Source organism: Sciurus vulgaris, assembly GCF_902686455.1.
Source record: "Sciurus vulgaris genome assembly, chromosome: 7".
In the NCBI taxonomy this organism is placed as follows: Eukaryota; Metazoa; Chordata; class Mammalia; order Rodentia; family Sciuridae; genus Sciurus; species Sciurus vulgaris.
Window position 1 is genome coordinate 126401760 of NC_136467.1, and position 137474 is coordinate 126539233.

Consider the following 137474-nt stretch of genomic DNA (forward strand, 5'->3'; position numbering starts at 1 on the left):
ATTGTCGCACCCTCCTCTGCTACATACATCTAGTCCTTTGGTGACCCTAGGCAGGAACTTCAGCAAAATGTCGTTCCCCCAGACACCTCAGGAAAAAGGAAGGGGTTGTCCTATTTCTTTGGGAAGAATGGTTCAAAAAAAAAAAAAAAAAAGAAGAAGAAGAAGAAGAAGAAAAAGAAAATTGCAGCAAGTGTTTTTCAGAATAAAGAGGTTACCTGGAGGGAATGCTGAAGGAATAAATTGAATAGTTTAGCGAAACTGAGATCTAGAATTTATGGAACTAGAAGTCTCCGTTCACGATGGGGATCGGGGCGTTAGGAAGAATTTGAAGATACTTTGGTCATCTTGTCAAAAAGGAACTATGGGGCGAGATGCCTGATAGAATTTCAGTGTCTTTCCAACCTGCCTTTATTAAACAGTTAAATGAAGTCAGTGGTTTGTCGGTTTTCTAATTTCAGTGACCAGGTGTGGCTATTGCATAGCCCCAAGATTTAAAAGGTGGGGACGAGGAAAATGGGATGGGCTCAAGTCTGAACCCTTCTGCTTCTTCCCAGTGAAACACTCATGTGATACGAGGATACAAAAAAGGTTAAGAATTAGAGGGAGTGGGGTTGTGGCTCAATGGTAGAGCGCTTGCCTAGCACGGGTGAGGCACGGGTGTGGTTCCATTCCCAGAACCATATAACTAAATAAACAACAACAACGAAAAGAATTCTGTGACCTCCAGAATCTTGAGAAGGGTATTAACAAGGGGGTGGTGAGCACTAAAACAGTAATGTGCTATCAAGATCATTAATTCACATTTGATCAATACACAGATAAACACCCATTTCTAAAATCACTTAAATAAAGGAACATCAAATTGTGTAAGACCCCTCTACTCATTTAAAATAGAATTTTTAAAAATGTTTTAGAGTGTGCTCGCAATAAAAAGGAATTACGGTGTTAAGAGATTCAGAATTTAAAATTACAGAGAATTTGATTCGTTCTCAGGAACCTAAGCACGTTAACTCCACAGAGCTTCAAATGCTTCATTTATGAAGTCCATTTGTTGTGAACACAGTTTAAAAAATGTTACAGAGCTTGCTAAATTGTACACGTGTTAAATTCTCACTATTCTCACTATTCTCTTCATGTCTTATGAAATAATGAAATGATTTTATCATTCTTTCCTCGTCCCTTGAAAGGGGAACACAGACTTTTAAGATGTTAACAAAACAGCATTCTCTGTTCGCCTACGAACGTTTGCTTTTAGGTTCTTCCATTTAGGAAAATGTCCTCAAAATGTCCCTCAGGGATATATTCCCATGAACAAATGACATGACTTCTACTACACAAATCAAAAGGAAATGAAATTCCACTGCAAAGAGGAGTCCTCAAGCGCCACGCCTACGGGCTGTTCTCCAAACTGCAACCTCGAGCCACGACTGCAACCGCAACGCGTTTTCATTTCTCATGAGTCAGCGGACTCCATGTCTGGGAGGACCAAGGAAGGGCGGCTCTGGACGCACGAGTCGGTAGACGTCTATGGTACAGCCCTTCTATCTCCTTGCCAGCAGCTGGCGCCAGACTCGCTGGTTGCGGTTTGGAAATCTGCGCGGGAAGTGGGCGGTAGGCGGTAGTGGGTTGTCCCTTGGAGCTGCCCAATCGTGGTGCTCTATTCTGTAGGCTCAAGGCGGCCTCGGATTATCTTTTACCTTAACTGGTACCAGTCCCCTGCGAGTAGCCTCCTGTTTGAGCTCTGAGGGGCGGGGTGGGGCGACCTTTCGAATGTGCCTGTGCTCTGGGAGCTTCATCTATCAGCGCTCAGCAGGCTGTGAAAGACATCTACAAGAACCAATCAGCGATTCGACTCACTTCCGGACACGCACTCGCGCCACCTAGGTCGCGGCCGTTACTGGTGGCGCGCGCGGCGACTTAAAGTAGGTAAGTTCTGGGGGCCTCGCCCACGGCTCCCCTGGTACCATCTTGGTTCCTCCGGAGGGCGGGAGGGGCGTGCCTTGGGTGCGACTGGGCGGAGGTAACTTCGAAATTGCTGCGTTGATTGTAATACTCATCCTTGCCTAGCGCTCCGAGCCCAGTCTAGGTATGAGGACGCAGAAAGACGTTGGGCTCCGAGGGAACCCATTGCGGGGTGGGGATCAAAGATCTTGGCCTTTCAAATTGGAGCCAGGGGTCGTGGGCACCGCTGAATAGGCGCGTCAAAAGGACGGAATTAACACGTTCTCCACGGGGGCGTCCTTTGTCCTATCAATAGTTTCCCTCTAGGGTAGCACCTTTCTAGGTGAATTCCACCCATGCTATTTTGAGTTTCTGCCTTCTTTCATTTGTTCTTTCATCAGTAGGCTCGTTGATGTAGTTTCTCTAAAGGTAGGATTCATTTTTATGTTCAGAGGATCCCGAATATCGCCAATGGTACCAGGTGCACCATAATCACCATAGAAATGAATGATGGACCCTAGGGAAAAGACACAATTCAGTGATCCAGTCCTGGAGGCAGAGTGTGAAGGATATAAGGTTTACATTATAGAGGACTTGCTGAAGAGTTTAGGTTTTATTTTATGCTGTGGGCATTGAACACCATCAAGAGACTATATTATCTGGGTGATCTTGGGCAAGTCCCATAACCCATCTAGGTCGAAGTTTCTTTATCTGGAAAAATGGAGAATAATAATACCTACTTTACAGGGTTCTGATGAATCAGTCAATATAAACTATTTAGAACAGTGCTTGACACATAGGAGCCTCTTATGTATACCAGGTGTTATGTTCTTTACACTTCAATCTGATTACACTGAGGGTCTGATACAGTGTAAAAAATGGGACTTTGCAACCAGACACATATTTATTTCTGTCTGCCGATCTATCTGCTGTGTTATCATGAGCAAGTTATTTAATGTTTTTAGCACTAGCTGACTACTGTGCCTAACAATATAATACCCAACACATACTTGGCACATATTAGCAAAATTGTTTTTCAAACTATGAGTTGCAGTCTAGTAGTGGATAGTGAAATCAATTTAGTGGGTTGAAATCAGCATTTAAAAATTGTAGTGAACTGGGCGTGGCGATACAGACCTACAATCTCAGTGACTCAGAAGACTGAAGCAGGAGGATCACAAGCCTTGGCGCTTAGCAAGACCCTGTCTAAAAATTAAAATAAGAAAGGTCAGTGGTAGAGTGCCCCTGGGTTCAATCCTCAACCTCCCAAGTCACTGGGAATACAGGTATTCACCACTACACTCATTCTCAAAACTTTTTTTGAGATGTACCCTTCCTGGGGTATCTAGGCTAGCCTGGAACTCCTGGGCTTAAGTGATTATCCTGTTCCACCGTGCCCAGTTTTCAGACTTTATTTTAGATTTGAAAAACACATGGTTGTATATAATCATGTACTTGGAACCTTGTGATATTTCTTACTTTGTGTCATGGTCCAAAAAAATTATTTTAGTACTGGGGCAGTGGCATATACCTGTAATCCCAACAATTCAGAAGGCTGAGACAGGAGTATTGAAAGTTCAGGGCCAGCCTCAGCAACTTAATGAGGCCCTGAGCAACTTACTGAGACCCTAAGGGCTGAGACAAAAAGGGCTGGGGATATTGCTCAGTGGTAAAGCACTCCTGGGTTCGATCTCCAGTACCCAAAAAATAATAATAAATTATTTTAGCTAAACATGGTGGTGAACACCTATAAACCCAGCAACTCAGGAAGCTGAGGCATGAGGACTATAAGTTTGAGACCAACCTCAGTAACTGTTGAGACCCTCGGCAACTTAACGAGACCATATCTGAAAATAAAATATAAAAAGGGCTGGGGATGTGACTCAGTGGTTAAATGTCCTTGGGTTCAATTTCTGATACCAAAAAATAAAAATAAAAAGGCCTGGGGATATAGCTCAGTGATCAAGTGCCCCTGGGTTCAAACCCCAGTACTGGAAATTGAACCCACAGTCTCATGCATACTAAACAAGCACTCTACCACTGACCTATATCCCCAGCCCTTTTTATTTTTTTTTTTAAGACAGGGTCTTGCTTAGTTGTCCAGGCTGGTAGGGAACTTGAAATCCTCCTGCCTCAGCCTCCTGAGTAGCTGGGATTACAGGCATGTGCCACTGTACCCAACTTAAAAAAAAAAGAAAAAACTTTTTAAATTTGATAGTGCTGGACCTGAAATCAGGACCTTGCACTTGCTAGGCAAATGCTGTACCACTGAGTTACACCTCTAGCCCCACAGAATATTTTTTTAAATGCTTCAGAAGGATAGCAATAGAATGATTGGTAGAAAGAGAGGCGTCAACTACCTTTACTATCCAGGATTACCCCTACTTATTCTCTCTGATGCTGTGTGTGAACAGGTAATGGGTATGATGATGATATGTTTCCTTCCCAGACCATGGAAGACACCCAGGCCATCGACTGGGATGTTGAAGAAGAGGAGGAGACAGAGCAATCTAGTGAATCCTCGGGATGTATCTTGGAGCCTGTAGGACGACTGCATGTCTTCAGTGGTGCCCACGGACCAGAAAAAGGTCAGAGGGTATTGAGTGCTAAAGTATGGAATAGGTCTTTTATTTTTTTGGGAAATAGGGGAGAGTTACAAATTTACATATGTTTCAAGGAAATACAAAAAATTGTTTTACTAGGTTGGAGAAAAGGGGACTGACAGATGATTGTTTTAGGCTATAGCCCTGGATTCACAAGGAGTAATTTTACATTCATAGAAGATGAAGCGGATCAAATAAAAATCTGTGACTAGGCACAGTGACACCAGCCTGTAATCCCTTCGGAGGCTTAGGAGACTGAGGCAGGAGGATCATGAGTTCAAAGCCAGCCTCAGCAAAAGTGCTGGGGATATGGCTCAGTGGTTAACTGCCCCTAGGTTCAACCCCCAGTACAAAAAAAAATAACAAAAAACTGAAAACCTACTGTGATGTGGAGATGGGTGAGAGTGATGATTGCACAACAGTGTGTTCTTAATGCCACTGAACTGCACACTTCAAATGACTAAAAGCATAAATTTTATATTAGGTATATTTTATTAAAACAAAAAAATCTCGTGTAGATGGGTTGCATATGAATATTACTTTGCGTATATTCTTCAATTCCTAGGACCCCAGGTGATTTTATATTTTATTTTGAAATAGGGTCTCACCAAGTTGCTTAGGGACTTACTAAGTTGCCAAGCTTGGCTTTGAACTTTCAATCCTCTTGCCTCAGCCTCCCAAGCTACTGAGATTTATAGGCATGCACCACTGCACCTGGCTGTTCTAGGACTTTTTATTTTTCTAATGCTTTTGGAGGCTTTGAGAAGGTAGTAGAGTACTTAACTAGAAGATTTTTCCCAATGATGGGCCAGGACTCGGCCTTGGAACCTGTCTACCTCTCTCATTTTTAGATTTTCCACTATTCCTTGGGAAGAATGTAATAGGCCGACTGCCTGACTGCTCTGTGGCCTTGCCCTTTGCATCCATCTCCAAACAACATGCAGTGATTGAAATCTCAGCTTGGAACAAGGCGCCTGTCCTCCAGGATTGTGGGAGCCTCAATGGTACTCAAATCTTGAGGCCTCCTAAGGTCCTGAGCCCTGGTGTGAGTCACCGGCTCAGGGATCAGGAATTGATCCTCTTTGCTGATTTACCCTGCCAGTACCATTGCCTGGATGTCCGCCCACCCGGTGTTTCTCGGGGTCATTTAACTGTAGAGGAGACCCCCAGGGTACAGGAAGGAACTCAGCCCTCCAGACTTCCCTTGGCTGAAGACTCAGAGGAGGAAGTAGGTAAGTTTGTGTATTGGCAGAGTGCGTGAAGAGACAGGGATAATGAGTGTGGTATTGTCAAGTTACTCCTTTTTGTTCTTGCCAGATTTCTCAAAAGGGTGTGTGGTGAAAGAATCAAGGACTACATCCTCCCCTTTGGCAATGGTAGTTCCAGAAAGGTAAGTACCATGGGGCTAGACATGTGAGTCTTCAAAATAGGAAGAAGCAGGGGCTGAAGGATCAGTCTCTAAAAGGGATGATCACATTGAAAGTTGAGACTGGGGGTTTATACATATTCATTCACTCAACTGAATTTTTATGGAGCATCTCAGAAGTACAAAGCTGGAGGTGGAAAAACAAATACTACCTGTACCTACCCTCAAGGAACTCACAGTTAAGTGGGGTATCCCTTTCCAGGAAATTCTATAGACTCTTTCTTTTCCCTTTCACAGTGATGAAGAGGGGCCTTCTCTGGCCCCAGGTGACTCTCTTGCCTTCAACTTGGACAGTGACACAGATGAGGAAGATGGTCAGCAACCAGCAGCCAGGGAGGCCTCTTCAGCTGCCAGAAAAGGTGCTGCAGTAGAGGCAGAGCATCCTGAAGCCAATGAAATGAGAACTGATATCTGGCTAGGAAAAGCTCAGCCTTCATTGGAGAGCTGCAAGGACACAAAAGTCAAGAGGGATAAAGGGAATAGGATAGTATCAGTTGAGGTGATTCTGGAGAGAAGTCAATCTCCTGGGGACAACAGTGACACAGATGTGGATGAAGAGAACAGGCTTCCTGGTGAGCCAGCTGAGGCCCATTTGGAAAGGGTCCAACCTTCTGGCTTCTTAGACAGTGATACTGATGTGGAAGAAGAGGGAATCCCTGCAACCCCAGCTGTAGTGCCTATGAAGAAGAGGCAAGTCTTCCATGGATTTGGTACAAGAAGTCCTGGAACACTTGGATTGGCACAACTTCAGGAGAGCCCAGCTGGAAGTGATACAAATATGGAGGAGGATGAGGCCCCACTGACTGGCCCTCTGGAGAGAAGCCAAACTTCTATGGTTATTGACAGTGATACAGATGATGAAGAAGAAGTCTCAGCAGCACTCACTTTAGCATGTCTGAAAGAGAGTGGAGCTGTTTTATGGAACAGAAATGCAGATATTGAAAAGAACAGGGCCCAATCTGTGCTCCTTCAGGAGAAAAGCCTAACCACCTCTGGGAGAGATAGTGACACTGACATGGAGGAGGAGCTCCCAGTGGAAAAGAGAGAAACTGTCCTTAATGGTCATAGAGACAAAGAAGAAACCCTTATTACAGCACATTCAGAAAAGGGACAGCCTCCCCTTGGAGATAGTGATGTAGGTAATGAAGCAGATATGAGCTCATCAGGGATCTTTCTGGAGAGAAGCCAAGTCTCCTCTACCATGCGGGACGTCAACATAGAAGTGAAGCAGGAAGTCCCATCAGGGCCAACTGTTACATGTTGTGGAAAGCATCAGGTGCCTGTGGAGGGGACAAATCAAAGAGATAGGGAAGCCAACGGGGGCCCAGCAAAGCTGCCTGTAATGCCTCTAGAGGCAGTCCAGCCTTCTGATGAGGAAGGTGAAACAGATATGGAGGTGGGCATGTCTTCAGCAGTGGCAGATATAAGAAAGAGCCAGCTTCTGGCAGAAGGGGACGCTGGAACACAGAGGGCTACAGCTGTACTTGAGTCAGAGGGCACTCTCAAAGTGAGGGCCTATGGTGGATCACTTATGGCACAGATACAGCAGATGGTGGTGCACACAGGTGCTCCAGGGGAACCCCTCCAGCCACAGAGAGAGGGATCCCAGACCCTTACAGGAAGGGAAAAAAAACTACATGTTGGCGAGACCAGGGACTCCAAAGATAGTCATGATGGTAAGTACTGCCCTTTCTTCCTCCTTAGCTCTTGAAATAAACAGTGGTTAAAAGAAGTGGGGAGGGCTGGGGAGATAGCTCAGCTGGTAGAGTACTTGCCTTGCAAGCACAAGGCCCTGAGTTTGATCCCCAGTACCGGAAAAAAAAAAAAAAAAAAAAAAAAAGAAGTGGGGAGAGAATAATAGAGCTAAAGTAAGGAGTTATGGGTCAGATAGGATATTTTTATTATCTGTCCTATACTTTCCACCAGATTCTGAAGATCTGGACCTTCAAGCTACCCAGTGCTTTGTGGAGAGGGAAAGTCAGAACCTGGATGGTGAGAACATTTGTGTTGTTTGGATTCAAGTGCCAGTGGGAACTGAGAAATTAGACTGGTAGTCTTTGAGGGGTGCGAAGGTTGATGTGTGTAGGGCAGAAGACCAGGAATGGGACCCTGGAGTTCTACGAAAGAGCTGTGTTTAGGCCATCTTTTCTTATGCAGCAGTTCAAAACTTGGAAGATTTACCCACCCAAACCTTCCTGTTTACTCTACCCCAAGAACTTTTGGACTCCAGATACAAGAAGTTTTCTTCTCTGTGTCCCTAACTTTTCATCCTTTCTTGTTTTCTTTCACTACATGTTTCTTTCATATTCTTTGAGTATTTTGCTAGTATTTCTCCATCTCAAAAGAAAAACACACCTTGATTAGTTTAGATCATTTTTTTAGAAACCACCGTTGGTGCACACCTGTAATCCCAGCAATGCGGGAGGCTGAGGCAGGAAGATCACAAGTTCAAAGACAGTCTCAACAACTTAGCAAGGTTCTAAGCAACTTAGTGAGACCCTGTCCCAAAATAAAATATAAGGACTAGAGATGTGGCTCAGTGGTTAAGTGCCCTTGGGTTTAGTCCCCAGTACCAAAAAGAGAGAGAGAGATACCTACCACTGAGGAAGCTTTCCTATGAGGATATCTGTATGGTTTGTTTTGTTTTTGTTTTGGTGTCGGGAAGGAACTCAGGGCTTTGCTCACATGAGGCAAATGCCTTACCACTGATCTACATCCCACCCCAGGTGTGTTTTTTTTTAAATAACATTATATTTACTATGAGCCTAATCCCAGCTTTTCTATAATATTGGACTTATTATCCATGAGTTCATATTAATTGTTTCTTAACCTTAAATTTTTTAATCTGCCTCTCTTTTCTTTCTGTCTCTCTCTGTCTCCTTACCTTTAGGTGCCCTGGATGAGCCATGGGAAGTCTTAGCTACACAGCCATTCTGTCCAAGAGAGTCTGAGGCTGCTGAACCCCAGCTCATCGCCACCCACCTTGAGGCCAATGGATCTTGCCTGTCTCCACCTAGGGCAACACCACAAGACCAACATCCAGAGAGCCCAGTTCACACAGAGCCATTGGGGACTCAAGGCATAGAGATACAGACTGTGGAGAAAGACATGGGTACACTAAAAGAAACAGAGAGGGTGACCCCTGAGAGAGGGCCACTGGAAAGGGAAATCAGGGAAGGGCCCCCAGAAGGAGAGAGAAAAGATGTGATGGGGGAGGAAGAAAAAACTAAAGGGATACAGGACAGACAGCAAAAACAGGCTTTAGCTAGAGACGCTCAGAGACCAGAGTCTGATAAAAAGGTGAAAAGCATGAGTCCTGAAAGGCATAAGGAGAACTTGAAGGTAGAAATGGAGATATCTGAGGAAACAGAAGAAACAGAAATAGAGAAGCAGACCCTCACAAGAGAAATATTTGAGAAAGTAGTAGAAAAACCAGTACCCAAGAGAGTATGTGAAGCAACTGAGTTAGAAGTGAACTTGGAAAGAGGGGAGATAGAGGGAGGGATCCAGAACCAGAAAGGGCAGGCTGCCAGTCCAACACTAGAGCCTGGAGTTGGGGCAGGGGAACTTCAGGGACTTGCTTCAGCCCCTGTAGTTTCTGGGAACCAGTCAGGTGGAGGAAGGGGAACCCCGGTGAGCCCCAGGAGGCAGCAGAGAGGTAAGTGAAGGCAGAAGGGAACCCAAGGTGGTATGTAACCCTCATTGTAATCATTCCCTGAGCAACCAGCTACTTAGAACTCAGCTGCCCTTGTGTTTTCTGTCTAGGCCACTTGAATTGCAAGATGCTACCTGCTGAGACAACTTCTAGGGTGAGAGCTGCTTTTTTGATCTTTTCCTATTCTATAAGTCAACCCTATATCCCCACCAGTACCCTTCTCCTGGTCTTCCTTTAAGCTATTCCTCTCCCCATATTCTCACTTTTCTTTCATTTTTATCCCTTCTTAGTTGACATCTATCCCTTTACCCTTGGCACCCATTGTTTTCCATACCTGTTTCCCAAGTAGTATCTCCCTCTACCTGAATCAGAAAGGTAGTCCCTTTCTTCATGTTTCTTCCTTCTTTGCTCCAACCATCTTCTTCATTTACCACCACCCATGTGTGGAAAACAGTATGGGGAGAGCTTCGTGGGAAAGAGGACTGCTTCCTCCCAGGGAGTTCCCCAGGATAATGGAAGAGAGGTCACATACAGGAAGAGAAATGCCAGTGAACACACTTCGACCATAAACAAGGATCAGGAACAGTGTCCAATTTCTGTCTTTCTCGCTACCCTTCCTGCATTGTTTCTGTTTCTCCCCAGGGTGATCCGGAATCCCCAGATGTTTGCCTGCCTGCTACAATTCCTGAAGCCTCAGCCCTACCCCCCAACTCCTTTATCTCTCAGAGCCAAAAACATCCTGCACTTCAGTCCCTTCTTTCTCCCCATTCATCATCTTCTGAGCCACCCATTCCTAGGACCAGGCACAAAGGGAGTCAGGAAACACCAGAGCCTCCTCTGCCCACAGAGCTGGAACCTTTCCACTCAAAGCCCAGTGTCAGGCCCCGGCGCTCCTCCAGGATGACACCCTCTCCGCTTTCCTCTGCTGCCCTTGAGCTCCACTCTGTTGCTCCCACAGCCCAGCCTGCCATCCCTAAGTCCACATCTTGGGCCACTAAGAGGACACACAGGTCCTCTGTCAAGACCCCAGAACTTCAGCTTTCTACTCCTACAGGCCAGCCCATTACCCCCACACCTATATCTCGAGTCACTCGGGTCAAGACAAATAGGTCCTCTGTCAAGACCCCTGAATCGGTTGTCCACACAGCCTCTGAGCCCCAGCCTTCCATCTCCACAGACCAGCCAGACACTTCTAAGCTCACATCCCGAGTCACTCGGGGCAGGACACTTAGGTCCTCTGTCAACACACCTGAACCATTGTTCCCCGTAGCTCCTGAATTTCAGTCTTCTGTTTCCACAGACCAGCCTGTCGTTCTCAAGCCCACATCCCGAATTACTCGGGGAAGGACACATAGGTCCTCTGTCAAGACCCCTGAACCAGTTTTCCCTGTAACCCCTGAACTACGGGCTTCCACTCCCACAGAACAACTGTTCACCCCCAAGTCCACATTTGTAGACTCTCAGGGCAGGACACATAGGTCCTCTGTCAACACATCTGAAGCAATTTTACCCACAGACTCTGAGCTCCAGCCTTCCACTTCCACAGACCAGCCTGTCATTCCCCAGCCCACATCCCGAGTCACTCGGGGCAGGACACGCAGGACCTCTGTCAAGACCCCTGAACCAATTTTATTCACAGGCCCCAAACTCCAGCCTTCCACCTCCACAGTGCAGCCTGTCACCCCTAAGCCCACATCCCGAGTCACTCGGGGCAGGACACATAGGTCCTCTGTCAAGACCCCTGAACCAATTGTACCTACAGCCCCTGAGCTCCAGCCTTCCACCTCCACAGAGCAGCCTGTCACCCCCAAACGCACGTCTTGGGCCACTCAGGGCAGGACACATAGGTCCTCTGTCAAGTCCCCTGAAGTAGTTGTCACCATGGCCTCTGAACTCCAGGCTTCCTCTCCCATAGACCGGTCTATCCTCCGCAAGCCCACACCTAGAATCAGTCGGGGCAGAACACGTAAGTCTGTTGTTGAGACGCCTAAACCAGTTGAACCATCAGCCCCTGATCTTGAGCCTCCCAACTCCACACACCAGCCTGTGACTTCTAAGGTTATACATCAGAGTGCAGCACTAGAGTCTTCAACACTAAGTGATGCCACACTCCCTGTCACTCCTGAATTCCATCCTCCTGTTACTATAGACCAGCCTGTTCCCTTTGAGCCCACTCCTCAAACCAGTTGCACCAGGAGACAGAGAGCTGCTGGGAAGCATGGCTCCCTCACACCTCTCATTGTCCACAAACCTAGCTCTGCACCCCCTGAACCTAAATCCCGATCCTCAAGGAACCAAAGAGCAGGGGCACAGAGAGAAGCTGAGGTCCTTGGGACCATTCCTGAGCCTGCCTTTCCCCAGCTTCCTGAGGCACCCACTCATGCTTCCCAGATCCAAAAGGTGGAAACAGCAGGTAGATCTGGGTTCACCCCAGAGCCCCCACCTAAGACCTCTCAAAGCCGCAAGAGACCTTCCACTACCATGGATTCACCCCCACTTCAAAAACGTCCCCAAAGAGGGGAAGTCTCCCAGGAGACAGCATTCCCCAAGGAGGAGGAAGATGCCCAGGAGAGGCCAGTAAAGGAAGAGGTGAGTAGAGGGCTGGAGTCTCAAAGCTAGGAGGAAGAGCTTCAGGACTCAGAATCGCCCACCAATCTCAATCTCAATCTCAGGACATAGAGATTCCAGAACCAGACAAGAGAAAGAGAGACCAGGCAGAGGAGGAGCCCAAGGGAGTACCAAGCCGAAGCCTCCGACGGACCAAACCTAACCAAGAATCAGCCACACCTAAAGTAGGAGAGAAGGGACCTGGGGTTACAAGGAAGGGTGGTAGCTGGTGTGAGAGATGGGCACTTCTGACATGGGTTGCTGTAACAAGCTCAGTCTAATCCCCAACAGGTACTCTTCACAGGAGTTGTGGATGCTCGTGGGGAGCGGGCAGTGCTAGCATTGGGGGGGAGTCTGGCCAGCTCAGTGGCAGAGGCCTCCCACCTGGTTACTGATCGAATCCGCCGGACAGTCAAGTTCTTATGTGCCCTAGGAAAGGGGATCCCCATCCTGTCCCTGGACTGGCTACATCAGGTGAGAGGCCAGGAGATGATGACAGACCAATAGCAAGAGACAGGAGACCACTTACATAGCTCTGTAAGAAACTGAGAGAAAAGAGGAGACTAAGAAATTGGACTTTAGTGATTCATACAAAAAAATATTTCATGAGCTGTCACCAGCTGCTAGGCAGGAATACTAGGTGGGGTGTGGCTGAGATCTGATGCTGATTGCTACCTCCCTTAGTCCCGCAAGGCTGGTTGCTTCTTGCCTCCAGATCAATATGTGGTGACTGATCCTGAACAAGAGAAGAATTTTGGCTTTAATCTTCGGGATGCCCTGCACCGGGCTCGGGAGCGAAGGCTGCTGGAGGTGAGAGGCTATCTTCTGTCCTGTGCTTCAGCCTTGCACAGGTTTCACAGTGGCTCAATTGCAGATATCTATTCTCCCCACCGTTTTTCTCTCTTAGGGCTATGAGATTCATGTGACACCTGGAGTCCAGCCACCACCATCTCAGATGGGAGAGATCATCAGCTGCTGTGGAGGCACTGTCCTCTCCAGCATGCCCCGGTCCTATAAGGTATGTTTGGTATGTTTGGGGTTGGCTGAAAGGGCAGCTAAAGAGGTAGCAGGAATGGGAGACATTTGGAGGAAATATAAAGGTATAGATGGGAAAGGGATAGGAATGAGGGAAGAGATCTGACACCAAATGAACTTAGTTTTATTTTGTATTTTAAACATTTTCAATTGTACACATGCTACATTTATTATCCTTTTTTCCCTTTGTTTCATTTATTCTGCTGAAATACTTTCTTCTTTACCCTTTCCCCACTTTTCTTTTTTCTTTTTTTTTTTTTTTTTTTTTTTTTTTGAGATGGGTGGGTCTCACTATTATTCCCCTGGCTGAATTTGAACTCCTGCACTCAAGCATCCCCCTACTTCAGCCTTCTAAGTAGCTGGGACTATAGTCATGTGCTACTGTGCCCACCTTTGCTGAAGCGTTTTTTTCTTGGGGAGGGGAGTTGGTACTAGGGATGGAACCTAGGGGTACTTTATCACTGGGCTACATCCCCATCCCTTTATTATTATTATTATTAGTTGTTGATGGACCTTTATTATTTATTTATTTATATGTGGTGTTGAAAATCAAACCCAGTGCCTTGCACATGCCAGGCAAGGGCTGTACCACTGAGTCACAACCCTAGCCCCCCAACCCCTTTTAATTTTTATTTTGAGACAGGGTCTCTCTAAGTTTCTCAGGGCCTAAGTTGCTCAGGTTGGCCTTGAACTTGCAATCCTCCTGCGTCTGCCTCTTGAGTCACTAGGATTACAGATGTGCACCACCATGCCTAGCTTTGTTGAAGTGTTTTAAAGCAAACTGCAAATATATTACTATATTACTTCCTCCTTTATATTTAAATATACATCTTTAAGAAATATGTACTTTTTCTTCTCTCTTTTTTTTTTAACCCAGTGTTCTACCACTGAGCTACATCCCCAGCACTTTGAACTTTTTATTTTGAGATAGGGTTTCACTGGGTTGCCCAGGCATGCCTCAAACTTGGGATCCTCCTGCCTCAGCCTCCCAAGTAACTGGGGACTACAGACATGTGCCACTAAACCTAGCTGATTCCCTCTCTTAAAACAACAACAAAGAAGGGCTGGGGATGTAGCTCAGTGATAGAGTGCTTACCTATCATGTATAAGGCCCTGGGTTTGGTCCCCAGGACTGCAAAAAAAAAAAAAAAAAAACAGAGAAAATACATTCAGTTACCCCGTATATTGCTGCATTTGTGTTTTGGATGTTTTTTTTTTTTTTTGGTTTTGTACCTGGAATTGAACCCAGAGGCACTTTACCACTGAACTACATCCTCAGCCCTTTTTACTTTTTATTTTGAGATAGGGTCTCATTAAGTTGCTGAGGTTGGCTTTGAACTCAGGATCCTCCTTCCTCAGCCTCCAGAGCCACTGGTATTACAGGTGTGCTCCACTGCGCCCAGCTCGCATTTGTTGAATCTCCTAATTCTCTTACTGTGGAGCATCCCCCAGCTCACTCTGCCTTTTTTATGCCATTCACTTCCTGCAAAAACTAGATCAGTCATCCTTTAGAATTTTTCCCAGTTTGTTCCCTTGTTATGTGCTATATTATTTATTCCTCTATTTTATTTATTTCCTATAAATTGTAATTAATTTTATTTATTTGCAGTACTAGGGATGGAATCCAGGGACCCTTTACCACTGAGCTACAACCCAAACCACATTATTCTTTCTCCTCCTCCTTCTCTTTCTTCCTCTGCCTTCCTCCTCCTTCTTCATTTCAATTTTGAGATAGGGTCTAAGCTTCCCAGACTGGCCTTGAACTTGTGATCCTCTTACATCAGCCTGTCAAGGTGCTGGGATTACAAATGTGTACCACCCTGCCTGACTAATTTTAAGAGGTAGGATGAATTCAAGAGCAGCCTTTCTGGCAAGAATATGTCACAGATAGCTAGCTACTTAGGAGGTTGAGACCAGAAGATCACAAGCCTGCCTGGGACAATTTAGCAAGACCTTGTTTCAAAATAAAAAGGACTGGGGATGCAGCTCAGTGGCAAGTGCAAGGCCCTGGGTTCAGTCTTTTTAGCACTACTAAAAAGAAGAGAGAATATTTCATAGGCAGTAAGTACAATGAGTTTCATATCAGGAGATACTACTTCAGTGATGCTAGCCCTGATTAGTGGTTCCTAAGTCTATTTGTGGGACCGTTTTTCATCCCTGACTTTTTGCTTTGCTCTCTTCCCCAGCCTCAAAGAGTTGTGATCACATGCCCCCAGGACTACCCACGATGCTCCATTCCATCTCGGGTTGGGCTGCCCCTCCTCTCTCCTGAGTTTCTACTGACAGGAGTGCTGAAGCAGGAAGCCAAGCCAGAGGCCTTTGTCCTCTCCACTTTGGAAATGCGTTCCACCTGAAAACTCCAGTACTCTTTTCCCTACCAGATCAGTAAAGTTTTCTAGAAAAAATTTGGAAAAAAGAACTCAGGGCTTTAGAAAGCACTGGGGTGTATTGATATGACATGATGGAAATGGGTGGAACCAGAAGGGTTTATGGGAAAACAGAAAGATAGGGAGATTTGGACCCACAGATTTTCTGAAATGGCCATTTTAAAATTGGCCAATCCTGGGATAGGAGCGTAGCTCAGTGGTAAAGCACTTGCCTAGCATGCATGAGACCCTGGGTTTGAGCTCCAGCTTACCCCAAAACAACAAAAAATGGACTAATTCCATGTTCAGATACCTTAATCGATGCTTGTCTTTAGCCACACTGATGTAATTATTAGTCCATGGCATACCCTCCTCTCCTACTTAGAAGCCATGTCTCTTCTTTTCTTTCTGGAATTCTTACTTGTCCTCAAAAAATAGTGAAAACAACTTTGGCATTAGGAACTTGAAGGGATACTTGGAGTGAGTGGATGTGAGGGTGAAATTATGGAATGGTACTAAAATATTTTTCTCTCTCTCACCTCACCTGTTTAAGAGCATCCTTAGCTTTGACTTTGAGCAACTCTCTGCACTTTTCTGGCCTGCTTTTACAGTATTTATAAAATTAGACCTTTGGCCTGATCTCTGTGATCAATAAATATTCACTCTGTGCCTTATGGTGTGGTGCATTTTTTTGTTTTTGTTTTTGTATTTTAGTGTCTGGCCTTGAAACAAACCTTTTTTAAAAATTAGTTATGAACCTTTATTTAACTTAGTTATTTTCTATTTAGGGCAAATTATGTAATATTAAAAGTTGGTCAGTTATAAGGATGTAGAGAAATTAGAACACTTATATATTGCTGGTAGGAATGTAAAATGGTTTGGCCTCTGAGGAAAACAGTAACAGTTTGATAGTTCCTTAAACAGTTAAACATTAGGGACTGGGGTTGTGGCTCAGTGGTAGAGCACTTGCCTAGCATGGGTGAGGCACTGGGTTCGATTCTCAGCACCACATATAAATAAGTAAATAAAGGTCCAACAACTAATAAAAATAATTTGTTTAAAAAATTAAACATTAGAAATTACCATATGACTTAGCAATTCTGCTCCTAAGTATATACCCAAAAGAAATGAAAACATGCTTTAAAAAATATTTATACATGAGTGTTAATATCAGCACTTTCCATAATATCCAAAAGATGGAAATAATACAAATGTTCATCAAGGATGAATGGATAAAAAAATATGATATATGCATACATGGAATATTATTCAACCATTAAAAGGGATGCAGTACTAAAAAGTGCTGCAATATTTTAAGGATTAACCTCAAGAACATTTTACTAAGTGGAAGAAGCCAGACACAAAAGGACACATATTATATGATTACACTTCCATGAAATATCTAGAATGGGTAAAACCATAGAGACCAAGAGCAATATTGGTGGTTGCTAGAGGCTAGAGGGAGGAGAAAAAGGATAGTCACTGCTTAATGAGTCCAGAGTTTTATTATGGGATGATGAAAATGTTTTGGAATTAAATAGCGGTGGTGCTTGTATACATTTTCAAATGTTACTAAATGCCACTATATTCTCTTTAAAGTGGTTAGTTTTATGTCCTGTGAATTTCACTTCAATAAAAAAAATCAATTTATTTTGCATACTCTGTATGTAAGGTATGCTTAAGCTTGGAAAACTTTGGTGTAATAGAAATAATTAATATAAGCTTTGCCAAAACACTTAACTTTTTTTTTTTTTTTTTTTTAAGATTTGGAAATCAAATTCAGGGCCTTGTGCATACTAGGCAATCACTTTTTATCACTGAGTATACTCTAGTCCTGTACTGCCTTTTCAAATTTTTAAAATTTTTTTGGTACTAGGGATTGAACCCAGAGGTGCTTTTTTATTTTTGTTTTCTATTTTGAGACAGGGTCACATTGAATTGCTTAGGGCCTTTTTAATTTGCCTCAGCCTCCCAAGTTGCTGAGACCACAGGTGTGTACCACCATGCCCAAGTCTAGCTTTTAAATATATTCATCTATATAGTAAGTGTAGCCATTGTGGGTGTGGCGTACACTAAGACCTAAATACTGGTCCCCTTGGGCAACTGAAATTGTCCATAGCTCTGAGGCTTATGGGATTCGTTATAATACCTGCTGTCTTTAGTGTCATTTAATATTCAGGTAGCCAGGCACCATTGGCACATGCCTATTATCCTAGCAACTTGGGAGGCTGAGGCAGGAGGATTGCAAGTTCAAAGCCAGCCTTAGCAACTTAGCAAGGACCTGAGCAACTCACTGAGACCCTGTCTTTCTATAAAATATAAAAAAGGCTTTCTATAAAAAATAAAGAAGGCTAGGGATGTGGCTCAGTGGTTAAGTGCCCCTGGGTCCAGTCCCTAATACCAAAAAAAAAAAAAAAGGGTGCACTTCCTTCTCATGATTGGTCAATTTAAACTTCTAGAGAATACGGAGGGGAATCTTCTTACACTTTCAGTGAATCCCATATTTTAGCATATTGCTTTGTATAATAGTATATCTATTAGTAGGAAATTAATGGTACAATCATATTAGATAATTTGGGGAAGAGTTTAATAAAGTGATAATTCAAAGAAGTAGGCAGGTGTAGGGAAATCATAAACAATAGTGCAGTGCTTCTGTACCCACAGCTCTGCTATAACCTCAACTCAAAAAGATGAGAGCAGTTTATTTACAGAGGACTTCCTGAATAAATACTGTAACCTTCATTGGTGTAGTCCATTCAGGACCACTTTACTATGCAGAAAGCAGGGTGGGGAGTGAATCTAGAGGGAAAACACAGTATGTTTGGTGCAATATATGATGGCATTGATGCAGAGGAGCGTGGGAATACTGAGTCTCTGAGAGGGAAGTGGAATGCAGAGCTGTGGGAGGTTCTTTAATGCTCTTTGGCAGTTTTCATATCCCTTTACCCACAGGACTATCAGTTTCCTTTAATTCTCATCTTGTGCGATTCTTTTTCTCTCTAGGTGTATCTTTCTTTTATCTAAAAGTTGAAGGAGTAAGTTTGTTGGTTTGTTAATTTTTTTTTTTTGAGACAGGGTCTCTTACTAAGTTGCTTAGGACCTTGCTAAATTGCTGAGACTTGCTAAGTTGTTTAGGGCCTGGCTAAATTGCTGAGACTGGCCTCCAACTTGGGAGCTGCCACAGCCTCCCAAATCACTGCACCCTGCACAGGGAGTAAGCTTAATGATATCTAAGATCTGCATATGTACATGGGACTAAATACTATATGATCTTAAGTTCTGATATTTACTTTTAATTTGCTTTTTAGATATTAATATTAATCTGTAGGTAATTATAAGCAGTCTATAGGAAATGTTGAAAGATCTTAGTGGTTTCTGACTAGTAGGTGGAGTCAAACTAATGAAGTTGCAGAGTAAAGTCAGATAGTGTCAGTTATCACAAGCTTGTATAAAATTACTGCTTAGTTTACAATTGTAATAAAGTAATAGTTTTGCACCACACATTTTAACACAGTTTTACTAACATGGTTACAAATCAATCATCTTTGCCACTTATTAGAGGCTGAGAATGTAGCTTAAAGGTTGAGGCTTTGCCCAGCTTGTGGGAGGACCTGAGTTTCATCCCCAGCATCACGAAATAAATATTTAAAAAACAAACAGCTAGCTGTTGTGGTGCAGGCCTGTAATCCCAGCAGTTTGGGAGGCTGAGGCAGGAGGATCGCAAATTCAAAGCGAGCCTCAGCAATTTAGCAAGGTCCTAAGCAACTTAGCGAGGCACTGTCTCAAAAAATAAAACGGGTCAGGAATGTGGCTCAGTTTGATGCGTCCCTGGGTTCAATCCCTAGTACCATAAACAAACAAATATAACAAGATGTATTAGGCGATTCAGAGCTTAGGTTCTCATCCTGTGTCAAAATCCGTTCTCACCGTTCATTATTTGTTAACTGAAGATTCGTAACCTCAGACCCTCATTGTTTTCCAGTCATGGCTAAATTAAAGCAAAGTTTTTTTTGTTTTTGATGAACTGGGAATAGAACCCAGGGCGCTGTGCCACTGAGCTATATCCTCAGTCTCACTAAAGTGCCTTGGTTGACCTCGAATTTGCAATCCTCTTGGCCAAATCTAGCAAGTCGCGGGAATTACAGGAGCCAGCCACCGCGCCCAGCTGAAAAGGGCCTCCTAATGTTCTATTTCCACAACTGCAAGAGAGAACTGTCATTTTTTTCGATGGGAAAACTAGCCGCACTGGGAGTCAATCCATGTGGGTGGCTGCAGAGCTGCTGTCCTTAACACTTCTCTGAGGATTCTAACATTCCCTTCTGTGACGCTGACATCGCCAGCTCGGAAAGGAACCTCTGCATCTACCCTGCCTCCGAGGGGGCAAAGCCGCGCGCGCGCGGGCGGGCGGGAAACCAAGCGTTGGCGTGCAGGAACCCCGCCCTCCTAGGCAGGACCTCGGCGGGGGGCGGGGTCTGCTGCCGCGGGAATCCCAAACCCGCCCCTTTCCCCACCCCTCCATTTCTCGCCATGGCCCCTGCACTGCTGCTGGTGCCAGCTGCTCTTGCTTCTTTCATCCTGGCCTTTGGCACTGGAGTGGAGTTCGTGCGTTTTACCTCCCTTCGGCCACTTCTCGGAGGGATACCGGAGTCTGGTAGTCCGGGTGAGCGGGAGGAATCGAGGACTAGGTTTGGAGCAGGGAGGTGGAGCCGGAGAAGAGGGTGCGAGGGCGGGGCTTGGAGACAAATGACAGTGAAGTCTGAGCTAGGGACCTCAGATCGCGAAAGCTGCCCAAAAGCTGCAGGGGAAAGGGACCATAGAACTAAATTAGGAATGGTTTGGCGAACCGGGAGAGTAAAGACTTGAGGGGGAGGGAAAGGGCTATACACAATATTCGAAGAAAAGTATTTTGTATAGAAAACTAGGGAGAGGGGAGTGTTACAAGGGGGCGATCCAGAGATGGCCTCTCCAGCCATGCTTTTGGTGGCTATCCAACATGCATTTTTCTATGAATCCTTTTTCCCAGGTCTGACAGAGGCCTAGGGAAGAGGGAAAATACAAGGGATGGAAAAGTGAGAGGGGCCAGCCTAGATGGAAAACATTAACGTGTTTGAAATCATTAAGGGACATGACATGGGGCTCCAATGGGAAATAAGGGTAAGGGGAGATTTTCTATTTATCTTCTTGATCTTTTGTTCCTTTCTCCTGCAACTCCCCCAGATGCCCGCCAGGGATGGCTGGCTGCCCTGAAGGACCGCAGTGTACTTGCCTCCCTGGCTTGGGATCTGGGGCTCCTGCTACTCTTTGTTGGGCAGCACAGCCTCATGGCGACTGAGACAGTGAAGGCATGGACATCCCAGTACTTTGGGGTCCTTCAGAGGTCACTGTATGTGGCATGCACTGCCCTCGCCTTGCAGGTATGAGGACTTGGCAGCGGATTCCCCAAGGGAGAGAGTCTGTGGCAGGTACCCCCTGGATTGGAGGGGCAAACTATGGTTTTGAGAAGAGAACTGAGGATGCTTATCTTAGTTTCTTTTCCTCCATGGCACATATCCTACTTTTTATCAAGAAGGGTGTACTTGTCATTCCCTAGGCACAAGATGTGCATTCTCACCTTTGCAACTTTGTTCACATTATCCTGCTTGAGATCCCCTCTTTAACTCCTTTTCAGTCCTACCATTTCTTTCAAACCACCTCCCTAGGTTTCAAGAGAAAGCTTGCTTTCCATTTAGCAGTTAACCTGTCTTCTTATTGGGTGCCTAGTACTACTTTATGTACCTATCAGGTCATCCCCAACCATTTTTTAAATCCTCAGTGTAGACACAGGTCATTCTCACTTTCATGGGATCTTACTCAGCACCCTCATAAATGGGAAAGGGTATCCGAGGGTGAGGGCAGTCTCTGGGTCTGGATTTCTTAAGAGTAGGCAGGTGGGCTGCTGGGATACCCAGTCCCTCATCCTTCTTCAGCTGGTGATGCGGTACTGGGAACCTGTACCCAGAGGCCCCGTGTTGTGGGAGGCTCGGGCAGAGCCATGGGCCACCTGGGTGCCCCTTCTCTGCTTTGTGCTCCACGTCATTTCCTGGCTCCTCATCTTCAGCATTCTTCTCGTCTTTGACTACGCTGAACTCATGGGCCTCAAACAGGTGAGGCTTCCAGATTCCTGCCTAACATCAGACCCTGTCTAGAATTCTTTCCAAAGATTTTCCTATTCTGCCCACTGCCCCCCTGTAATTCTACCCTCCCCTTGCTTTTTATTCTTTCCTTTTCTTATAGAGTGTCTTCTTTTAGACTTTTCTAAAAGGCCAGCATCCATGGGTCTCCTGGGTCTGGGGAAGTCACATGGACCAGACAGGGGCTAGAATCTCAGAAGTGGATTCTTGGGCCTGATTTCCAGGAGGGTGGTGCCCTGAAAGAAAAGGAAGGAAACAGCTAAATTGGAAAGAGGGCTTGACTCCATTTCTAAGCTATTCTCCCTCTCTTAGGTCTACTACCACGTGCTGGGACTGGGTGAGCCTCTGGCCCTGAAGTCACCCCGAGCTCTGAGGCTCTTTTCCCACCTGCGCCACCCAGTGTGTGTGGAGCTGCTGACTGTGCTGTGGGTGGTACCCACCCTGGGCACTGACCGCCTCCTCCTTGCTCTCCTTCTTACCCTCTATCTGGGCCTGGCTCATGGGCTTGACCAGCAAGACCTGCGCTACCTCCGGGCTCAACTACAAAGAAAACTTCACCTGCTCTCCCGGCCCCAGGATGGGGAGACAGAATGAGGATCTAACTCTGGTTCCTAGCCCTGTACTTCCTCTACCCCTCAAATTCAAAGTCCTTTAACATCCAGGCCCTGATTGCCTCAGACCTGAGAGGCTCAAGGCCATGGACTGAAGGAGCTGTCCCTTCCACTGCTTGAGACTTCATTCCCCAAGTCCAGCTCCATACTGTAAATTCTGAGTTTTGACCAGTAGATTCCAAGGACCACTTCTCACCAGCCAGGAAGAGAGGATGTAGACTTCATCCCCCTCCTCATAGTTTAGGGCATGACCCCCTTCCCTGCCAATAGCCTCCTCAAAAGGAAATGGGTCTGCCCTGACTACTTCCTTGGCACTCTTACTCATCCCTGTGCCTAGGGGACCCCCTTCTCCACCTCCAGCTTCCACTCCTGGGCCAGGATCTGTCTGCGAGTGTGCCAGTAGTGTAGCCGCCCGCACTAGACTCCAGTTATGCTCTCCATTCCTACCCTAGTCTCTCCACCTCCCAAGGCCCCACCCCCGGGCTCAATCCAACCCTCTCCACCCCCACCCCTCACCTCCTGCAACCTAGTGGAGCGGATTCTCCCGCTTTTAACTTGGGTACTTGGGGCTCCTTATTTTCCTGAGAAACACTTGCTACAGGAAAATAAAAGCCTCGTTTTTCCACATATGGTATTCCGTACTCTGTCGACGTCTCAAGCGGCAGGGTTGAGTTTGGGAAGGCGAGCCAGAGCCTGGGAGCACCAAGCTCTGGAGTTTGGGTTGTCACCGCACCCTCTGGCTACCCGCTGGGCTGCAGCCACGCCCCATGGGCCCGCCCTCACCTCGGAGCTGCAGGGTCCTGCTTCCTCCAAATCCCCCAAATTTTCCCGCTGCAGAACCCGGGACGCAGAGGAAACAGGGTGAAACTAAAAACGGAGGGGACCGCAGCTCTGGTAGGGAACCGAGCTTCCACAGTCATTTGTTTCTGAGCACTGCTCCTGCTGCCTCCTTCCCTATAGTCCTCCCCCTGTCTGGCGGCGGCCCTCGACCCCACAGCAACAAAGGCTGGCCGGGGAAGGCAAAAGCGTGGGGAGGAGCGGCCAGAGATGGGAAGGGCGGGCCCGGTTCGCAGCAGCTGGCGTTTCCTCCCCGAGTCCCTCGAGGGGCCTGAGTCACGGGCCGCCGCCCTGGGTCGGCGAGCTGAGAGCGGGGGTCTGAACACCAAGGTTCTCCAGGACTACCGGGCGGGAAGCTGTTGAGGGTCCCTGGGGCCTGAGAGCCGAGAACCCTCGATTCCCACAGGAAGAGGGGAGACCCAGAGCTTAGTCCCACGCGCGGTGGATGGAAGCGAGGCCCCGCCCCTCATCGGGCTCCGCCCGGCGCCCCCTTTTCTCTCGGCATTGTCCTTAGACAAAGCTGTCGCCGCCCCCCGCCCGGCCCCCTGGTCTCTGTCTCTGTCCCTCCTCCTCTGCTCCCTCTTTGCCTCCTCCTCTCCCTCCCTCCACCCCTCCCTCTAGTCTCCGGATCTCCCTTGCTACCTCTCTCCTCCTCTTCCTCTCTTCTCTCTCCGGACGCCTGGCTCCTCGCATCCCTTCCCCCGGGGACCCCAAGGCGTGTGAGTTGACTGAGGGGCTCAGACTCGAGGAGGGGGTGTCTTCTTGCTCCGGTCCCCGCTCCCGTCCCGGTCCCGGACTTTGGGCTGTCTCCTCTTTGTGCCGAGATTGTCTCTGCGAACCGAGCCAGGTGGGAATGGCTCGCTATGTCAGGGTTCCGTGAGATCAGGGACCGGGCTGTGGACTTGCAGGCTCAGGACAGAAGAGGCGTGGATCCGGTCCTCAGCATGCCTGGGTCCCGGAGCTCAGCCCCTGGGGGAGGCCGACGGTAGCGACCGGACTGGATGGGGTGGACGCCAGGGTTCTGGGAACTCGACGGCCACTCAGACGCCTGTGTTCCAAAAGTCCCCCAGGGAGGGTATTTCCCCTGACCCGCCTTGGGGGCGGAGTGCGCCGTGGAGGGGTGGGGGCTGGGGGCCGGAGAGGCGGGGCCCGAGCCTAGCTGGAAAAGGAGCCGGGATCTTTGGGGCCCGCGCTGAGACGCGCCCGGCTGCTGCCGCGGCGCTCCCTTCACCATTGCCCCCTGAATTCCCCTTCTCCCCTAAACCTTTTCACTCTCCACCCTTCCTTACCTCCTCGACATCCCCTTAGATCCTATCTGTCCCTCTCTGTCGGGATTCCCTGTCTTTCCTTCTCACTCTCATCTCTCGCGGGTATCGGTGAGGTAGGCTCTCCTGAAGCTGGTCCCCTTTGAACCCCAGCCACTCTTTCTCTCATCTCTTTCACCCACGCTTCTCCTTTAGCCCTTTTCTCTTCTTCTGACACTCCTAAAACTGTCTTTAATACTCATTAACCCTTTACTATCCAATCTGACTCCTGCCTTTAAATCTTGACCCTTCCTTTCATGTCAACTCCCCTCAACTTGGCCGAACAGCTTCTCTTCACATTTTCTGTTCCCCACTTCTCTGCCTTCCTTCTTATCCCTTTCCCTCTTTCCTCATCCTCAGCTCCTCTGCCATTCTCTGTGTCCCACCTCATCACTTCTTCCCCCGACCCTTAGGCCTCTCTGAAGCCTCTTTTCCGGTTCTCTGTCCCCAGTGTTCCCTACCCTCACCTCCAGGAGACCATGGCCACCATCCCAGACTGGAAGCTACAGCTACTAGCCCGGCGACGGCAGGAGGAGGCAGCAGTTCGCGGCCGGGAGAAGGCAGAGCGGGATCGCCTATCCCAGATGCCAGCATGGAAGCGGGGACTTCTGGAGCGACGCCGGGCCAAGCTTGGCCTGTCTCCTGGGGAGCCTAGCCCTATGTCTGGGACTGCAGAGGCTGGACCTCCAGACCCAGATGAGTCTTCTGTCCTTCTGGAGGCCATTGGGCCAGTGCACCAGAACCGATTCATTCGACAGGAGCGGCAGCAGCAGCAGCAGCAGCAGCAGCAGCAGCAGCAACAGCAGCAACAGCAGCGGAATGAAGAGCTGCTTGCTGAGAGAAAGGCTGGGCCTCTGGAGGCCCGAGATCGGAGACCCAGCCCTGGGAATTCAAGAGATCAGAGCCCCAAGGGAAGAGAGTTAAAAGAAGAGAGGCTAAGTCCCAGGGAAGTCAGAGAGAGAAGGCTGGGGATAGGAGGAGCCCAGGAGTCAAGCCCCAGGCCTTTGGATACTAGAGACTGGAGGCAAAGCCCAGGAGAGGTGGGAGATAGGAGCTCAAGGCTGTCAGAAGCACGAAAATGGAAGGTAAGCCCTGGAGAAACTCCAGAATGGAGTATGAAACTAGCAGAGCCTGGAGAACAAAGTCCCAGGAGAAAAGAGGTGTTGGAAAGTAGACTGAGCCCAGGGGAGTCTGGCAACCAGAAGTTGGGCCTGACAGAGGCCCATAAATGGAGGCCAGACTGCAGAGAGTCTCAGGAACAGAGTTTAGTACAACTGGAGGCTTTAGAGTGGAGACTGAGCTCAGAAGAAAGAAAAGACTATTTGGAGCAATGTAGGAGAAAAGAAGAAGAGAGGACAATTCCAGGGATAGCCCCAGAAGAGATTACAGAGTTCTCAGAAACCCTGACAAAGGATGCTCAAGACAACATCTCCAGAGGAGTGGAGACAGCAGAACTGAGGCCTAGCCCTGTGGAGGATGGTGAGAGGGGCTTGAGGACAACTGAAGGGTGGAAATGGACCCTGAACTCTGGGAAGGCTCGAGAGTGGATACTCACGGATATAGAGACTCAAACTGAGAAACCAGAATCTCCAGAGTCTGCTGAGAGGCATCTAGGACCTCCTAGTGTAGAGGCTGGAGAAGGGGAGGCTGAGAAGGAGGAGGCAGGGGCTCAGAGCAGGCCTTTGAGAGCCCTGCAGAACCACTGTTCTGTGCCCTCCCCCCTCCCACCAGAGGAAGCTGGGACTAGAGGAGGCTCGAGACAGCAGGAAGAGGAAGCAGTAGAACTCAGGCCCCCACCATCAGCCCCTCTGTCTCCCCCACCCCCAGCCCCAAGTGCTCCCCAGCCCCCTGGGGATCCCCTCATGAGCCGCCTGTTCTATGGGGTGAAGGCAGGGCCAGGGGTGGGGGCCCCCCGCCGCAGTGGACATACCTTCACAGTCAACCCCAGGCGCTCTTTGCCCCCTGCAAGCCCGGCCACTCCAGCTACCCCAGCCACAGGTGATGCTGCTGTTACTGGAGCTGGGAAGAAGCGGTACCCGACTGCTGAGGAGATCTTGGTTCTGGGGGGCTACCTTCGTCTCAGCCGCAGCTGCCTTGCCAAGGGGTCCCCTGAAAGACATCACAAACAGGTAGGGGAGCAGCCAAACCAGACTTCTTAGAAGTCCACTTGCCAATTCTCTCTGGATTCTGGTCTTTCTTGCTTTTTTATACCCTGTATTCTTGTCTTCCTCTATTCCTGTTCATTCCTGCCACCTCCCTTCCTCCCTGTGCACACACACCCTTCCTCTGTTAGCCTTCCTTTGCCATTCACTTTGGAGCCCCAAGGATCCTGCCCAGCAATCAACCACTGTGTCCGGGTGTGTCATTTTCAGGGTGTGCCCAGGCTGCTCACTCCCTCAGGTTCTGGATCCTTTTCCCCCACACCCCCCAACACTGCCCCACCTTTCTTTCCTTTCCTTTGAGTCTGTGACCCACCCAGGCCCATCTAGTGGGGAAAGAAGGCATATTGCCAGGGAAGCCCAGCTTTGGAGAGGAGAAAATGTGGAGGCAGCAGGATTGGGAGGTGGAAGATAGAGGTCTGGGCTCTACAAAGAAAAGGCAGGAAGCATTGAGTGGGGGAAGGTCTCACAGCCCTAGGAATAAGGAGGCAGAACTGAGTGGGGACATCCTAGGTAGAGGAAGGAGGGGTGATGGGAAGGTCTGGCTAAAAAGCAGAGAGAAGGCTTTTGAACCCCAAGTCTGCCCCATGGGAGAGGCATACACAGAGGCCATTTGAACAGGGTGACCTCCGGGTTGCACACCCCCAGCTGGGCCACTGCTTCAGACAGTGCTCCCTTCTCTCTTGGGACAAGAAAAGCCTTTTCCTCTTCCAAAATGCCCCCACCCCCCACTCCTCTGTCCTTCCTCCCTGGGCTTTCCCTCCCTCCCAGAACTGGCTCAGCCATGGTTTTCCCTTTTCTTCCTGACACCCTGGCCTCTCCCTCCCCTTGGGGTAGAAAAAGAGAGAAGTGCTTTGGGAGGCACCAAGCTGAGACTGGCCAGGGTACAGTGGGAGTTGGGGACAGGGCGGGGATTGAAGCTAATAGATCAGAGGTTAGACTTGAACAAGGACATGCAGGGAAATATGAGCAGCCAAGCTGAATTCTGTTTCTGGCTCAACTCCTTCCCTATACACATCAATTAGTTTATAGCTTGAAATTCTCTAGAGAGAGCCATCCCACAAAGTCTGTCCTCCTAACACAAATCTCACCAGTTTGGGAAAACCTGTCTCATCCTTATCCCATGTGTTAATATCCTCATATTTGTTTTTGTGCCCTCAGTGTCAGTGGGAAACCACAGGGACTAAAGATCTAGGTGAAGCTGTGGATGGGGAGGAGGGGTCATTGAATCCTCAAGTTCATCTTCACAGAAGCAAGCTCCCATCCCTGATCCCCAGTACCTGGGAATCCACCCTGAGCCCTCTGACACTCTCAGCCCTCAGGACTGGGCAGATACAAAGGAGGGAGGTCAGAAAATTCTCCAAGGCTGAGGTGTTCAGAAAAGTCACTTCCTACCAAGGTTGGTTTGTGCTTCCAGGAGGAGGCTTGTGCCTTTGGGGAATGAGCAAAGGGAGGCATGAAGCTTTGGGTCCTGAAGCCCAGGGACTCTCTGAGGGGAACGGGAACCCAGTGCAGAGCAGGACCTGTGATGGTGACCATACCTAGGTCAGGGAGTAGCGGGCCGGAAGCAAATCGCCCAAACAGGAAGCCTGGGGTGGGGGCCGGAAGGCTGATGGGGCTGAGTGGGGAGCTCTAGGCCATGGGCCTGCCAGAACTGTGCTCAGGATGTGGTGAGAGAATAAGGAAGCAGTCCCGCGGAGTTGGGGTGGGGGTGGGGGAAAAGCAGCAGAGTTCCCTAAACCCAGTCACCTCACTCTCTGTCCTCTTTCAGGCCTTCTTCCCTCTCTCAGGGCCCTGCTTCTCAAGGACTGGTGTGCCCTGTCCCTGCTCACTGGCTCAGGAATAGGAGAACCTGCTACCCCCACCCCCACCTTCCCTAAATAACTCATGTTTGCTGGCAACTTCCATTAAACATCCCTGCCATCAGGAGAGAAATCCCAGCCCTGCTGCTGAGCCCAAGGGATGGCCTGTGACTGGTCCCCTTCCCCAGAGGCCCCTTTGGCTGAGAGACCTGCCCCTCCTTCTCTGCCCCCTTGTGACCTTATATAGCTGATGGGAGAAGGGTGAATGAGTCACCTCCCTCCCTGTCATCCCCCCACCCACCCATGCAGGCTGTGCATTCCTGAGAAGCCCAGTCAGAAGATTGTTCGGGGGGGTTGGGTTAGAAGCAAGGCAGGAGGGGACAAACATAAGCTGAGCAAATCAAATGAATCCTTTTGCAGAGTGGATAATAAACTACAGAGGTTGTTATCCCAAAACAGATTATGAAAACAGAAATGGGTTCCCAGAAATTTTGTAACAGTAACAAAACCAGAAAGGATCCCTTTGAGTAGTTTAGATGTAAGCAGTCTGGCTGCTGTCACCTGATTCTACCAGCATTTCCATAGATGTGGACTGGGGGTCAAGTGTGTATAGACCTAACTACCCCTAATGTTGTCTACCCCATAGTCTTGGTCCTCTGTTGGAGCCTCATCTGAGGTCTGAACAGACCCTTTTGCATTGTAACAACTTCCAAACTGCTTTCAACAGCAAACACAAGTATAATAAATAAGTAAGTGCAGCCGATTCTCTGTCTCTAAGGGTTCTATGTCCCTGGGTTCAACCAAGTGTGGATCAAAAATATTCAGAAAAAAATTACATCTGTACTGAGAATGTAGGGACTTTATTTATTTTTTTTTTCTTTTCTTGTCATTATTCCCTAAACAATGTAACAACAATTTACAGAGCACTTACATTGTATCAGGCATTAAAAGCTATCTAGAAGTCAGATGTGGTGGCACCCGCCTGTAGTCCCAGGGGCTCAGGAGGCTTCCAAGTTCAAAGCCTGTCTCTAAATAAAATATAGAATGGGCTTGGGGTGTGGCTCTGTGGTTTAGCGCCCCTGGTTCAATCCCTGCCCCCCACCCCAAGAAAAAAAGTTATCTAGAGATGATTTAAAATATGCAGAACATATGTAGGTTATGTGAAATATTACACCATTTATATGAGGGACTTGAGTGAGCATTTTGGCATCCAAAAGGGCCCTCCACAGATACGTATCTAGTAAGTTAGAAGGGGGGAGGTGATTATGGAAAAAATTAGAATAGGAGTAAGTGTAACTTGGAGTGTCAGGAGGTCAGGGGAGTGAATGTGACAGCTTCAGAATAGGATGAGCGGAGGGAGACAGTCTTGAGGGGAAGAGTGTTCCCTCAATGAAAAGGCCCTGAGGTCGGAATGTACCTGGTGAACTTATGAACTTGAAAGAAACCAGGCCCCTGTGACTGCAGCTGGGGAGAATGCCAGAGAGGGGCACTGGCACAGTGACATTGATTAGGCTCCAGCTCTTTTTTTTTTTTTTTTTTTTTTCCCCTCAGTACTGGGGATTGAACTCAGGAGCACTCAACTACTGAGCAATAGCCCCATCCCTTTGTATTTTTTGTTTTGAGACAGGATCTCACTAAGTTGCCCAGGTTGACCTCAAACTTGTGGTCCTCCTGACTCAGTCTCCCAAGTAGCTGGGATGGCTCTAGTTTTGCTTCAGGTGAGAAGGGGAGCCATTGCAGGGTTTGAAGCCAAGGAATGACAAATATAGCCCCTAAGTTTCAACTTCCCATGGGGACCCCCGTGTCATATCCCATATAGCCCTTAGCAACCTCTTCTCCAGCCACTTTCTCACATCCCAGCTCACATGGAGACTCCGGGATGCAGGGCTCCAGCCCTAAGTCTTCCCAAACAGATGCCAGAGAAGGCCTGAGGAGATCATCTAGACCTGTCCAAGTAGTTCACATGGAATCCTCCTGTTTGTCACCCTAATCCCTTTGGCTCCCAGAGTTAATCCCACCATCCCCTTTTCCCTGAGCTTCTTAAGAGGGCAAAGGGGATGGGTAGAAAAGCAGTGAGAACAGCTGGGGCTCACTTGCACTTGGGATGGCCTGTTTATGAAGGACTTTCTGCCCCGTTTATAGTCTTTTGCCTCTGTCTCTGCCCATCCCTCTGGTGCACTCTGCACCCCCACCCTATGTTTGTATGGACTTTCCTCTCTGCCTTTATCACGTCTTCCAGCTGCACCTTTCAGGGACTCAGGGGCTCATCTTCCCTGTGTTTTGGGGAAACTCTTGGCCACTGGTCTCCTATCCCTTCCCAGTCCTAGGCCCCCTACAGTGGGTGTAATCCAGCTGTAGGAGAGGAGCGAGGGCAGTGGGAAGGGGCAGGTGTTCAAGCCTGGTTTCCCCAGAGGACAGCAAGCATTCAGGGTATGGAACTCAAGGTGCCTGTCCTTGCCGCTACCTGAGACTCCATTCCCAGTCAGCTCTTTCCTGCCAGCTCAAATGTCACCTCTCTGGGAAGCCTACCTGATTGCCCCAGCCAGCCCACAGGCTCAGTTATGATCACAAGGATTTATCTCCACGTATTTCAGTTTCTTTTTATACCTCTGCCTCCCATGCACCAAAAAGCAGGAACCTTAGTCCTGTATTATTCACTTCTGCCTTTCAGGCACTTGCCAAAGCACAGGTCAAAAGTTTAACGTTTTTGAATGTTAAAGAGGGGATGTCTAGGATTGGGGAACTGTATGGAAAGGAAGGCTGAATCCCAGAATGGACGGAGGGGAGGTCAATGGAGTACCTAATTCTAGCCCTCACTTTCCCACCTCCTCCCTGTGGGCTTTCCTGGGTTACAGATGCTAAGCTGCCTCCTATCCCTTTCTGTCCCACCCGCAGCTCAAGATCTCCTTCAGTGAGACAGCCCTGGAGACCACATATCAATACCCCTCCGAGAGTTCAGTACTGGAGGAGCTAGGCCCAGAGCCTGAGGTCCCCAATGCCTCCAGTCTTCCAGTGGCCCAGCCAGACGACGAGGAGGACGAGGAAGAGCTGCTGCTGCAGCCTGAGCTCCAGGGTGGGCTGCGCACCAAGGCCCTGATTGTGGGTAAGCGGAGGAGGCACAGCCGACCCTGGGACGCCCCCTGGTGTTGGAGCAGACACCGCGGTCCAGAAGGGAAGAGGAGGGTTTCATGGTGGCCCTTGGAAGGGGCTTGGTTGGGCCTGTAGCCCAGGGTGTTTGCTTACTTACTTATCACAGTACTGGGGATCAAACTCAAGGTCTAGGCAAGTGCTCTACCACTAAGCAACATGCCCAACCTCCTAACACAGTCCTTTAACAGATGGGAAAACTGAAGTCCTGGAAAGTGAAGTGCACACTAGGTGTCAAAACTAGGACTCCTTCTGAGCTCTTCAGTCTGGGTAAAAACCAGATTGGGTCAGAGAAGCTGAGTATGAATTTCATCCTGTTCTCTTTCTTGTGGTGTGACCTCAGATAAACTATCTGACCTCTGGCCTCAGTTTATCATTTATGAAATGAAGTTAATAATAACTACCTCCTGGGGCTGAGGGAGTAGCTCAGTGGTAGAGTACTTGCCTAGCAGTTGGAGGCCCTTAGATTAATCCCCAGCACTGCAAAAATAACAATAAGTACCTTCTGCAATTCTTGAAAGAATTGAGTAATTTTTTGTGAAGCACCTAGACCTATAGTTATATATTAAATTATTTACCCTCCTCTGGACTTATTGTGAGTTTAGACAAGATGTAAGAATGCCTAGCTAACTGGGTGTGGTGTTGCAGGTCTGTAACCCCAGAGGTTCAGGAGGCTGAGGCAGGAGGATCACGAGTTCAAAGCCAATTTCAGCAAATTAGCGAGGCCCTAAGCAACTCAGCAACACCCTATCTCTAAATAAAATATAAAAAAAGGACTGGGAATGTGGCTCAGTGCTTAAGCACCCCGGGGCTCAATCCTCAGTACACACACACACAAAGAATGTTAGCATAGCCAGGTGTGGTGGTGGCATGCTTGTAATCCCATCTACTCTGGAAACTGAGGCAGGGTTCAATGTCCAGTACTGAAAGGAGACAAAAAAAAAAAAAAAAAAAAAAGAATGCCTAGTACAGAATCCACGCTGAGGGATGGTTTGTTACTGGTGGCAACAAATACCCAATACATGGAAGATATAGGACTTCCCATATGCCAGCTGCCCTTCAGCTGGGCGAGTGGTGAGGAGAACAGAGGCAGAGCCCTCATTCTCTATCCTTATTACCTCCTCTCTTGCAGATGAGTCCTGCCGGCGGTGACCATCTTTCAATGAGGAGACATACCTCCCTCCTTCCTAGAACTGAAGATTCCAGAGCCCGATGATTCAAAGCAGATGGACCCTGAAAATGAGCCTGGCAGGGACAGGCAACCAACATTTTCTGACCTGCTTTCCCCATCCTGTTTCTGGGGGCAGAGCCAATTGCCCAATTTCCACCCTAACCCAGAATTCCTGGTGTGCCCTGGTATGGTGAGGTCAAATGGGCTGGAGCAGCCTAGGTGACCCAAGAGTAACCACCAGGTCCTGGGAGGAGCATAGAATTCACTGGGGTGTGGAAATGGAGCAACCCCCATCTCCATGACAGGTTACAGTCTCCCCACAGGTTTCCTTGACTCTTCACAAATGTCTGAGAATCCTCAGGATTTAAGAACTCATGTCCCTGGGAGACTAAACCCAACTCCATTCACAGGCACTTGTTCCCCTTCCCCTTCTTTGTTTACAGCTACCTGCCTTTTCTTGTGACCATAGCCTAGTTTACAAATTCCACCTGCTCCAGGACCCACCTGCAAAGTCCCAGGTTTACAAGCCACACCTACTTGCCATGTCCTGGTGGAGTCCTCTCCCCTGTCCCCTTCATTCCTTTCATTGGGAATGACCTGGGGCTGTGGCTTCCTCCACTTTTGCTCAGTATTACTGTGTCTCAGTTTCCCCCAAAAGGGAAGACTGGGAATCTTAACTCTGTATCCCATGAAACATATTTAATTCTGTCCCTCCTAATGGTTCAAATTGATTTGAATTCAAGTGGTGCGGAGTGACTAAGGAGGCACCTCACTTCCCCTACCCCATTGCTCCTTCTTTATCAATTTTGTTGTGTTCATTTTTTAACTTTCTGTAATAAAATGGAACTTTCTCTGACTCTCCTGCTGCTTCTTTGGGGAAAAAAAAAAGGTTCATGTTGGGGAAGACTCGGTGATTGTGGGAAGGGAAAATGAAGGGGGATGAACCAAGAACCTGGCACTGACTTACAGAAAGTGGTTTGGAAGTCAGACAGCATGGTACACACCCATAATCTCAATGACTCTGGGGGCTAAGGCAGGAGATTGCAAGTTCTAGGCCAGCCTTAGCTACTTAATGAAACCCTGTCTCAAAATACAAAAAGGACTGAGAATGTAGCCAGTGGTAGAGTGCCCCTGAGTTCAATCCCTAGTACTGCAAAAAGAAAAAAAAGGGATGGGGGGTCAGGAGCTAGGTGTGTGTTTCACCAAACTGAAAGTGTGGTGAAGACAGATTATGTCATTTGAGTTCACTGCCGTATTTCCATACCTGGAACCTAATAAATATAAAGTTGTTTTTAGAATAAATGACCAAATGAATAAATAGATGAAAAAAGTGAAACAACTGGAAGCAGAGGTCACTCTGAGTTGAAGGGTTCCAGTATTCCAAAGCTAGCTTCAATGCAAGTAGTTAAATAGTGTATGACACACAAACTCTGTGGCTAATCTAGGGACAGTTACTCAAAGAATTGGAACCATGAATAGTAAATCTCCTGAAACTTGCAAAATTTAGTGAATACAAAAGTGCAGGGTCCTGGAAAAAGTTCTCTTTTGATAGACAATGTTTATTTTATTTTATTTTATTCCTAAAGGTCTAAAAACCATCAATAATTTATAGCTTTGCTGCCTGAATATAGTTGATTCTCCCATTTCAAAGAATTTCAATTTTCTACCAATGTGAAACATTTTATTTTACTCATCAGGGTTTGTTTCATTTTTTGAGATGGTCTCACTAGATTGTCCAGGCTGGTCTCAAACAATTCCCCTGCCTCAGCCTCAGGAGTAGCTTTTTCTCTCAGACTAGTCAGAGACTCTTCAATAAAATCCAAGATGTACTAGAATATGTCAAAGGTCTTTAATCTACCAGCAAGGGAACAAGCAAGGTGTTAAGAGTGAGCAGAGAAGGTGTGGGTATGGAAAAAAACAAAACACTTACATTAGTATCTAATTAGGTAAAGATCCTAATTAGTTGTGACCTGGGAAAAGAGAGACAGGAAGCTCTGAGACCCCACAGATGCCACAGCACAACTTAGAAACAGTAAGTGATGTGTCCAAAAGTCAAATATATGAATCCACTTGTGACTGCTAACTGGAATACCAATTTTTATTTCCTAACTATAGTGTCTGGCATATCCAACTAATCATAAAAGTGTATCCAGGTGCCCACAAAAGTGTATCCAGGTGTATGCCTGTAATTTCAGCTATTTGTGAGGCTGAGGTACGAGGATCACAAGTTTGAGGCCAACCTCAGCAACGAAGGGAGAACCTGTCTCAAAAAACAGAAAGGGCCCTATGTGTGCCTGTAATCCCAGCAGCTCAGAAGGCTGAAGCAGGAGGACTTTGCAAAGCCAGCCTCAGCAATTTAGTGAGGCCCTAAGCAACTCAGTGAGACCCTGTCTGTAAATAAAATATTTTAAAAGGGTTGGGGATGTGACTCAGTGGTTAAGTGCCCCTGGGTTCAATCCCTGATATCAAAAAAAGAAATTTAAAGAAGGGCCACAGAGAACAGACTGCTGCAAAATAAATAACAGATTTTGCTTATTCTTGATTGATTGATTGATTGATTGAGATTGGGGTCTTCCTACATTACCCTGACTAGCTCCAACTCCTAGGCTCAAGCCTCCTGTCTCAGCCTCCCAATAACTACAGCCTGCTTTACCGTGCCCTCTAGGTACTGCTTATTTTTAAATAAGCAGCTGCCAGACAATTTCTTAAGCCATCAGCAAAACAATTCGTCCATTCTTTAGTGTGCAGATTTTTCTCCCCCTTGAACAATTTTCGCCAAGTTGCAAGTTTCCTCTTCCTTAGAAGTCCTCCCTTATGCCTAATTTGTATTCACTCCTGCTTCAGTTACCAGTCCCAGCAAAGGTCACTTCTAATCAGCGCGGACTAATCTTTTATGTAAGTATGTACTTGCTGATCTTCCCATTTGAAATAGAACCCAAACTTTTCTTATCTTGCATTGTTTTTGGCTCCACAGAACTTACATATTTTACTTATTTATTATGAATCTTGGCTCCTTGAACCCTGAATGCATCTTCCGTAAGGGATTTTGTCCGATTTGTTCTATGCTTTAGTTACAGCTACTTAAAAGGCCTAACTTTTAATGAATGAGAAGAGCACTTGCGTACTGACCTTTAGGGGGCGACAGAGAGATTGAGTAGGGATGGAAATGAAAACATTACTTCCAGTTCAGGGAACGGTTCTGCGAGATTTGAACTTGCTCGGCCACCATAGTACTTAGGCCGGAAAAGCTCGGTCCCCTCCGGACGCCGCAATACGGAAAGACGGCTTTGAGCTGCTGAAAATTGAACCCACAGCTCCCTTGTGGGGCTGAGGCTCTGGCCTACGGCTCCAGGACTTCGACGGGCTGGGCTATCAATACCGCTGCTCTGTACGCGTGGGGGCTCTAGCAGGGAGCGTGGGTCGCCATGGCGACACCGGCGGCGCTGGAGCGCTGGGTTCAGGAGGAGCTGCACTCGGTGCTGGGGCTCAGCGAGCGGCACGTAGCGCAATTCCTGATCGGTACAGCGCAGCGCTGTGCCTCCGCCGAGGATTTCGTGCAGCGCCTACGAGACACCGATACACTGGACCTCAGCGGGCCCGCCCGGGATTTCGCCCTGAAACTCTGGAACAAGGTGTCAGGCGGGCGGGGCGGGGCCTGGCGTGGAGCGGCGGGAGGGCCCTGTTATGTGGAGCAGGGCTGAGGGCCTTGTTATGTGTCCTAGTGAAGCTGGCCCAGAAGTTAAGTAAGTTCAATTCACAAACATTTATCTCTTGTCCGTTGTCGCTTAGGCACTGAGCTAGGTGCTGAATATCCAGCTCAGTGGAGAAGATGGAAGGTTTAAGTGTAGGGTTAACCTACATATGATTCGTCCAGGGCCCTTGTCAAAATGCAGATTAGGTAGGAATCTTTGTATTTCTAACACGTTTCCAGATGATGTTGATGGTCAGGAGCCACACTCTGAATAACGAGGCTATAACAGATGTGTAGAAAGTGGAGCGGGAGGGTTAAAGAGGTGGGACAATTGATCAGGAAAAGCAGGCCCAAAGATTCCCTGGAATTTGTCAGGTCGAAATGGGGAAAGAATAAAGATATATAAAAGGTGAACTGGTGGACAGGACTGTGCCTTTCTTGTCTTGGTATTTCTCCTACCTAACAGTTACCTGCCTCACAGAACAGCTGCTGAGTAAGTGTATGTTCAGAGAATGACAGATAGCCTGTTATGGCTGTCTCATATGGTGTTTGATGAGAGATGAAATTAGAACGTAAGTACTGGATTTGGGGATGTAGCTCAGTGGTAGAGCACTTGTCTGGAATGCAGGAGGTGCTGCATTGTATTGCCAAAAAGCACCGGGAGGGATAAAGAAAAGAAAAAGTAGGTACCATGATGCCTTTGTCTGGTACTCAGTCAGGCATGTGACAGGCACTGTCAGATTGCAAAATACTCCTTGTAGTATGTCAGTCCTTGTGTAGGAATGCCTTAATCATTGGGAATAATAGAGCTATGAGAAAGGTTGGGCAATAGAGAATTGGGTTTGAGAATGTAAGCTCCATGAGGGCAGACATTTTTGTCTCTTGTTTATTCCTGTATCCCTAGTATTTAGCATGTACCTGGTGCATGGCACAGGCTTCAATAAATATTTGTTAAATGGATGAATGAAAGAAAATTCATAAGCTGAGGGGCCCTTTTCAGGCTGATGAATATAGGGTAAAGCTATATGGAAGAGGGAGATTGAAGGTTGAATTAAGATCAAGTAATGTTTAACCAGGTGTGGTAGGTGGCACACGCCTGTAATCCTAGCAATTTGGGAGGCTGAGGCAGGAGGATCTCAAGTTCAAAGCCAGCCTTAGCAGATTAGCGAGGCACTTAGCAACTTAGCGAGACCTGTCTCTAAATAAAATATAAAAAAGAACTGGGTATGTGGCTCAGTGGTTAAGCGCCCCTGGGTTCAATCCCCAGTACCAAAACAAAGAGTTACTCACACCTCTTTGTTTTCTTCTCTGCTGACAGGTACCACGGAAGGTGGTGGTAGAAAAGCCAGCTCGGGCCGCAGAGCGAGAGGCCCGAGCCCTACTGGAAAAGAATCGATCTTACAAGTTGCTGGAAGACAGTGAGGAGAGTAGTGAAGAGACTGTGGGTAGGGCTGGGAGCAGCCTCCAGAAGAAGCGTAAAAAACGGAAACACCTCAGGAAGAAACACCAGGAGGAGGAGGAAGAAGAAGAAGAAGAGATTCCTGAGACAGGGAAGAAGACAGGGTGAGTCAGAAGCAAGGGCAGAGAGGGTGGGGCAGGTGGACAGTGGGATGATACCTTCTGAATGTCCTTATTTGATGCCCTGGGTTGAACTACAGGGCAAGTAAACAACAGACTGAGAAGCCAGAGTCAGAGGATGAGTGGGAACGGACAGAACGGGAGCGCCTTCAGGATCTGGAGGAACGTGATGCCTTTGCTGAGCGGGTCCGCCAGCGAGACAAGGATCGAACTCGCAATGTCCTGGAGCGGTCAGACAAGAAGGTCTGGAGAAATAGCATATTCTGTAAATCCCCTAGGACCCTAGGTGAAATCTGAGTTATCTGTGATCACAGAGATTATGATCTTTGGGAAGATGAAGGGCTCTCTCCAGGGATGTGTTCCTCTCTGTGGTCACAGGACCACTGTGGGTTTTCTGGCTAAAGCAACTCTGCTGGGTACAGAGAACCACAGAAATTTCTCACTGAAAGGGAACATTTCCTTGTACCCATTCAGAGGGTACATCTGAACAATCCTCATTATTTTAAAGGGAAATGGTCATGGGTGTGGGAGCTTTTTGGCCTCCTCTCTGACACTATTGGTTTCTTCTAGGCTTATGAAGAGGCTCAGAAGCGCCTCAAGATGGCTGAGGAAGATCGGAAAGCCATGGTGAGTCCCAAGCTAAGACCAGAGGACAAAAGGACTTTGTGATGGGGTAGTTAGCCACAGGCAAAAGTGAAACAGGAAATACAGTGAGGATGTTGATTGGGGTTGTAAGTCTTTAGATGAGGAGGTTTGGTTGCTAGGAACTCATAAGGACTGCCTTAAGTTGTAGAGAGAAGGAATCCACCACAAATCCTCCTTGACTTTTTTTTTAGTTTGGGGGTAGCGGTCGGGGGATTGAACTCATGAGCACTTGATCACTGAGCCACAAGCCCTATTTTGTATTTTATTTAGAGACAGGTTCTCACTGAGTTGCTTTGTGCCTTGCTTTTGCTGAGGCTGGATTTGAACTCATGATCCTCCTGCCTCAGTCTCCTAAGCCACTGGAATTACAGGTGTGTGCCATCATGCCCAGCTCAAATTCTCCTTGACTCTAAGATCAAATCACATTGGGTATTAAGTGAAATATTAACTCTTCCTTTTCCTGAGATTTAGTAAGACATAAGGCAGCTGGAATGTTGTTGTGATGCAGGGGTGGCTGGCCAGGGTAGCCATCTCATCATCCAGGATGTATTGACCATTCAGGTACAGCATCTCCAAATCTCTTTTTTTTTTTTTTGTACTAAGAATTGAACCCTGGGGCACTATATCACAGAGCTACATCCCCAGTTCTTTTTTCATTTTGAGACAGTGTCTCCCTGTGTTGCTTAGGGCCTTGCTAAGTTGCTGAGGCTGGCTTTGAATTTGTGATCCTCTGCCTCAGCCTCTTGAGCCCCTGGGATTACAGGTGTATGCCACTGTGCCTGGCTCCAATGTCTTTAATAACTGCTTTTCCAAACCAGAATACACTCAGGGCTCATGTGTTGCATTTGTTTGTTAGGCTCCCTAAGTTTGTTTTGTGTTTTCTCCTTCTCATCTTGTACATTTTCCTACTTTCTATATATATTTTGTGGTGTTAAGTTCTTCTAAACCCTGTGCTTTCTTTAAAGTGGAAATTGGGCCTAAAACTTACCTGGACTCAAACAATTGTGGCTGGAGCACTTTTTGGTCAGTGATGTGCACCTTACATTGCATAACATCAAGGAGACATACTATTAGTTATGTTCCTATACATCCTCTATACCAGCAGCCTTTCATGTTAATGGTTTTAACAACCATTGTTAATCCTTTCCTAATTCATTTATTGTGTTGGGGTTTTCAAAATGGTGGTTTGGGATTCTGTCTTTCCATCTTCATTGATTGGCTTACCTTATTTTTTTATATAAAGAGCTTTTTCTCAACACTTAGGAACAAGCCAAATTTCTTTCTTTTTTGGGAGGTACCAGGAATTGAATTCAGGGGCACTTGCTCGACCTCTGAGCCACATCCCCAGCCTTATTTTGTATTTTTTTCAGAGACAGGGTCTCACTGAGTTGCTTAGAGCCTCACCATTGCTGAGGCTGACTTTGTACTACCAATCCTCCTGCCTCAGCTTCCCGAGCTGCCAGGATTACAGGTGTGTTCCACTGCACCTGGCTATAGTTCTTTCTTAAAAGGTGGAATAAGGGCTGGGTTGTAGCTCAGTGGAAGAGTGTTTGCCTAGCATGTGTGAGGCACTGGGTTTGATCCTCAGCACCACATGTAAATAAATTGAAAAAATAAAGATCTATTGACAACTAAAGAATATTTTTTTTTAAAAGGGATAAATGTTTGTTTCCTTTTAATTACCAATTTTTACATAAGAAGTTTTGTGTAATAGTTATTTCATTGATGATTAAAAATTTTTTCCCATTTTTTTTTTGTTTTCCAGACTCATGAATTTTTATTTTTCAATACTTTACAATCTCATATCATTATTCTTTTTGATGTTCAGTTGATGCTGCAATGGGACACACCATGGTTAGAGCTGGGAAGGGCCTTAAGGATATTGTCAGTTCTCTTATCATTGATCCTGAAAAGCCTGTGTCATAGGTAACCATTAGAAGCCACTTTGTAGGGAGAGAGGTTAGTCCTAGAGAGCTTAGTGACCCTGATTACATTTTGACTTCTAGAAATACTCTCTTATGCTATAGTCCCAACCTCTGTACATGATTTTTTAAAAAATATTTTTAGTTGTAGATGGACATGATACCTTTATTATTTTATTTATTTATTGTGTGGTGTTGAGGATCAAACTTGGTGCCTCACATGTGTGAGGCAGCCACTCTTCCACTGAGCCACAGCTCAGGCCACATGATTAGTGTTTTTATTCCTTCTCCAAACTGTAGTCATTCAGTTTTAAGATCAGGGCATATTAATTAGGGCTGAAGATTGCCTACAGTTGGCGCCCTCAGTAGTTTCCATCTTTGTTTCTCATTTTCAGCTTGAGACATATGCTTCTAAACACTGGATCATTCTTTTTGTTTTCACCCTTTCCACTTACTTCAGTAAAATAGAAGAAAGTATTCATATAATTGCTGTGATGTATCTATTTTGACAAAGAGGGTGATACTGCCCAGAAAATGCTTCCAACTAGATTCTGCTGCTAGAAGACAATTTGTGGGGTCAGCATATGGCATTCCAAAGAGGCCCCCTTTAGCCAGGTGTGGTGACCACATCTGTAATCGCAGCTTCTCACGAAGCTGAGTCAAGATCACAAGTTAGAGAATAGTTGGGGAAACTTAGTGAGACCTTGTCTCAAAATAAAAAATAGAAAGGCTGGGGATATACCTCAATGGTAGAGTGACCCTGAGTTCAATACCTAGTACTGTGCAAAAAAAAAAAAAAAAAAAAGTACAGTTTTGGGTAAATCATTTCGATAATGTGTTTGCAGAGGGAACGTGAAGGGTCTATCTTTAGGTTCTCACACCTGCTTATCAGGGAATTATTCATACTGAGAGTTAGTGAGATAAGAATTTGACTGTTTCTTCCTGATCAGGTACCTGAACTACGAAAGAAATCCCGCCGAGAGTACCTGGCAAAGCGAGAGCGAGAAAAGTTGGAGGACCTGGAGGCAGAGCTGGCTGATGAGGAGTTCCTATTTGGGGATGTGGAACTCAGCCGACATGAGCGCAGGGAGCTTAAATACAAACGGCGAGTGCGGGATCTAGCCCGGGAGTACAGGGCAGCTGGTGAGCAGGAGAAGCTGGAGGCCACCAACCGCTACCATATGCCCAAGGAGACTCGAGGACAGGTTTGGTGGGGAGATGAATCTTTGGCGGGGGCAACACCTTGGCTGGCTCCTTCTCTTGCTTTTTGCTGTGGGTGAAGGTCATGAAGAAGGAGGCAGGGACTGGGCAGAGAGGGCATCCCCTGTTTTCACGTCTTTGTGTATCTCCTCTCTGTAGCCAGCTCGTGCTGTGGACCTAGTGGAGGAAGAATCAGGTGCTCCTGGGGAGGAGCAGCGGCGCTGGGAAGAGGCCCGCCTAGGGGCAGCATCTTTGAAGTTTGGAGCCCGAGATGCTGCCTCCCAGGAGCCCAAATATCAACTGGTGCTGGAGGAGGAGGAGACCATTGAGTTTGTTCGTGCCACTCAGCTTCAGGGTGATGAGGTGAGAGGGAGAGTTCTGGGACACTCTGAGGAGTCCCTGAACTGGCTGAGGGGCTCACAGCCTTCCTTTTCCTTCCTTAGGAGCCATCAGCCCCACCCCCTTCAGCCCAGGCTCAGCAGAAAGAGTCCATCCAGGCTGTCCGTCGCAGCCTCCCTGTGTTCCCATTTCGAGAGGAGCTCCTGGCTGCCATTGCAAATCATCAAGTCCTCATTATTGAAGGCGAGACAGGCTCTGGGAAGACCACCCAAATCCCACAGTACCTCTTTGAAGAGGTATGATCATCAGACCCTCCAATTCCAGGCCCAGGGCATTGATGAGCCTATTACTGTCAGAGCTCATTTACATGATATTTAGGTCTTATATACCTGGCTTTTCCCATTAAATCATGAGGGTCTTGAGAATAAACAGCAAACCCTTTTTGCATTTTTATTCTTCTTTGGTGCTATGTTATTCATGCTTGGGAGATGTTCAGGTTGTAAGGATGTGTAGATAGATAGATGAGTGTGGTATGGTGCCCTGTCCTTGGTAACCTAAAGGGTAGGACTCAAGGACTGACTGTCCCCTTTGAGGGCCCTCTGTCATCCTGTTTGCCCTTCTTTTCTGACTTTTATCTTCTGTCCATTGTCTCCTTTCCCCCTGCCCTACCTGGCTTTTATAACTTCTTTCTCCGAATTGTTTTTGGGCCTCAGGGGCCATATTTAGCAAAGGAAAACCTTCTACCACTGAGCTACTGGAATCCTCTTTATTTTTTGACATTCAGGGTTATACAACGAAGGGTATGAAGATTGCCTGCACCCAGCCCCGGAGAGTGGCAGCCATGAGTGTAGCTGCCCGAGTGGCCCGGGAGATGGGTGTGAAGCTTGGGAATGAGGTGAGACTCTGGGGACTCAGGGGTGAAGGGAACCCCTGAGATCTGGGATTCAGTCCATCCTGTCCTCATATCACAGGGCTGGGTATTGGCCCTTCTTCTTTTATCCCTGAGTTTCCTTCAGGAAACTCTATCCCACTCTTGGTCACCAATGTCCCCTTAACCAGGTTGGCTACAGCATCCGCTTTGAGGATTGCACATCAGAGCGAACAGTTCTCCGCTACATGACAGACGGGATGCTTCTCCGGGAGTTCCTTTCTGAGCCTGACCTGGCAAGTTATAGGTACATACAGGGCCCTTCCTTCCACAGGAGAGCCACCTGTCTTCTCATCCCTCTGCCCTGCTGTCCCCTTCCCCTCAGTGCCTTCCCGTATCATTTAATCTCTTTCTTTCTGTCTGGCTAATTTGGCCCTTGTCTTCTGATTAACCTACCATGTCTTGAATCTGTATGGTTCCAGTAGTCCTAGAGCCAATCTGCAGGTCCATGGAATTGGGGCTGGAGAACAGAATAGATTGCAAGAAAACCTGCCCCATTGCCCATTTATTTCCAGGGTTCACAAAATCAGGATGGTGAAGTAGTACTATGGGATCTGAAATGCATGAGTAGACCATTTGAAGACACCCAGGGTGTTCAGATTAGAGGATACAAGCTTGTGACACATGCCGATATCTTCAAAATATGTGAAGGGCTGTTACATGGTTAAGAAGAATTACACTTGTTTTACATTACACCAGAGGTCACCGCTAGGAACCATAGGGGAGGATACAGGGAGATGGGTCAGCTCAGTGCTACAAGCCATGTAACCCTCATAGGGGCAGAGATTGTAGATCTGATCAGAGTGCCTGGACCCTGGCTCTTGGTCCTCAGCCCACATCTCAAGGTGGCTTGGTCTGTCGCCACTGAGCTCTCAGTGCTGGAGATGACCAAGCAAGAGTTGGATCAGCATGTATTGAGGGGGAGAAGGGATTCCTGGATGAGAGGGTGTTGGGTGGGCTGGTCAAGCAGTGTGCATTTTCAGCTTTTCAGAGGGTGGACTTTCTAATCCTGGAGGATCACAGTGGACACTTGGACAGATATGATTTGATCCTTCACAGCTTTTGCAGAAATCTCTGGGAACCCATTGGGGACCGGCTTGTGTAAGAGTGTCTAGTGTATGGGGTTCTCCCATTTAACCAGCCTACTTTATGAAATGGCTGAGACTTTACCTTCAGTCAGGGCTAGGTACAAAATGGTGGGGTTGGGGAGAGGTAAGCTCCTGTGGGCTTGGCTCCCACCCAGAAAACCAAAGAAGGTATAATACAGATAACCCAATTAGGTGAGAACCAAGGCATCTGAAGTCTCGGGTAGAAAGAGCAGCAGTCACCCCACAGGCCCCTGAGAGCTGCTGGGCTGTTTATATCCTGGCAGCTAAAGTCTGTCTGTTCACCTCCAATCACCTTCATTGGAAAGAGTCCTGGCTCTCACTTTTTTATTCATCTTTAAAGTATATCCTTACTTCTGCTTCCTCTAGTGAGAGCAGCTGCTGACCCTAAGCAGACTTTTTGTTGTTGTTTTTATGGTACTAAGGATTGACCCCAAGGGTGCTCTCCTATTGAGGTATACCTCCTGGGCCTTTTTGTTTTTTATTTTGAGACAGGGACTCACTAAATTGCCAGACTAGTGTTGAACTTGTGATCCTTCTGCCTCAGCCTCTTGAGAAGCTGAGATAATGGTTGTTGTTCCACTGTGCTAGACATCTAAACAGATTCTTGACTCTGATCCAGAAATGTCTGACTTGTCACAACCCTAGCTTCCAGCCTTTACATCTTGGCCACTTTTATCTGCCAAGGCTGGGACAGTTTGTAGACCACTGGTACCAGGACTTTCCTAACCTACATAACTGGGATGCTTGGCTACTCCTTGGAGACCCTGCCCCCACATTCTTTCTTGGGTCCTTTGCTTCCATGGCTTCCCTCTCATCCAGGAGACCTGGTGTCAAATGCTGCATTGCCTAACTTTCCTCCCTTACTTTCCCCCTATTCCCCTAGTGTGGTCATGGTTGATGAAGCTCATGAGCGGACCCTACACACAGACATTCTCTTCGGGTTAATCAAGGATGTTGCACGTTTCCGACCTGAGCTCAAGGTCTTGGTAGCCTCTGCCACACTGGATACTGCCCGTTTTTCCACCTTCTTTGATGATGCCCCTGTCTTCCGAATTCCTGGACGGAGATTTCCAGTTGACATCTTCTACACCAAGGTGCCCCCTCAGGGAGCATGGGCTTGAGTCTGAGGCGAGAAACTGGGGCCTTTGGAGGAGTTTATCCCAAGGAAGGAAGGGTAGAATGGAAAACCCAAAGGGATCTGGGATAAAGTTATGATGAACTGGGAGGAGTTTGAGCAGGTGGCCATCCTGTGACACCATGTCTTTCCCCCTTTCCAGGCTCCTGAGGCTGACTACCTGGAAGCCTGTGTTGTGTCTGTGCTGCAGATCCATGTGACCCAGCCACCTGGGGATATCCTGGTGTTCCTGACAGGACAGGTGTGTGACATGGTGGGAAAGGGGATGATGTATAACAGGGAAAGACTGGGCTGACCTGTTGGCCATCTGTAACTCTGTGACCCCTGTTGCTTTCCCATCCCAAATCCAGGAGGAGATTGAGGCTGCCTGTGAGATGCTCCAGGATCGTTGTCGCCGCCTGGGCTCCAAAATTCGGGAGCTCCTGGTGCTGCCCATTTATGCCAACCTTCCCTCTGACATGCAGGCTCGCATCTTCCAACCCACGCCCTCTGGGGCACGAAAGGTCAGTTGAAGAAACCTCCATTCTTCCCTGTTAGATTTCGTACAGCAGGTAGTGAAATAGAAGGTGTATGTATTCCCCATATAAGGCATGTGCTGGGTACTGCTACAGACACTAAGGAGCAGCCAGAACCTTACCTGTGGGACTGGAGAGAGAATGAATACGATGTGAACTGAAAATAATAACTAAGTGCATGATCCAGGGAATAAGTACTATGTAGAGATTCAGAAGAAAAGAGAAGGGAAGCTTTCAGTGAGCCAAGAGGTAGAATTTGATATGGGCCTTTAAGAAAAACAGGGACTGGGTGCAGTGGTGCAAGTGTAATTCCAGTTACTTGGGAGACTGAGGAAATAGTTTGAGGTCAGACTCAACAACTTAGCAAGATGTTGTCTCAAAATAAAAAGTAAAAAAGGGCTAAGGATATCACTCACTGGTTGAGTACCCCTGGTTCCATCTCCAGTGTCCACCCTTCAAAAAAAAAAAAAAAAAACAAATGATGACTGGGGAAATAGAAGAAGACCCAAGGTGTGTTTGAAGTCAGAGTGGAACTAGTGTTCTTAGTGGGATATTCATGTGGTGTAGCAGTGAGCCAAGACCAGATCGGCTTGGGCTGAGCAAAAGAGTTGGTCAGGCAAAAGAGTTGGACTTTAGACAGTTGAGTGACAATCAAAGGATTTTGAGCAGAGATTTCATTCAACAAATGTTTAGTGAGGGGCTGAATGTGTGGCTTAGTGGTAGAGCACTTGCCTAGTATGCTCAAGATGCTGGATTCCATCCCCAATGACCCACTCCACCAAAAAAAGGAATACATTCTTCCTGTGTGCCAGGTATTGTTTTAGGAGATGAGGATACAGTGATGAGCAAAACAAAAGTCTCTAGCCTCACAGAACTTCCACCTAATGGGAGGAGATAGTGGGCCCTTAAATACATAATGTCAGTTTGTAGCAAGTGGTAAAATATGTCAATTTGTGGCTATGAATCCCTATAAAGAGATACAAAGCAGCATAGGAGGATGGAAACTGACTCTGGCTGGTGAGGGTGAGGAATGGCAAGGGGCTATTTTCCTTGGAGTGTAGAGAAACCCTCTCCAGTGAGGTGAAGGTAGAGCAGATGCTGAATGAGGGGAGGGAAGGGAGCCAGGCTGCCTTGTGGGAGAAGAGTGCTGCATAGAGGCAACAGCTGATGCAAAACCTGTAGATGAGGTGAAAGGCTCTGTGACTCAGACTTTAAGGGGCTTGGATTTAATTCTAGAATGGGTTGGGAAGCCATTGAAGGATTAGAGAGTAATATGACAGGTTTATATTTTAGAAGGACCATCCTGGATGCCACATGATAGAGACTAGGAGACTGGTTAGGAGGCTGTTACAGAAAGTGGTGGTGGGGAAGATGGGGAAAGAACCTGGACATCCCCATCTCCCACCTCTGCAGGGAGGGGGATGGGACCCTAAATCCTTTTTCCATTTCCACTGTGCATTATGTCCTGACCGACTGACTCTCCCTGCTTGCTTCTCTTTCCCTTTTCCTGTCCTTGTCTCCCTCTCCTGAACTTGACCACTAATTCTATTAGCTTCTGCTCCTCACTGTACCCACTTCTCTATTCCCAATTTTCCAGGATAATTTTTTCATGAGTGAAATATCCACATGTCTTCTCACTCAGGTGGTTGTGGCAACAAACATTGCTGAGACTTCACTCACTATTGAGGGCATCATTTATGTGCTGGATCCTGGGTTCTGTAAACAGAAGAGCTATAATCCCCGTACAGGCATGGAGTCGCTCACTGTCACACCCTGCAGCAAGGTGAGCCTAGATCTCCATGGGGTAGAGAAAGGTGGAATTATTCCACTGGGGAGGTCCATCTCAGGAGCTGCTTAAAGAATGGGGGATAAGCATTTTTATTTTCCCCGATGGCTTGTGTAAATACTGCACTTCTCTCTTTTCCCTGACCAAATCATCAGCTAACCTCTTCTTTCCAGGCCTCAGCCAATCAACGGGCTGGCCGGGCAGGTCGGGTGGCTGCAGGGAAGTGTTTCCGTCTGTATACAGCCTGGGCCTATCAGCATGAGCTGGAGGAGACCACAGTGCCTGAGATCCAGAGGACTAGCCTGGGCAATGTTGTGCTGCTGCTCAAGAGCTTAGGTGATTGGGATACCCCAATCCTCCTGAAAGAGGAGGGAGGAGGGAGCAGGGCTGGAGTCATTGGCTCTTGTGTGGGGATTTTGTTGTATCCCCCACATGTTTCTCTAGGGATCCATGATCTAATGCACTTTGATTTCCTGGACCCTCCACCATATGAGACTTTACTGCTAGCTTTGGAGCAGCTATATGCTCTGGGAGCCCTCAACCACCTAGGGGAGCTCACCACGGTAAGGGGCTGGGGCAGGTTGAAGGAAGGGGCTGGGGTGCCCTAGGGACCCGGGTCATGATTGAAGGAAATCTGAAGGAAGACTGGCCTAAACTCTCTTTCCTCTCCTTAGTCTGGTCGAAAGATGGCAGAGCTGCCGGTGGACCCCATGTTATCAAAAATGATCTTGGCTTCTGAGAAGTAAGCACTCACACCTCACCTGGCCCCCAAACACAAACTGATCATGTCTCCCCCGTCTTGGGGGACACCTTTGTCTCTCTTTTTTCTCTCAGTCATTATATATTATATAACAGATAACATTATATATATATATATATATATATATAATATTATATATTATATAACAGATCAGTTATTAGAGAACTATTATTGTCCCCTCCCCGCCACCCACTTTCTTTTTGTGGTACTGAGGATGAAACCCAGGACTTTGACATACAAGGCAAGCACTCTATCACTGAGCTACACCCGCAGCCCTTTATTTATTTATCTTGGTACTGGGGTTGAACTCAGGAACTCTTTACCACTAAGCTACATTATTTTTTGAGACAGTCTCACTCAGGATGAGACTGGCCTTGAACTTAAAATCCTCCTGCCTCAGCCTCCTGAGTTGCTGGGATTACAGGGGTGTGCCATGATGCCTGGCTCCTTAGTGCCCTTTTTGAGGCCCACAAGGGTCTATAAATCACTGTCCTGTCCTTGTTCATATTAAATTAACAAAAAATCAGGAGTATGAACAGAAGTAGATTTTCATCTGAGATGTGCTAAGTGAGATTACTTTTGGAACTTGCTCATTCCTAAGATTCAGACTGAGATCTGGATATAGCTGTGGGAGACCACCTTTAAATGCCATTCCTCTGTTGTAGTTGGGGTCAGAGAAATTTCCCCAAGTCACACAATGCACACCTTCCTCTTGTAGCACCCTCAGAAATCCCAGTGCTTCCTACTTCTGCCTCCATGCAGTTCCTTTTATGTAATTGTTTCACCTATGGCTCCCCCTCCTGGACTTCTAGGCTGCTACTGCTGCTACCAGAATCTATCTGCTGTCTGATGTGTAGCCACTGTCCTAACTGGCTTCCACAATGTGAGAAGTAGCAATCACAGCTATCACTTTTCCTCTCGCCATGTGTCTATTCTTAGGTGTTTGGCTTTGACCTCTCATACTTCTTATTTCCTGCTCAGGTATAGCTGTTCAGAGGAAATTCTGACAGTGGCCGCCATGCTCTCTGTCAACAACTCCATCTTCTACCGACCCAAAGATAAGGTCGTCCATGCAGACAATGCCCGAGTCAACTTCTTCCTCCCTGGTGGGGACCACCTGGTTCTGCTAAACGTATACACACAGGTCACTGTTCTTGGGTGAATGGGAGTGAGGGAGAAGTGGGGGGTGGGGGCTCTAGTCTACTCTACACTTAAGGCCTCCCACCTTTTTTCTTTTGAACCCTCTTCACAGTGGGCTGAGAGTGGCTATTCTTCCCAGTGGTGCTATGAGAATTTTGTACAGTTCAGATCCATGCGCCGAGCCCGGGATGTGCGGGAACAGCTAGAGGGGCTCTTGGAGCGTGTAGAAGTTGGTCTGAGTTCCTGCCAGGGGGACTATATCCGCGTACGCAAGGTCAGCATCTCCTGTCTCCTGCTGTCCACTCAGGACCGCCTAGGGGTGTGCAGCAGTTCCCCAGCCTGAGCCCTTCACCTTGTGCAAAACATTCTCCAAAGCCTTTTTCTGCAGACTAGTTTATTCTCAATGGGTTCTTCACACATTCCTTACATTTCTAGTTCTCCCAAAGCCTGAACTAGGAAGGTGATGAGGACCAAGGGTCCCGTGCCCACCTTTCCCATTGACTTTCTTTCTGAACTACTCCTTAGGCCATCACTGCTGGCTACTTTTACCACACAGCACGGTTGACACGTAGTGGCTATCGCACTGTGAAACAGCAGCAGACAGTGTTCATTCATCCCAACTCTTCCCTTTTCGAGCAACAGCCACGCTGGCTGCTCTACCATGAACTTGTCTTGACCACCAAGGAGTTCATGAGACAGGTAAGGGACCATCCACTGCCCAGGTGGGTGAAGATTGTATGGGGAGACTGTGTTGGCAAGCTAAGAACCCAGGTTCAAGTTGCTAGGACTGGCACAATCACAGGAAAATATATTGTTTAAGGTAGGATTGAATAGACATTCTTTCTAATAGCTTCTCAGTGTCTTGTGAGATCTGAGAACTACACTTCATTCAATATTTGCAAGCTGGGCACACTGTATGCCTGTAACCCCAATGACTCATGAGGGTCACAAGTTCAAGGCCAATCTTAGCAACTTAGTAAGACCCTGGCTCAAAAAATAAAAAGGGCTAGGTATGTATTTCAGTGGCTAAGCACCCCTGGGTTCAATCCTCAGTATGTATGAATGCACGTGTATGTATAAATAAGTATTTGCCCACTGTCTCAGCGTTTAAGGTGCTGAGGCTATAATGATAAACAAAGCAGATGTAGTTTGTCCTCACAGAATGTATTTTATTTATCTTTTTCTTTTAAGCTTTTCTCAGGGATAGCTTACTTGGTATCTTAGGTACATGTTGAGGTGTTTGCCCTTTGGGTATATAATAGAGCCAGGTACCTTTTCCTCTAGTTCTTTAGTCAAAAGGGTAAGAGGTGGGGATCATGAAACTGAAATTGAATTCAGTGCACATATGAGTTAGGATGAAACCAACTACTATGTGTAACTATAAAAGCTCTTAAAGAAAAAAAAAAAAAAAGACCTCCCCACTGCAAAAAAAGGAAAAAGAACATTTTTTGACCACATACACTTAAGATTCCTGATTGGATAGAAGGGAAACCTACTGATATTTTCTCTTTATTCTAGGTATTGGAGATTGAGAGCAGCTGGCTTCTGGAAGTGGCGCCCCATTATTATAAGGCCAAAGAGCTAGAAGATCCCCATGCTAAGAAAATGCCCAAAAAAATAGGCAAGACACGAGAAGAGCTAGGGTAGAGAAAAGGACACAAATGGAACCTGACACCAGCTCCTCCTTTTCCTTCCATATATTATTTAATATCTGTCAAATAAAATTATTTTTGCAATAAGTCTTGTGGAAACTTTTGGAGTCCAGAGAAAGTAACTTGAAATTCCATCCCATATTGTTACTTTATTATTTACAAGTTAAATTACACAGCAGCTTTACATAGCATGAGATGGAAAGGAAGGAGAAAAAAGGGGAAGCAGTTGGCTCAAAATTCTTGGCCACTTCCACCTCCTTCTCTTGTGCGTAGCAAAGTCTTCAGTGCTGCTTCCATCCCAGTTCCTGGCTCAGACCTTAGAACACACGTGTATACTGGGTTCTGGTTCTGACAGCCCCAGGGCCACCAGGGCTCCCACCAGCAGCTTCTTCACAGGTGTTGAAGGTGAGTGTGAAGGCATCAGCTGCAGAGAGAAAGGTTAATGCCAGTTGGAGAGGGGGCACACAAATGTTCCTTTTACCTCAGTCAGCCCCAAGACTCACCTTGTCTAGGTGATGTCGACAAATGAGGCCACTGGAATTCAGGTAAAATGTGGAATAGGCATCGTAGGTCCTGGGGATGGGGGAGAGAGGCTTACTGAGGGAGAAGGTGACTGGTCCCAAAGCTTAACTCAAGCATTTGTTTAAATGAGGAGTTACTAAATTTTACTCTGTATTAGAGATCACCTGAGGGAACTTTTAGAAATTGCAAAGCTAAGGTTGCACCCTGAGCAATTAAATTGAACTGTCTGGCACCAAGATCAAAAGATCCTTAGGTAATTCCAATGTGTAGCCAAGTTTGGAAACTGTTAGATTATATTAAAGGCTAAGCCTAATAATTTCTTACGAGTCTACCAGTCAGAAATTTACCAGGTACTTAACCAGGTGGTGAAGGTCACTTTGGAAGACAGGAATTTTCATTTGTTCAATAAGTGAGTACCTATACTATATACCAGATAATGGTACCTGAAGAAATTGAAGTTCAGTGGTTTGTTTCTTTCCTTTTTTTTTTTTTAAAGTATCAGAAATTGATACTAAATTGTGCTGAGGGACACAACCACTGAGCCACATTCCGAGCTCTCTTGTATTTTATTAAGACACAGGGTCTCACTGAGTTGCTTAGGGCCTTGCTAAGTTGCTGAGGCTGGCTTTGAACTCACAATGCTCCTACCTCAGCCTCCTGAGTTTCTGGGATTTACAGGTGTGTGCCACTGTGCCTGGCCCAGAGGTTTCTTAATATATTCAAAGTCCCAATTGTTTTTGTTACAGAATAAAACAGATCCCTCAAGCAGTCCATGGTCAAGTGAGGGCAGGCCAAGGATTGGAAGACCAGATAAAGAGTCTTAAAAGGTAAGATAAAGAACTGATTATAGTGGATCCTTTCCATTTCTCTTACTTACCGGTAAAGCTCCTCTTTGTCACGCTTATAGAAACGCAAAAAGAGCATATGAATGGGAAGTCCTATGAGTCTCCAGCGGGCTTGTAGAGTCCAATTCTCAGGGTGGCGGGTCAGCTGTAGAACCTCCAACCGAAGTTGTGCAAAATAGTTCCAAGCCAGGAAGCGGCAGAGGGTCAGTGACAAAATGTACCATGTCCGGCCCCTGTGAAAAAAATGATGGGCGAGAAATCTCATAATGACAGTCAGAAAACCAAACTGGCTTCTGTCACAGGAAGGGCAAACACTTGTGAGAAGCAATCTAGGATCTTTTTTTTTTTTTTAATTTTATTTTTATTTGTGCTAGGGATCGAACCCAGGGCCTTGTGCTTACAAGGCAAGCATTCTACTCAATCTATGATCTTTAAGAAGTAAAAAGAGTCAAGTGTATTGCATTAGATCCTCTTCCCTCCCCAGCCTTTACCCATGCCCCAATTCTCACTTGGTTCGTATGCTCAGAATCTCATTGATGAATTCCACATCAGATGAATAGAGAGTATAGTCATGGGAGTGAAGGAAGAGGTTGGGAAGCTAGGTGGAAGAAGAGATATGAACTCAGTAGAAAATAAAGATGAACCAGTCTCTCAGTTTTCTATTTTTAGGGCCTTCTCACCCCCTCTGAGTGAAAGATCATCTCTTCCCACATATGACCTCCTTAATCCCAATGAAGGAGCATCTTTTTCCTTGGGAAGATGTTCACTGCACAGGTCTAGGCCTGCCTGATGGTTCTAAGAATCCAATTGACTACCCTATTTCTAAGGATTACCTATATTCTTTCCCACTACAGATGACGACCACTCTTGGACTGCCTTACCTCTTGTTTCAGTCTCTCATACATGACAGCAAGGTGTTCCTCCATACTAGGATCTCCTGATGGGGTGGCAGGGGAAGGATGGGCAGTTCCAGGGGCTTGGAAAGGTGTCAAAGCCCCAGGATATGGGCAGGGAGGTCCCTCAAAAAGGCTCCTAAGCCCATCTAGGCAGCGGCTGTGCAACTCTGGTCCTGGTCCCTCCTCCCCATTTCCTGGAGGGAGAACTACCCATGGTGATTTTAGGGCCTGGATCTGCGGAAGAGGTAGTGGGGAAGGCCTGGGAACAGGCCGGGAGGGAGGATGTGGGGGTGGGGGGGACCATAGAAGAGGAGATGATGGGGAAGTAGTGGTTGTGGAGTGGGGCCAGAGGGGTGGGAATGGCAGAGTCCGAGGAGAAATCTGGTCCTAAGGAGACAGAACAAAAGGGAAAATGTAAGAATCCAGTTGCCTCATAAACAGGCTCCAGCCCCACCTACTACTCCTGACAGAAGAGATGGGAATTGCTAAAAGAAAAAAGGAACTGATTCACTTCTATCTATACTGAAAATGGGAGGAAACAGTTTCATGTGCCACAGGTACAAGTACCTCCCTCAAATATTAGCAAATGCCTTTACATTAATATTCCAACACTGGCTGGGCGCCCTGGTGCATGCCTATAATCCCAGCAGTTTGGGAGACTGAGGCAGGAGGATCATGAGTTCAGAGCCAGCCTCAGCAATTTAGCCAGGCCCTAAGCAACTCAGCAAGACCCTGCATCTAAATAAAATAAAAATGAGAGCTGGTTTCTAAATAAAATACAAAAAAGGGATAGGGATGTGGCTCAGTGGTTAAGCAACCCTGGGTTCAATCCCCAGTACTCCCCTGCCCCCCCCCCCAAAAAAAAAAGATTCCAACACTGGGGGGCCAGTTCTACTTATAGTAAGAATCATGAGAATACATATTTGGTAAATGAATGAATAATAGGTTTTACTGTACTGTGGATGAAATGAGGTAATCTACAAGATATCTTCATGATTTAATGTGCCAAGTAAATGTAGTAAAGGGAAAAGGACATCCAACTGAATCTAGGAATCCCCATTCTACTGTGTAGACACTCTCATCCCTATACCTCGGTTTCCTATAAAGAAGGACGATGCCTTACTGGGTTTTATGAGATAATGAATGTAAATAAAACTTTGTGACATGTGCAGTAGGACGTAAGTGGAAGCTATTATCATTTCTGGTCCCACTAAGTGGCATAAACATCTCCAGCAGACTACTAAAGGCTGAACTTCATTCTCCCGGTTTACGTCGTCGAAACTGCGAGGGTGGGAGTTCACCCACTCAGGCCTGACCCGAATTTTTCCGACTTCCAAGGAATTCCCTGGGGGTTTACTCCTCCGCGGACGGGTGGGCCACGCGGGCCTCTCAGTCCGGGAGTGTCCCAGAGGCGCGTCTCTGCTGGGGGCGTGGCCATATTGCCTGCCAGTGCACAGAGGCCTGAATCGGGCCCACCGGGTCGGCCTTCCTGCCGGGACCACTGTCTAGATGCAGGATGTGTGAGCTGCACAGAACGGCCTACGGTTCTGGTCCGGGGTGGGGAACTCCCGGGCGGCGCCGCGGGATTCGAGCGTCTCTGCCCCGTCCTTCAAATCACCTCCAGGCACAGGTAATCAAGGAGTCTTGGGCGCAACGCTGTCGCTCCAGGCTGCCTGGACCTCGACCACGCCTGTCCGCACTCAAGACAGGACAGAACCAACATGCTCCGACATCAGCCGTTCACAGGTGCTTACTCATCCCCGCAACCCCAGACCCCTTCACAGGCCACCAGGTACAGGTGAAAGGGGGCGCCTGCCGCGCCTGCGCGGAACCCGGCGCTCCTCCCCACGCACCGGTTCTGAGAAGGGTCTCTCCCCTCCCCCCTCTCCTCCCCTCCCGTCTCTCTTCTGCTCTCACCTGGGGTCGAGCCTGGTAGGCGCGGAGGCAGGGGCCGAGACGCCGGGCCGCCCCCCGACTGGGGTGGTACATGATCTTCCGGGAGCGGAAAGGGCACCTCCCAAGTCCAGCCTCCAGTCTCCGGCCTCCTCACAGGGGTGAGCGTGCCCCAGAGCCGGCTTCGTGAAGGGAAAAGGGGCGGGGGGGGGGGGGCAAGGGCTGAGGGGAGGGAAACGGAGATGTTGCGCGCTTGCGCACTGCAGGCTCCAGGGAAGCAGCTGCGCTCGGTCCGCCGTTAAGTGCGCCTGCGCTCGCCAGACCGAAGCTACCCTAGAGCGCTTGCGCAGCAAGTCAGCGGCTCAGGACTGATTGTACAATGCCTGTGGCACTTGGGCAAAAAGCTGCGCGAGGATGCGGCTGAACCGGGTGAAATGGAAAAAGTGGGGACAGGGAACGAGGGGAGCAGATAGAAATAATGATGATCAAGTTTTTTAATAGCTCGTGATAAAATAAATGCTTTTATTACTTTGGTTAAAAATAAGATACAAATGATCTGGAGCTGATAGGAAAGCCTGTTGAATGAATGAGTGAATGAATGAAAACATCCATTACGAGGGCTGGGCTTTGGCTGACTCCTGCAGTGAGGAAGAAATAATACTGACTTTGAAAGTATGAAAAAGGGCCGTGGTCACCAAGGCCTGGTGCTGCGACGTTCTTGCAGGTTTCGAATGAACCTGGCGTTGAACATGTCCCCACCCACTGTCCAGGACTGGGCTGGTGGAGCTTGGGCCTGTGGAGGAACTGTGTGTGTGGGTTCCTCCCCAGCCCCATCCTGTGACAAGACCTGTTCCTCACTGGCAGACCTGGTGAGTGAGGAGATGGAGAGTGCGTTATAGAGGCACCAAAGTGGGAATTACAAGTACAGATTCCTCAAAGTCTCAAAGGTGGCAGATTTTAATGTAGAGGAGGACAGATGGTGGGTATGAGGCTGGAACCATTAGTACTATATCCAACTTAAAATTCCTTAGAGACTAAAGGGAAGCACCAGAGTTGAACCTATGAGGAGAGAGGCTTGTAGGATGTTAGTAAGAAGGATCTGTGGGAGGCGCTGACGTCCAGTTCATAGGAGTAAAATTTAGGAACAGGAAATAGCTGAATAAAAATCTTCAGAAGAGAATCAGAAGAAGGTGGTGGGAACTGTTAGGGGAGGGGTTTACACCTCACCTAATCTTTGTTTCCTGTTCTGCCTGGTTCGATTCTTGGTTGCCTGTGAAAATACCAGGCATGTGCATGCGACAGCTGGAGTAGATAGTGGATGTGACCTACTTGATTTGAGGATAGAAAGAATGGATACTTACCTGTATTGGGGTATGAGGAATTCAGCCCCCCATGGCGGCTGTAGCAGCAGCTTTGGGCTACCAGCCCTGGGGGAGTTTCCCTGTAGAAGAAATGGGAAATGATGGGGAAAAGGCTACAGGATGAAAGATGAGTGGATATGGAGGGATCAGAGGAAAGGAGTAAGAGGAATAACACAAGAACAAAGAGGAGGGGTTATCATTTCTAAGGGGTTTTAATCTAAGATGTGCTCCAGAAAGGGGGAGGGAGCTCAATTTACAACCCATGGTTTTCTGGATCAATCCTGATTTGTTGCTGTTTTTTTTTTTTTTTTTTTTTCTAGTTGGGGTTATGCATGAAATGTATGGCTAAAGCTACCCAAATCATATCATAAGAGCAGATTCACATATAAGCAAAAAAGAATTTGCTGGACCACATACCCTGATGTTTGGTTTGAAAAAATATGGCTACCTTAAGTATAAGACACCTCAGATGAAAGGGAAATAGGGAGTGACAAGGCCAAATTTAGAAGGAAAAGGAAGGAAGCCTTTGGAACAGGATAACAGTCTGTATTGAACTCTAAATGGAGGTAACAGCTTGACTTGAAAGAGATTCAAGGTATTAGTGGGTAAAGGGTTTACAGGAAATCACAGCATGGTAAAAGGAACCCAGGGAACAGTTGGGAGGTAATTAGTGGATCCCAAGATATTGATAAATCTTGACATCTCAACAAGGGCTGGCCAAAATGAAGGGCAGAAGTCACTGGGGAGAGCTAGAGGGAATAGGGAGTGGATATAGAAGCTCACACAGAGGGATCCAATGACTCCATGAGAGGAAAAACAGCTTGGAAGGAGAGAATCAGCAAAGAAGATGCAGAGGGACACATGCCAAAATCCTAGAAGGGGAGCTCTGATACTTCCTGGAGGAAGATCTACCAATCTCAGAGGTGAAGAGGATGAAAGGGACAGAGGTCCTGGGACCCCAGGAAAATAAGGGGTGACACAAAAACGAGGCTGACACCTTAAGTTGTTTCTTTCTTGTGTAGGTTTTTTTTGTTTTGTTTTGTTTTCATTGAAAAGGTCAATTTAGAAAACACAAAGGAATTCACACTTTATTCAGACAACACAGAGGGAGAAGAAAGGGGAGAGTGAGTGGGGACAAAGGGAGATCCTGCTCCCAAGGCTTTGAGGGAACACAGTACCTGATCAGTACCTGATCTACCACACTTTCAGAAGGTGGAGAGGGGAAGGGTCTATCTGTACCCCATGCATGGAGCAGGGAAGGAGGGTCTTGCTAAAGAGGGAAGAAGAGAGGAAGGACAATGGAAGAGTGGCCCTCCACCTCATCTCAAGACAATCTCACAAGACAGAGGTGTATCAGCATCGCTACCAGGGAGGGACAGATGGGAGAGGGGATTCCAGGATCAAATCCTTGAGACCCAGACTTATCTTCAGAACATAACTAAAAGTGACCTCAAGTTGCTTGCTGGGATCTACTGCCCAGAAACAAACTCCCTCAGAGAATCTGGATCTGAAGGAAGCAGTGGCATCCGTGAAACTTCTTTAGAAACCCCAAAGCAACAACAGTTTGGGGGTTCCCTGCTACATACACAAAATGTGGAAATTAAGTTTAGCAACATTGAGTTGAACCCCACTGGGGAGCCGGTGAGTCCCTGTCCTACTAATTGGACTGCTCTGAAGCTGAGCTCGCACCCTGGCTAGCATGAACAGGCTGAAAGGACAAGTGTCACATTTTGTGTGGTAGGCGGCACAAAGCAGTATTAGAACCACCACTGGACACTGGGGAGGGAATATGGGATTATTCCATGGACAGGACTCCTTAAACAGTATTCCCTGGCAGAGGAGGCTCCTGGACCTTCCATGGTGGTCTAGAGTCTAATGGCAAGCAAGAGTGTGCTTCTCTAAGTAATCAGTATGAACTAGGGATATAGCTCAGTTGGTAGAGTGCTTGCCTAGCATGTGTGAGGTCCTGGGTTCAATCCCCAGCACCATACACACACACAAAGTTCAATTACTTAGTATGAGCCACCCACTCAGGGGTCTGGCTATCTGGAAGTGTTCAGGCCAAGTTGGGAGAGCAATTGTGGTAAGAAAAGCTACAAAGGAGTAAGCCATTTGGGACTCTGACAACCCAGTTGTCTAAGAAAGGGGAAGAGGGAATCCCATGTTTCCACTGGGTCCTGGAGGATGCAATGGAAGAGTCTGAGGTTCTCAGGAAAAGGGGTCTCTGCCTACCCCAGATCTCCCAGGGAGGGAAAGGGGTGACTGTCAGTATCGACTCTCATCAGAGCGGGGAAGGGAACTATGGAGGAATGTTATGAACAGGAAGAAGGGAAAGGAAAAATGGGGGAGAGAGAAAAATAGGAGTCAGAAGTGAAAAGAGAGCCAACGAGAGAAATAAAGGAAATGCCCACTACTTGCATGCTGGGAAGGGTTCACAAAATGTGGTAAGTGATACTGCCCATCTCCAGCAAGTGTTAAACTAAGATTTCCCCAGTCTTTTAAGGCATGGTCCTCCCAACCCAATGGATCTCTGGATTCTTCCCACCCTTCCACAAAACTTTCACATTAAAACTAGGGTCCCTGGCGTTGGGGTTGTGACTCAATAGTAGAGCACTTGCCTAGCATGTGTGAGGCACTGGGTTCAATTCTCAGCACCACATATAACTAAATGAACAAAAATAAAGGTCTATCAATATCTAAAAAAAAAAAAAAAAAAAAAAAACAAACTGGGGTCCCTAGGCTCCAAATAAAGACTTATTCTGTTCTTTCACTCAAACTTTTTTCTAGATCACTTCCACAAATATTTTTAAATATGTTTCTTCAAAGGTTTTGGGATTCCTCTATCTACCCATAGGTTTCAGGACACCCTAATCCACATCTCTGATAGATTCAAATTACCCTTTGCCACTTCTAAGTTCCTCTTTGACATTCTTGAGGCTCTCTAATCCTCCAAGTCCTATTACCTGGTGCGGCGACGCTGTGCTGGGCTGCCCCCTGGGTCAGTGGCCAGCAGAAGACGGGCAGTAGGGTGGGGTGGGCAGAGGCGCAGGGACCGTAGCAGTTCCTGCTCTGGCACAAAGGGGCGGAGAGGGCCCCGTTCTGGCGAGTTTCCTAAGCTGCTGGAGCGGGGTGGTGGGTGGGCTGGAGGTGTGGCGCGGCGAGGGGCCCTGTTTAGAGGCCAAGGAGGCTCCACAGCTACCTTCAGAACTGGGGGGAGGTAAGGGAAAAGTGAACAAAGAAAAAGAGAAGAGTCACAATAGCAAAGATTAGGTAGAAAAAGAAATCAGAGTCTTAGAATCACCCTTCCCCTGGGTCCCCGGGCACCCTTTTCCAACACGTTAAGGTCCCCAGGCCAAGCCACCCTACCCAAACCCTCTTACATTCTCGGTCACTAGAGGAATATGGCTTAATATCTCCCTCTGCTCTCTTGGGTGGCAGCTTCCTTGCTGGAGCTAGTGGTAGAGGGGACAAAGGTAAGGGAAGCATTAGGAGATATACTTTGTACTCTTCTCCCCACCACTGCCCCCACAACCCCAAACCTCTACTCCCTAATATCACAGTTCCTCCTGGGATGCCATCACAGAAGCCGTGCTATTGGCAAAGCCAGCACACCAAAGGGAATTTGGGGAGAATGCTGGAGCACTTTTGGGGAGAGCCAGAAGGAACAGGCCAAACACAGAGTTAAGGGAGAAGACCCAAGGGGAGACTGGGGGCCTGGGAGATGCGGGAAAAGGGTGGTCACGAGGAGGTGAGCTCTTACTGTCCATGGGTGCTGTCAGGCCCCCCCGGGTTTCTGGGGCAGTGGAATGGTCCCAGCTGGGCCAGTGAGGACCCTGGGTTCCTCTAGATGAGATGGACAAAGCCCTTGGTTAATTGGGAATTGCTCTGGAGAGGTTGGGGGGAGAGTGGGGTGGGATAGGACCTCCCCTTCCTATGCAAAAAGATGTAGAGAGATTGAAGTTTTATTAGGTTAAAAAAAAAAAAAAAAAAAAGATGAAGAGGAAACGTAGGTATCCAAAAAGGAGTTATCAGAGTAAGTGGGAGCTAACACAGTGGCCAAAGCTCTTCCTTCCCTGCTCTTAAGAGGTTCTCCATGACTGGCAGATGAGAGACCACTACTTCACTCAAGCTTTATCCACAGTGCTCTCTTCTGGGGACTTTCATCCTCATCCTCCCTATTGGTTCTCATGCCCTTAGTGCCTGTGGATCAATGGGAACTGCATGGGGGAAGCAAACCTTGTAAACCAAAGTGAGTCACAGATGTCAGGGCCTGATGCTGGTAGACACTAATAAGGGGCAACAGACTATTCTTTGGGTGGTCATTCTTTCCTTTCCTGGTTACAGAGGAAGGCAGGAGCTAGCCACAAGATCACCCAGGAAGGAGGCCCATCTTGTGCTACCAAGCACTGCACAGCTAGTGAGAACTACACTGTTCTTGAGGATGTGCTGAGGGAGAGGGAGAATGGGGCTCAGGCTGGTAGGCTGTGTGTATGTATATGAGGATGGGATAGAAAAACTGGACAGCACTGTAGGTGTGGTCTCTCCAGGTCTATTTCATTATTTGGCTGTAATGTCATAAATTCTTGACATTGTCTTCTGAAACTAATCTTTAAATTCTGGACCAGTCATATCACTCTTCTACAACTGGAAATAGCTGCACTTGCCTGTCCCTCCCTGGCTGATAGAAGCCTGAGGGGTTAACAAAGGAATATGACTCTGGTCTATTTTGATGAATTATATGAGTGGAGCCACTCATATAACTGTCAAACAGGCTCTGAATGGGCTTGCTTAGTTACGAATCTTGTCAGGTATGGGGCCAGGTGTGTAGTCTGTGAGAGCTCGTGCTTAGCATTCACAAGGCCCTGGTTTTAATCCCTAGAATTAAAAAAAAAAATTCTGCCAAATATAAAATGCACTGAGCTCTGATGAGGACAAAGGAAAACAAGGATGAGTGCTGGAGACACGGGTTGCTTTAGAATTTTCAAAAATTGCCCACAGAAAGCACTGTCCTCCTAGGGCTTCTAGAGTGACTAGCCATCACTGTGCTACAGTTCCACACATTTGATGCAGGCTTTACCAGCAGGCGTGGGGTCAGCTGCAGCAGCACGAGAGTGTCGAGTTGCCCTTGGAGAGGGAGCAGGGGGCCCTGTGAGGAAGGAAGTGGTGGTGCCCCTAAGTGGGGGCCAGTGGGACCAAGATCCCACCTCTTTCCTTCCCCTTGTCCCAACTACATGACAACACAAGATGAGAAAACTTACGATGCTGATGGGCAAAGAAGCCTTCAAAGATCACAAAGTTGTTCACCTAGAAGATGAAGCAAAGTATATTTGTCCATTTAGCCACTAAGCACATTACAGAGCCTGTGTCAGAAAAATCACAGTGGAAGTACAAAAGCCAGATTTCTTATCCTTGGTGACAGATCAAAAACCTGGACCCCAAGAAAATATTTAACACATACCCCCCACACACACATACCAAAATCTCCAGACACCAACAAGCTGATCCTAAAGCTCATGTGGAACTGCAAATAACCTCAAATAGTCAAACAATGTTGAAAAAGGATAGAACTGGAAGACTTAACTTCAAAACTATAGGAATCAAAATAATATGGTGCCAGAGGCAGTAGTGCATGCCTGTAATCCCAGTGGTGTGGGAGGCTGAGGCAGGAGGATGACAAGTTCAAAGACAGCCTCAGCAACTTATAGAGGCCCTAAGCAATTTAGTGAGACCCTGTCTCAGAATAAAAAAGAAAAAGGGCGGGGATATAGCTGAGTGGTTAAGTACTCCTGGATTAAATTCCCAGTACAAATAAACAACAACAAAAAAGCACCCAGTGTGGTAGAAGAGTACTAAAAACACACAAACAGTGTTGTGTGGCACAAGGACAGATCAATCAATCAACAGAATGGAACTGAGAGTTCAGAAATAAACTCATGTGTCTAGGGGCAACTAATTTTCAACAAAAGTGCCAAGATCATTCTACAGGGAATGAACAGTCTTTTCAACAATTAGTGCTTGGACAACTGAACATCCCACATTCAATATTATAAATTTGGACCTCTGTCTCATACCATTTTGACCTCAAATGGGTCAAAGACCTAAATGTAAAAGATGTAACTATTGCCAGACATGGTGGTGACCCATGCCTGTAATATCAGCTTTTCAGGAGACTGAAGTGGTAGAATCCTGAATTCAAGGTTGACCCAGCAATAAGACACCATCTCAAGAGGAAAAAGAAAGCTAAAACCATCAAACTTTTTTTTTTTTGTTTTGTTTTGTTTTAGTTGTAGATGGACACAATATCTTTATTTATTTATTTTTTAAGTGGTGTTGAGGATCAGACCCAGTGCCTCACACATTCGAGGCAAGTACTCTACCATTGAGCTACAACCTCAGCCCAAAACTATGAAACTGTTAGAGGAAAGCAAGAAGCAGGAGAAAAATCTTTGGTATCTTGGATTGAACAAGTTTTTTTTTTTTTTTTTTTTTTTTTTTTTTTTTTTTTTTTTTGATGCTAGGGATTCAACCCAAGTCCTTGCACTTACTAAGCACACACTGCCACTGAGTTATACCCTCAATTCCAGGCAAGAGTTTCTTCTAACAGCCCCCCCATTGCATCATCAGTACAGGGGATTAAACTGGGGGATATTCTTCCACTGAGCTATATCCCCAGTCCTTTTTATTTTTATTTTATTTTTTTAAGAGAGGGTCTTCCTAAATTTATGATCCTCTTGCCTCAATCTCCTTAGTCACTGGGATTACAGGCATGTGCTACTGTGCCCACCTCAGGTAACAGTTTCTTAAAGATGACACCAAAATCAGAAGTAATAACAGAAAAAAGCAGATAAATTTGACTTCACAAAATTTAAAATGTTATACTTCACTGTCAAAAAAGGGAATAGACAAGGCTTGGGTTGCAGCTCAGTGGTAGAGGGCTTGCCCAGCATGTGTGAGGCACTAAGTTAGATTTTCAGCACTATAAATAAATAAATAAATGTCCTTCGATAACAACAAAAAAACTTTTAAAAAAAGGAATAGAAATCTTCAGAATGGGAAAAAATTTTGTAAATCATACACTGATACAGTTGTTATATCTAGAATATATTTTAAAAACTCTTACAACTTAACCAACAAACAACATAATTTAAAAACAGATAAAACATCTTCATAAACATTTCTCCAAAGATATACAAATGGGTAGTAAAGCTGGACATGGTGGTGCACACCTGTAATCCCAGTTACTCAGGAGGCTATGGCAGGAGGGTTGCAATTTCAAGGCCAGCCTCAGCAAATTAGCAAGGCCCTAAGTAACTTAGTGAGACCCTGTCTTAACAAAATAAATAAGTGAGTAAGAAGGCTGGGGTTAAGCACCCCTGGATTCAATCCCCAGTACAAAAAAAGTTGCTCAAAAATAAAAAAAATAAATGCTCAACATCAGTAATCATTAGAGAAATACAAATCAAAACCACAGAGAGGCCAGGCTTGGTGGCATATGCCTATAATTCCAGCTTCTCAGGCTGAAGTAGGAGGATCACAAATTCAAGGCCAGCCTTGACTTAGTGAGATCCTGTCTCAAAAAATAAAAAGGGTTGGGGATGTGGCTCAGTGGTAGAACACTTGTCTAGCATGCAAGAGGCCAAGAGTTCAACCTCTACTACCACCAAAAATAAAACACAGAAAAACAACAACCCCACAAAGAGATACCACTTCATATCCACCAGAATGGCTGCTACTTACAGAAAACAACAACAACAACAACAAAAAGAAAATAACAAAAGTTGACAAGAATGTGACTCCTACATTGCTTAGGGATATAATTAAGATGGTGCTGCCATTGTGGAAAAAAAGCTTGTCAGTTCTCAAAAGTTAATTACCATATTGCCTAGAAATTCAAGAAGATTTAAAAAAATGTATAAACAAAATCTTTTTTTTTGGTGCTGGGGATCGAACCCAGGGCCTTGTGCTTATAGGGCAAGCACTCTACTGACTGAGCTATCTCCCCAGCCCCCAAAGAAAATCTTGTACATGAATGTTAACATCAGTTTTATTTATAGACAAAAAATAGAAGCAGTCATACATCTAACCCTTGGATAAATACAATAAACCAAATGTGGGACACTGCCAGGTATGGTAGCACATTATTGTAGTCCCAGCTACTCAAAAGGCTAAGCCAAAAGGATGGCAAGTTTGAGGCCAGCCTGGGCAAGTTAGTGAGACCCTTTCTCAAAATGAAAAATAAAAAGGTCTGGGGAAGAGGCTGGGGTTGTAGTTCAGTGATACAGCACTTGCCTAGCATGTGTGAGGCACTGGGTTCAATTCTCAGCACCACATAAAAATAAAATTAATAAAATTAAGGTCCATCAACAACTTAAAAAAAATATATATATTATATATATATATATATAAAAATATTTTTAAAATGGGCTGGGGAGGTATATCTGTGGCAAAATGTTTGTCTCGCATGTGTGAGGCCTTAGGTTCAATCCCAAGTACTACAAAATAAAATAAAATAAAACAAAACAAAATGTGCCATATCCATACAATGGAATGTTATTCAGCCTTAAGAAGGAATGAAGTACTGCTACATGCTATAACATGGGTGAACCCTGAAAACATGCTAAGTGAAAGAAGCCAGATACAACCAAAGGCCACATATTTTAAGATTATGTGATTCTCTGTATATGAAATACCCAAAACAAGCAAATCCAAACAGCAATAGATTATTGCCCAGGACAGAAGGAAGGGGAATAAGGGTAACTACTTAATAAGTATGGGGTTTCTTTCTTTTTAAATAAAAAGAATGTGTTTATTTTTTGTGTTGTTAGGAATTGAACTCATGGGTTTGCTTGTGCTTGGCAGCAAACAATCTCTGAGCTAATGTCCCCAGTCCTTTTTATTGATTTATTTAGAAAATTTTGAGACAGAGTCTAAGTTGCCAGGCTGGCCTTGAACTTGCAATTCTCTTGCCTCAGTTGCTGAAGTTTCCAGGTGTGTGCCACTGCCCCTGGCTTGGTGTTTCTTTTTAAGTGATGGAAATGCTCTGGAATTAGATGGTAGATATAATTCTCCAATATTTTGATTATGTCAAAAATCTATACTTTAAAATGGTAAAATTTATCTCAAAAATAAAACAAAGGCCAGGCATGTTGGTACATGCCTGTAGTCCCAGGAATTAGGGAAGCTGAAGCAGGAGGATCAAGAGTTCAAAGCCAGCTTCAGCAACTTAGTGAGGCCTTAAAGCAACTTAGAGAAACCCTGTGTCTAAATAAAGTATAAAATAAAAGGGCTGGGGATGTGGCTCAGTGGTTAAGCACCACTGGGTTCAATCCCGGGTACCAAATCAAACCAAACAAAAAACCCAGAATCAGCTTTTAAGTTCTACCAGGAACCAGGTTAATGGAATTAAAGTGCACAGAATTAAGTACACAAATACTAAGAAAAATCAAGAATTCAGCAGAGTTCAAATGGGTAAAGTTAGTTAAAGCAAGACATGTGCCCATCTGACAAACTAGTAGCTGTTCATTTCAGAGTTATTTCATTATCACATTCAATGTGGTCTTCACAACAGTACTTGGAGTCACTATTTTTTTCTTTTTTGACAATACTGGGATTGAACCCAGAGCCTTGTACATGCTAGGCAAATATCTACCACTGAGTGAGTTACACCCCTAATATTAATATTTTTAGTTTTAAGTTTTTAGGGGGATTACTGGGGATTGAATTTACAGGCACTTTACCATTGAGCTACATTCACAGTCCTTTTCATTTTTATTTTGAGATCTGGCCTTGCTAAGTTGTTGAAGGTTTCACTGAGTTACTGAGTTACAGAGCGTCTTGCTAAGTTACTCAGGCTGCCCTTGAATTTGTGATCTTCCTGCCTCAGCCTCTAAGTATTGGGATTACAGGCATAGGCCACTACACTTGGCCTGGAGTCACTATTGAATAATGTGATGTGTAGAAAAAAAGGAAAAAAAAAATTGGAGACATGGCTTCCTCAATATCACACAGCTACTACTGGCAGGGCTAACCCTGAGACTTCTGATTTTAGCTATGGTGTTTTAGCCAAGAATACAGTATAGTCATTAAGAGTGGGTTATAAATTAGGTGTGGCAGCACACACCTGTAATCCCAGATGCTTGAGAGGCTGAGGCAGGACAATCACAAGTTCAAGGCCAGCTGGGCAACTAAGTGAGACCCTGTCTCAAAATTAAAAAAAAAAAAAAAAAAAAAAAAGAAGGGCTGAGGATGTGCTCAGTGGTACAGCACTTGCCTAATATGTGCAAGACCCTGGGTTCAATCACTAGTACCACATAAAGAAACAACAACAAAGAGTGGACTATGGAGGAACAAGACTCCTCCCAGCAACTCAGGAGGCTGAAGGTGGAAGATCACTTGAGCCTTAGAGTTTGGAACCACCCTAGGCAACATAGCAAGACCCTGTCTCAAAAAAACCAAAAAGAGTACTCTATGGATTCAAATTTGGACCTCTCCTACTTATTAACTGTGTGAATTTGGTCAAGTCACTGATTTATATAAACAGAAAATGGAGTCAGTAATAGCACCTACCTGACAGAGATGTAGAAGGTTCCACTGGGATGATGCAGGAAGATTTCACATAGAGCTCAGGAAATGTTAATATTATTTATACTCTACAACTGCTCTGGTATTATATGTTGAATGACTAAGGTGTTTGATGTTAAATACTGTGTTCCTTCTACTGCTTTTAATGGAGAAACGCACTGTAGGAGGACTTTCTAAGTATACCCTATGTGTTGCCTTTACCTTGCTCTCTTGTTTACCAACCCATCCTTATCCTCTCCCAGCAAGCACACACCTAGCACTCCAGTCATACCACACTGCTTGCACTCTTACAAGGTGGTTTAATACCTCTGCCTCTGCTCTTGCTGGTTATTCTATATGGAATGCACTTTAACCTGCCTCCTTTTCTAACCTGATAAACAATTGCCTTTTAAGATTCAGAACCCAGAGACTTGGAGGCTAAGGCAGGAGGATAACAAGTTCAAAGCCAGCCTCAGCAAGTTACCGATGCCCTAAACAACTTAGAAAACTTTGAAACCTTGTCTTAAAATTAAAAAATAAAAAGAACTGGGGGATATAGCTCAGTGGTTAAGCACCCCTGGATTCAATCCCAGTACTGGGGGGTGGGGGAATTAAGCTTAAATTAAGCCTTTCTTTACTCAACTACTACTCTAAGATAGCACTCACTACCAGTGTTCCTCATGCTTTGCCTCTACTCATGTGTATCAATTTATGTTACCTTGGATGAACTATCCACACTCCTATCCAAGGGTTACTTGTCAAACAAATCCCAACCCCTCTTGCCCACTCACAAAAATTGCTTCAGCAATTCTTCACACTTTCTCTCACATCATCAAATTGTCTTTATACTGATTCTTATACTCAATTCTTCCATCATAAAAGAACCAATCCTCTTTTGATTCACTTTCTTCTCTAGCTATTGCTCTACCTTTCTCCTTAAAGTAGAACTTAAGCACTCACACTGACCTAAACTCCCAGGCCTTAAAGTAGCATTTAAGAGTGGCCATTTTTGCTGTCTCCAGTTCCTAGCTTCTCTATTTCCAAACCCTGTCCATCTGGATCTTCACCTACTACTGTGATAAACAGCTCATGAGAATCACTAGTGATCAAAGGCAGCTAAATCTAGCAGTCACTTCTGAGACCTCTTCTCAGCGCAATGATCAGCAGCATTTTACTCAGAAAACCTTTTCTTCTTCCCAGAAACACTCTTCACTGACCTTCCAAGTTATCTCACTTTTAAGCTTTCATCTTCTTCATTACTCTCTTGGTTATATCTGCTGGTCCTTTCTTCTGATCCTTACTCTCCCATGTTGTTGTTGTTGTTTTCTTTTGGTGTGTGTGTGTGAGTGTGTGTGTTACTGGAGATTAGTTGGGACCTTGTCCATGTAGGTAAGCATTCTACCACTGAGCTATATCCCAAGTCCTTTTTATTTACTTACTTACTTATTTATTTATTTATTTAATTTTTGTGGTGCTGGGGATTAAATCCAGGACCTTGTGCATGTGAGGCAAGCACTCTACCAACTGAGCTAAATTCCCAACACGCCTTTTTAGTTTTTGAGACAGGGTCTCTCTAAATTGCCCAGACTGGCCACGAACTTGTGATCCTCCTGCTTCAGCCTCCTGAGTTGCTGGGATTATAAGCATGCCCCATCACACTTGATTTCTAAGTTCTGGTTTCTCCCTAACTTCTTTTTTTTTGGTTGTTGATGGATCTTTATTCATTTATTTAAATACAGTGCTGAGGATCAAACCCAATGCCTCACACATGCGAGGCAAGCCCCTCCCCCTAACTTCTTAAAGAGCACCCAAGAGCACTCATATCCTTGTTTTACTTACTCTCCCTTTGGTGGTTTCATCCCGTCTCATTGCTTTAAATACCACATATATGCTGATAACGATCTACCCCAAACCTCTTCCATAGGGTATCTCCAAGGAAGTATCCAATTGACATTTCCAACTAACATACTAAAATAGACTCCTAGTATTTATTTCTCCCAAAGATGATCCACCTATCATCTCATTAAAGCAACTTCATTCTTCCAACTGCTCAGGCTTTGGAGTCTACCTCAATGCCCCACTATCTCTGCATTCAGTCTATCAGGAAATCTTACTTGCTTTAACCTTCAAAATATATAAACTTTGACAACTCCTTACCATCTCTAATGCTGCCACTTTGATCTAAGCCACCACCACTTTTCATCAAGATTCTCACTTTCCTAACAATCCTAGTCTACTTGCTTCTACCCTTGCTCCTCTACTGCCTGCTTGTAGCAACCAGTGTGACATTATCCCTTCCCTCCTGTCCCTGCCAAAAAAATTATAGGCAAAATGCTCTTGTTTTTCACTTTGAGTAAATATCAAAGTATCTGCAGTGACTCGTAAGGCCCTAAATATCCTTCCTTTTCCATTACCTCTCAGATCTCATCTTATACTGTATTCCCCCTCACTGATGCTGTTCTTTCAGGCATATTCCCACCTCATGGCCTTTGTGCTGGCCATTCTGTCTATATTGGATATTGACCCTCCAGATACCCACTGTCTTTTAAGTTTTTGCTCAAACAATAACTTCTCATTGAGGTCTTTTCTGATTATTTGTTTGAACCTGCAATCCCAAATCCCCTCCCAACAGTGGCACTCCCAAGTCTATTTGCTCTAATTCTTCCAGAGCATTTATTATTAACTGCAGTATAGATTTTTCTTGTTTATGTTTGTCCATCTCCCTGACTAGAATATAAGCTCCACAAGGGCTCGACAGGAACTTTGGTCTGTTTCACTGAGTAGAATATTCCTAATGCCCACAGCAGCGTCAAGCACTCGATAAATATTTGCTGAATGAATGAATAACATTATTCACTTATTTCTACACTTATTTATAGACAAGATCACCTTCCCCTTGTCTGACCAAAGCTCCCTGAGGACAGAGAATATATATCATTCTGGACCTTTGCTAAACTTTAATTAAAATCTGAGTTGGCCAGTGTGAAACCAAGGAGGTGGAAATGAGCTGAGCTGAGGGTGAAATGAGGTTTAGGTAAAGAATCTAAATACAGGAGGATGAAATGACTGCAAATGGTCAAAAGAAAGAGTTTAGCATTATAAAATACTCCTATATGGTGGGGAACAAGGAGCTCTTAGAAGGTGCCACTTCTTTGTCCCAAATAAATAAATTCAATGGAATTGTTCAGTGGGGATCTACCTTCTAAACCTCTAACCTGTGGTACGGTGGTCTCCAGGTTGTAGTGCTTGTTCAGGAACTTCAGCAGCTTCTGTGAGGGTCGGTCAATGGCCAGTTGGTGTGGTTCAACTCTCTCCTTCTGCAGGGAATAGGAAACTTGGGGTAGGAGGAGGTAAGGGCAAAACATGCCAACAGGAACTTAGGAGCCTTGGAAAGGAGTAGGCAGATATGGGAACATTGCAGTGAAGGGGAGAAGCAAGGCAGGTGGAAGGGCTCAGGGCAAAGAAACCATTGATCTCTACTTTGGATGAACTGGTAAAGAAAGTGAGGCTGGGTGCTGTGGCACAGCCTGTAATCCCAGTGACTTAGAAAGCTGAAGCAGGAGGATCACAAGTTCAAAGCCGGCCTTAGCAATTTAGCAAAGCCCTAAGGAAAATAGCCAGACCCTGTCTCCAAATAAAAAATAAAAAGGGCTGGGAATGTGACTCAGTGGTAAAGCACCTCTGGGTTCAGTACCAAACATGAACACACACACACAGAATGATACCTGCAACATATGCTGGAAGAGTTCTCGCCCATGGCCATGACGTTGCAGTGACTCGTGAATGTAGAAGTCCAGGATGCAGAGTGGTTCTACCTCATTGTGAGCCTCACGATCATCCTGAGAAATAAAGAACAATAAATATCTTTGAAGATCCAGGCATCTTTGCTGCCCAAACAACCACCAGCACTTTTGTTCTCTGGAACCAAGGCATACAAATATTGTTTTCAATAACACTCACCAGTACAAAGAGCTTCTTGTATCCAACTTTAAGGAAACCAATAATGGCTCCTTTCCCAGCCCTGTAGGATGAGGAAAATAATTAACAAGCCAGCAGCAGCTGCCTGGAAGTAGTAGAGTCAAAGAATGGGGAAGGGCTGAGTCAGGAAGGAATTAAGTATAGAATGTAAGAATCTGACACTCACGGTCGGGCTGATGTGTCTTTGAGCACATAAATAACATGGCGGTTACTCTGCATCCTTGATGCACTGGTAATAGGAGCAGGAAGATTTTGGGCCTGCCAAAAAGATGAAAACAGACTTACTGCAAGTTCCTTTTAAGGGACTCAGGCCTCCCTTATCAACCATGCCTACAGAGGTCCACTGTACTCCATTGAAAGACTCCCCGGTACCTTGGCAGATGCCTTCCCCAATTCATCTACAATGGTCATAATTTGCTGCTGCAGATCAACACTAGAGAGAGAGGAGACAAAGAGTCAGATGCTCACTGAATTAGAGGGTTCTGGGCAGTCTCTATAGGGAATCTGGGCCACAATTCCAACCCAGACTCAACACTTGGGGATCTCTGCCTTTGTCTGGATGTCTTACAATCTGGTTTCCAACCTAACCCCTCTGGAAATCAAACTTCGGTAACACCTTTCAAGGTGTTACTCCCTCCTCCCTTCAGGTTACTATGGGAGAGCAGGAAGGGCAGGGACTACTTTGGGCCGAGGGGTGAAAGTTCACAGATCCGAGCGCTAATCAACCGTATTAGGTTGCAAGTCAAAGGTCACCCAAAGGCTGGTCCCAGACATCAAAAGGAGTGGCCGCTAGTCAGTGAGAAGGGGGCGTGGTGCCTGAAGCAGGTTTGGAGAGGAACCGGGAAAGGGCCATAGGGCGGGTTTCATATGTCACCGGGCCGGCGTTGTGGTTCCGGGTCGGCGGGCCGGGGGCCGCAGGTGTTGGTCCAGCACCGTGATCCGCTCCGGGAGCAGCGCGTCCACATCGAACGGGAACTCCATGGCCCATTGTGCGCGACCGGACCCGCCCCTTACGACGTCACTTCCGACCCTTTGCTGCACCGCCCTCAGGGTCTTCCATTTCCAGGAGCAGCTGGGTGGGGCCTGAACCGGTCCTCTGGCGGGGGTCGTCCCACCCACTCCCCACGTCCTGGCAGCCTGCCTGGAGACTCGCGTTTTTCACTTACACCAGCTGTCCCCTTAGCAACGCCACTCCCCCACCGCCACGGTGCCACGGTAATGCGTTAGTCCTTGGCCTAGTTTGTCACTCTCAACCCCCCTTTCGCCCTTTAGTGAACAGCTGGGAATGATGTTAACACCATCTGTGAGGAGGGGTGGGGACACAAAGCCCATTATAGCAGCATGGTTGGAATGCCTATCCCTTCCATTTCTGGTCCCAGCAGAGCCAAGCTAAACTTGACCACTTCCCTCCCAACAGCAGCATCCGATTTCTTATAGGAAATAAGTAAAAGCCACGGGATTACCCTGCCCTCAATGGCATTCATCCCAAACCCAGCACAAAGCAAGCTGGAGACAGAAATACAGCTTTATTGTGGAAAAGCTGACTTTGCAGAAGTTTGAAACCATTGAGCCCTTCTACAATGTATAGGAGCTGGGGGGTTTCCCATTCAGTCTGTACTGCCCTTCCTCACTCTCAGACAGGTTTATCCCTTTCAACAACTCCTGGGTCTGCCAATGATCACAAAACAGGGTCACATACCATCATATAATCCTAGGCACTACCTCCTAATCCCTCAGGTTCCCTCCTCAGTTTGTTAATCTTATGGAGAATTCTGGGGGCTGGCCTGCTCAGTGGAGGAGGCTTCAGTTGGTGGTGCCAGAGGCACCTCTGGCATTGACTCAGGTGGGGGGCCACTTTCTTCTAGGAGATTGCCCTGATAGAGCCGGCGAAGGCGCGACAGTTCTCTTTCTGGTGGCTGCTTCCAGCTGTACCATGGGTACCAAGGGTCACCTGAAACTAGGGTAGGGGCTGGTGGTGTAGAAGTCACAGCTCCATGAGAGGTACTGAAGTCAAGGTCCCGGGGTTCAACTTGAGGAATGTGGTAATTGAGGAGACCTAAAGGATTTAAAAAAAAAAGGAAAGAAAGAAAGAAAAAGAAAATTAGGGAGGAACTTGTCAGTCACTGGGTACATTTATGTATGTTGTATACTGTACAAAATCAAATGGCCAAGATGGCAAATGAGGGATGACATACTATCTGGGCACTTGACTGCAAAGGTGTGCAGACTTCCCAACACCAGGTTTATGTAGCTGAATCTACGCTAGGGGAGTAGTACCTTGGGCAAAAGTGCTATGTAGTCCATGGTCAGGAATTTACACTAAGGTCCTTTTATCAGGGTTGAGGCTGTAGCTCAGGGGTAAAGTCCTTGCCTATCAGGTGCAAAGCCCTGGGTTCAATCCTCAGCATTGCAAAAACAAAGGTATTAGGATCAGCAGTTGTACAATAAGAGAGAAGGGAAAAGAAAGATGGAGGACAAGGGGACAGGGAAATGACAAAGTTGAGATTCAGTAGAGAGGACAAGGGATAAGAGTGAGAAAAGAGATTCTCTCTTGAGAAGAACATGTTGAATACTACCTTCTTGGAGAGGTGAGAACACTTACGTGCACTTAGTCACCTTCCCTCTGCCTAATAAAATTGCCTTGTTCCCCTTTTAACACTCACCGTGATCTCTGGCTTTCTGGATGGCCTGGGTCAACTTCTTATGCTGCTTCATACACACTCCTGTGAAAAGAAAAATAACCTGGTATTCATTTATAAGATATAGTAAATAAAAGAACACATTGCTTTTATATGGTGATGGAGAGCTCTGGATTTGGAGGATATAGTTTTGTCTGATGATCCTACTCCCTTAATCCTTCTATGGGCCCTCAGTTTTCCCATCTGCTTAATAGGAAGAATCCTCCCCCTGAGAGCTGGGATAAAAACTTAAGATATCTAGACACCATAAGGAAACCATTTGATGATAAAGGCTACAAGACACTGAACACATGATTCAATGCACAAGAAAAGGTTGAGTTGGATAATCCTCAGAGAGTCAATAGGGAAGAAGTGGCGAAGATCTGGGGAAGATCATTTGAAAAGTAGCAATAATTGTCTCTCTAGCTTTCTACAGCAATAAAAACCTCTCTGGAAAACTAAACACTGATCATGGTGCCACCCCCAATAATGGTGGTTTCACATTATTCTTTGCAAATTTATCTTGCTTGAAAGCAGGAGTTGGTAAAAAAAAAAAAATTTCCCCCCTTTTTTTTGGTACAGGGGATTGAACTCAGAGGTATTTAACCACTGAACCACATCCCCAGCCCTTTTTAAAGTATTTTATTTAGAGAGGGTCTTGCTGAGTTGCTTAGGGCCTTGCTAAGTTGCTGAGGCTGGCTTTGAACTTGCAATCTTCCTGCTCATCCTCCCAAGCCACTGGGCACAATTTTTTGTATAGGGCCACATAGTAAATATATTAAGCTCTACAGAGCCTATGGTCATCATCTCAGCTACTCAATTCTGCCACTATTGCCAGGGAGCATACAGTATTTCAAACTGTAGACAATATGAAAACAAATGGACATGGGTCGTGGACCAGATCTGATCTGTGACTATAGTTAGAGAACAGATCTAATCCTGAATTGTTAATCCTATAATTTTAAATTTGGAAAATCTAATTTAATTGTCAATGGTATAAAAGAACTTCTCTGAGAGTTGATTTGTGATAAAAGTCTTTTGGGAAGAGATTTAATAGAAAGAAAATAATCACTGTTTATTTATTTATTTATTCATTTATTGTGGCAGTGGGGATTGAACCCATTGAACCCACGAGTGTTTACCACTGAGCTACCTCTTATTCTTTTTTCTTTTTCTTTTTTTTTTTTTTTTCTTTTTTTTGGGTGCTGGGGATCGAACCCAGGGCCTTGTGCTTGCAAGGCAAGCGCTCTACCGACTGAGCTATCTCCCCAGCCCCTTTATTTTTCATTTTGAGACAGGGTCTCACTACATTGCTGAGGGTATTGCTAAGTTGCTCAATCTGACCTTGAACTTCAGTGTTTAAGATCATAGGCATGGGGTGTGCTGCTTACCAAAGGTGGTCTTGTAAAGATGGCTAAAAGCTTATGGAGTAAATGGAAAAGGAAGATGTGTACTGAAAAGAGGAAAAAGAGTGCTCCAAAAGAGCTCAACAGACTTAAAGTATTCTCAAAGTAGGCAGTGATGTTTTAATGAAAGATGTTGAAGAAATAGCAACTGTGGTGGTACCCAAACATTCCCAAGAGAAAAACGCAGTGTGAAGTGAAAGATGAAAACGACGACATGAAAATGGAGACTGAGATTAAGAGAAATAAAAAGACTCTTCTAGACCAGCATGGACAGTACCCCATGTGGATGAACCAGAGGCAAAGAAAAAGACTGAAGGCAAAGCGAGAGAAAGGAAAGGGGAAGAGCAGAGCAAAAGCAGGAAAGGCAGCAAAGGGTTTGGCCTGGTAGACCCTTAAAAACTTGAAAAAATTCCACACGGGACAGATGGTTGATTGGAGAATATACACCTTGATTTTGACTCTCACTAAATGAAAACTATTTGTTTTCATATTTTAAATTAACCTTTTTTCTTCAAACCCAGAATAACCTCTCAAGATTGTTTTGGGAACTCGAATAAAGTATTTTCTTTGGTTAAAAAGAGAAAAAAAAGATCATAGGCATGTGCCACCACATACTCCACCAACATTTACTTTTTGTTTGGTACTGGGGATTGAAACCAGGGACATTTTAACCATTGAGCCACACCCCCAGCTCTTTTTATTCTTATTTGAGACAGGATCTTGCTAAATTGTTGAGAGCCTTCCTAAGTTGCTGAGACTGGCTTTGAACTTGAGGATCCTCCTCTCAGTCTCCTGAGTTTGCTAGGATAATAGGTATGGGCCATCACACACAGCTTCACCATTTAAGTTTTTTTTTTTTTCTTCTAATTGCAGATGGACACAATACCTTTATTTTATTTATTTATTTTTATGTGGTGCTGAGGATTGAACCCAGTGCCTCACATGTGCTAGGCAAGAGCTCTACCACTGAGCTATATCCCCGGCCCACCATTTAGTTTTTAAGAACTACATTTATAAAGTCTGCTCACAGAGGTACTTGTAACTTTTCCCCCCACACATAATTAATTGTTTTAGAAACTGATATTCACATAAGCCAAGATTTCCAAAGATCCAACTCACATTTTGTATGCCAGAAGTAATAGCCATCAAACAAATACCTCATTTAACTATATAACAAGAAGTATTCCAAGGAAAAACTTCTGGTAGTTTAGGGATGACAGGCTAACCTGTATATGGAGCATGGAAGATGATACCCGTGTGGGCACAGACAAACTGTTCCAAGAGCTTCACATTCTGTGGGGGAGAATATTAAAGAAACATGAGAAGAGAGAGAGGGGAGACTAAAGAATATAATCCTTAAACACCACACCAATGCCATCACCCCTCTCTCTCTCTCTCAATGCTATCCTCTTCTGTATCCCAGTTTTAACCTCTTCAATTCACTGGTCTTTCAAACATTTCACATGCATATTCTATATTGTCACTGGATTCATATAAAAGTCTCTTCTGCAGAAGCTAACTTTTGTTATTATCATTACTATTGTATACATGTATGTGTGTACGTGTACATAATATACATGTGTACACATATACGTGTACACACACACACGTGTGTGTGTGTGTGTGTGTGTGTGTGTGTGTGTGTGTGTGTATTTTTTATAGTACTCAGGATTGAACCCAGGGGTGCTTTACCACTGAGTTACATCCCCAAACCCTTTTAATTTTTATTTTACTTTAAGATAGGATCTTACTAAATTGCTAAAGGTCTCAGTTGCTGAGGCTGGCCTGGATCTTGCACTCCTTTTGAGTCGCTGGGATTACAGGCCACCATACTCAGCTGCAGGAGTTATTTGCTAAAGGTAGCCTTCGGGCAAAAACATGGGGAGACTCGTTGGAAGTCACAGAACCACCCAGAAAATGATGTTGTAATAAGGTATGTACAAATGACTGAGGGATGTAATAGCAAACTAACAGAATATAATAACATACTAAGAACAATTTATGTTTTTTGTTTTGTTTTGTTTTATGGTGCTGGGGATTGAACCCAGGGCCTACCAAATGAGCTATCTTCCCAGCCCACAATTTATGTTTTAATTACATAGAATGACTCACAACTAGCAATCAATTACAGGAAGTTAGACTCTTAAGGAAAACTCAGGTACATCTCTGGAATGGCAGGTAGGCAGAACCATCTATAATCTGTGTCTTGGCTATATAATTGGTTTTTTTAATAAACTGTAGTATGACTGAAACTCAGAAGTTATTATGGGACTATCCTATAACCTGTGTCAAAAGGGTCATTAGAGTAGCTGGACTCCCCCAGTTGTTGACTGATACATAAATGCCCTCCAACTCCCCTGATAACCAGTCATATATTTTTGGCTCTAAGATCTTCATGACAAACTCAGAAAAGCATTTTCCTATTATCATTTAAGAAATATATTCAAATTCTTGAAGGAGCAAGTCCTGTCCTGCTTAGTGTTGAAGGCTTTCTGAATAAAAATAGTCTCCTAGACTCTTTACATTTCTTCATATCTCTGTCTTCCAGCCCCAGGACCCAGAATGCCACTAAACATTGACATGGACCACAAAATAAAGAAAACCACAGGAAAAAAGTAGGTGAATATAGTCACTAATAATTGTAGTAGATATGAAGGAACTTTTGGGCATGGCTCCCCCATTAGAAACAAGCATTTCTGTCAGGCTGGTGGCACACATCTATAATCCCAGCAAATCAGGAGGCTGAGACAGAATAATTGCATGTTTGAGGCCAGCCTCAGCAATTTAACAAGGCCCTAAGCAATGTAGCAAGACCCTGTCACAAAATAAAAAATAAAAAGGGTTGGGGACGTGTCTCAGTGTTTAAATGCTCCTGGTTCAATTCCTGGTACAAAAATAAATTTAAGAAAAAAAAAAAAAGCATTTTATTTACCTGGACAATTTAGACTATAAATTTCATGGGCACGGGATTAAAACTTCTTAGTCCAATCCATAATAGAGGGTAAAAGACTGGAGGAGGGATGTTTCTACTTTGCCAAAAAGTCACTGCAACCATAGACTGCAGGGGTGCCAGGATGTGAAGAAGTGTGGTGTACCTATAGTAATCTCTTACATTACAAAGAGTGTCCCAAATCCCTATTCTGTATAAAAGATTCACCTTACCCTAAAGTCGACATGCAAATTGTGATCCCGGCAGATGGGACAAGGATTCCCAGCAACTTATTCTTACGCTGTAGTGGAGAAATTGATAGTTGAAGATGATCAAGGCCTTGTCAAAAAAAGGTGCTAATCAGTGTCCCTATGGCCTCCCACCCCACACACATCCCACCCAGGTACCACCCCCCAGAAACTCACAATACAGGTCTTTCGAGTCCGTTGTGGGGGGATACCACCTTTATGGTTGCGGCGGTAGTCAGCCCAGACTGCGCGAGTACCATAACGGTTCTGGTATTCTGAAATGAAAGAGAAGTTATTCCAAGGTAGGGTGTAGAGTATGTCTTTTCTCTATTTACTTCAGGCCCACCTGACCCACCCTTTTCCCACTTAAGACCCACCTTTTCCCACTTAAGGATACCTTCTGAGTCCAGATATTTCCAGGGTTCATTCTCATAAGGGGAAATGGGAATTGGGGCAATGAATCTTTTTTCAGGGGGTACGCTGGTGCAAGGGTCTGGGAGGGGAACCTATAAAGGAGAAGAAAAATGAAAGAATGAATTCAAGGAAAGGACTCAACTGTTTTATCATATGTTGAGAAGACGAATGCATGCCATGTATTAATGTAATTTAACAGGGAATCTATATGAAAGGAAATATTTTGTTGAGGTTTAAAATGACATTAAATGAACAGTTACTCTCCCTATCTCCAACTGGATCTGAGAAGCTAATACAGGAGGAAAACAATCTTATTCAAGAAGACAATTTTAGAATCTGGCACCTAAAGGTCTCGTGCTTCTGGGGAATGAGTTGGGTCTGGTGGAAGAAAAAAGGAGTATGTCTACTCTTTTGGAATTAGATGTGTGGTGGCAAGGGGATGCATAGGACAGGTTGAGTCTTCAACTTAATCTAATCCCAAGACACAGAACTTCCCAGTTTCATAAAAAGTTGAAGTTCAACATTCCACAGAGCAAAAACAAACCTGGAGTCCTAACGCCAGTTTTAAAGCTACCAGGCCTGCTATTAACTCTGGTGTGCTGTCAACACTTCTCAGTACCTCTAGGGAGTGGCAGCGGGGTAAGCCTTTCTTCTCACCTGTCCAAGAAACTGCCCTGTCCTATCAAGAACCTCCAGGGTGTGAAGTACGTGAGGCTGGAGGGAAACCTCAATCCCAAGGATAGAATTAAGGTCGAATGCATGCTCTAGTAAGAAGCTGATATTAAGATATTAAGAACTGAGAACCTGATCCCTATGTCGTGAGCATGTATGGTGGCTTTACTGAGAGATAGCAGGGCTGGTGGAAATAGGATCCCTCAATCCAAGGACACTCGACAGCATCGCAGATTTAGACATTATTTACGTAGTTAATATCTAGTTGTGCATGACCAAAGGTTAAATCCCACCACCTGGTTATTTTACCGAAATAGTATTTGGGGTAATAGTATTTAGCTAACCCTGGCTTTTAGCCCTCGACTCAGTCAATACGGGGTTAGGGGTGGAGGCGCCAGAATTGAAGTATTGCCTACACGCAGAGACATAAGCACGTAGGCCTCCGCCCGCGGGATCCTTAGCAGTGCAACTTCCATCTAGAGAAAGCATAACTAAGTTGGGATCGTACAAAATGTCCTCCGAGGAGTTTACCTGAACCTCCATTGGCATTTCTGAAGATGGAAAGACTAGGAAACCGCCTCACTACCGTGTTTAGTATGGCGACCGCCATCTTGACGTACCGCCCAACGTAGAATGCCTGGAAAGGAAACTGCGCATGCTCAAGGAAACTGCGCATGCTCCGGAAAACTGACCACGGAAGGGCAAAGGACGATCCCGCAGTGCGGAAGGCCACCGCGCGTTTGCGTCAGGACGGCAGCGTAAGGGGGGGGTGGTTTAGAGACGCTAATTTCAACTGCGTCACAATCGAATTAGGCTTCAAAATTGTTTTTTTTCTGGACCAATCATTAAAACTATTAGATTCCATACTTAGAGTTTGCCTTTTAAATAATTTTGAAGTCGATTTTGACCAGGATTCTTCACCTGCGCATGCGCACCGTCATTTCTACCAACCCGGGGTGAGAAATGTTCTCTGGGGCGGAAGTGGTAGAAGCAGAGGAAAGGGTGGTGCTAGGATCCCTGGTCACGCGTACACGACTGGGGGACAGGAAGGAGGCGGAAGAGAGAAGGGCTGCCCGAAGGCGAAGGAAGGATAGCCAATCAGCTGGCGAGTTGTCTTTCGGGTGACCAATACGTTCACGCCTCGCGCACAATGTCTCGCGACAAGGGCGTTTCACTAGCACGTTTAGGCGCGTTGGGCGGCGTCGGGTATAAAAGGACTCCGCCCGAGCGGGCAGCCGCCATTCTGGGGTTCGTTTAGAGGTAAGTTTGGGTTCTTGTCGTTTAGTGGGCAGAAATTTTGCGGAGTACGCTGGACTAGTTTACGGAGTAGGAATGGGTTCGGTTGGGAACTACGGCCTATGTGAAGCGGCTGTGTTAGGGATGGGGTGTGGAACAATGTTTTGGGACGTCAAAGATGGTAATTTGGAATGTTTTAAAAGCGACCCGTACTGATTACATCTTTCTCCCTTGTGTTCCTTTTATCCCAGGTTTGAATTTTCTCGGAGAAAGACAGGCCGGCCACGAGGAAAACAGAAACAAGCCGCAGCAAACATCTAAGCCCTTTGAAAGGATCCTGAGAGGGGGGAAAGGGAAAACAGCAGCCACCAGCCCAACACTTGTGTCTTCTGCCCCTACCCACCTATCTTGCCCCACCCCACCAGCCCACGCTGCTTGGGACTTGAAATCTGTGGCCGAAGGACCGTCACCACATAACTTGAAAATAATCAACCACCCTCCCTCCCAAACCCACCCAATTTCACTCATCCAGCGTTTCCTTTTTTGATTCCACTCAGAATTTTTTTTCTACGACCCCCCTCCCTAAATGGAGTTGGGTGGGGGGGGAGTGAATACTGAGTTGGCCTTTATTTTTTAAGAGACTTTTTGATCCAATGAGGCCCCCCAAATAATTTGAGTTTTGGGTCCTGGTTGGTTGTTTATTTTTTTTCTCCAAAATTTTACCCCCTCCCCCCTGAGCCCGAGGTGCTGACGTCGCAAAAAAATTGGATAGTAAGTGGTCGAATTTTCAAAACCAGCCTTGCAACAAGAAATCAACGTTTCCCGTTGTGAAACCAAAAATAATGAGAGGAAGAAATGAGACCATAGAACAAATAGAGCTGGAGATGGACCAATCCGGTCACTTAATCTCCATTAAAAAGGGCCTTTGGGTCTGAAACAGTCTTGTTCTCTCTCCCCTACCACCTACCTCTTCCTGCCCTGCTGCAGGCAAGGAAGAGGGTGGATGGGAGGGCCAGCAAGTGAGGATTTTGATGGTTAACCCTTGATAATCCAGTCAATTTCCAGACTGCCAAAGCATGTGTTTGCTTTTTATAAGGAGGAATGTTTACCTTCCTCTGGTTAGCAGTCTTCAAAAGGGTTAATGAGCTCACATACAAAAGATGGTGGATCTTGTGGCCCAAAAGTCCCACTTCTTTGTGTGTGAGACAAGCAGGGCGCCTTTCAATTTGCCAGATTAATAAGCAATCTGTACATAAAGATTGCAGGGTAAGGAGATGGGCAGAGAGAAATAATAGCTGGCTATGACTTTAAATGATTGTTAAATCCTCTCGATTTTAATGTAATTTGCTTGGGGTATATTGTTATGGTTAAGATAGGTGGCAATCTATGAATAAAGATTGCAAGACACTTAATTCAGGGCAAATATAATCTTAGTACCAGTACATACAAGATAATAGTTGGGAAGTAAAAAAGTCTTGTAATTGTTGCAGATTGCATAGGTTATTTAAAGGAAAAAAAATGATTAACATTTTAACTTGATACTTTTTGGTGGGGGGATACAGTTTAAAATAGAGGGTGGAAAAGGTTGGGAATGTGGAATTCAGGAGTATAATTTAAGAGCCATTTAGTGCAATTGAATGCTAGCTTTCTAAAAGATTTGTGTCGTTAAAAGGAATTTTTTTCTTCCCTGCTTCAATATGGCGACTTTCCTTGTCCTTTTGTCTTCCAAGCGGCGTTGCAGGTTGTGTCTTGACCCATTTTCTCCTGTCCTCCCACCTCAACCCTATTTGTTGAGAGGGGTCCAAGTCCTCCCCCTTTTCCTTTATAGGGAGGATGGGGTGGCCGGTGGTAGCAAAATCATTTCTTCCCTGCAGAAAATGTTCTTTTAATATTTTAATTGCTGCTATTTTCACTACTCTCTTACTGATTGAAAATAGGTCAGATTATTCAGGATTGGGGGTTGACTTTTGTTATTTTTTACTTAAAGGTGTATTATAATGTAATAGCTACCGCCAGAACTGGAGTGGCTTTTAAATTTTGAATCCTCTTCTCCATTACAAAATGGCGTCTCTCCTCCTTGTTGTTTTTCTCCTTTTGCCATCCAGAGCTTAGGGCCGCCCTAGAAACTTGGTCTAGGGGGAGGAGCAGCCTTGAAAGGTGATGTAATCAGCTTGCTTCCTCTCTCCACCCTCAAAACTCCACCCCTGAGCAGATTCCTTCTGGACTCCTGTGCACATTGCTGCTAGGGAGATACAGTTCCTTGTTTAGATTAAAATCTTTTGATAAAAGCTTAAAAGCTTATAGGAATTAGGTATCAAGGCTGTCCATCTCCTTGGGCAGCTCTAGTTGATATTTTAACAACCAGCCCATTGCTTTTATTTTCACTTTTTCCTCCATTCATCTCGACTACTTGGAAGCTTAACCCTACTTCAGTTTCCAGAGGTGGAAATCAGTCAAACCTCAGTTGTGCTTTAAGACTAGGAGGCTTTTGGGGTTGTGTGTGTGAGCTTGTGTGTATATATGTGTGGGTTTGGGGATATTGGAAAAACAAAAGGGCTTGTAACTGGAATAGACAATTGGGGCCTAATGACATTTTTGCTCAGGAACCAGTCCTTGGGCCTCCTGCTTTGGTTGCTCGAATGAGAATCTGGGGGAGGGTGGGTACTTTCAGGACTTTCGTTCTAAATCACCCTTATTCCCACCTCTCAGTTCGGGGATAAACTCTTTGTATTCAGTTCCTGTGTCACGTTCTCCAGTTGCTTAGTTCCTGTACATTGGTGCTAGGATGAGAAGTGAATCTTTAGGAAAGGAAGGCGGCAGTTGTAAACTCAAGGCAGGGGGAATCAAGCTACGGTTTCTGGTCAGCAATACATTTCTGGTATTACATTTCACAACCTTCATTTCTTTTTTTCCAAAGAGCCACCTTTTTTGAATTTCTTTTTCTTTCCCTTCTAAAGAAATTCCTTTAGCATTAACGGAAAAAAATGTCCTCTTCATTTTTCTACTTGTGAAGTGCTGTTGCAAGTGGTGCATGTTGAAAGCCATGCCCTACCTGAGGGTGGTATTGGGTGTCTGGTTCTTTTCTTATCTCTTCCCAACTTTTTCAGTCAAATCTTCAACAGACTGTCCATATACCTTTTGTTTTTTTAAAGTCCTGAAATGGAGTGTGGACATTATAGATGGAATTGAAAAACCCTTTTCTATAACTGTCCTGTGAGACTTAAGGCTAATTTTTTACTGGGTTCACCTTCTCAACTTACAACTTCTGGTTTGGAGGGAGGGCCTCTTCCATGTGTATATTGACCACAGTCTTTTTTTTTTTTTTTTTTTTTTTTTTTTTCTTTTTATCTTTTAAGCAGTTTGCCATGTACTTCTGCAGCATACCTACTTGGGAGCTGAACATTCCACCCATTGGGGTTCCTGATCTCTAGTGAGCAGGGATTAATAAAGAAGATCTTCCTTACATGGGAGATGGGAAGCAAGGTCTACTAGGGAAACCAGATCCATCCAGAGAACCTTGGAGAACCTGATCCTTATAGTTTGTGGCTAGAGTTCTGTTCTGGAATCCTTTCCTATGTGTGGGAAGGTGTATGTGATTTTGCACATCTTATGAAAGCAAATAAGCTCATATGCCAGGTTTTCAAATTGACTGAGGGATAGGGGCCTACACTTACAGGAAGGATAGGAACTTGTGATCACCTGAGGGACATAATTCAGGTCAACTGTTGAGTCCATTAGGAAATACCTAACAACAAAGAAAAGAAACAGCTTTCATTTCTCGAAGTGCTAAGGCCTTAACATAAACGTGGGATTCTTCTTACTAAAAGATGATAGTGCTCTGGCTTGCATAGAATTTTTTCCTGAACCACTTCAGTCCTGTTTAATTGGTGATGGGTGTGAATAACTTTGCCAAGGTTGATATTTTTTTCACTTAATCATAATAGCCTCAAGATTCATTTTGAGGCAGGTGTATGAGTTTTATCTCATAGTAGAAAAATTCCCCAGTGCCTTGCATCAGTAGTACTTGGCTCTGCCTTCAACATCTTCCATAAAGAAAGCCTAACTTAGGCAAATGTAAAGAAAGACAGGGGTTGCATCCTGCACCTAACCCCTCTATGTATCTGCTACCTTCAAGGAACTTAGCTCATTAAAAGCATTTCTGGATATTCCTGGTTCCAGAACTAGACCCAGGCCCAGATGACACTTTCAAACTTCATTCCAGCCAGATCTGGAAATGACCTGGTCATTGCTCCTACCTTCCTTAACCTCAGTCACCTTCTGTACTAGAGGACTATGCCAGGAATATTGAACTTTTCATATTTTCCAGAATATGTGATTTTCAAAGTAAGGGGAAGTAGGGGGTACGACACTTCGAATCCTTAACTTTGAGTAAAAACTGCCTGAGGGAAAACCACACCATGAGAAAATCCACTTAACATTTTATCACATGATTGGTGCTCCTGAGACAGCGATTCAAATTGTAGTTATTTTCCAAAACGTAATAGTGGGAAATGAATATCTAACATTCTTTTATTTTGTCTCCTTGCTTCCTTGACTGTTTATGTCTTTTATTTCTTGTTTATACAAATGGAAATTCAAAGGATCTGGGTCCCATTTCTAGCAGAGGTCATGAACACAGTTTAGCTTTGTACTCATTGGTCCATTTCCTTTCTATGAAGTGAATATTCTCTCTTTTTAATGAAGAACATTTGATTCAGGTGACATTTTTTAAGTTCCTGAACCAGTAAGGGGTAGCAAGCCTATTGGCTTGGCTTTGTAGTTATATATGCAAAAAGGGGTTCTCCAAGGTTTAAGTATACTCATCTCTGGCTTTGAATCATGGAGTCAGCTGAGTTCAGGGGGCACCAGTTTGAAGTGATGTTTAATTCAAGACTTTTATCAGATTGCACATAATTTGGTTTGGGATTTAATGGTAGGTGTGCATGTATGTATTTGTAGATAACATTTAAAGAATTTCTAGTCTCTTGCATATGATATAGTATACCTGGGCCCTTTCATTGCTTTTCCAGTCCCCACCAGATGGGAAATTCATTTTTACATATCCTTTATCATACTACTCATCTTTAATTTATTATCATGTAATCTATACATGGAAAATTCCTTTCTCTTTGTGTAAAAATTCATGGATTTGGCCCACAAACTTCTAATCTTTTCCAAAATTCTACTTGAATGTTTTTTTCCTCGGACCCAGGTTCTACTGTCCTTATGGAAGTTCCAGGGCAGCAGCAGCAGCAGCAGCAGCAGCAACAGCAACAGCAACAACACAGTTAACCTAGTTTTTGCTCACTTAGCATTTCTTAACAACATGTCCTTTCCCTGCAGTCCACAGATCATGATCTCCAGAACAAGATTGTACCACTACCCTTTCGTTCTGGGCTGCTGCCTTCCTGCTGCTGTGGCTGCTGCTTTCCTAGGTTGTTAGACCTACATTTAGAAATTGACCATTTTGGGGAAAGGGGGGGAACTAAAAGGTTGAGATTATTGTGCTACTTTTTCATTGTTGGTTTGAGAACAAATATAGCTAATTTGCATTATCTTACAAGAAGCCAGTCCCTTTACTGCCCAAAGTATAGTCATCTTTGTAAAATAATAGATTTTTTTCTTCTATCCACAGTGTTGCCTCTGTTATCTGTACTAGATGCAGAGTCATCTTTTCTCCTTCCTACCAGAATTGAATGTTTATAAAGGTAGTATGGATAAAAACTCCCAGTTAGAACCATATGGATCTTAAATAACGTCTGTGGAAGTTTGGTTCTCCTTAGAAATTGCTTCACACTTCTGTCCCTTCCATGATAAGAGTTTAGCTTTTAACTAACTACTCTTTCAACCTGGTCTAAGTAGCTGCTTAAAATTAATGGCATTTTCAGTTTTAGCTTCGTTGCAGTCTTAATGGCTCCACGATTTTTAGTTTTAGGCCTTTCTTGAAGATCCTGGACAATGGTTGTAGTTTTGAAAGTAGAGGATCAGATTTGCATCTTTGCTTTTAGAAATTGCAAGCCATGTTTTTCTTGGAAACAATAAAAACTTGTGCGGGTGTTTGATCAGCGTGTGACATTCAAGGTTTAGGAAGACCTGCTCTACTTCTCTGCATCCTTTTGACAACATTTCTGGGAGCTACCCTCACATCTTGGGGTGAATTCTCGTTCTATGTTTTGTTTCCTTCTCTACCACCTGCACTTCAGCTGGCACATATCCTGCTACTTGTGGTGATTGTGACTCTTAAAGCATTGAGATAGAAAGGAACTGACTCTTATAGATATTTACCCCCAAACACCCAAGATTAATCCAGTTCCAAGTTTTGGGATTTTTTTTTAGGCCAATTTTGTCAGTAAGGGAGGTAGCCTAACAATGAGCAAAAATAAAATCCTTGTGAAGTTAAACATCTTGTTACAGGAATTGAAGTCGGTCTTCTAATCAAGTGAAGTCCAGCTATCTTAGGAAGGATGTAACTGGGAATGAAAGACACATGAGCTACCCAGCCCTCAATTTAATTGTCTTCTCATTCAATCATGTATTAACCCCATGCTTAACTTGCCACGACTTTTCTCAGTGATGATGGTCTATTTTACTTACCTAGAAAATACTGTATCAATATTAATTGGGTATGTTTTGTCAAAATACAGTGATGGCATATTGGAACTGTCCTTGCCATCCATTTATTCTGTGGGTTTGTTTTTCCTCTAGAAACCACAATCATGGGTTCAGGTCCCATAGACCCCAAAGAGCTTCTTAAGGGCCTGGATAGCTTCCTGAACCGAGACGGGGAAGTCAAGAGTGTGGATGGGATTCCAAGATCTTCAGGTGAGTCTGTATCCTCCTTTGAATTAATTATGAGTAGAAGATTCTATGCATTGTATTATGACTACCATTGAGACTGCAGAACTGTATGTCCTAGAGAAGACAGGAGACTAAGTGGAAAAATATTCAAATCCAGTGATTATAGGATAAATAGAGAAGATGATTTCTTGATGTCTGATCATAATGGCCCCCCCAGATTTGGGATAGCCATAATCCCAGAGGAGGTCATGCTTTTAGAAGGAGAGCAGGGGAGCCTGGTGACAGAATTCTTGGTTGTTTGGTCCTTTTTCACTACCCTAAAAGTCATTTTCCTGGGAAAATCAAATAACAAACTGTTCTTGAACAGAATACAGAGGGTTGGTTTGTAAGAGCTGGATGCTTCACCTAGAAGCAGAATCAGATATATCCTACATGTTAGGGAAGGAATGGTGTCCATGTCCCGAAATCAGAGAATTTATGCTCCTCAAATTGTCTTCCATCCTTGTATGGTTTCCCGTGTCACCTTGGATCACTCAGTCTTCCTCGAGGCCTGTGTGACTTTCCACCTCTGAAGCAAGACTCAGTTATCATGATTCTTTAGGAACTCAACTGGCTAGACTCTTCTGCTAGACCCTGCTCCCTTTCTAACTCTTAATTCATTTCTTCAGCCTGATGAAAGAAGCACGGAGAGGTGAGTCGATGCACTTATTTGAACATTCTCCTGCAGACCCGTTCATCCGAAATACTGGTCAAGTAAGTGGGAATCTGGGTGGCTGAACTGGGAAGAAGTAGTTAGAAGATAGGGGAGGTGAGGCATGTGGTTCTTAGGTCATTGATGATGGACTAGGACTGTGGGATAATGTAGCTTCAAAACCCAGGAAGGACTTATAGACTCTACTCCTACCTGCCTGCAGGTTTATTGATGTTGGTGGCTACAAGCTTCTTAACAATTGGCTGACATATTCAAAGACAACCAACAACATTCCCCTCCTCCAGCAAATTCTGCTGACCCTCCAGCACCTACCGCTCACTGTGGATCATCTCAAGCAGGTAACTTTGGTCTTAGCAACCCTGTTTCTTCCTTTTTGGGATACCCTAATAGATGAAAAACTCACACCAATTCTAGTATGGCTGTTGTCTGGGGCCTGTGAGATAGAAAAAAAAATAGGAGTTTGGAATTGGAAGATTTGGTTTGAATTGATCTACTTTGATAGGTGTGTGGCTTGGGACACTTTATGTCTAAATCTCAGTTTATCTATAAAGTGGGAATAATTATACCTGATTGTCCTAAGAATTAAGAAAGAATATGTCCATAAAGCTTTTGTAAAAGGTACAATATCAATGTTAGTCACAGTTAAGGGACTATGGAGGAATTTTAAGTTTGTAGGAGTGTTAGCTCTGTGTGAACTTATTTTCCTCCTTGTGTTTACCTTTCTGCTATTCCCATATCTCGTAGAACAACACTGCTAAACTGGTGAAGCAACTGAGCAAGTCAAGTGAGGATGAAGGTAGAGTGTCTGTCATGGACTTTGTTCCATTATTTCCATATAATTACTTTCATTTCTCTCCCTATCTTTAGATTGTCTTTCATTCCTGCCTACTTTCTACTTCACCTGGCTGTTCTCTTGGATTACAAGTTTGAGGCCAACCTTAGCAACTTAGTGAGATCCTGTCTCAAAATAAAAATTTTAAAAAAGGATTGAGAATGCAGCTCAGTGATAAAACGCCCCTGGGTTCAATTCCCAGTCCAAAAAAAAAAAAATTTAATATTCTAACTTGTCCCCTATTTCTTATTCTCAGTTCCAAATAAAATATCCATTTCCCCACTATTGGATATGAGATAAGGTGCCGCACTTCAATTGGAAGCTGATTCTTCACTTGGTAGAAAAGGCATACACTTAAAATTCTTGGGAAGCCAAATGTGATGGTGCACTCCTATAATTCCAACTACTCCAGAGGCTGAGAAAGGAAGATTATAGATTTGAGGCCAGCCTGGAAAACCTAGTGAGACCCTCTCTCAAGATAAAATAAGGGCTGAAAGTATGCCTAGCAGTAGAGCACTTGGGTTCAATCCCTATTATAGGGAAAAAGAAAAATTCTTGGAGGACATATTGTCAGAGTGAGTGGTAGCCATTTACTTATATTTTCCTAAATAAATATAGCATATTTTGGAACATTCAATATCTGTTTTCCTAAGAGTAATTATGCTAGTTCTGCCAATACATATATTCCTGGAGAGCATGGGCAAAATCTTGACTCTTAGAGTATATCACAGTTCTCTGCTAGTGACGGATTCTTTCCTTTTCTAAGACAAAGGGTTCAGAGCTCATGGCAAGGACTATGTAGTTTAGGCTTGAAGACAAAGCTTGACTCCAGAAAGTCACTACTTTTCAAGGTTTATAGTTTCTGTTATGTCTACCCAGGCCTAAATCAGGAGAACAAAACTCTAGTTTCCCACCAACTGAGCAATATTTTATCAGAGCAGTAATTCTTATACCTATTCTGATAAAAATTCGGGATTGCTCTTTGTAGGAAATTATTTGCTAGGTTCTCTGGTAAGAGGCTTTGGCCTATTGAATGTCACGGGAGCATGTAAGCCTGTCTCAAGTTCTTAGCTATAGAAAAAAGCACTGGGAACACCTCTCCAAGGTAAAAGGTCCCAGTTTGCTTTTAACTCTATTATTGTGTAAATGAAGAAATATTCCCTGGTTTTCCATCCCCCCACTCCCCATGTTGAAGAGCAAACCTAGGTCCTTGTACCTGATAGGCAAGTGCTATACCACCCTAGCCCTAGTTAATTGATTTAAAAGCCATTATCAATATCATTCTAGGAAAAAAGCTTGCCTAGAAAATCTTTTAGAAGTTTGTTTTTTGGGCATCTCATGTTCTTAAAAGTCTGGGTTACTTGTTCTGTGGCACAGTTTTTCCCAATAGTTTTTCATACAGCCCATTTTCTGTTACTAGGAAAATAGTAATAATTGCTGAATTATCACTAAATTATTTATATCATTCACTTGCAGAGCTCCAAAAATTGGCCTCAGTCCTTGTCAGTGACTGGATGGCTGTCATTCGTTCCCAGAGCAGTACCCAACCTGCTGGTAAGCTCCTTAATCTTTTATCCCTTTTATTTATTTCATTCCCACTAGGACTTGGCCTTTGGGTGCCCCTTATCTGCTCCACCTCTGACAGTCTTTCCTCTAAATGAAATCCTTTTTTACTTTGTTTTTCCATGATAGAGAAAGATAAGAAAAAACGTAAAGAAGAGGGAAAGAGTCGAGCCACTCCTCCTGAACGACCTTTGACTGAGGTGAAGGCTGAGACCCGGGCTGAAGAGGTCCCAGAGAAGAAGAAGGAGAAACCCAAGTCTCTTCGAACCACAGCACCAAGTCATGCTAAGTTCCGTTCCACTGGTAAGACTGTTGACTAGCCTCACAGGGAGGGCCTCTGGGTGCATACACAGCTGTAACAGCATGGAATAGTTCCATTTGTGATGTGAAAGAAGGAAGTCACTGGAGAAGCTGGGGTTAGGGGCCTGCTTCTATAGGGTGGGACAATCAGGGTTAGGGTTAGGGTTAGGGGATGGGTTGAACTGACAACAATACATCTCTCCCCAAGGACTAGAGCTGGAGACACCATTTTGGTACCTGTGAAGAAGAACGCCAGTACAGTGGTAGTTTCTGACAAGTATAACCTCAAACCCATCCCCCTCAAGCGCCAGAGGTATGGACCTGTTGTAGGTTTCTGAATGGGTGGGACACACAGGAGAAAAAGAAGGGGTAAATCAGATGTATTGACTGCTCCTCTTCTCACAGCGCCACAACTGCTCCAGGAGATGCTGCCCCTCCTGCAGAGAAGAAGTATAAGCCCCTCAACACAACACCCAATGCCACCAAAGAGATCAAAGTGAAGATCATCCCTCCACAGCGTAAGTTCAAAGCAGGGAATTGGGAGCAAGCTCTTCTCCTGGGAATGAATGTCCTGAGAGGGAAAAGATTTTCATTTTTCCCCCTTTTATTGTTTTGTTTTACTCACCTCTGATTTCTTGGTGTGCTTTAATGTTTGCACCTCTGGAACTCCATGTTCTTAGAGTTACTTAGGAGTAATGTTAGAAATGAGGTACGGATGCTTCTGTTCAGTGACTGGTCATGGGTACAACTTCCTTGTAGGATGATCTTACATGTTCACAGGGTTTCCTGTGCTCTAATTCCTGCACAAAGCCCTGCCTTGCATTCCAAAAGAAAGATGGAATAACCTCAGAAATTTTCTATGTGAACCGTTTTGCATGTGCTCCTAAGTAACCTTGAACTTTTTGTGACCTAAGTGGATGCAAAGTCTCCATCAGCTCATCTTTGTCCCAATCTTTGTATGAACAGGACTGTAAAGGAGGTCTGATGATTCCATTTTATACTCTTTCTCTTGTAGCTATGGAGGGCCTGGGCTTTCTGGATGCTCTCAATTCGGCCCCTGTTCCAGGCATCAAAATTAAAAAAGAAGAAGAAGGTGCTGTCACCTACTGCTGCCAAGGTATGGGCCCTAAGAAGTGAGTTTCAGTGACAGAGTACAAAAGATCCAGAAGAAAGGACACAGCATCAAGGAGCTGTTGGATCATATAGCAGAAAGAGTTTGGTCTCAGATGTAGAGTAGGGAATAGGACTGTAAAAGCCAGAGGCCTCCTTTCTAGTACCTATTGGGCATCTTGCCTTAGGTCCTGAACTAGTTGCTTTGCCTTGAACTTGGCTTCCTGTCAGCTCATTAACTTTTTTTCTTTCTTAATAGCCCAGCCCCTTTGAAGGGAAAACAAGCACAGAACCAAGTGCAGCCAAACCTTCTTCCCCAGAACCAGCGCCCCCTGCTGAGACAATGGACATAGACCGCCCAGGCACCCCAGTGCCACCTGTTGAAGTCCCTGAGCTCATGGATACAGGTAATCTGGGACTGATTTGGGCTTGATGGTTTTCTGAAAGGAAGGATTTGGATCTGAAACCTCTCCTGCTTCTAGCGTCTTTGGAACCAGGAGCTCTGGATGCAAAGCCAGTGGAAAGCCCTGGAGATCCTAGCCAGCTGACCGGGGGAAGGAAAGGAAAAACTGTGACATGGCCTGAGGAGGGCAAACTAAGAGAATATTTCTATTTTGAACTGGATGAAACTGAACGAGGTAAGACACTAAGTTTCCTGTGTAATAGATGTGTATAGGGACTTTTTTAAGAACTCAGTTGTGTTTACTTTTCTCCTTCTCTTTTTTTCTCTTGTCAATAGTAAATGTAATAAGATCAAGGACTTTGGTGAGGCAGCTAAAAGAGAGATATTGTCAGACCGACATGCATTTGAGACGGCCCGGCGTCTAAGTCATGATAACATGGAGGAGAAGGTGCCCTGGGTGTGCCCTAGGCCCCTGGTTCTGCCCTCACCTCTTGTCACCCCTGGAAGCAACAGCCAAGAGCGATACATCCAGGCTGAGCGGGAGAAAGGGATACTTCAGGAGCTCTTCCTGAACAAGGAGAGGTGAGCAGAAATGTTTATGTCCTGAAATGTGGAGTTCTTGTACTCCTAAGAGGATTGTGACCTGGGAATTAAGAAGTGGGTAAGCTGGGTGCAGTGGTGCATACCTGTAATCCCAGTGGCTCAGGAGGCTTAGGCAGGAGGATCATCAGTTCAAAGACAGCCTCAACAACTTAGCAAGACCCTGTCTCTAAACAAAAAATATAAAAAGGACTAGGGATGTGGCTCAGTGGTTAAGGGTCCCTGGGTTCAATCCCTGATACCAAAAAAAAAAGAAAAAAAGAAAAAGAAAAAGGGATTAGAAGCTAGAAAGAACTTCAAAGACCTAAATAATATTATTCTTTTTCTTCTCTTCCATTGCCTACGGTATTCCTGATAGTCCTCATGAGCCTGATCCTGAGCCCTATGAACCCATACCTCCTAAACTCATTCCGCTAGATGAGGTGAGTTTCAGTGGCACATGATGACAGTGGGTGGCAATGGTGGGTGACAAAAGAAGTTGTGATGATCATTGATTTCTATACATTTTTCATGTAAGGATGTCTCTGCATTCTTTTATTTATTTATTTTTTTCATCAATGTTGATTTCTCTTCTTCTCCTCTTAGGAATGTTCCATGGATGAGACCCCATATGTTGAAACCCTGGAGCCTGGGGGGTCAGGTGGCTCACCTGATGGGGCTGGAGGCTCCAAGCTGCCTCCAGTTCTAGCCAATCTTATGGGAAGCATGGGTGCTGGGAAAAGCCCCCAAGGGCCTGGAGGAGGAGGCATCAATGTCCAGGAGATTCTTACCTCTATCATGGTATGAGCCCTCCTCCTCTTTAAATTTCTGTGAAACCTCCCTAAGTCTTCTGTCTCCCATTCTCTTTACCCCAGGTTTTCCAGTCTTCCCACTTTTCTCCTAAATATTAGCTCATTCTGTACCATTTGTAACCCTTGAATTTTATTGACTTTGCCCTCTTGCCTTCTTAATCCTTACAGGGCAGCCCAAACAGTCATCCCTCAGAGGAACTACTGAAACAGCCAGACTATTCAGACAAGATCAAGCAGATGTTGGGTAATCTTCAGGGCTAGTCCCAGGGTCCTAGGGGAGGAAGCCTCCTGTGGAGTTGAGGGAAGCAGGGTTTCATGGACATCAAAAGCACAGGACTGGGCTGGGGATATGGCTCAGTTGGTAGAGTTTGCCTTGGAAATGGGAGGGGAAGAGTGGACAGAGTATTACTCTGCCAGGTTGGTCTGAGAGGTCAGTTGGGCACACCTACATAGGAGCCATGCCATTTTTCTAGAATCTTCTTCCTGACTTTTACTGTTTTTAATTAACAGTGCCACATGGACTTCTAGGTCCTGGTCCAATAGCCAATGGTTTCCCACCAGGAGGCCCTGGGGTCCCAAAGGCATGCAGCACTTCCCTCCTGGGCCTGGGGGACCTATGCCAGGTAGGTGTTGAGTGAGGGGTTGGAGTGGGCTTATTTGCTTAAGTGACAACAGTACAGCAGTGACTAGAAGGTGAGAGGTAGTTTAGTTTGGGAGATTACAGTTCTTCACTGTAACAGGTAGCTGATACTCTGTCTCTTCTTTTTCTTCCCTAACAGGTCCCCATGGAGGCCCTGGTGGACCAGTGGGTCCACGTCTTCTGGGCCCCCCACCCCCTCCCAGGGTGGTGATCCCTTCTGGGATGGCCCAGGTGACCCCATGCGGGGTGGCCCAATGCGGGGGGGTCCAGGACCTGGTCCTGGACCATACCATAGAGGCCGAGGTGGCCGAGGAGGAAATGAGCCACCACCGCCACTTCCATTCCGAGGGGCCAGAGGAGGTCGCTCTGGAGGAGGACCTCCAAATGGACGAGGGGGTCCTGGTGGGGGTATGGTTGGAGGTGGTGGGCATCGTCCTCATGAAGGCCCCGGTGGGGGCATGGGCAGCAGCAGTGGACATCGTCCTCATGAAGGCCCTGGCGGGGGAATGGGCAGTGGCAGTGGACATCGTCCCCATGAAGGCCCTGGCAGTGGCATGGGTGGTGGCAGTGGCCATCGTCCTCATGAAGGCCCTGGTGGAGGAATGGGCAGTAGTCATCGTCCCCATGAAGGCCCTGGTGGAGGAATGGGCAGTGGACATCGTCCCCATGAAGGCCCCAGTGGTGGCATGGGTGGTGGCAGTGGACATCGCCCCCATGAAGGCCCTGGTGGTGGCATGGGTGCCAGTGGTGGACATCGCCCCCATGAAGGCCCTGGTGGGAGCATGGGTGGAAGTGGTGGACATCGCCCGCATGAAGGCCCTGGACACGGGGGACCCCATGGCCACCGACCACATGATGTTCCTGGTCACCGAGGCCATGATCATCGAGGGCCACCTCCTCATGAGCACCGTGGCCATGATGGCCCTGGCCACGGGGAGGAGGCCACCGAGGGCATGATGGAGGCCACAGTCATGGAGGAGGTAAGGATACACTCTGCCCTCCGTTTGGGTTTTTGTGTTCCATATGTTTCTGGGTGGTTAGGGGAAAGATAGAACATGTGAGGTTTCCCGGTCATTTTGGCTTCCCAGTATGCATGGCAGTTTCTACCCTCCGCACATTCCCCAAAATGCTCAAGATACGATGGTCTCTGTGAAGATTATCCTCAGGATGTTGTGTACTGGGGTGGTGAGGGTGGCATTGACTTCCTGATTTGTTGCTGTTTTTTTTTTTTTTTTTTCTAGTTGGGGTTATGCATGAAATGTTATGGCTAAAGCTACCCAAATCAATATCATAAGAGCAGATTCCATATAAGCAAAAAGATTTGCTGGACCACATACCCTGATGTTTGGTTTGAAAAAGTGGCTACCTTAATATAAGACACCTCAGATGAAAGGGAAATAGGGAGACAAGGCCAAATTTAGAAGGAAAAGGAAGGAAGCCTTTGGAACAGGATAACAGTCTGTATTGAACTCTAAATGAGGTAACAGCTTGACTTGAAAGAGATTCAAGGTATTAGTGGGGTATTAGGTTTACAAACTCACAGCATGGTAAAGAGGACCCAGGGAACAGTTGGGAGGTAATTAGTGGATCCCAAGATATTGATAAACTTGACATCTCAACAAGGGCTGCCAAAATGAAGGCAGAAGTCACTTGGGGAGAGCTAGAGGGAATAGGGAGTGGATATAGAAGCTCACACAGAGGGATCCAATGACTCCGAGAGGAAAAACAGCTTGGAAGAGAGAATCAGCAAAGAAGATGCAGAGGGACACTGCCAAAATCCTAGAAGGGGAGCTCTGACTTCCTGGAGGAAGATCTACCAAATCTCAGGTGAAGAGGATTGGACAGAGTCCTGGGACCCCAGGAAAATAAGGGGTGACACAAAAACGAGGCTGACACCTTAAGTTTTGTTTCTTTCTTGTGTAGGTTTTTTTTGTTTTGTTTTGTTTTCATTGAAAAGGTCAATTTAGAAAACACAAAGGAATTCACACTTTATTCAGACAACCAGAGGGAGAAGAAAGGAGAGTGAGTGGGACAAAGGGAGATCCTGCTCCCAAGGCTTTGAGGGAACACAGTACCTGATCAGTACCTGATCTACCACACTTTCAGAAGGTGGAGAGGGGAAGGGTCTATCTGTACCCCATGCATGAGCAGGGAAGGAGGTCTTGCTAAAGAGGGAAGAAGAGAGGAAGGACAAGGAAGTGGCCCTCCACCTCATCTCAAGACAATCTCACAGACAGAGGTGTATCAGCATCGCTACCAGGGAGGGACAGATGGGAGAGGGGATTCCAGGATCAAATCCTTGAGACCCAGACTTATCTTCAGAACATAACTAAAATGACCTCAAGTTGCTTGCTGGGATCTACTGCCCAGAAACAAACTCCCTCAGAGAATCTGGATCTGAAGGAAGCAGTGCGCTCCGTGAAACTTCTTTAGAAACCCCAAAGCAACACAGTTTGGGGGTTCCCTGCTACATACACAAAATGTGGAAATTAAGTTTAGCAACATTGAGTTGAACCCCACTGGGGAGCCGGTGAGTCCCTGTCCTACAATTGGACTGCTCTGAAGCTGAGCTCGCACCCTGGCTAGCATGAACAGGCTGAAAGGACCAGTGTCACATTTTGTGTGGTAGGCGGCACAAAGCAGTATTAGAACCACCACTGGACACTGGGGGAGAATATGGGATTATTCCATGGACAGGACTCCTTAAACTATTCCCTGGCAGAGGAGGCTCCTGGACCTTCCATGGGGTCTAGAGTCTAATGGCAAGCAGAGTGTGCTTCTCTAAGTAATCAGTATGAACTAGGGTATAGCTCAGTTGGTAGAGTGCTTGCCTAGCATGTGTGAGGTCCTGGGTTCAATCCCCCACCATACACACACACGTTCAATTACTTAGTATGAGCCCCCACTCAGGGGTCTGGCTATCTGGAAGTGTTCAGGCCAAGTTGGAGAGCAATTGTGGTAAGAAAAGCTACAAGGAGTAAGCCATTTGGGACTCTGACAACCCAGTTGTCTAAGAAAGGGGAAGAGGGAATCCCATGTTTCCACTGGGTCCTGGAGGATGCAATGGAAGAGTCTGAGGTTCTCAGGAAAAGGGGTCTCTGCCTACCCCAGATCTCCCAGGGAGGGAAAGGGGTGACTGTCAGTATCGCTCTCATCAGAGCGGGGAAGGGAACTATGGAGGAATGTTTGAACAGGAAGAAGGGAAAGGAAAATGGGGGAGAGAAAAATAGGAGTCAGAAGTGAAAAGAGAGCCAACGAGAGAAATAAAGGAAATGCCCACTACTTGCATGCTGGGAAGGGTTCACAAAATGTGGTAAGTGATACTGCCCATCTCCAGCAAGTGTTAAACTAAGATTTCCCCAGTCTTTTAAGGCATGGTCCTCCCAACCCAATGGATCTCTGGATTCTTCCCACCCTTCCACAAAACTTTCACATTAAAACTAGGGTCCCTGGCGTTGGGGTTGTGACTCAATAGTAGAGCACTTGCCTAGCATGTGTGAGGCACTGGGTTCAATTCTCAGCACCACATATAACTAAATGAACAAAAATAAAGGTCTATCAATATCTAAAAAAAAAAAAAAAAAAAAAAACAAACTGGGGTCCCTAGGCTCCAAATAAAGACTTATTCTGTTCTTTCACTCAAACTTTTTTCTAGATCACTTCCACAAATATTTTTAAATATGTTTCTTCAAAGGTTTTGGGATTCCTCTATCTACCCATAGGTTTCAGGACACCCTAATCCACATCTCTGATAGATTCAAATTACCCTTTGCCACTTCTAAGTTCCTCTTTGACATTCTTGAGGCTCTCTAATCCTCCAAGTCCTATTACCTGGTGCGGCGACGCTGTGCTGGGCTGCCCCCTGGGTCAGTGGCCAGCAGAAGACGGGCAGTAGGGTGGGGTGGGCAGAGGCGCAGGGACCGTAGCAGTTCCTGCTCTGGCACAAAGGGCGGAGAGGGCCCCGTTCTGGCGAGTTTCCTAAGCTGCTGGAGCGGGTGGGGGTGGGCTGGAGGTGTGGCGCGGCGAGGGGCCCTGTTTAGAGGCCAAGGAGGCTCCACAGCTACCTTCAGAACTGGGGGGAGGTAAGGGAAAAGTGAACAAAGAAAAGAGAAGAGTCACAATAGCAAAGATTAGGTAGAAAAAGAAATCAGAGTCTTAGAATCACCCTTCCCCTGGGTCCCCGGGCACCCTTTTCCAACACGTTAAGGTCCCCAGGCCAAGCCACCCTACCCAAACCCTCTTACATTCTCGGTCACTAGAGGAATATGGCTTAATATCTCCCTCTGCTCTCTTGGGTGGCAGCTTCCTTGCTGGAGCTAGTGGTAGAGGGGACAAAGGTAAGGGAAGCATTAGGAGATATACTTTGTACTCTTCTCCCCACCACTGCCCCCACAACCCCAAACCTCTACTCCCTAATATCACAGTTCCTCCTGGGATGCCATCACAGAAGCCGTGCTATTGGCAAAGCCAGCACACCAAAGGGAATTTGGGGAGAATGCTGGAGCACTTTTGGGGAGAGCCAGAAGGAACAGGCCAAACACAGAGTTAAGGGAGAAGACCCAAGGGGAGACTGGGGGCCTGGGAGATGCGGGAAAAGGGTGGTCACGAGGAGGTGAGCTCTTACTGTCCATGGGTGCTGTCAGGCCCCCCCGGGTTTCTGGGGCAGTGGAATGGTCCCAGCTGGGCCAGTGAGGACCCTGGGTTCCTCTAGATGAGATGGACAAAGCCCTTGGTTAATTGGGAATTGCTCTGGAGAGGTTGGGGGGAGAGTGGGGTGGGATAGGACCTCCCCTTCCTATGCAAAAAGATGTAGAGAGATTGAAGTTTTATTAGGTTAAAAAAAAAAAAAAAAGATGAAGAGGAAACGTAGGTATCCAAAAAGGAGTTATCAGAGTAAGTGGGAGCTAACACAGTGGCCAAAGCTCTTCCTTCCCTGCTCTTAAGAGGTTCTCCATGACTGGCAGATGAGAGACCACTACTTCACTCAAGCTTTATCCACAGTGCTCTCTTCTGGGGACTTTCATCCTCATCCTCCCTATTGATTCTCATGCCCTTAGTGCCTGTGGATCAGTGGGAACTGCATGGGGGAAGCAAACCTTGTAAACCAAAGTGAGTCACAGATGTCAGGGCCTGATGCTGGTAGACACTAATAAGGGGCAACAGACTATTCTTTGGGTGGTCATTCTTTCCTTTCCTGGTTACAGAGGAAGGCAGGAGCTAGCCACAAGATCACCCAGGAAGGAGGCCCATCTTGTGCTACCAAGCACTGCACAGCTAGTGAGAACTACACTGTTCTTGAGGATGTGCTGAGGGAGAGGGAGAATGGGGCTCAGGCTGGTAGGCTGTGTGTATGTATATGAGGATGGGATAGAAAAACTGGACAGCACTGTAGGTGTGGTCTCTCCAGGTCTATTTCATTATTTGGCTGTAATGTCATAAATTCTTGACATTGTCTTCTGAAACTAATCTTTAAATTCTGGACCAGTCATATCACTCTTCTACAACTGGAAATAGCTGCACTTGCCTGTCCCTCCCTGGCTGATAGAAGCCTGAGGGGTTAACAAAGGAATATGACTCTGGTCTATTTTGATGAATTATATGAGTGGAGCCACTCATATAACTGTCAAACAGGCTCTGAATGGGCTTGCTTAGTTACGAATCTTGTCAGGTATGGGGCCAGGTGTGTAGTCTGGAGAGCTCATGCTTAGCATTCACAAGGCCCTGGTTTTAATCCCTAGAATTAAAAAAAAAAATTCTGCCAAATATAAAATGCACTGAGCTCTGATGAGGACAAAGGAAAACAAGGATGAGTGCTGGAGACACGGGTTGCTTTAGAATTTTCAAAAATTGCCCACAGAAAGCACTGTCCTCCTAGGGCTTCTAGAGTGACTAGCCATCACTGTGCTACAGTTCCACACATTTGATGCAGGCTTTACCAGCAGGCGTGGGGTCAGCTGCAGCAGCACACGAGAGTGTCGAGTTGCCCTTGGAGAGGGAGCAGGGGGCCCTGTGAGGAAGGAAGTGGTGGTGCCCCTAAGTGGGGGCCAGTGGGACCAAGATCCCACCTCTTTCCTTCCCCTTGTCCCAACTACATGACAACACAAGATGAGAAAACTTACGATGCTGATGGGCAAAGAAGCCTTCAAAGATCACAAAGTTGTTCACCTAGAAGATGAAGCAAAGTATATTTGTCCATTTAGCCACTAAGCACATTACAGAGCCTGTGTCAGAAAAATCACAGTGGAAGTACAAAAGCCAGATTTCTTATCCTTGGTGACAGATCAAAAACCTGGACCCCAAGAAAATATTTAACACATACCCCCCACACACATACCAAAATCTCCAGACACCAACAAGCTGATCCTAAAGCTCATGTGGAACTGCAAATAACCTCAAATAGTCAAACAATGTTGAAAAAGGATAGAACTGGAAGACTTAACTTCAAAACTATAGGAATCAAAATAATATGGTGCCAGAGGCAGTAGTGCATGCCTGTAATCCCAGTGGTGTGGGAGGCTGAGGCAGGAGGATGACAAGTTCAAAGACAGCCTCAGCAACTTATAGAGGCCCTAAGCAATTTAGTGAGACCCTGTCTCAGAATAAAAAAGAAAAAGGGCGGGGATATAGCTGAGTGGTTAAGTACTCCTGGATTAAATTCCCAGTACAAATAAACAACAACAAAAAAGCACCCAGTGTGGTAGAAGAGTACTAAAAACACACAAAACAGTGTTGTGTGGCACAAGGACAGATCAATCAATCGACAGAATGGAACTGAGAGTTCAGAAATAAACTCATGTGTCTAGGGGCAACTAATTTTCAACAAAAGTGCCAAGATCATTCTACAGGGAATGAACAGTCTTTTCAACAATTAGTGCTTGGACAACTGAACATCCCACATTCAATATTATAAATTTGGACCTCTGTCTCATACCATTTTGACCTCAAATGGGTCAAAGACCTAAATGTAAAAGATGTAACTATTGCCAGACATGGTGGTGACCCATGCCTGTAATATCAGCTTTTCAGGAGACTGAAGTGGTAGAATCCTGAATTCAAGGTTGACCCAGCAATAAGACACCATCTCAAGAGGAAAAAGAAAGCTAAAACCATCAAACTTTTTTTTTTTGTTTGTTTTGTTTTGTTTTAGTTGTAGATGGACACAATATCTTTATTTATTTATTTTTTAAGTGGTGCTGAGGATCAGACCCAGTGCCTCACACATTCGAGGCAAGTACTCTACCATTGAGCTACAACCTCAGCCCAAAACTATGAAACTGTTAGAGGAAAGCAAGAAGCAGGAGAAAAATCTTTGGTATCTTGGATTGAACAAGTTTTTTTTTTTTTTTTTTTTTTTTTTTTTTTTTTTGATGCTAGGGATTCAACCCAAGTCCTTGCACTTACTAAGCACACACTGCCATGAGTTATACCCTCAATTCCAGGCAAGAGTTTCTTCTAACAGCCCCCCCATTGCATCATCAGTACAGGGGATTAAACTGGGGGATATTCTTCCACTGAGCTATATCCCCAGTCCTTTTTATTTTTATTTTTTTTTAAGAGAGGGTCTTCCTAAATTTATGATCCTCTTGCCTCAATCTCCTCAGTCACTGGGATTACAGGCATGTGCTACTGTGCCCACCTCAGGTAACAGTTTCTTAAAGATGACACCAAAATCAGAAGTAACAACAGAAAAAAGCAGATAAATTTGACTTCACAAAATTTAAAATGTTATACTTCACTGTCAAAAAGGGAATAGACAAGGCTTGGGTTGCAGCTCAGTGGTAGAGGGCTTGCCCAGCATGTGTGAGGCACTAAGTTAGATTTTCAGCACTATAAATAAATAAATAAATGTCCTTCGATAACAACAAAAAAACTTTTAAAAAAGGAATAGAAATCTTCAGAATGGGAAAAAATTTTGTAAATCATACACTGATACAGTTGTTATATCTAGAATATATTTTAAAAACTCTTACAACTTAACCAACAAACAACATAATTTAAAAACAGATAAAACATCTTCATAAACATTTCTCCAAAGATATACAAATGGGTAGTAAAGCTGGACATGGTGGTGCACACCTGTAATCCCAGTTACTCAGGAGGCTATGGCAGGAGGGTTGCAATTTCAAGGCCAGCCTCAGCAAATTAGCAAGGCCCTAAGTAACTTAGTGAGACCCTGTCTTAACAAAATAAATAAGTGAGTAAGAAGGCTGGGGTTAAGCACCCCTGGATTCAATCCCCAGTACAAAAAAAGTTGCTCAAAAATAAAAAAAAAAATGCTCAACATCAGTAATCATTAGAGAAATACAAATCAAAACCACAGAGAGGCCAGGCTTGGTGGCATATGCCTATAATTCCAGCTTCTCAGGCTGAAGTAGGAGGATCACAAATTCAAGGCCAGCCTTGACTTAGTGAGATCCTGTCTCAAAAAATAAAAAGGGTTGGGGATGTGGCTCAGTGGTAGAACACTTGTCTAGCATGCAAGAGGCCAAGAGTTCAACCTCTACTACCACCAAAAATAAAACACAGAAAAACAACAACCCCACAAAGAGATACCACTTCATATCCACCAGAATGGCTGCTACTTACAGAAAACAACAACAACAACAACAAAAAGAAAATAACAAAAGTTGACAAGAATGTGACTCCTACATTGCTTAGGGATATAATTAAGATGGTGCTGCCATTGTGGAAAAAAAGCTTGTCAGTTCTCAAAAGTTAATTACCATATTGCCTAGAAATTCAAGAAGATTTAAAAAAATGTATAAACAAAATCTTTTTTTTTGGTGCTGGGGATCGAACCCAGGGCCTTGTGCTTATAGGGCAAGCACTCTACTGACTGAGCTATCTCCCCAGCCCCCAAAGAAAATCTTGTACATGAATGTTAACATCAGTTTTATTTATAGACAAAAAATAGAAGCAGTCATACATCTAACCCTTGGATAAATACAATAAACCAAATGTGGGACACTGCCAGGTATGGTAGCACATTATTGTAGTCCCAGCTACTCAAAAGGCTAAGCCAAAAGGATGGCAAGTTTGAGGCCAGCCTGGGCAAGTTAGTGAGACCCTTTCTCAAAATGAAAAATAAAAAGGTCTGGGGAAGAGGCTGGGGTTGTAGTTCAGTGATACAGCACTTGCCTAGCATGTGTGAGGCACTGGGTTCAATTCTCAGCACCACATAAAAATAAAATTAATAAAATTAAGGTCCATCAACAACTTAAAAAAAATATATTATTATATTAATATATAAAAATATTTTTAAAATGGGCTGGGGAGGTATATCTGTGGCAAAATGTTTGTCTCGCATGTGTGAGGCCTTAGGTTCAATCCCAAGTACTACAAAATAAAATAAAATAAAACAAAACAAAATGTGCCATATCCATACAATGGAATGTTATTCAGCCTTAAGAAGGAATGAAGTACTGCTACATGCATAACATGGGTGAACCTGAAAACATGCTAAGTGAAAGAAGCCAGATACACCAAAGGCCCACATATTTTAAGATTATGTGATTCTCTGTATATGAAATACCCAAAACAAGCAAATCCAAACAGCAATAGATTATTGCCCAGGACAGAAGGAAGGGGAATAAGGGTAACTACTAATAAGTATGGGGTTTCTTTCTTTTTAAATAAAAAAGAATGTGTTTATTTTTTGTGTTGTTAGGAATTGAACTCATGGGTTTGCTTGTGCTTGCAGCAAACAATCTCTGAGCTAATGTCCCCAGTCCCTTTTTATTGATTTATTTAGAAAATTTTGAGACAGAGTCTAAGTTGCCAGGCTGCCTTGAACTTGCAATTCTCTTGCCTCAGTTGCTGAAGTTTCCAGGTGTGTGCCACTGCCCCTGGCTTGGTGTTTCTTTTTAAGTGATGGAAATGCTCTGGAATTAGATGGTAGATATAATTCTCCAATATTTTGATTATGTCAAAAATCTATACTTTAAAATGGTAAAATTTATCTCAAAAATAAAACAAAGGCCAGGCAATGTTGGTACATGCCTGTAGTCCCAGGAATTAGGGAAGCTGAAGCAGGAGGATCAAGAGTTCAAAGCAGCTTCAGCAACTTAGTGAGGCCTTAAAGCAACTTAGAGAAACCCTGTGTCTAAATAAAGTATAAAATAAAAGGGCTGGGGATGTGGCTCAGTGGTTAAGCACCACTGGGTTCAATCCCGGGTACCAAATCAAACCAAACAAAAAACCCAGAATCAGCTTTTAAGTTCTACCAGGAACCAGGTTAATGGAATTAAAGTGCACAGAATTAAGTACAAAATACTAAGAAAATCAAGAATTCAGCAGAGTTCAAATGGGTAAAGTTAGTTAAAGCAGACATGTGCCCATCTGGACAAACTAGTAGCTGTTCATTTCAGAGTTATTTCATTATCACATTCAATGTGGTCTTCACAACAGTACTTGGAGTCACTATTTTTTTCTTTTTTGACAATACTGGGATTGAACCCAGAAGCCTTGTACATGCTAGGCAAATATCTACCACTGAGTGAGTTACACCCCTAATATTAATATTTTTAGTTTTAAGTTTTTAGGGGGATTACTGGGGATTTGAATTTACAGGGCACTTTACCATTGAGCTACATTCACAGTCCTTTTTCAATTTTGATTTTGAGATCTGGCCTTGCTAAGTTGTTGAAGGTTTCACCTGAGTTACTGAGTTACAGAGCGTCTTGCTAAGTTACTCAGGCTGCCCCTTGAATTGTGATCTTCCTGCCTCAGCCTCTAAGTATTGGGATTACAGGCATAGGCCACTACACTTGGCCTGGAGTCACCTATTGAATAATGTGATGTGTAGAAAAAAAGGAAAAAAAAAAATTGGAGACATGGCTTCCTCAATATCACACAGCTACTACTGGCAGGGCTAACCCTGAGACTTCTGATTTTAGCTATGGTGTTTTTAGCCAAGAATACAGTATAGTCATTAAGAGTGGGTTATAAATTAGGTGTGGCAGCACACACCTGTAATCCCAGATGCTTGAGAGGCTGAGGCAGGACAATCACAAGTTTCAAGGCCAGCTGGGCAACTAAGTGAGACCCTGTCTCAAATTAATAAAAAAAAAAAAAAAAAAAAGAAGGGCTGAGGATGTGCTCAGTGGTACAGCACTTTGCCTATATGTGCAAGACCCTGGGTTCAATCACTAGTACCACATAAAGAAACAACAACAAAGAGTGGACTATGGAGGAACAAGACTCCTCCCAGCAACTCAGGAGGCTGAAGGTGGAAGATCACTTGAGCCTTAGAGTTTGGAACCACCCTAGGCAACATAGCAAGACCCTGTCTCAAAAAAAACCAAAAAGAGTACTCTATGGATTCAAATTTGGACCTCTCCTACTTATTAACTGTGTGAATTTGGTCAAGTCACTGATTTATATAAACAGAAAATGGAGTCAGTAATAGCACCTACCTGACAGAGATGTAGAAGGTTCCACTGGGATGATGCAGGAAGATTTCACATAGAGCTCAGGAAATGTTAATATTATTTATACTCTACAACTGCTCTGGTATTATATGTTGAATGACTAAGGGTTTGATGTTAAATACTGTGTTCCCTTCTACTGCTTTAATGGAGAAACGCCACTGTAGGAGGACTTTCTAAGTATACCCTATGTGTTGCCTTTACCTTGCTCTCTTGTTTACCAACCCATCCTTATCCTCTCCCAGCAAGCACACACCTAGCACTCCAGTCATACCACACTGCTTGCACTCTTACAAGGTGGTTTAATACCTCTGCCTCTGCTCTTGCTGGTTATTCTATATGGAATGCACTTTAACCTGCCTCCTTTTCTAACCTGATAAACAATTGCCTTTTAAGATTCAGAACCCAGAGACTTGGAGGCTAAGGCAGGAGGATAACAAGTTCCAAAGCCAGCCTCAGCAAGTTACCGATGCCCTAAACAACTTAGAAAACTTTGAAACCTTGTCTTAAATTAAAAAATAAAAGAACGGGGGATATAGCTCAGTGGTTAAGCACCCCTGGATTCAATCCCAGTACTGGGGGGTGGGGGAATTAAGCTTAAATTAAGCCTTTCTTTACTCAACTACCTACTCTAAGATAGCACTCACTACCAGTTGTTCCTCATGCTTTGCCTCTACTCATGTGTATCAATTTATGTTACCTTGGATGAACTATCCACACTCCTATCCAAGGGTTACTTGTCAAACAAATCCCAACCCCTCTTGCCCACTCACAAAAATTGCTTCAGCAATTCTTCACACTTTTCTCTCACATCATCAAATTGTCTTTATACTGATTCTATACTCAATTCTTCCATCATAAAAGAACCAATCCTCTTTTGATTCACTTTCTTCTCTAGCTATTGCCTCTACCTTTCTCCTTAAAGTAGAACTTAAGCACTCACACTGACCTAAACTCCCAGGCCTTAAAGTAGCATTTAAGAGTGGCCATTTTTGCTGTCTCCAGTTCCTAGCTTCTCTATTTCCAAACCCTGTCCATCTGGATCTTCACCTACTACTGTGATAAACAGCTCATGAGAATCACTAGTGATCAAAGGCAGCTAAATCTAGCAGTCACTTCTGAGACCTCTTCTCAGCGCAATGATCAGCAGCATTTTACTCAGAAAACCTTTTCTTCTTCCCAGAAACACTCTTCACTGACCTTCCAAGTTATCTCACTTTTAAGCTTTCATCTTCTTCATTACTCTCTTGGTTATATCTGCTGGTCCTTTCTTCTGATCCTTACTCTCCCATGTTGTTGTTGTTGTTTTCTTTTGGTGTGTGTGTGTGAGTGTGTGTGTTACTGGAGATTAGTTGGGACCTTGTCCATGTAGGTAAGCATTCTACCACTGAGCTATATCCCAAGTCCTTTTTATTTACTTACTTACTTATTTATTTATTTATTTAATTTTTGTGGTGCTGGGGATTAAATCCAGGACCTTGTGCATGTGAGGCAAGCACTCTACCAACTGAGCTAAATTCCCAACACGCCTTTTTAGTTTTTGAGACAGGGTCTCTCTAAATTGCCCAGACTGGCCACGAACTTGTGATCCTCCTGCTTCAGCCTCCTGAGTTGCTGGGATTATAAGCATGCCCCATCACACTTGATTCTAAGTTCTGGTTTCTCCCTAACTTCTTTTTTTTTGGTTGTTGATGGATCTTTATTCATTTATTTAAATACAGTGCTGAGGATCAAACCCAATGCCTCACACATGCGAGGCAAGCCCCTCCCCCTAACTTCTTAAAGAGCACCCAAGAGCACTCATATCCTTGTTTTACTTACTCTCCCTTTGGTGGTTTCATCCCGTCTCATTGCTTTAAATACCACATATATGCTGATAACGATCTACCCCAAACCTCTTCCATAGGGTATCTCCAAGGAAGTATCCAATTGACATTTCCAACTAACATACTAAAATAGACTCCTAGTATTTATTTCTCCCAAAGATGATCCACCTATCATCTCATTAAAGCAACTTCATTCTTCCAACTGCTCAGGCTTTGGAGTCTACCTCAATGCCCCACTATCTCTGCATTCAGTCTATCAGGAAATCTTACTTGCTTTAACCTTCAAAATATATAAACTTTGACAACTCCTTACCATCTCTAATGCTGCCACTTTGATCTAAGCCACCACCACTTTTCATCAAGATTCTCACTTTCCTAACAATCCTAGTCTACTTGCTTCTACCCTTGCTCCTCTACTGCCTGCTTGTAGCAACCAGTGTGACATTATCCCTTCCCTCCTGTCCCTGCCAAAAAAATTATAGGCAAAATGCTCTTGTTTTTCACTTTGAGTAAATATCAAAGTATCTGCAGTGACTCGTAAGGCCCTAAATATCCTTCCTTTTCCATTACCTCTCAGATCCATCTTATACTGTATTCCCCCTCACTGATGCTGTTCTTTCAGGCATATTCCCACCTCATGGCCTTTGTGCTGGCCATTCTGTCTATATTGGATATTGACCCTCCAGATACCCACTGTCTTTTAAGTTTTTGCTCAAACAATAACTTCTCATTGAGGTCTTTTCTGATTATTTGTTTGAACCTGCAATCCCAAATCCCCTCCCAACAGTGGCACTCCCAAGTCTATTTGCTCTAATTCTTCCAGAGCATTTATTATTAACTGCAGTATAGATTTTTCTTGTTTATGTTTGTCCATCTCCCTGACTAGAATATAAGCTCCACAAAGGGCTCGACAGGAACTTTGGTCTGTTTCACTGAGTAGAATATTCCTAATGCCCACAGCAGCGTCAAGCACTCGATAAATATTTGCTGAATGAATGAATAACATTATTCACTTATTTCTACACTTATTTATAGACAAGATCACCTTCCCCTTGTCTGACCAAAGCTCCCTGAGGACAGAGAATATATATCATTCTGGACCTTTGCTAAACTTTAATTACAAATCTGAGTTGGCCAGTGTGAAACCAAGGAGGTGGAAATGAGCTGAGCTGAGGGTTGAAATGAGGTTTAGGTAAAGAATCTAAATACAGGAGGATGAAATGACTGCAAATGGTCAAAAGAAAGAGTTTAGCATTATAAAATACTCCTATATGGTGGGGAACAAGGAGCTCTTAGAAGGTGCCACTTCTTTGTCCCAAATAAATAAATTCAATGGAATTGTTCAGTGGGGATCTACCTTCTAAACCTCTAACCTGTGGTACGGTGGTCTCCAGGTTGTAGTGCTTGTTCAGGAACTTCAGCAGCTTCTGTGAGGGTCGGTCAATGGCCAGTTGGTGTGGTTCAACTCTCTCCTTCTGCAGGGAATAGGAAACTTGGGGTAAGAGGAGGTAAGGGCAAAACATGCCAACAGGAACTTAGGAGCCTTGGAAAGGAGTAGGCAGATATGGGAACATTGCAGTGAAGGGGAGAAGCAAGGCAGGTGGAAGGGCTCAGGGCAAAGAAACCATTGATCTCTACTTTGGATGAACTGGTAAAGAAAGTGAGGCTGGGTGCTGTGGCACAGCCTGTAATTCCAGTGACTTAGAAAGCTGAAGCAGGAGGATCACAAGTTCAAAGCCGGCCTTAGCAATTTAGCAAAGCCCTAAGGAAAATAGCCAGACCCTGTCTCCAAATAAAAAATAAAAGGGCTGGGAATGTGACTCAGTGGTAAAGCACCTCTGGGTTCAGTACCAAACATGAACACACACACACAGAATGATACCTGCAACATATGCTGGAAGAGTTCTCGCCCATGGCCATGACGTTGCAGTGACTCGTGAATGTAGAAGTCCAGGATGCAGAGTGGTTCTACTTCATTGTGAGCCTCACGATCATCCTGAGAAATAAAGAACAATAAATATCTTTGAAGATCCAGGCATCTTTGCTGCCCAAACAACCACCAGCACTTTTGTTCTCTGGAACCAAGGCATACAAATATTGTTTTCAATAACACTCACCAGTACAAAGAGCTTCTTGTATCCAACTTAAGGAAACCAATAATGGCTCCTTCCCAGCCCTGTAGGATGAGGAAAATAATTACAAGCCAGCAGCAGCTGCTGGAAGTAGTAGAGTCAAAGAAAGGGAAGGGCTGAGTCAGGAAGGAATTAAGTATAGAATGTAAGAATCTGACACTCACGGTCGGGCTGATGTGTCTTGAGCACATAAATAACATGGCGGTTACTCTGGCATCCTTGATGCACTGGTAATAGGAGCAGGAAGATTTTGGGCCTGCCAAAAAGATGAAAACAGACTTACTGCAAGTTCCTTTTAAGGACTCAGGCCTCCCTTATCAACCATGCCTACAGAGGTCCACTGTACTCCATTGAAAGACTCCCCCGGTACCTTGGCAGATGCCTTCCCCAATTCATCTACAATGGTTCATAATTTGCTGCTGCAGATCAACACTAGAGAGAGAGGAGACAAAGAGTCAGATGCTCACTGAATTAGAGGGTTCTGGGCAGTCTCTATAGGGAATCTGGGGCCACAATTCCAACCCAGACTCAACACTTGGGGATCTCTGCCTTTGTCTGGATGTCTTACAATTGGTTTCCAACCTAACCCCTCTGGAAATCAAACTTCGGTAACACCTTTCAAGGTGTTACTCCCTCCTCCCTTTCAGGTTACTATGGGAGAGCAGGAAGGGCAGGGACTACTTTGGGCCGAGGGGTGAAGTTCACAGATCCGAGCGCTAATCAACCGTATTAGGTTGCAAGTCAAAGGTCACCCAAAGGCTGGTCCCAGACATCAAAGGAGTGGCCGCTAGTCAGTGAGAATGGGGCGTGGTGCCTGAAGCAGGTTTGGAGAGGAACCGGGAAAGGGCCATAGGGCGGGTTTCATATGTCACCGGGCCGGCGTTGTGGTTCCGGGTCGGCGGGCCGGGGGCCGCAGGTGTTGGTCCAGCACCGGATTCCGCTCCGGGAGCAGCGCGGTCCACATCGAACGGGAACTCCATGGCCCATTGTGCGCGACCGGACCCGCCCCTTACGACGTCACTTCCGACCCTTTGCTGCACCGCCCTCAGGGTCCTTCCATTTCCAGGAGCAGCTGGGTGGGGCCTGAACCGGTCCTCTGGCGGGGGTCGTCCCACCCACTCCCCACGTCCTGGCAGCCTGCCTGGAGACTCGCGTTTTTCACTTACACCAGCTGTCCCCTTAGCAACGCCACTCCCCCACCGCCACGGTGCCACGGTAATGCGTTAGTCCTTGGCCTAGTTTGTCACTCTCAACCCCCCTTTCGCCCTTAGTGAACAGCGGGGATGATGTTAACACCATCTGTGAGGAGGGTGGGGACACAAAGCCCATTATAGCAGCATGGTTGGAATGCCTATCCCTCCATTTCTGGTCCCAGCAGAGCCAAGCTAAACTTGACCACTTCCCTCCCAACAGCAGCATCCGATTTTCTATAGGAAATAAGTAAAAGCCACGGGATTTACCCTGCCCTCAATGGCATTCATCCCAAACCCAGCACAAAGCAAGCTGGAGACAGAAATACAGCTTTATTGTGGAAAAGCTGACTTTGCAGAAGTTTGAAACCATTGAGCCCTTCTACAATGTATAGGAGCTGGGGGGTTTCCCATTCAGTCTGTACTGCCCTTCCTCACTCTCAGACAGGTTTATCCCTTTCAACAAACTCCTGGGTCTGCCAATGATCACAAAACAGGGTCACATACCATCATATAATCCTAGGCACTACCTCCTAATCCCTCAGGTTCCCTCCTCAGTTTGTTAATCTTATGGAGAATTCTGGGGGCTGGTCTGCTCAGTGGAGGAGGCTTCAGTTGGTGGTGCCAGAGGCACCTCTGGCATTGACTCAGGTGGGGGGCCACTTTCTTCTAGGAGATTGCCCTGATAGAGCCGGCGAAGGCGCGACAGTTCTCTTTCTGGTGGCTGCTTCCAGCTGTACCATGGGTACCAAGGGTCACCTGAAACTAGGGTAGGGGCTGGTGGTGTAGAAGTCACAGCTCCATGAGAGGTACTGAAGTCAAGGTCCCGGGGTTCAACTTGAGGAATGTGGTAATTGAGGAGACCTAAAGGATTTAAAAAAAAAAGGAAAGAAAGAAAGAAAAGAAAATTAGGGAGGAACTTGTCAGTCACTGGGTACATTTATGTATGTTGTATACTGTACAAAATCAAATGGCCAAGATGGCAAATGAGGGATGACATACTATCTGGGCACTTGACTGCAAAGGTGTGCAGACTTCCCAACACCAGGTTTATGTAGCTGAATCTACGCTAGGGGAGTAGTACCTTGGGCAAAAGTGCTATGTAGTCCATGGTCAGGAATTTACACTAAGGTCCTTTTATCAGGGTTGAGGCTGTAGCTCAGGGGGTAAAGTCCTTGCCTATCAGGTGCAAAGCCCTGGGTTCAATCCTCAGCATTGCAAAAACAAAGGTATTAGGATCAGCAGTTGTACAATAAGAGAGAAGGGAAAAGAAAGATGGAGGACAAGGGGACAGGGAAATGACAAAGTTGAGATTCAGTAGAGAGGACAAGGGATAAGAGTGAGAAAAGAGATTCTCTCTTGAGAAGAACATGTTGAATACTACCTTCTTGGAGAGGTGAGAACACTTACGTGCACTTAGTCACCTTCCCTCTGCCTAATAAAATTGCCTTGTTCCCCTTTTAACACTCACCGTGATCTCTGGCTTTCTGGATGGCCTGGGTCAACTTCTTATGCTGCTTCATACACACTCCTGTGAAAAGAAAAATAACCTGGTATTCATTTTATAAGATATAGTAAATAAAAGAACACATTGCTTTTATATGGTGATGGAGAGCTCTGGATTTGGAGGATATAGTTTTGTCTGATGATCCTACTCCCTTAATCCTTCTATGGGCCTCAGTTTTCCCATCTGCTTAATAGGAAGAATCCTCCCCCTGAGAGCTGGGATAAAAACTTAAGATATCTAGACACCATAAGGAAACCATTTGATGATAAAGGCTACAAGACACTGAACACATGATTCAATGCACAAGAAAAGGTTGAGTTGGATAATCCTCAGAGAGTCAATAGGGAAGAAGTGGCGAAGATCTGGGGAAGATCATTTGAAAAGTAGCAATAATTGTCTCTCTAGCTTTCTACAGCAATAAAAACCTCTCTGGAAAACTAAACACTGATCATGGTGCCACCCCCAATAATGGTGGTTTCACATTATTCTTTGCAAATTTATCTTGCTTGAAAGCAGGAGTTGGTAAAAAAAAAAAAAATTTCCCCCCTTTTTTTTGGTACAGGGGATTGAACTCAGAGGTATTTAACCACTGAACCACATCCCCAGCCCTTTTTAAAGTATTTTATTTAGAGAGGGTCTTGCTGAGTTGCTTAGGGCCTTGCTAAGTTGCTGAGGCTGGCTTTGAACTTGCAATCTTCCTGCCTCATCCTCCCAAGCCACTGGGCACAATTTTTTGTATAGGGCCACATAGTAAATATATTAAGCTCTACAGAGCCTATGGTCATCATCTCAGCTACTCAATTCTGCCACTATTGCCAGGGAGCATACAGTATTTCAAACTGTAGACAATATGAAAACAAATGGACATGGGTCGTGGACCAGATCTGATCTGTGACTATAGTTAGAGAACAGATCTAATCCTGAATTGTTAACCCTATAATTTTAAATTTGGAAAATCTAATTTAATTGTCAATGGTATAAAAGAACTTCTCTGAGAGTTGATTTGTGATAAAAGTCTTTTGGGAAGAGATGTTAATAGAAAGAAAATAATCACTGTTTATTTATTTATTTATTCATTTATTGTGGCAGTGGGGATTGAACCCATTGAACCCACGAGTGTTTTACCACTGAGCTACCTCTTATTCTTTTTTCTTTTTCTTTTTTTTTTTTTTTTCTTTTTTTTGGGTGCTGGGGATCGAACCCAGGGCCTTGTGCTTGCAAGGCAAGCGCTCTACCGACTGAGCTATCTCCCCAGCCCCTTTATTTTTCATTTTGAGACAGGGTCTCACTACATTGCTGAGGGTATTGCTAAGTTGCTCAATCTGACCTTGAACTTCAGTGTTTAAGATCATAGGCATGGGGTGTGCTGCTTACCAAAGGTGGTCTTGTAAAAGATGGCTAAAAGCTTATGGAGTAAATGGAAAAGGAAGATGTGTACTGAAAAGAGGAAAAAGAGTGCTCCAAAAGAGCTCAACAGACTTAAAGTATTCTCAAAGTAGGCAGTGATGTTTTAATGAAAGATGTTGAAGAAATAGCAACTGTGGTGGTACCCAAACATTCCCAAGAGAAAAACGCAGTGTGAAGTGAAAGATGAAAACGACGACATGAAAATGGAGACTGAGATTAAGAGAAATAAAAGACTCTTCTAGACCAGCATGGACAGTACCCCATGTGGATGAACCAGAGGCAAAGAAAAAGACTGAAGGCAAAGCGAGAGAAAGGAAAGGGGAAGAGCAGAGCAAAAGCAGGAAAGGCAGCAAAGGGTTTGGCCTGGTAGACCCTTAAAAACTTGAAAAATTCCACACGGGACAGATGGTTGATTGGAGAATATACACCTTGATTTTGACTCTCACTAAATGAAAACTATTTGTTTTCATATTTTAAATTAACCTTTTTTCTTCAAACCCAGAATAACCTCTCAAGATTGTTTTGGGAACTCGAATAAAGTATTTTCTTTGGTTAAAAAGAGAAAAAAAAGATCATAGGCATGTGCCACCACATACTCCACCAACATTTACTTTTTGTTTGGTACTGGGGATTGAAACCAGGGACATTTTAACCATTGAGCCACACCCCCAGCTCTTTTTATTTCTTATTTGAGACAGGATCTTGCTAAATTGTTGAGAGCCTTCCTAAGTTGCTGAGACTGGCTTTGAACTTGAGGATCCTCCTCTCAGTCTCCTGAGTTGCTAGGATAATAGGTATGGGCCATCACACACAGCTTCACCATTTAAGTTTTTTTTTTTTCTTCTAATTGCAGATGGACACAATACCTTTATTTTATTTATTTATTTTTATGTGGTGCTGAGGATTGAACCCAGTGCCTCACATGTGCTAGGCAAGAGCTCTACCACTGAGCTATATCCCCGGCCCACCATTTAGTTTTTAAGAACTACATTTATAAAGTCTGCTCACAGAGGTACTTGTAACTTTTCCCCCCACACATAATTAATTGTTTTAGAAACTGATATTCACATAAGCCAAGATTTCCAAAGATCCAACTCACATTTTGTATGCCAGAAGTAATAGCCATCAAACAAATACCTCATTTAACTATATAAACAAGAAGTATTCCAAGGAAAAACTTCTGGTAGTTTAGGGATGACAGGCTAACCTGTATATGGAGCATGGAAGATGATACCCGTGTGGGCACAGACAAACTGTTCCAAGAGCTTCACATTCTGTGGGGGAGAATATTAAAGAAACATGAGAAGAGAGAGAGGGGAGACTAAAGAATATAATCCTTAAACACCACACCAATGCCCTCACCCCTCTCTCTCTCTCTCAATGCTATCCTCTTCTGTATCCCAGTTTTAACCTCTTCAATTCACTGGTCTTTCAAACATTTCACATGCATATTCTATATTGTCACTGGATTCATATAAAAGTCTCTTCTGCAGAAGCTAACTTTTGTTATTATCATTACTATTGTATACATGTATGTGTGTACGTGTACATAATATACATGTGTACACATATACGTGTACACACACACACGTGTGTGTGTGTGTGTGTGTGTGTGTGTGTGTGTGTGTGTGTATTTTTTATAGTACTCAGGATTGAACCCAGGGGTGCTTTACCACTGAGTTACATCCCCAACCCTTTTAATTTTTATTTTACTTTAAGATAGGATCTTACTAAATTGCTAAAGGTCTCAGTTGCTGAGGCTGGCCTGGATCTTGCACTCCTTTTGAGTCGCTGGGATTACAGGCCACCATACTCAGCTGCAGGAGTTATTTGCTAAAGGTAGCCTTCGGGCAAAAACATGGGGAGACTCGTTGGAAGTCACAGAACCACCCAGAAAATGATGTTGTAATAAGTATGTACAAATGACTGAGGGATGTAATAGCAAACTAACAGAATATAATAACATACTAAGAACAATTTATGTTTTTTGTTTTGTTTTGTTTTATGGTGCTGGGGATTGAACCCAGGGCCTACCAAATGAGCTATCTTCCCAGCCCACAATTTATGTTTTAATTACATAGAATGACTCACAACTAGCAAATCAATTACAGGAAGTTAGACTCTTAAGGAAAACTCAGGTACATCTCTGGAATGGCAGGTAGGCAGAACCATCTATAATCTGTGTCTTGGCTATATAATTGGTTTTTTAATAAACTGTAGTATGACTGAAACTCAGAAGTTATTATGGGACTATCCTATAACCTGTGTCAAAAGGGTCATTAGAGTAGCTGGACTCCCCCAGTTGTTGACTGATACATAAATGCCCTCCAACTCCCCTGATAACCAGTCATATATTTTTGGCTCTAAGATCTTCATGACAAACTCAGAAAAGCATTTTCCTATTATCATTTAAGAAATATATTCAAATTCTTGAAGGAGCAAGTCCTGTCCTGCTTAGTGTTGAAGGCTTTCTGAATAAAAATAGTCTCCTAGACTCTTTACATTTCTTCATATCTCTGTCTTCCAGCCCCAGGACCCAGAATGCCACTAAACATTGACATGACCACAAAATAAAGAAAACCACAGGAAAAAAGTAGGTGAATATAGTCACTAATAATTGTAGTAGATATGAAGGAACTTTTGGGCATGGCTCCCCCATTAGAAACAAGCATTTCTGTCAGGCTGGTGGCACACATCTATAATCCCAGCAAATCAGGAGGCTGAGACAGAATAATTGCATGTTTGAGGCCAGCCTCAGCAATTTAACAAGGCCCTAAGCAATGTAGCAAGACCCTGTCACAAAATAAAAAATAAAAAGGGTTGGGGACGTGTCTCAGTGTTTAAATGCTCCTGGTTTCAATTCCTGGTACAAAAATAAATTTAAGAAAAAAAAAAAAAAGCATTTTATTTACCTGACAATTTAGACTATAAATTTCATGGGCACGGGATAAAACTTCTTAGTCCAATCCATAATAGAGGGTAAAAGACTGGAGAGGGATGTTTCTACTTTGCCAAAAAGTCACTGCAACATAGACTGCAGGGGTGCCAGGATGTGAAGAAGTGTGGTGTACCTATAGTAATCTCTTACATTACAAAGAGTGTCCAAATCCCTATTCTGTATAAAAGATTCACCTTACCCTAAAGTCGACATGCAAATTGTGATCCCGGCAGATGGGACAAGGATTCCCAGCAACTTTATTCTTACGCTGTAGTGAGAAATTGATAGTTGAAGATGATCAAGGCCTTGTCAAAAAAAGGTGCTAATTCAGTGTCCCTATGGCCTCCACCCCCACACCACATCCCACCCAGGTACCACCCCCAGAAACTCACAATACAGGTCTTTCGAGTCCGTTGTGGGGGGATACCACCTTTATGGTTGCGGCGGTAGTCAGCCCAGACTGCGCGAGTACCATAACGGTTCTGGTATTCTGAAATGAAAGAGAAGTTATTCCAAGGTGAGGGTGTAGAGTATGTCTTTTCTCTATTTACTTCAGGCCCCACCTGACCCACCCTTTTCCCACTTAAGACCCACCCTTTTCCCACTTAAGGATACCTTCTGAGTCCAGATATTTCCAGGGTTCATTCTCATAAGGGGAAATGGGAATTGGGGGCAATGAATCTTTTTCAGGGGGTACGCTGGTGCAAAGGGTCTGGAGGGGAACCTATAAAGGAGAAGAAAAATGAAAGAATGAATTCAAGGAAAGGACTCAACTGTTTTATCATATGTTGAGAAGACGAATGCATGCCAATGTATTAATGTAATTTAACAGGAATCTATATGAAAGGAAATATTTTGTTGAGGTTAAACTGACATAAATGAACAGTTACTCTCCCTATCTCCAACTGGATCCTGAGAAGCTAATACAGGAGAAAACAATCTTATTCAAGAAGACAATTTTAGAATCTGGCACCTAAAAGGTCTCTGTGCTTCTGGGGAATGAGTTGGGTCTGGTGGAAGAAAAAAGGAGTATGTCTACTCTTTTGGAAATTAGATGTGTGGTGGCAAGGGGATGCATAGGACAGGTTGAGTCTTCAACTTAATCTAATCCCAAGACACAGAACTTCCCAGTTTCATAAAAAGTTGAAGTTCAACATTCCACAGAGCAAAAACAAACCTGGAGTCCTAACGCCAGTTTTAAAGCTACCAGGCCTGCTATTAACTCTGGTGTGCTGTCAACACTTCTCAGTACCTCTAGGGAGTGGCAGCGGGGTAAGCCTTTCTTCTCACCTTGTCCAAGAAACTGCCCTGTCCTATCAAGAACCTCCAGGGTGGTGAGTACGTGAGGCTGGAGGGAAACCTCAATCCCAAGGATAGAATTAAGGTCGAATGCATGCTCTAGTAAGAAGCTGATATTAAGATATTAAGAACTGAGAACCTGATCCCTATGTCGTGAGCATGTATGGTGGCTTTACTGAGAGATAGCAGGGCTGGTGGAAATTAGGATCCCTCAATCCAAGGACACTCGACAGCATCGCAGATTTAGACATTATTTACGTAGTTAATATCTAGTTGTGCATGACCAAAGGGTTAAATCCCACCACCTGGTTATTTTACCGAAATAGTATTTTGGGTAATAGTATTTAGCTAACCCTGGCTTTTAGCCCTCGACTCAGTCAATACGGGGTTAGGGGTGGAGGCGCCAGAATTGAAGTATTGCCTACACAGCAGAGACATAAGCACGTAGGCCTCCGCCCGCGGATCCTTAGCAGTGCAACTTCCATCTAGAGAAAGCATAACTAAGTTGGGATCGTACAAAATGTCCTCCGAGGAGTTACCTGAACTCCATTGGCATTTCTGAAGATGGAAAGACTAGGAAACCGCCTCACTACCGTGTTTAGTATGGCGACCGCCATCTTGACGTACGCCCAACGTAGAATGCCTGGAAAGGAAACTGCGCATGCTCAAGGAAACTGCGCATGCTCCGGAAAACTGACCACGGAAGGGCAAAGGACGATCCCGCAGTGCGGAAGGCCACCGCGCGTTTGCGTCAGGACGGCAGCGTAAGGGGGGGGGTGGTTTAGAGACGCTAATTTCAACTGCGTCACAATCGAATTAGGCTTCAAAATTGTTTTTTTTTCTGGACCAATCATTAAAACTATTAGATTCCATACTTAGAGTTTGCCTTTTAAATAATTTTGAAGTCGATTTTGACCAGGATTCTTTCACTGCGCATGCGCACCGTCATTTCTACCAACCCGGGGTGAGAAATGTTCTCTGGGGCGGAAGTGGTAGAAGCAGAGGAAAGGGTGGTGCTAGGATCCCTGGTCACGCGTACACGACTGGGGGACAGGAAGGAGGCGGAAGAGAGAAGGGCTGCCCGAAGGCGAAGGAAGGATAGCCAATCAGCTGGCGAGTTGTCTTTCGGGTTGACCAATACGTTCACGCCTCGCGCACAATGTCTCGCGACAAGGGCGTTTCACTAGCACGTTTAGGCGCGTTGGGCGGCGTCCGGGTATAAAAGACTCCGCCCGAGCGGGCAGCCGCCATTCTGGGGTTCGTTTAGAGGTAAGTTTGGGTTTCTTGTCGTTTAGTGGGCAGAATTTTGCGGAGTACGCTGGACTAGTTTACGGAGTAGGAATGGGTTCGGTTGGGAACTACGGCCTATGTGAAGCGGCTGTGTTAGGGATGGGGTGTGGAACAATGTTTTGGGACGTCAAAGATGGTAATTTGGAATGTTTTAAAAGCGACCCGTACTGATTACATCTTTCTCCCTTGTGTTCCTTTTATCCCAGGTTTGAATTTTCTCGGAGAAAGACAGGCCGGCCACGAGGAAAACAGAAACAAGCCGCAGCAACATCTAAGCCCTTGAAAGGATCCTGAGAGGGGGGAAAGGGAAAACAGCAGCCACCAGCCCAACCACTTGTGTCTTCTGCCCCTACCCACCTATCTTGCCCACCCCACCAGCCCACGCTGCTTGGGACTTGAAATCTGTGGCCGAAGGACCGTCACCACATAACTTGAAAAATAATCAACCACCCTCCCTTCCCAAACCCACCCAATTTCACTCATCCAGCGTTTCCTTTTTTGATTCCACTCAGAATTTTTTTCTACGACCCCCCTCCCTAAATGGAGTTGGGTGGGGGGGGAGTGAATACTGAGTTGGCCTTTATTTTTTAAGAGACTTTTTGATCCAATGAGGCCCCCCAAATAATTTGAGTTTTGGGTCCTGGTTGGTTGTTTTATTTTTTTTCTCCAAAATTTTACCCCCTCCCCCCTGAGCCCGAGGTGCTGACGTCGCAAAAAAATTGGATAGTAAGTGTCGAATTTTCAAAAACCAGCCTTGCAACAAGAAATCAACGTTTCCCGTTGTGAAACCAAAAATAATGAGAGGAAGAAATGAGACCATAGAACAAATAGAGCTGGAGATGGACCAATCCGGTCACTTAATCTCCATTAAAAAGGGCCTTTGGGTCTGAAACAGTCTTGTTCTCTCTCCCCTACCACCTACCTCTTCCTGCCCTGCTGCAGGCAAGGAGAGGGTGGAGGGAGGGCCAGCAAGTGAGGATTTTGATGGTTAACCCTTGATAATCCAGTCAATTTCCAGACTGCCAAAGCATGTGTTTGCTTTTTATAAGGAGGAATGTTTACCTTCCTCTGGTTAGCAGTCTTCAAAAGGGTTAATGAGCTCACATACAAAAGATGGTGGATCTTGTGGCCCAAAAGTCCCACTTCTTTGTGTGTGAGACAAGCAGGGCGCCTTTCAATTTGCCAGATTAATAAGCAATCTGTACATAAAGATTGCAGGGTAAGGAGATGGGCAGAGAGAAATAATAGCTGGCTATGACTTTAAATGATTGTTAAATCCTCTCGATTTTAATGTAATTTGCTTGGGGTATATTGTATGGTTAAGATAGGTGGCAATCTATGAATAAAGATTGCAAGACACTTAATTCAGGGCAAAATATAATCTTAGTACCAGTACATACAAGATAATAGTTGGGAAAGTAAAAAATGTCTTGTAATTGTTGCAGATTGCATAGGTTATTTAAAAGGAAAAAAATGATTAACATTTTAACTTGATACTTTTTGGTGGGGGGATACAGTTAAAATAGAGGGTGGAAAGGTTGGGAAATGTGGAATTCAGGAGTATAATTTAAGAGCCATTTAGTGCAATTGAATGCTAGCTTTCTAAAAGATTTGTGTCGTTAAAAGGAATTTTTTTCTTCCCTGCTTCAATATGGCGACTTTCCTTGTCCTTTTGTCTTCCAAGCGGCGTTGCAGGTTGTGTCTTGACCCATTTTTCTCCTGTCCTCCCACCTCAACCCTATTTGTTGAGAGGGGTCCAAGTCCTCCCCCTTTTCCTTTATAGGGAGGATGGGGTGGCCGGTGGTAGCAAAATCATTTCTTCCCTGCAGAAAATGTTCTTTTAAATATTTTAATTGCTGCTATTTTCACTACTCTCTTACTGATTGAAAATAGGTCAGATTATTCAGGATTGGGGGTTGACTTTTGTTATTTTTTACTTAAAGGTGTATTATAATGTAATAGCTACCGCCAGAACTGGAGTGGCTTTTAAATTTTGAATCCTCTTCTCCATTACAAAATGGCGTCTCTCCTCCTTTGTTGTTTTTCTCCTTTTGCCATCCAGAGCTTAGGGCCGCCCTAGAAACTTGGTCTAGGGGGAGGAGCAGCCTTGAAAGGTGATGTAATCAGCTTGCTTCCTCTCTCCACCCTCAAAACTCCACCCCTGAGCAGATTCCTTCTGGACTCCTGTGCACATTGCTGCTAGGGAGATACAGTTCCTTGTTTAGATAAAATCTTTTGATAAAAGCTTAAAAGCTTATAGGAATTAGGTATCAAGGCTGTCCATCTCCTTGGGCAGCTCTAGTTGATATTTTAACAACCAGCCCATTGCTTTTATTTTCACTTTTTCCTCCATTCATCTCGACTACTTGGAAGCTTAACCCTACTTCAGTTTCCAGAGGTGGAAAATCAGTCAAACCTCAGTTGTGCTTTAAGACTAGGAGGCTTTTGGGGTTGTGTGTGTGAGCTTGTGTGTATATATGTGTGGGTTTGGGGATATTGGAAAAACAAAAGGGCTTGTAACTTGGAATAGACAATTGGGGCCTAATGACATTTTTGCTCAGGAACCAGTCCTTGGGCCTCCTGCTTTGGTTGCTCTGAAATGAGAATCTGGGGGAGGGTGGGTACTTTCAGGACTTTCTTTCTAAATCACCCTTATTCCCACCTCTCAGTTCGGGGATAAACTCTTTGTATTCAGTCCTGTGTCACGTTCTCCAGTTGCTTAGTTCCTGTACATTGGTGCTAGGATGAGAAGTGAATCTTTAGGAAAGGAGGCGGCAGTTGTAAACTCAAGGCAGGGGGAATCAAGCTACGGTTTCTGGTAAGCAATACATTTCTGGTATTACATTTCACAACCTTCATTTCTTTTTTCCAAAGAGCCACCTTTTTTGAATTTCTTTTTCTTTCCCTTCTAAAAGAAATTCCTTTAGCATTAACGGAAAAATAATGTCCTCTTCATTTTTCTACTTGTGAAGTGCTGTTGCAGTGGTGCATGTTGAAAGCCATGCCCTACCTGAGGGTGGTATTGGGTGTCTGGTTCTTTTCTTATCTCTTCCCAACTTTTTCAGTCAAATCTTCAACAGACTGTCCATATACCTTTTGTTTTTTTAAAGTCCTGAAATGGAGTGTGGACATTATAGATGGAATTGAAAAACCCTTTTCTATAACTGTCCTGTGAGACTTAAGGCTAATTTTTTACTGGGTTCACCTTCTCAACTTACTTAACTTCTGGTTTGGATGGGAGGGACTCTTCCATGTGTCTATTGACCACAAGTCTTTTTTTTTTTTTTTTTTTTTTTTTTCTTTTTATCTTTTAAGCAGTTTGCCATGTACTTCTGCAGCATACCTACTTGGGAGCTGAACATTCCACCCATTGGGGTTCCTGATCTCTAGTGAGCAGGGGATTAATAAAGAAGATCTTCCTTAACATGGGAGATGGGAAGCAAGGTCTACTAGGGAAACCAGATCCATCCAGAGAACCTTGGAGAACCTGATCCTTATAGTTTGTGGCTAGAGTTCTGTTCTGGAATCCTTTCCTATGTGTGGGAAAGGTGTATGTGATTTTGCACATCTTTATTGAAAAGCAAATAAGCTCATATGCCAGGTTTTCAAATTGACTGAGGGATAGGGGCCTACACTTACAGGAAGGATAGGAACTTGTGAATCACCTGAGGGACATAATTCAGTCAACTGTTGAGTCCATTAGGAAATACCTAAACAACAAAGAAAAGAAACAGCATTTTCATTTCTCGAAGTGCTAAGGCCTTAACATAAACGTGGGATTCTTCTTACTAAAAGATGATAGTGCTCTGGCTTGCATAGAATTTTTTCCTGAACCACTTCAGTCCTGTTTAATTGGTGATGGGTGTAGAATAACTTTGCCAAGGTTGATATTTTTTCACTTAATCATAATAGCCCTCAAGATTCATTTTGGAGGCAGGTGTATGAGTTTTATCTCATAAGTAGAAAAATTCCCCAGTGCCTTGCATCAGTAGTACTTGGCTCTGCCTTCAACATCTTCCATAAAGAAAGCCTAACTTAGGACAAGGTAAAGAAAGACCAGAGGGTTGCATCCTGCACCTAACCCCTCTTATGTATCTGCTACCTTCAAGGAACTTAGCTCATTAAAAGCATTTTTCTGGATTATTCCTGGTTCCAGAAATAGACCCAGGCCCAGATGACACTTTCAAACTTTCATTCCAGGCCAGATCTGGAATGACCTGGTCATTGCTCCTACCTTCCTTAACTCAGTCACCTTCTGTACTAGAGGACTATGCCAGGAATATTGAACTTTTCATATTTTCCAGAATATGCTGATTTCAAAGTAAGGGAAGTAGGGTGTAAGACACTTCGGAATCCTTAACTTTGAGTAAAAACTGCCTGAGGGAAAACCACCATGAGAAAATCCACTTAACATTTTATCACATGATTGGTGCTCATGAGACAGAATTCAAAATTTTAGTTATTTTCCAAAACGTAATAGTGGGAAATGAATATCTAACATTTCTTTTATTTTGTCTCCTTGCTTCCTTGACTGTTATGTCTTTTATTCTTGTTTATACAAATGGAAATTCAAAAGTATCTGGGTCCCATTTCTAGCAGAGGTCACTGAACACAGTTTAGCTTTGTACTCATTGGTCCATTTTCCTTTCTATGAGTGAATATTCTCTCTTTTTAATTGAAGGAACATTTGATTTCAGGTGACATTTTTTAAGTTCCTGAACCAGTAAGGGGTAGCAAGCCTATTGGCTTGGCTTTGTAGTTATATATGCAAAAAGGGGTTCTCCAAGGTTTAAGTATACTCATCTCTGGCTTTGAATCAATGGAGTCAGCTGAGTTCAGGGGGCACCAGTTTGAAGTGATGTTTAATTCAAGACTTTTTATCAGATTGCACATAATTTGGTTTGGGATTTAATGGTAGGTGTGCATGTATGTATTTGTAGATAACATTTAAAGAATTTCTTAGTCTCTTGCATATGATATAGTATACCTGGGCCCTTTCATTGCTTTTCCAGTCCCCACCAGATGGGAAATTCATTTTTACATATTCCTTTATCATACTACTCATCTTTAATTTATTATCATGTAATCTTATTACATGGAAAAATTCCTTTCTCTTTGTGTAAAAATTCATGGATTTGGCCCACAAACTTCTAATCTTTTCCAAAATTCTACTTGAATGTTTTTTTCCTCGGACCCCAGGTTCTACTTGTCCTTATGGAAGTTCCAGGGCAGCAGCAGCAGCAGCAGCAGCAGCAACAGCAACAGCAACAACACAGTTAACCTAGTTTTGCTCACTTAGCATTTCTTAACAACATGTCCTTTCCCTGCAGTCCACAGATCATGATCTCCAGAACAAGATTGTACCACTACCCTTTCGTTTCTGGGCTGCTGCCTTCCTGCTGCTGTGGCTGCTGCTTTCCTAGGTTGTTAGGACCTACATTTAGAAATTGACCATTTTGGGGAAAGGGGGGAACTAAAAGGTTGAGATTATTGTGCTACTTTTTCATTGTTGGTTTGAGAACAAATATAGCTAATTTGCATTATCTTACAAGAAGCCAGTTCCCTTTACTGCCCAAAGTATAGTCATCTTTGTAAAATAATAGATTTTTTTCTTCTATCCACAGTGTTGCCTCTGTTATCTGTACTAGATGCAGAGTCATCTTTTCTCCTTCCTACCAGAATTGAATGTTTATAAAGGTAGTATGGATAAAACTCCCAGTTAGAACCATATGGATCTTAAATAACGTCTGTGGAAGTTTGGTTCTCCTTAGAAATTGCTTCACACTTCTGTCCCTTCCATGATAAGAGTTTAGCTTTTAACTAACTACTCTTTCAACCTGGTCTAAAGTAGCTGCTTAAAATTTAATGGCATTTTTCCAGTTTTTAGCTTCGTTGCAGTCTTAATGGCTCCACGATTTTTAGTTTTAGGCCTTTCTTGAAGATCCTGGACAATGGTTGTAGTTTTTGAAAGTAGAGGATCAGATTTGCATCTTTGCTTTTAGAAATTGCAAGCCATGTTTTTCTTGGAAACAATAAAAACTTGTGCGGGTGTTTGATCAGCGTGTGACATTCAAGGTTTAGGAAGACCTGCTCTACTTCCTCTGCATCCTTTTGACAACATTTCTGGGAGCTACCCTCACATCTTGGGGGTGAATTCTCGTTCTATGTTTTGTTTCCTTCTCTACCACCTGCACTTCAGCTGGCACATATCCTGCTACTTGTGGTGATTGTGACTCTTAAAGCATTGAGATAGAAAGGAACTGACTCTTATAAGATATTTACCCCCAAACACCCAAGATTAATCCAGTTCCAAGTTTTGGGATTTTTTTTTAGGCCAATTTTGTCAGTAAGGGAGGTAGCCTAACAATGAGCAAAAATAAAATCCTTGTGAAGTTAAACATCTTGTTACAGGAATTGAAGTCTGTCTTCTAATCAAGTGAAGTCCAGCTATCTTAGGAAGGATGTAACTGGGAATGAAAGACACATGAGCTACCCAGCCCTCAATTTTAATTGTCTTCTCATTCAATCATGTATTAACCCCATGCTTAACTTGCCACGACTTTTCTCAGTGATGATGGTCTATTTTACTTACCTAGAAAATACTGTATTCAATATTAATTGGTATGTTTTGTCAAATACAGTGATGGCATATTGGAACTGTCCTTGCCATCCATTTATTCTGTGGGTTTGTTTTTCCTCTAGAAACCACAATCATGGGTTCAGGTCCCATAGACCCCAAAGAGCTTCTTAAGGGCCTGGATAGCTTCCTGAACCGAGACGGGGAAGTCAAGAGTGTGGATGGGATTTCCAAGATCTTCAGGTGAGTCTGTATCCTCCTTTGAATTAATTATGAGTAGAAGATTCTATGCATTGTATTATGACTACCATTGAGACTGCAGAACTGTATGTCCTAGAGAAGACAGGAGACTAAGTGGAAAAAGATTCAAATCCAGTGATTATAGGATAAATAGAGAAGATGATTTCTTGATGTCTGATCATAATGGCCCCCCCAAGATTTGGATAGCCATAATCCCAGAGGAGTCATGCTTTAGAAGGAGAGCAGGGGAGCCTGGTGACAGAATTCTTGGTTGTTTGGGTCATTTTTTCACCTACCCTAAAAGTCATTTTCCTGGGAAAATCAAATAACAAACTGTTCTTGAACAGAATACAGAGGGTTGGTTTGTAAGAGCTGGATGCTTCACCTAGAAGCAGAATCAGATATATCCTACATGTTAGGGAAGGAATGGTGTCCATGTCCCGAAATCAGAGAATTTAGTGCCTCCTCAATTGTCTTCCATCCTTGTATGGGTTTCCGTGTCACCTTGGATTCACTCAGTCTTCCTCGAGGCCTGTGTGACTTTCCACCTCTGAAGCAAAGACTCAGTTATCATGAGTCTTTAGGAACTCAACTGGCTAGACTCTTCTGCTAGACCCTGCTCCCTTTCTAACTCTTAATTCATTTCCTTCAGCCTGATGAAAGAAGCACGGAAGATGGTGAGTCGATGCACTTATTTGAACATTCTCCTGCAGACCCGTTCATCCGAAATACTGGTCAAGTAAGTGGGAATCTGGGTGGCTGAACTGGGAAGAAGTAGTTAGAAGATAGGGGAGGTGAGGCATGTGGTTCTTAGGTCATTGATGATGGACTAGGACTGTGGGATAATGTAGCTTCAAAACCCAGGAAGGACTTATAGACTCTACTCCTACCTGCCTGCAGGTTTATTGATGTTGGTGGCTACAAGCTTCTTAACAATTGGCTGACATATTCAAAGACAACCAACAACATTCCCCTCCTCCAGCAAATTCTGCTGACCCTCCAGCACCTACCGCTCACTGTGGATCATCTCAAGCAGGTAACTTTGGTCTTAGCAACCCTGTTTCTTCCTTTTTGGGATACCCTAATAGATGAAAAACTCACACCAATTCTAGTATGGCTGTTGTCTGGGGCCTGTGAGATAGAAAAAAAAATAGGAGTTTGGAATTGGAAGATTTGGTTTGAATTGATCTACTTTGATAGGTGTGTGGCTTGGGACACTTTATGTCTAAATCTCAGTTTATCTATAAAGTGGGAATAATTATACCTGATTGTCCTAAGAATTAAGAAAGAATATGTCCATAAAGCTTTTGTAAAAGGTACAATATCAATGTTAGTCACAGTTAAGGGACTATGGAGGAATTTTAAGTTTGTAGGAGTGTTAGCTCTGTGTGAACTTATTTTCCTCCTTGTGTTTACCTTTCTGCTATTCCCATATCTCGTAGAACAACACTGCTAAACTGGTGAAGCAACTGAGCAAGTCAAGTGAGGATGAAGGTAGAGTGTCTGTCATGGACTTTGTTCCATTATTTCCATATAATTACTTTCATTTCTCTCCCTATCTTTAGATTGTCTTTCATTCCTGCCTACTTTCTACTTCACCTGGCTGTTCTCTTGGATTACAAGTTTGAGGCCAACCTTAGCAACTTAGTGAGATCCTGTCTCAAAATAAAAATTTTAAAAAAGGATTGAGAATGCAGCTCAGTGATAAAACGCCCCTGGGTTCAATTCCCAGTCCAAAAAAAAAAAAAATTTAATATTCTAACTTGTCCCCTATTTCTTATTCTCAGTTCCAAATAAAAATATCCATTTCCCCACTATTGGATATGAGATAAGGTGCCGCACTTCAATTGGAAGCTGATTCTTCACTTGGTAGAAAAGGCATACACTTAAAATTCTTGGGAAGCCAAATGTGATGGTGCACTCCTATAATTCCAACTACTCCAGAGGCTGAGAAAGGAAGATTATAGATTTGAGGCCAGCCTGGAAAACCTAGTGAGACCCTCTCTCAAGATAAAATAAGGGCTGAAAGTATGCCTAGCAGTAGAGCACTTGGGTTCAATCCCTATTATAGGGAAAAAGAAAAATTCTTGGAGGACATATTGTCAGAGTGAGTGGTAGCCATTTACTTATATTTTCCTAAATAAATATAGCATATTTTGGAACATTCAATATCTGTTTTCCTAAGAGTAATTATGCTAGTTCTGCCAATACATATATTCCTGGAGAGCATGGGCAAAATCTTGACTCTTAGAGTATATCACAGTTCTGCTAGTGACGGATTCTTTCCTTTTCTAAGACAAAGGGTTCAGAGCTCATGGCAAGGACTATGTAGTTTAGGCTTGAAGACAAAGCTTGACTCCAGAAAGTCACTACTTTTCAAGGTTTATAGTTTCTGTTATGTCTACCCAGGCCTAAATCAGGAGAACAAAACTCTAGTTTCCCACCAACTGAGCAATATTTTATCAGAGCAGTAATTCTTATACCTATTCTGATAAAAATTCGGGATTGCTCTTTGTAGGAAATTATTTGCTAGGTTCTCTGGTAAGAGGCTTTGGCCTATTGAATGTCACGGGAGCATGTAAGCCTGTCTCAAGTTCTTAGCTATAGAAAAAAGCACTGGGAACACCTCTCCAAGGTAAAAGGTCCCAGTTTGCTTTTAACTCATATTATTGTGTAAATGAAGAAATATTCCCTGGTTTTCCATCCCCCCACTCCCCATGTTGAAGAGCAAACCTAGGTCCTTGTACCTGATAGGCAAGTGCTATACCACCCTAGCCCTAGTTAATTGATTTAAAAGCCATTATCATTAATATCATTCTAGGAAAAAAGCTTGCCTAGAAAATCTTTTAGAAGTTTGTTTTTTGGGCATCTCATGTTCTTAAAAGTCTGGGTTACTTGTTCTGTGGCACAGTTTTTCCCAATAGTTTTTCATACAGCCCATTTTCTGTTACTAGGAAAATAGTAATAATTGCTGAATTATCACTAAATTATTTATATCATTCACTTGCAGAGCTCCAAAAATTGGCCTCAGTCCTTGTCAGTGACTGGATGGCTGTCATTCGTTCCCAGAGCAGTACCCAACCTGCTGGTAAGCTCCTTAATCTTTTATCCCTTTTATTTATTTCATTCCCACTAGGACTTGGCCTTTGGGTGCCCCTTATCTGCTCCACCTCTGACAGTCTTTCCTCTAAATGAAATCCTTTTTTACTTTGTTTTTCCATGATAGAGAAAGATAAGAAAAAACGTAAAGAAGAGGGAAAGAGTCGAGCCACTCCTCCTGAACGACCTTTGACTGAGGTGAAGGCTGAGACCCGGGCTGAAGAGGTCCCAGAGAAGAAGAAGGAGAAACCCAAGTCTCTTCGAACCACAGCACCAAGTCATGCTAAGTTCCGTTCCACTGGTAAGACTGTTGACTAGCCTCACAGGGAGGGCCTCTGGGTGCATACACAGCTGTAACAGCATGGAATAGTTCCATTTGTGATGTGAAAGAAGGAAGTCACTGGAGAAGCTGGGGTTAGGGGCCTGCTTCTATAGGGTGGGACAATCAGGGTTAGGGTTAGGGTTAGGGGATGGGTTGAACTGACAACAATACATCTCTCCCCAAGGACTAGAGCTGGAGACACCATCTTTGGTACCTGTGAAGAAGAACGCCAGTACAGTGGTAGTTTCTGACAAGTATAACCTCAAACCCATCCCCCTCAAGCGCCAGAGGTATGGACCTGTTGTAGGTTTCTGAATGGGTGGGACACACAGGAGAAAAAGAAGGGGTAAATCAGATGTATTGACTGCTCCTCTTCTCACAGCGCCACAACTGCTCCAGGAGATGCTGCCCCTCCTGCAGAGAAGAAGTATAAGCCCCTCAACACAACACCCAATGCCACCAAAGAGATCAAAGTGAAGATCATCCCTCCACAGCGTAAGTTCAAAGCAGGGAATTGGGAGCAAGCTCTTCTCCTGGGAATGAATGTCCTGAGAGGGAAAAGATTTTCATTTTTCCCCCTTTTATTGTTTTGTTTTACTCACCTCTGATTTCTTGGTGTGCTTTAATGTTTGCACCTCTGGAACTCCATGTTCTTAGAGTTACTTAGGAGTAATGTTAGAAATGAGGTACGGATGCTTCTGTTCAGTGACTGGTCATGGGTACAACTTCCTTGTAGGATGATCTTACATGTTCACAGGGTTTCCTGTGCTCTAATTCCTGCACAAAGCCCTGCCTTGCATTCCAAAAGAAAGATGGAATAACCTCAGAAATTTTCTATGTGAACCGTTTTGCATGTGCTCCTAAGTAACCTTGAACTTTTTGTGACCTAAGTGGATGCAAAGTCTCCATCAGCTCATCTTTGTCCCAATCTTTGTATGAACAGGACTGTAAAGGAGGTCTGATGATTCCATTTTATACTCTTTTCTCTTGTAGCTATGGAGGGCCTGGGCTTTCTGGATGCTCTCAATTCGGCCCCTGTTCCAGGCATCAAAATTAAAAAGAAGAAGAAGGTGCTGTCACCTACTGCTGCCAAGGTATGGGCCCTAAGAAGTGAGTTTCAGTGACAGAGTACAAAAGATCCAGAAGAAAGGACACAGCATCAAGGAGCTGTTGGATCAGATAGCAGAAAGAGTTTGGTCTCAGATGTAGAGTAGGGAATAGGACTGTAAAAGCCAGAGGCCTCCTTTCTAGTACCTATTGGGCATCTTGCCTTAGGTCCTGAACTAGTTGCTTTGCCTTGAACTTGGCTTCCTGTCAGCTCATTAACTTTTTTTCTTTCTTAATAGCCCAGCCCCTTTGAAGGGAAAACAAGCACAGAACCAAGTGCAGCCAAACCTTCTTCCCCAGAACCAGCGCCCCCTGCTGAGACAATGGACATAGACCGCCCAGGCACCCCAGTGCCACCTGTTGAAGTCCCTGAGCTCATGGATACAGGTAATCTGGAGACTGATTTGGGCTTGATGGTTTTCTGAAAGGAAGGATTTGGATCTGAAACCTCTCCTGCTTCTAGCGTCTTTGGAACCAGGAGCTCTGGATGCAAAGCCAGTGGAAAGCCCTGGAGATCCTAGCCAGCTGACCCGGAAGGGAAGGAAAAGGAAAACTGTGACATGGCCTGAGGAGGGCAAACTAAGAGAATATTTCTATTTTGAACTGGATGAAACTGAACGAGGTAAGACACTAAGTTTCCTGTGTAATAGATGTGTATAGGGACTTTTTTAAGAACTCAGTTGTGTTTACTTTTCTCCTTCTCTTTTTTTCTCTTGTCAATAGTAAATGTAAATAAGATCAAGGACTTTGGTGAGGCAGCTAAAAGAGAGATATTGTCAGACCGACATGCATTTGAGACGGCCCGGCGTCTAAGTCATGATAACATGGAGGAGAAGGTGCCCTGGGTGTGCCCTAGGCCCCTGGTTCTGCCCTCACCTCTTGTCACCCCTGGAAGCAACAGCCAAGAGCGATACATCCAGGCTGAGCGGGAGAAAGGGATACTTCAGGAGCTCTTCCTGAACAAGGAGAGGTGAGCAGAAATGTTTATGTCCTGAAATGTGGAGTTCTTGTACTCCTAAGAGGATTGTGACCTGGGAAATTAAGAAGTGGGTAGAGCTGGGTGCAGTGGTGCATACCTGTAATCCCAGTGGCTCAGGAGGCTTAGGCAGGAGGATCATCAGTTCAAAGACAGCCTCAACAACTTAGCAAGACCCTGTCTCTAAACAAAAAATATAAAAAGGACTAGGGATGTGGCTCAGTGGTTAAGGGTCCCTGGGTTCAATCCCTGATACCAAAAAAAAAAGAAAAAAAGAAAAAGAAAAAGGGATTAGAAGCTAGAAAGAACTTCAAAGACCTAAATAAATATTATTCTTTTTCTTCTCTTCCATTGCCTACGGTATTCCTGATAGTCCTCATGAGCCTGATCCTGAGCCCTATGAACCCATACCTCCTAAACTCATTCCGCTAGATGAGGTGAGTTTCAGTGGCACATGATGACAGTGGGTGGCAATGGTGGGTGACAAAAGAAGTTGTGATGATCATTGATTTCTATACATTTTTCATGTAAGGATGTCTCTGCATTCTTTTATTTATTTATTTTTTTCATCAATGTTGATTTCTCTTCTTCTCCTCTTAGGAATGTTCCATGGATGAGACCCCATATGTTGAAACCCTGGAGCCTGGGGGGTCAGGTGGCTCACCTGATGGGGCTGGAGGCTCCAAGCTGCCTCCAGTTCTAGCCAATCTTATGGGAAGCATGGGTGCTGGGAAAAGCCCCCAAGGGCCTGGAGGAGGAGGCATCAATGTCCAGGAGATTCTTACCTCTATCATGGTATGAGCCCTCCTCCTCTTTAAATTTCTGTGGAACCTCCCTAAGTCTTCTGTCTCCCATTCTCTTTACCCCAGGTTTTCCAGTCTTCCCACTTTTCTCCTAAATATTAGCTCATTCTGTACCATTTGTAACCCTTGAATTTTATTGACTTTGCCCTCTTGCCTTCTTAATCCTTACAGGGCAGCCCAAACAGTCATCCCTCAGAGGAACTACTGAAACAGCCAGACTATTCAGACAAGATCAAGCAGATGTTGGGTAATCTTCAGGGCTAGTCCCAGGGTCCTAGGGGAGGAAGCCTCCTGTGGAGTTGAGGGAAGCAGGGTTTCATGGACATCAAAAGCACAGGACTGGGCTGGGGATATGGCTCAGTTGGTAGAGTGCTTGCCTTGGAAATGGGAGGGGAAGAGTGGACAGAGTATTACTCTGCCAGGTTGGTCTGAGAGGTCAGTTGGGCACACCTACATAGGAGCCATGCCATTTTTCTAGAATCTTCTTCCTGACTTTTACTGTTTTTAATTAACAGTGCCACATGGACTTCTAGGTCCTGGTCCAATAGCCAATGGTTTCCCACCAGGAGGCCCTGGGGGTCCCAAAGGCATGCAGCACTTCCCTCCTGGGCCTGGGGGACCTATGCCAGGTAGGTGTTGAGTGAGGGGTTGGAGTGGGCTTATTTGCTTAAGTGACAACAGTACAGCAGTGACTAGAAGGTGAGAGGTAGTTTAGTTTGGGAGATTACAGTTCTTCACTGTAACAGGTAGCTGATACTCTGTCTCTTCTTTTTCTTCCCTAACAGGTCCCCATGGAGGCCCTGGTGGACCAGTGGGTCCACGTCTTCTGGGCCCCCCACCCCCTCCCAGGGGTGGTGATCCCTTCTGGGATGGCCCAGGTGACCCCATGCGGGGTGGCCCAATGCGGGGGGGTCCAGGACCTGGTCCTGGACCATACCATAGAGGCCGAGGTGGCCGAGGAGGAAATGAGCCACCACCGCCACTTCCATTCCGAGGGGCCAGAGGAGGTCGCTCTGGAGGAGGACCTCCAAATGGACGAGGGGGTCCTGGTGGGGGTATGGTTGGAGGTGGTGGGCATCGTCCTCATGAAGGCCCCGGTGGGGGCATGGGCAGCAGCAGTGGACATCGTCCTCATGAAGGCCCTGGCGGGGGAATGGGCAGTGGCAGTGGACATCGTCCCCATGAAGGCCCTGGCAGTGGCATGGGTGGTGGCAGTGGCCATCGTCCTCATGAAGGCCCTGGTGGAGGAATGGGCAGTAGTCATCGTCCCCATGAAGGCCCTGGTGGAGGAATGGGCAGTGGACATCGTCCCCATGAAGGCCCCAGTGGTGGCATGGGTGGTGGCAGTGGACATCGCCCCCATGAAGGCCCTGGTGGTGGCATGGGTGCCAGTGGTGGACATCGCCCCCATGAAGGCCCTGGTGGGAGCATGGGTGGAAGTGGTGGACATCGCCCGCATGAAGGCCCTGGACACGGGGGACCCCATGGCCACCGACCACATGATGTTCCTGGTCACCGAGGCCATGATCATCGAGGGCCACCTCCTCATGAGCACCGTGGCCATGATGGCCCTGGCCACGGGGGAGGAGGCCACCGAGGGCATGATGGAGGCCACAGTCATGGAGGAGGTAAGGATACACTCTGCCCTCCGTTTGGGTTTTTGTGTTCCATATGTTTCTGGGTGGTTAGGGGAAAGATAGAACATGTGAGGTTTCCCGGTCATTTTGGCTTCCCAGTATGCATGGCAGTTTCTACCCTCCGCACATTCCCCAAAATGCTCAAGATACGATGGTCTCTGTGAAGATTATCCTCAGGATGTCGTGTACTGGGGTGGTGAGGGTGGCATTGACTTCGTAGACATTTCCTATTTGACCATTTTGCCATCATCTTCCTACAGATATGTCAAACCGCCCCGTCTGTCGACATTTCATGATGAAGGGCAACTGCCGCTATGAGAACAACTGTGCCTTCTACCACCCGGGTGTCAATGGGCCCCCCCTGCCCTAGGGACCACCTGCCAACCCCGCCCACATGCCCCCCTGTGGACTGCAGCCTTGCTCCTTCCACCCTGTTATGGCTTCTGTGAGGCCCAATTTCCCCTTTCCCCAGCTGATGAGGAGCCGGCCCCCTCAGTTCCCACCTGCTTGGGTTCCTGGGGATTTTCTGATCACTGGTGCGCATTGATGTACATATTTTCCTCCAGTCTGGGGAGGAGAGAGACTGGACACATTCTGTAACTTGGACTGCTGAAGAGGAGACCCAGTTGGCTTCACTTTATGAGGAGATTCGCCCTGTGTCCCAAACCCCATTCCAGTATTACCCCTAATGCCTGAGAACCTAAAGCTGGTTATCCTGGAGAACACCTCTACTCTCCTATTGTGGGTCCTCCACATGCACACAGAACTCAGACATGGGATCCGCTGCACTTAGGAATATCATCCCAGCCAAGTTCATTATTCCTCATGGGGTGGGGAGATGGTAGGGGTATTATATATCCCATTGCACTGAGGGCTCAATCAGGCTGGATTTGAGTTCTGAAACACATCATCCCCATTCCTGCCCCAACTTGGGCTTTGTACTCTTGAGTTCTTTCTCAAGACTTTGCAACTTTCTTTCTACACCCAAGTTTGCATCATGGGTCTGCTAGGTTCGATGATGGCAAATTTATGTCTACATCTATCCAGTGAAAGTTTTATCTGGCAGAGGTGTGGCCCGTGGTGTCGGTCTGCCCTTGCCAACCTGCTGTTCTGGAGACTTTCTAAAACACTTCAGTGAGACCAACTTTTCATCAATTTAAGCCCACTATGCTGGGCCCGACAGTCACACTACATGCACTGCCTTTGGGAGTTTGCTTGCTCCTTACCCCCACTTGGAACCTTGTCAGTGTGAGACTTCCAGCAATCTTGCCCTGTCAGCCACCTCTGAATCCCCACCAGGTGCTTCCTGGGTGGATTCAATAAGATGATTTTTGCCCCTTCCCAGTCCCTCCCTTCACCTGTCTTGGCATCAGTTGTTTTCTATGAAAACAGTGGATTGGTTGGGTTTTGTGCAGGGTCTTTGGTTAGAGCCACAATGGATTTGAGGATGAGTATTTCTTTTTCTTTTGGTTTTGTATATTTTGTACATTAATAATAAACAGTGGAAAGAGAAGCAGCTTATTTAACCCCTGGTGTGTTTGGACTCTTGTTTAAAAAAAAAATCTGGGGCTAACAAATGGTGGTTTGGAGTTACTTGGCATTTGCCCGCTCCTTCACCAGAGCAGCAAAGGACCAGTAGGGAATTGGCGACTTCACCTGGTCACCAATTATAATCCAGCACTTTGCTGCTGCATGCCTTTCAAATGTGCAATTGTGCACCTTATGATTTGGAGTAATCTCATGGAGCTGCAGGTTGGTGCTGAGTGACTCTGCCATCTTTCTCTCCCCTATCTTAATACTTAAAGGTTGGTGCTGAGTGACTAATCTGCCATCGTTCTCTCCCCTCTTAATACTTAAATATTTTTTAAAAGGTATTATCTGTTTTAAGTACATTTTCTAAGCCTTTATGGAATCTTTTTCAGTCCTTTGGAGCTAACATTTGTTCTACCTTCAAGTCACACAGTTGGTATTAAATATTGAAGGAATATAGTTGTCCTTCCAAGTCTTGTGGCAGGAGTCTGTGTGTGGGGTGATTCCAGTACCCTCCCAACTCCCATGTACATACCAAAATCCAAGCATGCTCAACTCACACAAAATGACAGTTGCATATAATCTATGCACATCCTCCTGTATTTGAGATCATCTATAGATTATACTTAATCCAATGTGAATCCTACATAAGCAGGTTTATAATAATGAGAAAGTTCAATGGAATTATTTTTGGACATATTTTTAATCTACATTTGATTGAATCAGGATGTGGAACTCATGGATACAGAGGGTTAACCCTATTTTGAAATGTACGTTAAACACTAGGATAGAGCAGAAACCAGAGATCAACTCTGGGACCTTTAGGAGCCCAGAACTCCTTACAGACTGCCAAAGGTAGGAAGTGTGGGCCTATCCGTTCTAGCTGAATCACCAGCCTTGTGGAGCTGCTTAGGAAAGGAATGAAAAGTGGAGCGTATCTACCTGGGGCAGGAAAATCCTACTGCAGTTTCTCGGGAAGGGGGGAAACAAAATCACTTATTATTGAGAGGCCAGTTTCAGTGGAGAAAGTAGAGAAGACAGAAGTGAAAGTGTTGGGCACCCATGATATAATCCCAGTGATTCCTTCCAGAGGCTGAGGCAGGAGGATGGCAAATTCAAGGCCAGTCTCAGCAATTTAGTGAGACCCTGTCTCAAAACAACAGGCTGGGGATGTGGTTCAGTGGTTAAGTGCCCCTGGATTCAATCTCTGGTACCAAAATTTTAAAAAGGCGGAGGAAGGGGAGCACTGAAACCTGCTTGTCCCAGAAAGCTCTGCAAGAGGGAAGAAATGGGCCTGCTTCGAGATGTAGGGTAGAATGATTTTTAGTTCTTCAAGACAGGTGTTAGATGAGGGCCTAGTTGATGGAATACAATTCCTAGGTTCTGCTATTCTTGAAATCAGAAAATTGAGTATATTACATTGCAAGGAGTGGGGCAGAGATGGGGAAGATAGGACCATTGGAGTGTGGGTCATTTGGGGAGCAATGGTCTTCGAATGACTTGGTGTTTATCCGAAGGACCCGACAGAAAACAAACAGCGGGTACAG

At 44.9% G+C, this 137474-nt stretch overlaps 9 protein-coding genes, 1 long non-coding RNA gene and 4 pseudogenes across 29 annotated transcripts; 9 read left to right on the forward strand and 5 right to left on the reverse strand.

Annotated features, from left to right (window-relative positions):
• Positions 1 to 1254: 1254 nt before the first annotated feature.
• Positions 1255 to 16307, forward strand: MDC1 (mediator of DNA damage checkpoint 1). 4 transcript variants are annotated; one of them, XM_079148697.1, is made up of 14 exons: positions 1257 to 1926; positions 4391 to 4529; positions 5396 to 5776; positions 5862 to 5934; positions 6208 to 7646; positions 7897 to 7962; positions 8861 to 9628; positions 9736 to 9779; positions 10268 to 12214; positions 12298 to 12417; positions 12524 to 12706; positions 12917 to 13042; positions 13140 to 13250; positions 15454 to 16307. In XM_079148697.1, exons 2-14 carry the CDS (start codon positions 4394 to 4396, stop codon positions 15619 to 15621), a joined length of 5562 nt encoding a protein of 1853 aa, XP_079004823.1. In that variant the 5' UTR covers positions 1257 to 1926; positions 4391 to 4393; the 3' UTR covers positions 15622 to 16307. The 4 variants fall into 4 exon arrangements, 3 of the variants coding, with proteins under 3 accessions (XP_079004823.1, XP_079004825.1, XP_079004824.1); XM_079148699.1 differs by having other exon boundaries at positions 8861 to 9082; XM_079148698.1 differs by having other exon boundaries at positions 1257 to 1922.
• Positions 16308 to 18048: 1741 nt separating this feature from the next.
• Positions 18049 to 23041, forward strand: NRM (nurim). 3 transcript variants are annotated; one of them, XM_079148705.1, is made up of 4 exons: positions 19477 to 20284; positions 20851 to 21047; positions 21600 to 21776; positions 22116 to 23041. In XM_079148705.1, exons 1-4 carry the CDS (start codon positions 20161 to 20163, stop codon positions 22395 to 22397), a joined length of 780 nt encoding a protein of 259 aa, XP_079004831.1. In that variant the 5' UTR covers positions 19477 to 20160; the 3' UTR covers positions 22398 to 23041. The 3 variants fall into 3 exon arrangements, with proteins under 3 accessions (XP_079004832.1, XP_079004831.1, XP_079004830.1); XM_079148704.1 differs by having other exon boundaries at positions 19479 to 20293; XM_079148706.1 differs by lacking the exon at positions 21600 to 21776 and having other exon boundaries at positions 18049 to 20293.
• A 339-nt stretch (positions 23042 to 23380) lies between these two features.
• PPP1R18 (protein phosphatase 1 regulatory subunit 18) lies at positions 23381 to 33690 on the forward strand. Of its 3 annotated transcripts, none has more exons than XM_079148702.1 (4): positions 23381 to 23702; positions 25007 to 26684; positions 31412 to 31619; positions 32796 to 33690. In XM_079148702.1, the coding sequence occupies exons 2-4, from the start codon at positions 25035 to 25037 to the stop codon at positions 32813 to 32815; spliced, it is 1878 nt and encodes a 625-aa protein (XP_079004828.1). In that variant the 5' UTR covers positions 23381 to 23702; positions 25007 to 25034; the 3' UTR covers positions 32816 to 33690. The 3 variants fall into 3 exon arrangements, with proteins under 3 accessions (XP_079004828.1, XP_079004827.1, XP_079004826.1); XM_079148701.1 differs by lacking the exon at positions 23381 to 23702 and adding an exon at positions 23862 to 23970; XM_079148700.1 differs by lacking the exon at positions 23381 to 23702 and adding an exon at positions 23960 to 24098.
• Positions 33691 to 36079: 2389 nt separating this feature from the next.
• Positions 36080 to 51321, forward strand: DHX16 (DEAH-box helicase 16). The gene is made up of 20 exons (XM_079146376.1): positions 36080 to 36466; positions 37844 to 38088; positions 38184 to 38346; positions 38674 to 38730; positions 41621 to 41875; positions 42030 to 42233; positions 42314 to 42505; positions 42994 to 43104; positions 43269 to 43384; positions 45130 to 45340; positions 45524 to 45622; positions 45732 to 45884; positions 47539 to 47679; positions 47856 to 48018; positions 48127 to 48245; positions 48357 to 48424; positions 49424 to 49586; positions 49695 to 49856; positions 50108 to 50281; positions 51101 to 51321. The coding sequence occupies exons 1-20, from the start codon at positions 36260 to 36262 to the stop codon at positions 51227 to 51229; spliced, it is 3132 nt and encodes a 1043-aa protein (XP_079002502.1). The 5' UTR covers positions 36080 to 36259; the 3' UTR covers positions 51230 to 51321.
• A 9-nt stretch (positions 51322 to 51330) lies between these two features.
• LOC306665096 (uncharacterized protein C6orf136 homolog) lies at positions 51331 to 55616 on the reverse strand. Its single transcript, XM_079146373.1, has 6 exons — positions 55415 to 55616; positions 53483 to 53884; positions 53111 to 53199; positions 52634 to 52834; positions 51738 to 51807; positions 51331 to 51658 (listed from the first exon to the last, which is right to left on the reverse strand). The coding sequence occupies exons 1-6, from the start codon at positions 55484 to 55486 to the stop codon at positions 51545 to 51547; spliced, it is 948 nt and encodes a 315-aa protein (XP_079002499.1). The 5' UTR covers positions 55487 to 55616; the 3' UTR covers positions 51331 to 51544.
• Positions 51814 to 53617, forward strand: LOC306665103. The gene is made up of 2 exons (XR_013764916.1): positions 51814 to 52583; positions 53456 to 53617. It is a non-coding gene; the product is annotated as an uncharacterized lncRNA (long non-coding RNA).
• On the forward strand, positions 53893 to 76582 carry LOC306665098 (protein LLP homolog; annotated as a pseudogene). The gene is made up of 2 exons (XR_013766713.1): positions 53893 to 55243; positions 75266 to 76582. The product of XR_013766713.1 is annotated as a protein LLP homolog (transcript).
• On the reverse strand, positions 55892 to 72670 carry ATAT1 (alpha tubulin acetyltransferase 1). Of its 6 annotated transcripts, none has more exons than XM_079146367.1 (13): positions 72164 to 72670; positions 71662 to 71722; positions 71456 to 71547; positions 71272 to 71332; positions 71037 to 71150; positions 70527 to 70628; positions 62010 to 62055; positions 61829 to 61897; positions 60132 to 60203; positions 59715 to 59958; positions 56752 to 56831; positions 56618 to 56660; positions 55892 to 56256 (listed from the first exon to the last, which is right to left on the reverse strand). In XM_079146367.1, exons 1-13 carry the CDS (start codon positions 72268 to 72270, stop codon positions 56082 to 56084), a joined length of 1266 nt encoding a protein of 421 aa, XP_079002493.1. In that variant the 5' UTR covers positions 72271 to 72670; the 3' UTR covers positions 55892 to 56081. The 6 variants fall into 6 exon arrangements, with proteins under 6 accessions (XP_079002493.1, XP_079002495.1, XP_079002494.1 ...); XM_079146369.1 differs by lacking the exon at positions 72164 to 72670 and adding an exon at positions 71906 to 71951; XM_079146368.1 differs by lacking the exon at positions 61829 to 61897.
• Positions 72797 to 80312, reverse strand: MRPS18B (mitochondrial ribosomal protein S18B; the record flags this gene model as incomplete). The annotated part of the gene is given in 8 exon segments (XM_079149216.1): positions 72797 to 73345; positions 73953 to 74012; positions 76600 to 76666; positions 78536 to 78591; positions 78594 to 78603; positions 78728 to 78825; positions 78948 to 79056; positions 80223 to 80312. Coding segments are annotated over 8 exon segments (786 nt in total). The 3' UTR covers positions 72797 to 73049.
• Positions 80313 to 86812: 6500 nt separating this feature from the next.
• Positions 86813 to 95808, forward strand: LOC306665101 (serine/threonine-protein phosphatase 1 regulatory subunit 10-like; annotated as a pseudogene). The gene is made up of 17 exons (XR_013766714.1): positions 86813 to 87694; positions 88339 to 88423; positions 88585 to 88720; positions 89127 to 89178; positions 90691 to 90768; positions 90907 to 91080; positions 91286 to 91390; positions 91483 to 91595; positions 92093 to 92194; positions 92447 to 92594; positions 92670 to 92825; positions 92927 to 93172; positions 93549 to 93612; positions 93776 to 93970; positions 94150 to 94225; positions 94492 to 94604; positions 94761 to 95808. The product of XR_013766714.1 is annotated as a serine/threonine-protein phosphatase 1 regulatory subunit 10-like (transcript).
• A 2032-nt stretch (positions 95809 to 97840) lies between these two features.
• Positions 97841 to 110985, reverse strand: LOC306665102 (alpha-tubulin N-acetyltransferase 1-like; annotated as a pseudogene). Its single transcript, XR_013766715.1, has 10 exons — positions 110878 to 110985; positions 110376 to 110437; positions 110170 to 110261; positions 109991 to 110049; positions 109756 to 109869; positions 109247 to 109348; positions 100741 to 100786; positions 100558 to 100628; positions 98866 to 98937; positions 97841 to 98693 (listed from the first exon to the last, which is right to left on the reverse strand). The product of XR_013766715.1 is annotated as an alpha-tubulin N-acetyltransferase 1-like (transcript).
• A 211-nt stretch (positions 110986 to 111196) lies between these two features.
• Positions 111197 to 115306, forward strand: LOC306665099 (protein LLP homolog; annotated as a pseudogene). The gene is made up of 2 exons (XR_013766716.1): positions 111197 to 111220; positions 113984 to 115306. The product of XR_013766716.1 is annotated as a protein LLP homolog (transcript).
• Positions 111510 to 119045, reverse strand: LOC306665097 (small ribosomal subunit protein mS40). Of its 2 annotated transcripts, XM_079146374.1 has the most exons (7): positions 118886 to 119045; positions 117663 to 117771; positions 117440 to 117537; positions 117247 to 117315; positions 115317 to 115383; positions 112667 to 112726; positions 111510 to 112059 (listed from the first exon to the last, which is right to left on the reverse strand). In XM_079146374.1, the coding sequence occupies exons 1-7, from the start codon at positions 118961 to 118963 to the stop codon at positions 111764 to 111766; spliced, it is 777 nt and encodes a 258-aa protein (XP_079002500.1). In that variant the 5' UTR covers positions 118964 to 119045; the 3' UTR covers positions 111510 to 111763. The 2 variants fall into 2 exon arrangements, with proteins under 2 accessions (XP_079002500.1, XP_079002501.1); XM_079146375.1 differs by lacking the exon at positions 117247 to 117315.
• A 576-nt stretch (positions 119046 to 119621) lies between these two features.
• On the forward strand, positions 119622 to 135913 carry LOC306665093 (serine/threonine-protein phosphatase 1 regulatory subunit 10). Of its 3 annotated transcripts, none has more exons than XM_079146365.1 (19): positions 119622 to 125059; positions 126339 to 126456; positions 127106 to 127192; positions 127354 to 127489; positions 127896 to 127947; positions 129464 to 129541; positions 129680 to 129853; positions 130059 to 130164; positions 130257 to 130369; positions 130868 to 130968; positions 131221 to 131368; positions 131445 to 131603; positions 131705 to 131951; positions 132331 to 132394; positions 132558 to 132752; positions 132932 to 133007; positions 133276 to 133389; positions 133546 to 134388; positions 134658 to 135913. In XM_079146365.1, the coding sequence occupies exons 2-19, from the start codon at positions 126350 to 126352 to the stop codon at positions 134765 to 134767; spliced, it is 2910 nt and encodes a 969-aa protein (XP_079002491.1). In that variant the 5' UTR covers positions 119622 to 125059; positions 126339 to 126349; the 3' UTR covers positions 134768 to 135913. The 3 variants fall into 3 exon arrangements, with proteins under 3 accessions (XP_079002491.1, XP_079002492.1, XP_079002490.1); XM_079146366.1 differs by having other exon boundaries at positions 119622 to 122454; XM_079146364.1 differs by having other exon boundaries at positions 119622 to 120362.
• Positions 135914 to 137474: the final 1561 nt, after the last annotated feature.

Excerpts from the sequence above, each read along its gene's own strand:
- MDC1 (XM_079148697.1), top strand. The coding sequence starts at position 4,394 with ATGGAAGACACCCAGGCCATCGACTGGGATGTTGAAGAAGAGGAGGAG. Across the intron at positions 9,780-10,267 it reads CTGCTGAGACAACTTCTAGG|GGTGATCCGGAATCCCCAGA; the intron begins GTGAGAGCTGCT and ends GTTTCTCCCCAG. Across the intron at positions 13,251-15,453 it reads GCATGCCCCGGTCCTATAAG|CCTCAAAGAGTTGTGATCAC; the intron begins GTATGTTTGGTA and ends TCTCTTCCCCAG.
- NRM (XM_079148704.1), top strand. The coding sequence starts at position 20,161 with ATGGCCCCTGCACTGCTGCTGGTGCCAGCTGCTCTTGCTTCTTTCATC. Across the intron at positions 21,048-21,599 it reads GCACTGCCCTCGCCTTGCAG|CTGGTGATGCGGTACTGGGA; the intron begins GTATGAGGACTT and ends ATCCTTCTTCAG. Across the intron at positions 21,777-22,115 it reads AACTCATGGGCCTCAAACAG|GTCTACTACCACGTGCTGGG; the intron begins GTGAGGCTTCCA and ends TCCCTCTCTTAG.
- PPP1R18 (XM_079148702.1), top strand. The coding sequence starts at position 25,035 with ATGGCCACCATCCCAGACTGGAAGCTACAGCTACTAGCCCGGCGACGG. Across the intron at positions 26,685-31,411 it reads CTGAAAGACATCACAAACAG|CTCAAGATCTCCTTCAGTGA; the intron begins GTAGGGGAGCAG and ends TCCCACCCGCAG. Across the intron at positions 31,620-32,795 it reads CACCAAGGCCCTGATTGTGG|ATGAGTCCTGCCGGCGGTGA; the intron begins GTAAGCGGAGGA and ends CCTCTCTTGCAG.
- DHX16 (XM_079146376.1), top strand. The coding sequence starts at position 36,260 with ATGGCGACACCGGCGGCGCTGGAGCGCTGGGTTCAGGAGGAGCTGCAC. Across the intron at positions 48,019-48,126 it reads GCTGCTGCTCAAGAGCTTAG|GGATCCATGATCTAATGCAC; the intron begins GTGATTGGGATA and ends ATGTTTCTCTAG. Across the intron at positions 49,587-49,694 it reads TGCTAAACGTATACACACAG|TGGGCTGAGAGTGGCTATTC; the intron begins GTCACTGTTCTT and ends CCCTCTTCACAG.
- LOC306665096 (XM_079146373.1), bottom strand. The coding sequence starts at position 55,486 with ATGTACCACCCCAGTCGGGGGGCGGCCCGGCGTCTCGGCCCCTGCCTC. Across the intron at positions 52,835-53,110 it reads ATTCTGAGCATACGAACCAA|GGGCCGGACATGGTACATTT; the intron begins GTGAGAATTGGG and ends TTTTTTTCACAG. Across the intron at positions 51,659-51,737 it reads GTCGACATCACCTAGACAAG|CTGATGCCTTCACACTCACC; the intron begins GTGAGTCTTGGG and ends TTCTCTCTGCAG.
- ATAT1 (XM_079146372.1), bottom strand. The coding sequence starts at position 72,270 with ATGGAGTTCCCGTTCGATGTGGACGCGCTGCTCCCGGAGCGGATCACG. Across the intron at positions 71,333-71,455 it reads AAAGACACATCAGCCCGACC|GGCTGGGAAAGGAGCCATTA; the intron begins GTGAGTGTCAGA and ends CTCATCCTACAG. Across the intron at positions 70,629-71,036 it reads TCTTCCAGCATATGTTGCAG|AAGGAGAGAGTTGAACCACA; the intron begins GTATCATTCTGT and ends TATTCCCTGCAG.
- LOC306665097 (XM_079146374.1), bottom strand. The coding sequence starts at position 118,963 with ATGGCGGTCGCCATACTAAACACGGTAGTGAGGCGGTTTCCTAGTCTT. Across the intron at positions 115,384-117,246 it reads ATTTGCATGTCGACTTTAGG|AATGTGAAGCTCTTGGAACA; the intron begins GTAAGGTGAATC and ends TCTCCCCCACAG. Across the intron at positions 112,727-115,316 it reads CTTCCATGCTCCATATACAG|GAGTGTGTATGAAGCAGCAT; the intron begins GTTAGCCTGTCA and ends TTCTTTTCACAG.
- LOC306665093 (XM_079146365.1), top strand. The coding sequence starts at position 126,350 with ATGGGTTCAGGTCCCATAGACCCCAAAGAGCTTCTTAAGGGCCTGGAT. Across the intron at positions 127,193-127,353 it reads TCATCCGAAATACTGGTCAA|GTTTATTGATGTTGGTGGCT; the intron begins GTAAGTGGGAAT and ends ACCTGCCTGCAG. Across the intron at positions 133,008-133,275 it reads CAAGATCAAGCAGATGTTGG|TGCCACATGGACTTCTAGGT; the intron begins GTAATCTTCAGG and ends TTTAATTAACAG.